The sequence below is a fragment of the Mus musculus genome, chromosome 4 (genome assembly GCF_000001635.26).
Source record: "Mus musculus strain C57BL/6J chromosome 4, GRCm38.p6 C57BL/6J".
Taxonomy (NCBI): Eukaryota; Metazoa; Chordata; class Mammalia; order Rodentia; family Muridae; genus Mus; species Mus musculus.
Genome location: NC_000070.6, coordinates 152,072,086 through 152,210,785, shown reverse-complemented (window position 1 = coordinate 152,210,785; position 138,700 = coordinate 152,072,086). Strand labels below are relative to the sequence as shown.

The following is a 138,700-nucleotide window of genomic DNA, read 5'->3' as shown; positions in this document are numbered from 1 at the left end:
TCCTAATGCTGCAACCTTTTAATACAATTCCCCATATTGTGATGACCCCAACCATAAAACTATTTTCATTGCTACTTCATTTTTTTAAGATTAATTTATTTATTTCATGTATGTGGGTGCACTGTAGCTGTACAGATGGTTGTGAGCCTTCATGTGGTTGTTGGGAATTGAATTTTTAGGACCTCTGCTCGCTCTGGTCAAGCCTGCTCTATCCAGTTGGCCCTGTTCGCTCAAGTCAACTCTGCTCACTCAGTCCCTGCTTGCTCAAGCCCTGCTTGCTCGGACCCAAGGATTTATTATTATTATACATAAGTCCACCTTAGCTGACTTCAGATGCACCAGAAGAGGGCGTCAGATCTCATTACGGGTGGCTGTGAACCACCATGTGGTTGCTGGGATTTGAACTCGGGACCTTCGGAAGAGCAGTCAGTACTCTTAATCGCTGAGCCACCTCACCAGTCCTCCTTGCTACTTCATAACTGTAATTTTGCTACTGTTCTAAATCGTAATGTAAACATCTGTGTTTTCCAGTGGTCTGGGTGACTCGAGGCGGCCTCAGCAGTAGCACCTGATGCTTCACCTGCACATCTACATCACAGCCACTGTCCTTGCTTATACCTTGTGGCGGGCTCAGTTAGCTTCCACCTGCCCTTCTGCAGCTGCCTCAGCGAACTCCGTTCCCTCAGCCTCGAGTCAGGGATCAGGCCTGGCTCTGGACAACCCTTGGGCTGAAGGGAATGCTGTGGCTGGTTTGATCTTCTCTCCAGATCAGACAACTTCCTGGACATGAACCACGGAGCTGTCTTCCTCCTGTCTTCCCCACGTTCATTCACTGCAGTAACACAGAGCAATGCCTGCCAAGAATTCTTCCTCCCAAGTCACAGCTTGGCTTGGTCTTCAGTCTAGCTCAGCTTTTCATCTTGCTTCCTCACAAGCTTCACCACTTCTAATGTTTGACTTCAAACAAGAGTCACTGGGACAGACACTGTAGCTGAACTGGCAGCCCAGCGCACACCAGGCCCTGGGGTAGTGCTCAGCACCACATACACAGGCTGCTTTGATCTTCTCTTAGTCCCACACTTAGGAGGCCAAGACAGGAAGGTCAGAAGTTCAAATTCAGGCCAGCACAATGCCTCGGCCAGTAGGGATGCTTGCTGACAAACTTGATGGCCCACATTCATTCTCTGGAAACTACACAGGAGAGAGGGAGGGAGGGAGGGAGAGAGAGAGAGAGAGAGCCCACTCCAGCAAGTCACCCACATGCTACAGCACACATACACTCTCTGTCGTAGGGTTTCACTTCTGTGAGCAGACACCATGGCCAAGGCAACTCTTATAAGGACAACATTTAATTGGGGCTAGCTTACAGGTTCAGAGGTTCAGTCTATTATCATCAAGGCGGGAACATGGCAGCATCCAGGCAGGCATGGTGCAGGAGGAGCTGAGAGTTCTACATCTTCATCTGGAAGCTGCTAGCAGAATACTGGCTTCCAGGCAGCTAGGATGAGGGTCTTAAAGCCCATGTCCACAGTGACATACCTACTCCAACAGGGCCACACCTTCTAATAGTGGCACTCCCTGCTGAGCATACACAAACCAAAACACCTACCAAATAAATAATTACATAAATACATAAGTAAAGTGAAAAAGATATTGAAAGTTCAAATCCATCACCGGCTCCATTAAGTTCAAGGCCAGCCAAAGCTGCTCTACATGACCCTATCTCAAAGAGCAAAAACCAAAATTAATAAAGTGAGATTCATGTAACATGGAGAGGTGACTACAGAGTTAAGTTTAGCTATGTTGTCTCTCAAGTAATGCAGAGACCCAAGGAGATAGAAACAAAAGAGACCAAACAGCCTGGAACATGCATGAACTCCTGACCTGCATGACAACAGTTCATGACAGCCTCAAACAATGACAAGTCACATCAAGGTCACTGATGGGAACTCCAAGTGTCATTCATCCTGGTTAGCAAAGAATGTGAGCAACATGACATAGACACATATACAAGCCAGCACATTTTTGCTTAAATAGCATCAATAAATTTGTTCAATGCAAGTTTGCACAAACCTTTATTTGAAGAAAGTACAATATATGAAGTAAAATGAATAAACTTTAACAGGAGGCATTGTTAAAAGGCATTCTGTAGGCTGGTGAGATGGCTCAGTGTGTAAGAGCACCCGACTGCTCTTCCAAAGGTCAGGAGTTCAAATCCCAGCAACCACATGGTGGCTCACAACCATCCGTAACGAGATCTGACTCCCTCTTCTGGAGTGTCTGAAGACAGCTACAGTGTATTACATATAATAAATAAATAAATCTTTAAAAAAAAAAAAAGGCATTCTGTAAAAAAAAAAAAAAAAAAAGGCATTCTGTGCATTGTTATCACAAGCTGTCTTAGTCAGGGTTTCTATTCCTGCACAAACATCATGACCAAGAAGCAAGTTGGGGAGGAAAGGGTTTATTCAGCTTACACTTCCATACTGCTGTTCATCACCAAAGGAAGTCAGGACTGGAACTCAAGCAGGTCAGGAAGCAGGAGCTGATGCAGAGGCCATGGAGGGATGTTCTTTACTGGCTTCCTTCTCCTGGCGTACTCAGCCTGCTCTTTTATAGAACCCAAGACTACCAGCCCAGAGATAGTCCCACCCACAAAGGGCCTTTCCCCCTTGATCACTAATTGAGGAAATGCCTTACAGTTGGATCTCATGGAGGCATTTCCTTGACTGAAGCTCCTTTCTCTGTGATAACTCCAGCTGTGTCAAGTTGACACAAAACTAGCCAGTACACAAGCTGTACATCACAAGATGTCCTTGCTCCAGCTTGCCAGCTTGGCCAAGTCAGGATAAATGGTACTTCCTCTGGGTTCTCTGTTCTGAATAGAGCCTCGTGGGGTCCTGTGAATCTACCCACTTTCTTTTTTGTTTTCTTTTCTTTTTTTTTTTTTTTTTTTTTTTTGGTTTTTCGAGACAGAGTTTTTCTGTGTAGCCCTGGCTGTCCTGGAACTCACTTTGTAGACCAGGCTGGCCTCGAACTCAGAAATTCGCCTGCCTCTGCCTCCCAAGTGCTGGGATTAAAGGCGTGCACCACCAAGCCCAGCTTCTACCCACTTTCTTTAAGTAAGGTGGGGTCTTCTTCCTCTCTGCCCAGCAGGCACTAGCTAAGACCCACAGCCTATAGAGCTGTGCATCACAGATTCCCTGCGACCACCTCTGTCCCTGTCACAACATGCAGTTGTCATGGCAGACTCTCTCCCCCTGGCTGGCCTTCAGGAAAAAAGTACCAGGTCCTTCTGCACTGTCCTGAGATGACTGCCTACAGAGTCCCCAAAGTTCTAAACACAAACAGCCTGTCCTGCCTGTCCTAGCTGCAGGGCCACCTCACACTGCACAACTCCTGGGAGGTGAAACACCAGCCTCAGCAATACGCAGGGCCTGCTGTGGAGCTTCATACTCAGAACACAGCTGAGGCACAGAAAACCAAAGCTCGAGCCCACAGCCACCTAGTCAGGGACGGAAATGGGACTCAGCTCTCAAACATGATAGCAGATTCACACAGGCATAGAGTATTTCTGACCACAACCAAGGAGCTAGCAGGGCTCAAGACAGGGCCCTGAGGCATGGGAGGTGGTGAGAGCCCTTCAGCTGTCCAGCAGCTTGTCTCTGCTGATTTCCCAACTCCACACTGAGGCGAAAACCAAACCTTATTCCATGGGACCCCCAAGCAAGGCTGACTGTCAGACCTCCAGAAGACACAGTGGGTGGGCAAGGCAGGAACACTGTAGATCTGGGCTCCATGTGAACTACTTTCCCGACCCCACACTGCTGTGGCCTTGCGGCCATAGAATCCACAGTCTGTGCATAACCCAAGTGCACATGAATCGCACACACCCAGCGCTTACCCCATTCTGGCTGTTACAGTGCCGCGTGCTGATGATGGCCCCGGCCTCCTCAATCATCTTCAGAATGGTCCCTCCATGAACATTGCCAGCCACATTGGCATCATCTGGACGCATGATCCTACAGCAGGTAAGAGAAGTGACATGAGCCTCTTCAAGAGGACACCACTGTGACAGTGATCTCCTAGGGAGAGAAGCAAGTACAGCAGGGACTCGCTGGCTCCCACAGGAAGGACATGAATTTCCAACACAGCTTGGCTCTCACTCAATATAGTGTGTCCATCAAGGCTGAAATGACAAGCACTAAGGACTTCACAGTCCTCTTTATAGGGGACAGCGACAGGCAGAGGACACCTTCCCTTCCTGGGGCCACAGGTGCTGTAGGGAGAAGCATCCCCTGGCCTGAAGGACTCACAGCAATGATTTTTCCCAAAGCCACTGAGCAAAGAGCTAGAGCAGCTGCTCACGGCCCTCAGAGAGCAGTGTCTGGCTCACCACAGAGCAGGTCTCCAATTACAGCCCAGCTGGGTAAGCAGGGGAGACAGACCGAGCGCACGGAGTGAGGCCTGGACTAGAACTTGTCCAGGAGGCCCAGAGGACTGGGTAGTTACAGCTATTCTAAAATTTAGCTTCAAGACCTCGAGATTAAATGAGCACAGATACACTGGCTCTTGTTTGCCCATGGAGCAGAAGATCCTCTGGGGGCCCAGGGAGGTACCAAGGACCCAAGATTGAAAGATAGGCGCCCTCAGAGTCAAGGCGAATAGGAACACTAACTCATTCATTCTATCAGAAGAGAAAGCTGTCACACTTCCTGTGGACAGCTAGCCACTCAGAGACAAAAACAAACAAAAAACAAAAACACAAAAACAAAAAACAAAAAACAAAAACGTCAGGGCTCAACTAACCAGTTTGGTGTCATTACAAGCTGCCCTTGAGCACTGGCAACATTGCATACGCCCATCTCACTAGTAACATACACCTTATGAAGGTGACAGGAGATGGGTGCATGCTGAGGAAGGTCGCAGAGCAGCGTGCCAAGCCTTCCTACAGCAGCTGGCAGGCCGAACAAGTCAAGATTCTAGGAGATCAGGCCTGGCCCCAGCTCTGAGCAGCTGGGGATCCAGGACCAGCTGCCAATCAATTAATCAATTGCATTAATCAGTCCCACACCTCCACACCTCCACACCTATAAAATAAACATGTCACAGCAGTGATGCCTCAGGTGACTACAGGGAGACAAAGAACTGGAAAGCATGCTGGGCACTGCTGCCCAGTGAGGTGACTACAACAGGTACTTAGCACATGCTAACCAGTACTCAGCTGCATCCAGCTCATGCTAACCATTCCTTCTCTCTTCTCTGCATACTTAGTCAGCTTGGTTGAAGCTTCAAGAAAGAGCCAGAAGCAAATGACAAACACACTCGATGCCACCTCTAAAGCTACTCCTTCACCAAGTAAAATGGTATATAGCACCCAAAGCTGCCTGACACCACGGTGAGAAGCCACCAGAGCAGCTGCACACAATAGCAGTGTCATGAAAAAAGCACACACAAGGGAGTTCTGGACCCTGAAGAAAGAGGGCACTACTATGCTTTTAGGATCTTCACTTGAGTGGATTTGTCTTGTTTTTTTTGGTTTTTCGAGACAGGGTTTCTCTGTGTGGTCCTGGCTGTACTGGAACTCACTCTGTAGACAACACTGGCCTCAAACTCAGAAATCCACCTGCCTCTGCCTCCCAAGTGCTGGGATTAAAGGCATACACCACCACTGCCTGCCTTCACTTGAGTGTTTTAAGAATTTGAGTTTTCCCAGGAAGTCAACTAATCAAAGTATGGAAATCAGTACCTCGAGTGCACAGTCACAAGTGGGACGGCTGTATCACCATCCCTCTCCCACGGGCGCAGGGAGCATCATGGAAGAGGTGGGAGAAAGACTATGTGGGTCAGAGATTGAGGACTGGGACATGATGGCTGCCTTCCAGACTGCAGATAAGTTCAAGCCAATCAGCACTACAGCCAAAGGGGTGGGGATGGGGGATGAGCCCCACCCAGCTGAAGGAGGGAGTGACAGTTGGCCACTAGGGGAGGGAGTCAGACCTACAGCAAGCTTCCCTACAAATGAGTCCACACATACATAGCTGATGTAAAGCTATTTATACACATGTGTGTACACACACGATAACTTAAGGATCTTTTACTTATGCGTCTGTATGCTACATGCACGTAGTAGTGGGTGTGAAATGTCCTAGAGCTGATGGTGGCTGTGAGCGACCATGTAGAACTCAGGTCCCCTTCAGAGCAGCAGCAAGTGCTTCGCCCTCTCACCTGGAGTCAGGGCTGGGCCAAGTTCTATTCTCTACCCACAGGGACATTTTTGAGTAAAAATTGAGTAAAATTCTCAGAATATACTGACTGATAGTTAAGTGACCGTCCGAAAAGTCCCAGGTAGAGTTCAAGTTCCTGTCGTGCCTGCCAGCCAATAGATGTAGTGATCACTATGCTTAGCCAATAGATGTAGTGGTCACTATGCTTAGCCAATAGATGTAGTGATCACTATGCTTAGTCAATAGATGTAGTGGTCACTATGCTTAGCCAATAGATGTAGTGGTCACTATGCTTAGCCAATAGATGTAGTGGTCACTATGCTTAGCCAATAGATGTAGTGGTCACTATGCTTAGCCAATAGATGTAGTGGTCACTATGCTTAGCCAATAGATGTAGTGGTCACTATGCTTAGCCAATAGATGTAGTGGTCACTATGCTTAGCCAATAGATGTAGTGATCACTATGCTTAGCCAATAAGTTGGAACTGTAATCTTGCTGATGAACCTGTGCTCCTAAAAAGTATAAAAACTGCTTGTAATAGCCATTTGGTGTGGCTTTCTTAGTAACTCTCCTTGAGGGACTAATTGAAGGTCGACCCCGACAGGCCTGAAAATAAACCTCTTGCTTTTTCATCGCTCTGCATCTCAGTGTCTCACTTGGGGGCATCTCAAAGTAAGTACCACTTATGGAGGGAGGGTCGGGGTCTCACATGCTGTTCCAGCCAGCACCCCCTTCACAGTATTCTATTCCCGTTCTGAAGCTATCAATGAATTAATTCACTAAGGCAGAGCCCTCAGGAACCAGTCACTTCCCAAAAGCCCCACCTCCTGCATCAGGAACCAGGCCTTTAACACAGGAGCCTTTAATGAGCTCTAGCTGTCCTTACAGGAACAGGGACATTCTGAGACTCAGAGAAAAGCCACTGCAGACAGAGTCTAGAGTGCCATGGGATCCTCAGAAGCCATTAGGCAGGAGCCGGGTAGTGGTGGCGCACGCCTTTAATCCCAGCACTTGGGAGGCAGAGGCAGGCAGATTTCTGAGTTCGAGGCCAGCCTGGTCTACAGAGTGATTTCCAGGACATCCAGAGCTACACAGAGAAACCCTGTCTCGGAAAAAGGAAAAAAAAAAAAAAGCTAAGGCAGGAAAGATTCTTGCAGGGCCCCTGTCATTTCTGCCATCTTAAGTCACTTCTCACAGCAGTACCACACTCAGAATGGTATCGGTCCCAGGCCCAGCTGACCCCACCATCAGCTTGGGGGGGGGGGGGAGCGGTGTGACCGCTTTCTCTTCCTCCCCCAGGCCACTGAGACTGTGGCCAGCATCTCTGAATCTGCCTGGAAAATGTCAGAGCTAAAATTAAAATGTTGCTGTGTGGAAACCATGGCAACCAGGGGAGGGGTGTGCCTGGCTCCCTCCACTTCACAGTGAAAGCTCAAAGGACTGAGCACAGGTGGCCCCACCAAGCACAGTTGGGTCTGGGTAGCAGAGTCCTCTCAAGGTCCCTGTAACACTAAGGTCAGACAGGAAGGAGCTTTGCTGGGCAGTGTGGGTGGCGCTGAAGCACATTAGCTCCAACAGGCAGCTCTAAGGACAGCACACCAGCCAGATGTTAGTTCCCTGTTCCTCACTCCTAAATAAGACCTCCAACTAGAGAGGCCTCAGCAGGTGCCCAGAGAAAAAGTTGGCGGTGTGTGCCCTACCAACACACATGGCCACAGCCAGAGACAACACTGCATGCCCCATAACATGGCAGGGATTGGAGAAACATCTGTGCCAGGGAAATGACCAAAAGGCTCCATGTGTGGCTCATAGACTGGCATCTACAAATGCCAAGAACAGAGTCTAACAGAGGCAGGTGGAAAACAGGAGCCTCTAGAAATCTAAGGAATATGGGCTCACGCTCCAGTGGTCATGGGAATTCTAGCAATCTAACCAGGAATATGGGCTCATGCTCCAGTGGTCATGGGAAAGAAAGAAAGCAGGGGTGAGGGAGGCTTCATCTAGAGAACCAGCCACATTCCCAGAGGCTCTAGAGTCAGGTCACTGGGGCTAGACCTCCTGTCTCAGCTTTGGGTACCACCTAATGTCCAGGGGAATAAACACAGGACCAGGATACTCTTGATGGCCTCCCTGGCTGCAAGAGACCATCTAGGCCGGCAGGTACAAGAGCCATATTCGATTGTCCCCAGTACAGGAATCTGCCCTTGGATAGAGCTATGATGGCCATTACCTGTTTAGCTAGGAAGCCATGCAACTAGAAGTTTCCAGATTGGGGATTCAAGAAAGTCCCTAGGTGGAGGACCCTTTTATTTCCAGCAGGCAGAAGCAGACAACGCTCCATGGGTTCAAGACCAGTGCAACCCACCTAACAAGCTCCAAGCCAGCCAGAGCTTAGTGAGACCTGTCTCAAAAACAAAGCTAGGATCTGCCTTCAGCAGCTGTCGCCCCATCCACAGGGCTGATCTGGCTGGCATGATCTGGCTGGCATGGCTGTTCTCTTTCCCCTCCCTTCCTCATGTGCATCCCTCCCAAAGCTACACAGTCCATGCTTCTGGTGGAAAGGACGACGTCTCCTGTCTTCAGTCAAGGGTTGAAGGGTATATGAATAGCTACACTCCCCTACTACAACCACCAAACAAAGGTGAAGAAGAGGGAGAAGGAGGAGGAGGAAGAGAAGGAGGAAGAGGAAGAGGAAGAGGAAGAGGAAGAGGAAGAGCAACCGCAGCCAGAATCGTTCACCTTCTCTGCTCTGCACCATCAGCAAACCATTGAGCAGATCAGGCTTCCGGAGACCACCCTGCCTGGCTTCCTGAACTGCCTAATCTAAACAGAAAGAGACTGTAGCAGCCAAAACCAGTTGTCATAGAAACGTTGTTTTACAGATCATTACAACAGAAGCAACTCTAGGAGTCCTTTCTGGGTGGAGAAGGAAGCAGAGGTGTCAGCACTGACCAGTGGGCCGCAGCCTGGATCTGTTGCCTACCCCGTCTAGACCTGAAATGCTGTGGGGAGAGTAAGGGGGAAGGTGAAGAGGAGCCTGCCCATCTAAGCCTGCATCCCTCTGAAAACAAAACCTTTCTCTAGCAATAGGACCTGAGGGGCAGCTAGAAGGGGACAGATGTCTAGCGCATTCTCACCTGTAGACATCACGGTAACTGTCTGGGACTCACATTATCTCCTCCTGTTACTCCTCAGACAAGAAAGTTCCAGAGCTAACCAGGGCCCCCCATGATAGCTAGCACCTCTCATGACCCCCCACTCTCTACCCACTGGCTAGAAGTTAGGAAAGAAGTCAGACAGCCACAGTGGCCCCAACAAGGGCTTTGGCTGCTTCCTGAGGAGGGGACCAAACCTCGATGTGACTTCCCAGAACCACCTGTAGCAGCCAGCCCTGTTTCCCTCCCTGTAAATCTGCAACCAGCAACTAAAATGGAAACTACTCCACCAGCCGTGCCAAGACCAATTCGTATATGCACCTATACACTACTCAGTGTCTTTCCAGATGAGCATCTTGACTTGGCCCTGGACCATGGGTCTATTGCACAAAGGACTGTTAGGTCAGAGAGCCCAGCAGGCCAAGGTCAGCTTAGGTAGATAGCCCTTATCAAAGGACTGCTTCCCATCCCATCGGTCAGACAACTAATCCCAGAGGACTTCCCTCTACTGGTTGCTATCTGATAAAAGCAGCCAAGGTGAATTATTACGGGGGTGCCATGCAACCAAACCTCCCTGAAGGAGAGCAGAAGACCCTATTCCCACGATTGCAAGAACAAGGCCCCAGGGAGAGGGTATGCAGTCCTATCCTGCCCTGGCCCCCCTTGCCCTGCCTGGTCTGACTGGAAAGTGGCTAGCTGTTCTGAGGGTTGACAGCCCACGGCTGATGCATGCCCAGAAGCTAGTTTTCCTTAACTACACCAAACATCTCCCCAGAGGGGAAACCAAAGCTCTCAGATCTGTCCCATTTACAGTCTGCAAAGCCCTCATAGCCTTTCTCACAGCCTGCCAGGGGCCCTCCCTCAGATACAGAACCTCAGTCTTGGTTGCCCAGTGGCACTTTATCCTGAAGAGAAAGGATTTTATTTGCAGAGACCACCATAGACAGGCCTGTGATGGCCCAGACCTGACTCTGTAGTCCATCCAGGCAAAGCAGCACAATTGTGTGGGATCTGAGTGCGCCACACTACAGATCAGAACCAAGCAAGCCTCCCATCTCAGCCCCATGCCTTGTATCCTAGTAAGACAGGGTGCCCTTGGGTTAGTCAAAAACCTCTGGTACCTGGTAAGCACACAAGGGTGAGCATTACCCCACTGCCACCCCTCTCTTGGACCAAGAGATAGGAGCATTGTTTCCATAGGACCTGAGGCCAGCCACTATGCCTATAAACACCAGATACCCCAAAGCCCCAGACACTATGCCTACACAGGGCCCAAGGCTCCAGAGCCACACTGGTTCCAGTCCATCTCTTACCTTCAAGTCAGAGGAAAGGACACCAAAGCATCCCAGGACCACCACAGCTCTGACCACTTAGGTACCAAAAGCAGGTCTCAATATACTTCTGCCACTCAGGGAACCCCCAGCTCCTCCCAGTTCCTAACTTACTGTTTGACCTTCTCTCTGAGGTAGGCCTCAGTGACTTCCTTTCTGAGGACTCGGAGAGCCAAGGCTCTGTGCAGTGTGAGCATGTCCTTCTGTCTCTGCTGCACCCTGCAGAAGCTGCAGCCAAAGGGAAGTTGTTAGGAAGAGCTCTGGCACCTGATGCTCTGCCCTTTGGACTTGCCCCACTCCCTCCAGGTAGGCATTGTTCTCTCCCTAAGCAACAGCTCTTTGTAAAAAACAGTTGTTCCCATTCTCCTAACCTTAGCCCTGGACAACAGCTGTACAGATTTCATTTGTGCATGACTACTATTCAGTTGGCCTTGGTGTGCATTCTGTTATATCTGACTATTTCTTCTTCCTTCTGCTCTGGAGAATTCTGTGAAACTAGATGTTCCTTGATGCAATTACTCTTAAACAATAAAGAATTGAGGTAAAGGGACACAGCAGGGCACAGCACAGTCCTAATGCCCAGGTGCGTACTGTGCGCTCTCATCTTGGAAACAATATAATAACTGCACAACAGTAGTCCCAGATTAATGTTCGACTTGCAAAGAAAGTTTGAAGAAATTATTAGACTATGAAATAGAATAACATTTGAAATGTAAATAAAGAAAATATCCAATAAAAAAGAACACAAGGCCAGGCATAGTGGCGCACACCTTTAATCCCAGCACTCGGGAGGCAGAGGCAGGAGAATTTCTGAGTTCCAGGCCAGCCTGGTCTACAAAGTGAGTTCCAGGACAGCCAGGGCTACACAGAGAAACCCTGTCTCGAAAATCCAAAAAAAAACAAACATGAAATAGAGCCAACATTGGGACCCTGAGAAAGGAAAAAGGTATTGAAGTTATGAAAATAAGTTTTGCACAACATTTGAGAGGGTTTCTGGATAAACAAGTATAGAATGCATAAAATTATATATTAGTAAAACTAAGTCAAAACACTGGGATTCTTAGGAGAGTCATTGTGTGCAATGCGCAGAAGCAGAAAGCTGGCAGAACTACTGAGATAAGGGTTGACTTGATTCTTTCTGGCCACTGCCTGGCAGCTTTGCCCACGTCATTTATCAATAGAGATTCAAGGGAAAATGCAAGTGTCTGACCTCGGGGCTCTGAGCTCTCAAGTATAGTAAGTCATAAGTGAAAGTTTAAATAAATAATGATAAGCTTGCAATTATCACTATTTTAGCCACAGGCCTGGGAATAGGGAAGCTTGAAACTTTGGGGAACAATCCTAACTCTTGATTCTCTGTGGGATACGGTTATTCTTCTGAATTTGATTTGGCAATGATTGTACAATGTCTTTTTTCCTGCCTGCTTTTGGAGTAACAACAAGAACTGGGACAGGAGAAAGATGAGAGAGCAAGTGAGAGAGTATGAGGAGAGAGGTGTGGAGTGTGTGTGGTGTGTGTGTGTGGTGTATGAGTGAGTGAAAGGAGAGAGCACGGGGTGTGTGTGAGGTGTGTGTAGTAGTGTGGGAGTTCAGGAAAAGAAAAGCACACGGGAGAAAAGCAGAGTGCACAGGAGAAGGAAGAGTGCATGCAGCCTCAGCTGCGAGCCAGTGAGCGAACGAGAGAGAGAGAGAGAGAGACAGACAGACAGACAGAGAAAGAGAGACAGAGACAGACAGAGGAGAAGAGAGGAGAGGAGAGGAGAGGAGAGGAGAGGAGAGGAGAGGAGAGGAGAGGAGAGGAGAGGAGAGGAGAGGAGAGGAGAGGAGAGGAGAGGAGAGGAGAGGAGAGGAGAGGAGAGGAGGCAAACAACTTTAAGCCTTAAAATATTTGCCTGGCAGTTTGTACCCAAAAAATAATCTGTGTCTGTTTATTATACACCTTCCACTTGAGAACTCTGATCCTGTGTCCAGGCTGGACCCAACAAATGGAGAATGACAGAGAGAAACAACAGGGACCTCTAAGCTCCACACACAAGCACAGGCACATATACCTGTATACACGTATATGTACATAGCATACATACACAATAAATAAGCAAATGAATTTTTAAAAGAAGGACTGAAGGATCTACAGACACGTGGATCAATACATGAAAGGTGTCAGAGGAAGCGGGGTGTGGTGGTCCAGTAACTAAGGTTACTGGTGACAGAGCTGTACATAAGTCAGCACTGAGCACTTAGCTTACCCAGCAGCCACACGGCCCTAGGTGTATCACCAAAACAACAAACAGGAAAAGAAGTCAGATACCAACAGGCTGACAGCTACCAGGGCCGGGGCCACTGAATATCTCAGAGCTGTGTGTATAGACTAAAGGGTAAACTTTGTGGTTTGCAAGTTTTATCTCAAAGAAGTTGTCATAGACAGCAAAACAGATATGGGAAGCCGAATGTACATAGGCAGGCCTTTCTCTCCATCACAGAGCTGGTTGTATGAGCAATGCTCTCAGAGAACCCTAAAAGCACCCTTGCCCTTTGCCCCAGAAAGGCACTCCTAAGACTTAGCAAAAAACACACACAAGCTGCCATATGATGGAATATGACTTTTATCCCAGCACTCAGGAGACAGAGATAGGCAGATTTCTATGAGTTCAAGGCCAGCCTGGTCTACAGAGCAAGTTTTAAGCCAGCCAGGGCTACAGAGAGGGTCCTATCTGAAAAGAAGAAAAGAAAAAAAGAAGAAGAAAAAACAAACCCACACACAGGCAGACAGACACAGTTGAAGTTGCTGATCCTTACACTAAGAGACAAAGGAGAACCAACTGGGGCCCTAGGAACAGACCAAATCACACCTCACTTTGTATTCGGAGTTTTCTAGAGAATATAGACCATTCCCTTCTGCAGCTTTCAACAGCATGGAAAAGCATTCTTTTTTCCCCTTTGGAGTGTAGGAGCCCTCACCTGACTCCAAGGCCTAGAATCACAGACAAGTGACTCTGACAGACAAGGGAACTGAGCCAGCCAAGGCACCTGAAACTCAAAACACTAAGCCCAGCTTACAAAGGGCCTCAGTACTGGGACCTTTAGGGTATGCACGCTACACCAACATCATCCTAGCTGGAGGCCATGTTCCTTTCCTCCACAGCTCATCCCCATACGCCAGAGGAGGCTAGCCGGGCAAGACAGCAACTTTATCCAAACTCCAAAAGGATATCTCAAAGAGAGAGAGAGAGTGTGTGTGTGTGTGTGTGTAGGGTGTGTATCTGTGTATGAATGTAGGGATGTCTGTGTGTATGTGTGTGTGTGTGTGTGCATGTGTGTGATAGAAGAAGACAAGGGCCAGCACTAAACACACCCAGCCTGCATCCACTGGCCTCATGCCTGTCCCTACAATCGATCACCCACAGGCACCAATAGGGCTGTGGACAAACACGCATAGCAGTTTTCTATACGACAGCCCACACCCTTGAGAATCAGTTCATCTACCAGCTGACAGTACACTCCATGAGCAGTGTTCCTCAGCCACAGAGAGTGACAAATACTGACACAGAACCAACCATATGGATGCAGCTCAAAATAATCACCCACTGAAAACGATAGGCAAGACAGGAAATGCTGACCTTTCTCAGTTTGTTGTAGAATCTGGTGTGGTCTGTGGCCTTGGCCCTGTTGAGGTGCTTCAAAGCCTCATTAAGAATGTGTGGGTCCTAGCCGGGCGTGGTGGCGCACGCCTTTAATCCCAGCACTTGGGAGGCAGAGGCAGGCGGATTTCTGAGTTCGAGGCCAGCCTGGTCTACAGAGTGAGTTCCAGGACAGCCAGGACTGCACAGAGAAACCCTGTCTCAAAAAAAAAAAAAAAAAAAAAAGAAAGAAAGAAAACAAAACCCTCTGGAATTGCAGCCTGTGTTCTTAACCACTGAACCATCTCTCTAGTTGGCCCTCAGTTTTTTGAGACGGGCTCTAAGTGTAGTCCGGGTTAGTTCCAAAGTTGTGACTATGCTGCCTGCGACTCCAGTCACAGGTATGCATGACCCGTGGGGCCACTTTCACCACTTTCACCAACTCTAGGAGAATGAAAAGCAACCCAGGAAGCCAGGCAGCAGATACCCAAGGTTAGGAAGGCAAAGGCAAGAGAGCAAGTGGTGCCTTAGTCTAGCACTGGGAAGAGACGCCATGACCAGGGCAACGGTCTTTTCCTTGTAGTTTGGTTTGGTTTAGTGTTCAAGACAAGGTGTCTCTGTGTACCTGAGATGGTTTGCATAGGCTTGGCCCAAGGAGTGGCACTACTAGAAATTGTGGCCCTGTTGGAGTAGGTGTGGTCTTCTTGGAGTGTGTCACTGTGATCGTGGGCTGCAAGACCCTAGTCCTAGCTTCCAGGAAGTCAGTATTCTGCTAGCAGTCTTCAGATGAAGATGGAGAACTCTCAGCTCCTCTTGCACCATGCCTGCCTGGATGCTGCCATGTTCCCACCCTGATGATAATGGGCTGAACCTCTAAACCTGTAAGCCAGTCCCAATTAAATGTTGTCCTTATAAGAGTTGCCTTGGAGCCAGGTGTGGTGGCGCACACCTTTAATTCCAGCACTCAGGAGGCAGAGGCAGGAAGATTTCTGAGTTCAAGGCCGGCCTGGTCTACAAAGTGAGTTCCAGGACAGCCAAGGCTATACAGAGAAACCCTGCCTACAACGAACAACGAGTTGCCTTGGTCATGGTGTCCAGAGTAGCCTTAGCTGACCTGGAACTGTCCAGGAATTCGACCTGTGGACCGAGATGGCCTCAAACTCACAGAGATCCACCTGCCTTTGCCTCCTGAGTACTGGGGTTAAAGGTGTGCACCATGCTAACTGGCCTGACCACAGCAACTCTTATAAAGAACAGCATTCATTTGGGGCTGGTTTATACCTTCAGAGGTTGAGCCCATTATGGCAGGAAGCATGGCACCACACAGCGGACATGGTGCTGGAGAGGCTGAGAGCTCTACACCCAGATTCACCTGGGGCTTCTGAAACCCCCCCCCCCCAAAACTTACCCCCAGGGACACACTTCCTCTAACTAGGCCACACCTACTCCAACAAGGCTACACATTTTAATTCCTCTCAAGCAGTGCCACTCCCAATGACTAAGCATTTAGTAAATGAACCTACGGGGACCATTTCTATTTAAACTTACAGGTAGGGAGGAATAAAATTTAACAGGAAGAAGCTCCCAAGATGCTTACTGGTTCCTTATCTTGACTACAGCCTGGCCTTGCAGGCATTTATATACAGCAAGTAGGTGCAACTACACAAATACACCTCAGTAAAGCAGCTTAACCAAGTGCCAACTGCACTCCCACTGTCCCCTCAGAACCCTACCTCCTTGGCAGGTGCCCCTGGTTTCTGACTGAGATGCTGCCCTGAGCACACTTCCCAGAATTCAGCCCGTTTCATTAAGCTCAATTATGTCACAAGGACTGAGGTTTGGGTTCCTGGGCTGGAAGCAGAGGGTTCCAAGTCCTCTGGGTCCCAAGACCTCCAGGAAGAGCATTACTGAGAACACTAAATCCTTGCTCTAACAGACACCACAGTGGCAACTGGCTCTCACAAGGTCTTCCTTGATGTAACGATTCTTAAACAATCAAAAATTAAGGCATACGGGCACAGCACAGTTCTAATGGCCCAATTGCATGCTGTGCGCTCTCATCTTGGAAACAATGCAATAACTGCACAATGGTAGTTTCAGATTAATGTTTGACTTCCAAAGAAAGTTTGAAGAAATTATCATGAAAATGAAGCACAGCCAATACTGGGACACCAAGAAAGGAAAAAGTTATTGAAGTTATGAAATAAGTTTTGCACAACATTTGAGAGGGTTCCTGGATAAACAAGTATAGAATGCATAAAATTATATATTAGTAAAACTAAGTCAAAACACTGGGATTCTTAGGAGAGTCATTGTGTGCAATGTGCAGAAGCAGAAAGCTGGCAGAACTACTGAGATAAGGGTTAACTTGATTCTTTCTGGCCACTGCCTGGCAGCTTTGCCCACATCATTTTATCATTAGAGATTCAAGGGAAAATGCAAGTGTCTGACCTCGGGGCTCTGAGCTCTCAAGTATAGTAAGTCATAAGTGAAAGTTTAAATAAATAATGATAAGCTTGCAATTATCACTATTTTAGCCACAGGCCTGGGAACAGGGAAGCTTGAAACTTTGGGGAACAATCCTAACTCTTGATTCTCTGTGGGATACGGTTATTCTTCTGAATTTGATTTGGCAATGATTGTACAATGTCTTTTTTCCTGCCTGCTTTTGGAGTAACAACAAAGACTGGGGCAAGAGTAGGGGAGAGAGCGAGTGTGGGTGAGTGAAAAAATAATGTGAGGAGAGAGTATGAGGAGAGAATGTATGGAGAGTGTGTAGGTGAGTGAGAGGAGAGTGTGTGTGGTGTGTGTGTGGTGTATGAGTGAGTGAAAGGAGAGAGCACGGGGTGTGTGTGAGGTGTGTGTAGTAGTGTGGGAGTTCAGGAAAAGAAAAGCACACGGGAGAAAAGCAGAGTGCACAGAAGAAGGAAGAGTACATGCAGCCTCAGCTCTGAGCCAGTGAGCGAACGAGAGAGACAGAGAAGACAGACAGACAGACAGACAGACAGAGGAACAACAACCTTAAGCCTTAAATAATTGCCTGTCAGCTTGCACCCCAGAAGTTGTCCATGTATGTATTTATTGTGTGCCTTCAGATAACCCTGCTTCTGGTTGGGAACTCAGACCCTGTGTCAAGGCTGGACCCTGACACAGATGGAGGCAAAGACAGCAGAATCCCCAGTAGCTGGAGGGCTCCATAGCCTTACACACACAGTAAGGAATAAGAGGCCTGTCTCAGACAAGGTGGAAGGTGAGGACCAATGCCAGACAGAGGCTGTACTCTGACACAACGTAGGCACAACACGGCATGCACACACGCATGCACACACCCACATGCATACACTCTCTCACACACACAATCGACTACAAAGACACCGAAAACACTGGAGAAGAAAAGAACAGCTTTAAACAGGGCTGGGAGAGCAGCCAAAGAAGAAAATTGCCCCTTACCTACAAAATACACAAAAGTAATGCGTGTAACAGACCTCAGGCCTAAATGTGAGAGCCCCGAGGAGAAAACGTCCTCCTAACACTGGGCTTGGGCATAAAAAAGTAGGCAAATTAAACTCACAAAATGTAAACATTTTCTATAATTACAACAGTATCAATAGAATCTAAAGACAGGGAACAAAAGGGAGCACTGTGTAAGCCATATGCCCAATGGGAAGCCAGCAACCAAAACAGAGAGCCAATTTTTTTGTTTATACAGGGCCTCTTTGTGTAGGTCCTGGCTGTCCTGGAGCCTCTGTCCTCAATGCCGGGATCAGTGGCTATAATACATCATCTTTTTAACTGGCAAAGATCCGGCCATGGTGGGGCACACCAATCATCACAGCACATATGGTGGAGGCAGGAGGATCCAGAGTTCAAGATCATTCTTGGCTGCATGAAGAATTCAAAGCAAAAAAAAAAAAAAAAAAAAGCCAAGAACAAGTAGCCAGTCCTGCAAAAGGAATGCATAGGTGACCAATCAACATGCTGTGGGCACAAGGCCCCTGCTGTTATAAATAAGCAGTTAATTTTAAAATGCTGAATAATGTTTTACTTTAAAAAAAAATACAGTAGAGTACATATTAATAGAAAGACAAATCAAAAACATAGGAGCCTAGCATGATGGCGCACACCTGCAATCCCTGCTCTCTGGAGGCTGAGGCAGGAGAATGAAGAATTCCAGACTACACAGTAAGTTAGAGGCTAGCCTGAGATACATGAGATTGTTGTGGAGACAGAGAAAAAGACAGACAGACAGACAGACAGACAGAGAAAAGAAAGAAACAAAACCATTTGAATGTTAAATAAGCCATCTCCAGACTCAGAAGTGGCTTTGGCAGCCTGTGCCCTGGTCATCCACACAGAAAGATTCACCCTGGACTTGTCAAACAAATCTGATTATAGGATATTTGATCACACTCTGAACCCCAAGATTGTGTTAAGGAAAAAAAAAAAAAACAGTTTCTAGTTGTGGTGTGGCTTAGCCCTTAGTACACACCTTTTTTTTGTTTGTTTGTTTGTTTTTTGTTTTTTTTTGGTTTTTTGAGACAGGGTTTCTCTGTGTAGCCCTGGCTGTTCTGGAACTCACTTTGTAGACCAGGCTGGCCTCGAACTCAGAAATCCGCCTGCCTCTGCCTCCCAAGTGCTGGGATTAAAGGCGAGCGCCACCACGCCTGGCAGTACACACCTTTAATCCCAAACAATGATAATAAAGTCAGTTTATAGAAAGAAGCACCCAAATTTGAAAGTGATGTCTAATTGAGTGGCAAGTGACGCATCAGAGAAAGATTTAGACAGAATAGCATCTGCCCAGCTCTTAGGAAGAGAAAGAAAAGCAACTTAAGGGGCAGTACAGAGAAGGAACAAGGCAGTTTAAGTGGCAGAGCTTTACAGACGGGTTGAAGAGAAAACATGCTAGGCACAGGTAAAACAGAATGAGCCAAGACAATGAGCAGGAGCCAGAAGGTAGAGAGAGTCGGGTTGAGGTCAAGCAGAGCAATTCAGGAAAAGAGGGAGAGGGAGGGAGAGAGGCAGAGACAGAAACAGAGAGAGACAGAGACCAGATTGAATCAGTTAGTGTGGAGAGGACTTTGAGTCAGAAGAGCTGAATTGAATCAGCCAGCCAGAGATCATAAAGAACAAGAAAGGGTGAACTTATTCGGCAGCAAGTCTCAGACACTCAGGCTTGAAGCTTCCAGGACTAAGCCCCTGAGAGAGACAACTCCCTCAGGAGAACAGAAGTTACAGTCAGAGAGCCCTAGGGCTGCTTCCTTCCTGACACATCTTCCTACCCACAGCCTTTTGCTCTCCAAACTGACAGCAGACCCTGCTGGCCGCTGCCACGCTGAGCAGTGTCCTCAGAGCTCATGGGAGGGAATAGGGCAGAAATAGGGCTCTATCCTGAGGGTTTTATTCCACCTAGTGCTCCCAGCATCCCATGAGCCCCAGTCACTTCCTCCTATAAGACATCCTTTCCTGCTACCATGGTTGCTGCAGAAGAAAGAACCGGGAAGCCTGTGTGGTTGAAGGCTTCCTGGTCCCTCTTCCTGGCCTCCCAAGTGTTTGTCCCAGAGAGTGGATGGACAGCAAGATCACCACACAAGTGAAACTGACAACACTGCCTACACAGAGCATCAGGAAACAGCTCTCTTCTTAGTGATTGGCTCAAGTGCGGGAGATCCCAGCATACGAAGTCGCCAACAACAACAACGGCACAGAAGGCTGTCTGCACCCTGTCCCTGTGTCCATCTCCTAGTGCCTGGAATGATGACAGTGACAAAACCTTTTTTACCTCCGCAAAAACTGTACAATAAGCCTTACATATAAAAAAATTAAATTAAATTAAACAAATAACTTAGCATGCTGGGCGTGGAGCACTTTTAAACCCAATACTCACAAGGCAGAGGGGACCTGTGTGGTGGACGGCCTAAATACACGAGGCACTGCCTCAAAAGGGAAGAAAGAAACCACAGAAAACAGGAGCTAGAGGACCAGCTCCGTGACACAGCAGAACTGCATCCCTGCCCCCATAAACACAACAGAACAAAGCAAGTGTGCTGGAAGAGGGCTGGGCCTGGGCAGTGTTCGGAGGCTGGACAAATGGTATACTCCTTAAAAATTAGAAGAGAACTAATTGCCTTATTATCTGGCAAACCATTCTGGGCGTATACCCAGAACAACTGGGAAGAGACACACACGAGCTGTCCCAGTGGGCCACACTCCCAGCACAGTACTTCACAGTCAACACATGGGCTCTACCTACGTGCCCACCGGCAGGCACAGACAGGAATCGTGCAGCCCAGCCACACCAGGAACACTGCCCTACCTTTTAAAGGGTGAGGACACGGGGCAGTTGGTGGGGTCCTTGCCTGTCAGAGCACTGTGCAGGAATGGAGATGTGAGAATTCTGTAAGAACACTCCGGGAAATCAAAGCAAGAGTCTTGTGACCTCAGCTTCTTCAAAGCATAGACTTGTTTGCAGTGGATGGCAGTTTCCTTCAGATTACCCAGTATCACTTGCTGTTGTTTTTCAGTTAAAGGTTTACACTGTCCTTATATGGCTCCACAGGAAAACATGGTTTTGCCATGTGTGGACTTGTCTTTATGACTGTATTCAGCCTGGACTCATGAGAACTTTGCTTGTATGACCTTTTCTGAGGTGCTGAGTAAAGCCAGCAACTGCATGAGACCTTAGTCCTCTTCACTTATCAATTCCGTTCTCCCAGGTCCCACGACCTCTAGAGTGGTGACCCTTGCCCACGTTACATGATTACAAGCACTGCATATGCCAGGCATAGTGGCACATGCCTATAGCCCCAGCACTGGGGAAGGTGCAGAAAGGGAGACCAGCCCTTCAGAGGCTGAGCAGGGAAAAGCACTTGACAGAAAGGCCAACAACCGAGAGATGGCCCAGTGGATAAGAGCACTGGCTGTTCCTCCAGAGGACCCATATTCCATCCCCAGCACCCACATGGCAGCTCACAACAGTCAGAAACTCCAGTTCCAGGGGATGCAACACCCTCTTCCGACCTCCAAGGACACTGTGTGCACATGATGCACAAATACACATAAAAAATGAAAAAAAAAAGTTCCAGGTAGGCTGGGCTACATGATACTATCACACACACACACACACACACACACACACACACACACACGCACACACATGCACAGACTGACAAAAGGAAATCTCGACATGCAACCACACAAATGAGCAAAGAACTGAGGAGGGCACCACTACAAGCCACTGTACAAGGCGCCTGAATACAGAACAGACAGATTCAGAGAACTCCTCCTGTCTACAATAGAAGGTAGGCTGCCAGAAACTGGGAAGCCGAGGGGCTGTCTGGTAAGGCTAGCCTAGAGCTTCCTTCTGGAGACATGCGCTATGAATGCACACTGAACCACACACTGGGAAACAGTTACGTTCATAAATGGGATGGAACCTATTATTAAACAAATTTTGAGGAACTGGAAAAATATGAGAAGATAAATTGTATCTGAAATTTATAAAGAACTTTTATGAGCTCAACTAGTAAAAGACAAGCCTATCAGAGGGCAGGCTAAGGTCAAGTGCGGATGTTCATCTCTAACCCAGCACACAGGAAGTGGAGGCAGAAAGGTAAAGAGTTCTGGGTGAGCTTCCAAGCCACAGTGATTGTGAGGCTAGACTGTGATAGAGATGCCATCTCAAGAAAGCCAAAAAACCCAGCTGATCCCAGCACTCAGGAGGCACAGTGGAAGATCTGTGATTCCAAGGCCAGCCTGGTCTACACAGTTAATTCTAAGATAGCCTGGGCTATATAGTGAGGTCTCTCAAAGAGTGGGGATGGGGGAGAGAGTGTTAAAGAGCTGGCTCATTGGTTAAAAATGCTTGCTCTCTACCCGGACGACCCAAGTTCAGTTCCCAGCACCCACATGGCAGCTCACCTTCCCATAACTCCAGCTCCAAAAGATTCAACAGCCTCTTCTGGCCTCTGAGGGCACCTACACACATGACAGACATACCCACATAAATACATAAACTAAAAGATAATAAATCTATAAAAGAAAGAAAAGTTGGGTTTGGTGGCTCATGCCTTTAATCTCAGCACTCCAGAGGTCAAAAAAAAAAAAAAAAAAAAAAAAGTCAGAGGATTCTGGGATACAGTCAGGCATGGAGAAGATTCGCCATAGTGATGATAGAGACAGTCTTATGACCCTGAGGCAAGGTAACTAGCCACATGGCAGAAATTACAATAGAATAAATAGGTTAAGTCACAAGCTAGTCAGGGGACAAGCCCAAGCTTATGGTCTAGGCTATTATTCACAAATAATTCAACCTCAGAGTGGTTATTTCAAGAACTTCTGCTCAGGTGGAAAAGCCTGCGGTTACAGCAATGTTCCCCACAGGCTTGCGTATCCAACTCTTCATCCTCAGCTCATGGTGCTATTTTAGAGGGTAGTAGAAACTTCACAAAGTGGGTGCTAGCTCCAGAAAGGAAATAACGAGGTTATGCCTTTGAAAGCTGTACCTGGTCCCCAGTCCGCTCGCCACCAGCTACCTCTGCTTCCGTTACGCCATGAGGTGGGTGACTTCCGCCACATGCTTCCACCATCCTGATGGGCGGTAAAGAGCTCCACTCGTGGAGCACCTGCTTCTGCAGGTAAGTAAACACGTGAGAGCTGCCCTCACACTGGCTGCATGTCAGGTATTCGAGCGATCCTGCAGGGCTAGGGTTCCCCTCTGCCATCAGAACCAGCAACTAGGACCATGGACTGAACCGTCTGAATGCATGAGCTAAAATAAACCTTTCCTTCTTTAAAAAGAAAGGAAAAAAAAAGCAGCAAGTTCCAGGACAGCCAGGGCTGTTATACATGGAGAGAAACCTGTTTTGAAAAAGATAGAAATAAAAAGTAAACAGACAAGAGGCATGACTAAGACGACAACTCAAAGACTCGGTGCTCAATAGCACATGAAAGCATGTTCAACCTCAGATTATCAAAGAAGAGCCAATCGGAACCGCCAGGTGGCAATACCTCACATCCACTAACAAGCAAGCGCTGGCCAAGATGTGGGGACACTGAACCCTCCTACATGCTGGAAGCCAGCCTGCATCCCTCAAAAGTGGCCCTGGAACTGCTGGGTGACTCTGAGCTACTCCCCAGCAAGCTGCTTCCACTCACACCAGCACCATGAACAAGCATCAGACGCCTCTGCTTCCTGTATCCTGGGTGCCTCTGCTTCCTGCATCCCGGGCTCGGGAGCCAGAGTCTCTGGGGAAAGCCTGGGACACACAACAAGGCGCTAGAGTTTTGCTTCTTTTTTTTTTTAAGGACACAACTGGGATCAGCCTAATAGATCTATTGGCTGCCAGTGGGAAGCTCACAAATGCTAACTAACCTAGAGTTTTTAAAGGAATTTCATAAATGATCAAGTCATTGGTCATGTGATTAACTCAAGCCAATAAGGTCCTCCACCCCCAGAGCAGCATGTAGTGGGATGGAGCCAAAAGTTCAAACTCTCCAGTCCTGCATGCAATCTTTCATGGCCAGCCCCTGTCACCTCATAAGCATGCAGAAAGAACTGGGGAAACAAAGCCACTCCCATCACTCGGTGACACGGCTCATTGTGGTGAACTTCAACAGAAAACAGTGCATATGTGAAATTGCATTCCAACAAAGCTCAGGGGAGATAAAAAGACCACTGACACAGGGCCAAACAGGGCCCGAACAGAAGCTGACTGTCTGTCTCTGGCCATCTGAAAGAGAAGCTTAGAGGGTGGCACAGCTGATGGCTCACAGGATGTGGTGACCTGACTCCAACCACACCCAAAGGAGTCCAGGACTAGGAAGGGCCTAGCTTCCTACAGCCTAGAGCAGACGAGCCTGGAGCCCAGGAGCCTCCACTGGTCCCCAAAAGAACAGCATGGCAGGTCTCAACTGGTGTCCATCTAAGACAATGCAGCTCACCCGAACCCTGTCCCGCTGACCATCCTAAGGATTCACAGCACATCCTCCATGCTTTTCGGCCTGAGACCCTGGGGCTGGCTAGCAGGGAGAAGAATCCCTGAGGGCAGAACATCACCAGTCGTCCTACCTTCCCATGGTGACGCAATGTCCAAGCTTTTGGTGATCTGCTCTGGTTCTGACAGCCCTCATGGCAGCCCAGAATGTTTTCCTGAGCCCCGAACACTCCTGGCCAGGCGTCAGGCTCGAAAAGGCTACCTGCCTCCCCACCTCCCAGAGGCGCAGAGTCCCGACCAGCAGCTTCATTGCAGACATGGGACAAAGCGTTTATCCTCCCTCCCAGCGCCAGGCTTAGCTACCAGACAGCTTCCGGCCAATATCTGGCTTAGTGAAGGGGCCTCCTCAAGGGAATCTAGCTGGGCCCAGTGCAACTCGCGAAAAGGTATGCAGCTACTCAGCTTTTTCCCAGGGAGGAGCCAAGCGCTGAGCACCGAGGAGGAGGACAAAGGCCCGCCCCTCTGCAGGGCCGACCGACCCCCTTATTAAACCCCTATCTCCAGGAACTTCAAGCCAAGCTCCACCCTGCTTGGCTTATTCCAAGTTGAGGCATAGGTCCCACCTCAGACAAAAGATTCTCATCAAGACTGGCTGGTCTGCCAAGTGAGGCAGAGGTCCCGGCTAGGCGTGAAAGCAGCAGGAAGTCGGGGGATGGAGGGAGCTGGTGCTGCACTGGGGTGGGAGGCTCCCCTCTGCCCTGACTCACATTCTGACAGGGAAGCACCAGAGCTGGTGTTTTCCACTCTCTGGTGTGAAAGGAAACAAAGGTTTAGGACAGGGAAAGTCCCGTGTCCCTCCCCATAGCTCCTACACAAGTCAATCCAGCAGCCTCCAGACCTCTTGTCTGTCCCAGCACTCCCCACGCCTAGTCTTCTTGCAGCAAGTCCCCCCCCTCACCCCCGCCCCGCCCCGCCGGCACAGCCTGGTATCCACAAACACCTCAGCCTGCTCTCTAAAACACAGGCTCCTTTTGAAATCCACCACAGACCAAGCACAGTGGCACACTTGTCCTCCCATTTGCTAGGGAACTTAGGAAGCAGAGGCAAGAGTCTCAGCCCAGAATTTCAGGATAGCCTGCGCAATCCAGTTGTGATGCTTTGAATATGCTTGGCCCAGGGAGTGGCACTAATGGGTGTGACTTTGTTGGAGTGGGTGTGGCATTATAGGCGTGGGCTTTAAGACCCTCCTCCGAGCTGCCTGGAAGTGAGTCCTCTAGTGGCCTTCAGATAAAGATGTTAAACTCTCAGCTTCTCCTGCCCCATGCCTGCCTAGATGCTGCCATGCTCCCTGAACCTCTGAACCAGTATGGTATCTGTCCACAGCAGTAAAACCCAACTAAGACAACAGTGAAGCCTCACGCATAGTTTTGTTTTAAGATTTATTTATTTATTTTATATGAGTGCACTGTCACCCTCTTCAGAGACAACAGAAGAAGGCATGAGATCCCATTACAGATGGTTGTGAGCCACCATGTGGTGGCTGGGAATTGAACTCAGGACCTCTGGAAGAGCAGTCGGTGCTCTTAACTGCTGAGCCATCTCTCCAGCCCTTTGTTTGCTTTTAAAGACAGGATCTTACTATGTCACCCTGGCTGCTCACCAGAAACTCACTGTGCAAGCCAAGCTGGCACCGAACTCACAGAGATTCCCCGGCTCCCTATGCCTTCCAAGTGCGGGGATCAGAGCCATGCACCACCACCAGGCTGGCTTCTCGTTTTTAACTAAGCAATATAAGTAAATAAATACACCTAGAACATATAATAAAAATCCCTCAGCCACATCAAACGTCAAGAGGCTGACAGAGATTACATCCCAATGCCTGTGAAATCTGCATTTGCAAACTGCATTCACAACTCTAAATGCCAAGTATTCATTGGTTGAAGGATAAACCAGGCAAGTGCAGCAAATGGGAGTTCAGTGCTGCCCCTGTGTGGCTCACAGGCACTGTGCTAAGTATGACACCCTCCCCAGACAACCACAGAAAAAGCCATGTAAGAGAAAGCCACTGAGCGGCTTGCCAGGTGCCAGTGCTGGAGGAAAGAAATACCTACCTGCCACCATTAGAACTGATGAAGATAAAGAGAAACCCTGTCTTGAAAAAACAAAAAACAAACAAACAAAAAAAGAACTGATGAAGATAGACTATGTCACAGTCAAATGGTTGCTACACAGTCACGAATCCATCAAAATGCAATGACTGTCACCTATAATCTCAGGATCTGGGAGATTAAATCAGCAAGATCAGAAGTCCAAGGCCACCCTCCACCACACGCCAAATATGAAACTAGCCTGGGCTACGTTAGACTGCCTCAAAACAAAAGAAAACCAACAAATGCCAGTGAAATGCGCATGACAGCAGATGCATTTCATCCGCTAGGGTTGTCTGGAGTGTGTGTATCACATCTATACGGCGACAAGGCCTTGGAAAAGCAAAGCTTGAACTAGGACTGTGCTTTGGAGGGACAGCACCAGCTGCCACGTACAAGGCCTTGAGCTGATCCCCTGCAGAAAGACAAAGATTTTATAATTATTATGATTACTTTTTTAACAGCAAAGAACAATGTAATAACACCTGAGAGGGCTGGAGGGACAGTTCAGTGGCAGAAGACTCGGCCTAGCAAAGGACCTGGGTTCAGTTCCCAACACCCACACAGCAAGCCGTTCACTCCCATCCAGAACTCCTGTCCCAGAGAACCTGACGCCTTCTTCTGTCTCCACAGGCACGTGGTACACATGGTACACAAGCACACATGCAGGTAAAACACCTATGCGCATGGAATACAAACAAATCATTTTGTGAGTGAAAGTACATAAATAAATGATAACCAGCAAGCTGTGACTCAGAAACTGAGTGTTTACCTAGCATACATGTGAGACCCTGGGTTTAGTCCCTGGGTCAGAATAGAACAAGTCTTTTTTTCCATATATATATATATATGTATATATATATATGTATATATATATGTGTGTGTATGTATGTGTGTGTGTATATATATATATGTGTGTGTGTGTATATAAATATATATATATATATTTACATGTTTTTCGAGACAGGGTTTCTCTGTATAGCCCTGGCTGTCCTGGAACTCACTTTGTAGATCAGGCTGCCTGCAAACTCTGCCTCCCGAGTGCTGGGAGGTGCGCCACCACGCCCGGCTTCCCCCCATATATTTATTTATAAAGAGCAGGGTTTACCATGCCTGTATGCCACCAGTTAGTGGAAGTACAGGGACCGTTCGCACGAGTTGATTCTTGCCTTCCACTGTATGAATTTCCAAGGACCAAACCCATATCAAGCTCAGCGAGCAAGCACTTCCATTGCTGAGCCAGTTAGTGGTCTCTACCTAACATTTATTAACGTTCTTAACATTAATCATCAGATTTAAAATAAATAAAGAGAGAAAGTCTCCTCACACAGTCCAGTTAGCCCTCTGCCTCTGCCTGTCACATGCTGGAATGAGAGAGGCACGTCACTCCACACTAAGGCTTGTTTCAAATTGATTTTATGACTTGTTATTATGTATGTATGCATGTATGTATGTATGTATGTATGTATGTAGAGGGTGTGTACATGTATGTATGTATGTATGTATGTATGTAGAGGGTGTGTACATGTGAGGACAGGTGCCTGAGTTGGCCAGAGGCAGTGGCTCTTTTCAAGTTAAGATTACACATGGTGTCATCCTCAACCAAGGAATAGCTGTGTCTATGAGACTAAAGGCTGCCCTGCCCAGAGTTCAAGGAACTATCTATACATACTTTTAAAATCCACCTGCATTCTGTTGACTGCTGAAATGTCACTGCAGGCATTGATGTTTGCAGTGGCAGCCAGCCTCCCTGCAGCTCCTCAGTACACGTCCTTGGTAGGGAAGACCCCATATGCTCTCCCTTCCCTGGAACCTCTGGGACTTGAAAACAACACCAAGGTGGGACGTCAAGGTACCTGTGGGGTCGACCCTGAGAGCCAAGCCTTCACACCCACTTGGGTCCTTCAGGAGATGGCTGGAGAAATGGCTCATGGGTTGAGAATGCTGGCTGCTCTCCAGAACACCTGAGTTTGCTTCCCAGCACCCAGACGGCAACTCACAACTAGCTGCATCTCCGGTCCAGGGGAGCCAATGCTCTCTTCTGGCACTAGACACACACATGGCAGGAGACATATATGTAAGCAAAACATCCATCCACATAAAATCGGTAAATACATCTCGAAATAAATAAGAGACGGCGCCTTCTGGCCTGCATGATACCGGGGAGCTGGCTACCTTCAGGGTGAAATCCAGAGTGACACTGGGCTAGGTGACAGGCTGTAGCAAGGCAGTGGCAGACTCAGGCATCCTCTGACACAGCTCACTGGGTTACAAAGAGTACATCTTCAACAGGGGCCATACACTCCCCGCCCCCCCACCCCGCCCAGGAATAGAGCCACACTGTACTTTATGGAACGTTTCAGAACAGATTCTGTGTTCTTGTTAATTCCACTTTCCAGCCAAAGACCAAGCTGAAAGGGGAGAAAATTCACATCTACTGGACGAACCCTGCTGGAGTTTGCAGACTGCAGGCAGCCCTGAAGGGATTCATGTCCTGGAATCCTGCTTTCAGGAAAGTGCTTAGCAGAACAGCATCTGAGAGCAGGATGAGACAGAGTCTGCAGATGTCACACCTTCAGCCCCAAATAGGTCCTAAAACCATGAAATCCCAGCACTCAGTTATCATGAGGCTGGGGTAGGATGCCAAGGACAAGACTGGCATGGGCTACTAAGTGAAACTCTGCCTCAAAAAAGGACAAAATAGATAAATAAATAAAAGTCAGACAGAGCTAAAGGGAAGGGTCAGCACATAAAGAGAGCTTGTGGTTTTTCAGAGTTCTGTTCTAGCACCTCCATGGGGGCTGGTGGGATGATCCAGTGAATGAAGACACTGCCAAGTCTGAAAATCTGGGTTCAATCCCCAGAACCTACTCCCACAAGCGTCCTTGTCATGACTTTTACATGTGTGCACGTGCACATGCGCACACGCTCGAGAGAGAGACACACACACCTATGCCATCTTGCACCAAGAGCCCCCTATACCAGCACATTGCTTGAAGGTTGACTTTTTGCACTGGATCAAAGGATAGATAACAATTATTCAGTGGCCTAAGTGCCCAAAGATCTGCTTCTCAAAGGGTTCTTTTTTTGTAAGCTCATGTTTATTCAAGCAAGAAATGGGACAAAGGTATTAGTCCACACAGTAACCCTAAGATAGGCACTACCCTATGTCTAATTTACAGATAAGAAAATTAGGGTCAGTGAGGTTATGCTGTGAAGTTAAGGAAGTGACCTAAGTCACATAGCAACCTGCAAGAGACAGACCTAGGAATGGAGCCCAGGCTGTCACCTCTTAAACTGGTGGCCCACTTTCCACATAAAGAACGCCCATTGACTCTGGGCTAGCCGTTCTACCAGGTCAGGTCAGGTTACAGTCTTTTTTTTCTTTTTTTAACTTATTTAATTGGGTTTATGAGAAAGGTTTTCTCTGTGTAGCTCTGGCTATGCTAGAACTCTGCAGACCAGGCTGGCTGTCAACTCAGAGATCCGCCTCTGCCTCCTGAGTGCTAGGATTAAAGGCCTGCACTATCATCCCTTGCTCAACTAAGTCTTATTCAACACTCAGACCCAGAAGAGAACAGGGACACAGGAATATAAACAATGGGCTTCCAGGTCACTCAGCCACCAAAGAGGCCACATCCACCCCAAGCCTCTGGCCACGTTTACTTTTATCTTTGCAGGGGGTGTGTGTGCATCTGTGCATGTATGCAGGTGTACAATGCCATGGCGTAAGAAGTATAGAGGTCAGAGATCCACCTCAGGTGCCAGTCCTCACACTGTGCCTGGACTGAGACAGGGTTCTTGCTGTTCACTTCGGTATCAATCATCTTAGCTGGCCCGTGAACTTCCTCCCCCGACCTCGCCGCAGGAGCACTGGCGTTACACTCAGTCCTCTGGCTCACTTTCCACAGGTCTGAGCTCAGGTCCTCACAGCAAGCGCTTTAGCCCGACGCCTGTCTGTCTTGTAAGCTCCCTTCCTTCCTTCAGGCTTTGGCACGGAGAGCAGATGATCTCTCTAACAGTTCTGGGATGACGGGTGCAGCATCTTGCATGACACTGTGTCTCTCCTACAATAAGGACTAAACTTTCAGTGTCCTTCCAGGGCTGGGCTCCTTGGGAGGTGTCCGGTGAAGTCCTGTTAAATTCATGGCTTAGATGCACCAGGCCAGGAGTCTGGTCTTTCATGGTACTGGCTCAAATGTCCTTAAAGGGCTCCCCACATATCTAGGTCTACTCGCCAGTGTTCCACCTGGTCAAGCCCACGTGACCACAGTCTACTTCACAGTCCCACATCCCTTGGCAGTCATGCTTTGGCCTGAAACATCTCGGCCAGGCCTCCTAGCCAGGCACCCTCTGTCATTTAGAGGAAATATGCCATTGTGACTCTGACAGCTAGAGGCAGCCCTGCAATAAGAAAAGCCACACACAAGACGGTTGTGAACATATGAAAGTATCCAAAGCTACATAAAAAGCCATTAGCTGGTAGAAGAGAGTGGAAAAAAAAGATGTTCGGTCGCCAACCATACTGATGAGGTTAAATAAGAGCCCGGGTGATTTAATCAGTATGACCAGACCTAAGCAGGAGCTCACTCTGTAGCTCCTGGGGCTCCACAGCCTTACTGAGTTTCTCAAATCCCTCCTCCACACAGCAGGAGGAGGAAGGACTCTGCCAGCCAGCCTCCCAGAAAAGTGAAGCCCAAGACCCCCACACCAATAAACGGCATGTCTCAAAGACCCCCATCACCAGTAACAGGCACTCTGTCCCCACAGAGTTCAAGTCAAACGGCCAGGGCAGCCACACTGCAATAAGGAAGCATGGGGGGCAGGGCTCCCCTAAACATACAGACTTTTCTAGAAGTCAGAACTGATCTTGAAGTCGGGAAATGGCCTTTGCCAGGCCAGGAGGTGAGGCTGACAGCAAAGAGCTCCAATTATCCAGCAGCAACATCCACAAGACAGGACCCTGCCTCCGCTGGGTTAAGGCTCGGACACAAGGTCGGTGTGATGCCTGCCCAGCCTTCAAACTGAGTGTTTGCTCGCCCTGAGTGATACACACTCTCAGAAATCTCACTCTTGTCCTGTGTCAGACAGGGCAGGCAACCTGCAGGCACGATCCCGATCCCCACCCCCACCTCCCATTCCTGCCCCTTACTGATCTGGTGTAAAAATGTCAGCTCTGCTTTTACTTCTGTGAACGAAACCGCAGGGTAACCTTGAGGCTGCCCTCCCCGCCTTCTCGGGGAAACGAGCTTGCTCATCAGCTCCAGCTTCCTCTGGGGACCCACATCTAAGCAGCACCCCCAATGGCACAAGACAGGGAGGATGCTTAGATGAAAACGACCCTTCACCCCTATTGTGTGAGATGACCCACTCACTCCCTTTCCCAGGCAATAAACCATTTGAATGGATGAGTTCTTCCTTCTAACACCTGCTCTCCACACAACTGAGGCGGGGCTCTGAAGGAACTATGTATGGGTCTGGGGCCTGCTCTCACGGAGGTACCCACCCATGTGTGCTCGCACTGATCTGGGAATGTCCCCCACCACCCTTTGGAGCCTTTCCGAATCCCGCAGGAGGTTGGGCTCGGACTATAAGGCGGCGAGCCCAGGGTGGGGCAAGCCCTATAGGACGCACAAGAAGGCGGCGGACAGACAGTCCCTTTGCCAGTTGCCCTGTCCCAGGGTCCTGCCCGGATTTCCTACATCGAGTGTCCTCAAAACTGCGGCCGCCGCCCTTGGGATGCAGCCAAAGGCCGGTGGGAGGAGTCGGCACGGCGGCCCGGTTCTGCAGCATGGCGGGGAGCATCCCTGAGGAGGGCATGGGGAGGGGGTGTTGGATCCAGGGCGAGGTCCGGGTACAGAATCCTGGGCCTGAGTCCAGTGAAGGGATCAAGGGTGGGTTCCAGGGCCCGGATGCCGGGAGCGTGGAGCCGGGCAGGGCCGCTCAGGATGAAGGCAGCATCCTTCAGCCTCAGCGAGTTCCGGCGCGAGCGAGCGGGAAGGGTCGGCTTAGCCCGCAGGCCTCTGTCTTACCGGCAGATCTGGATGGCGGCCGGCGTGTCTGTGGTGGGGCCGGACATCTTGGCTGCGACGGCGGACGACGGCGGCGGCGGCGGAATCTGAGAACAGGTGTCCAGCAGGCCCGTCCCCGAATGAATGAGCCTGGGAGGCGCCATAGAGGAGGAGGGAAGAGGCGGGGCCATGGCGCCAGACAGGCGGGGCCTGCGCGGAGGCGGCGAATCAGAGGCGGCCGCCCCTCGGGGTCTCCGCCCTCGCGCAGGCCCCACCCCGCCCCCCTGCCCAGAGGCCTCCACGGCGGCAGACGCTCGCTGAAGCGGCGAGCTCTCGGCGGCGGCGGGGGCGGCTGTGGGACTCCGCTTCCAGAAGGTTCGGTGGCAGTTGGGTGGCGCGCGCGCGCGCGCACACTGCACGCGCCGGCGCGGAGCAGGCTGAGCGGCCCGCCGCGGACACCACGCAGGCTGGAGGCCGAGTCGTGGAACGTCCCCGGGGCGCGTGCGTGCGTGGCTGCGGCGGCGGTGGCCGCCGAAGAGTCTACGGGGCGTTCCTGCGCGCCCGCGAGGCGATTCGCTACCGGCCGGGGCCGGCCACCCGATGAGGTCACCGGGGGAGGCCCGACCGGGACGGGCTCGGTGCCCGCGAGCCGCGCGCCGACCCCTGCGCCCGACCTTGGTCTCACCCGGGCCTACAGCACGCGGTGCCAAGTGTGCAGACGCCCAGGGCTTTTACCCCGATGGCTGCAGACAGCGAGCCCCGTCGACCCCAGACCCCTGTTGGCCTCAGACCCCCTCAACCAACACTGACCCGCTAATCTCCAAAGAGACACCCCCGGGAACCACAAGCTGGGTGCACCTAATGCTTCTGTTTTCTGCTTTGCCTAGAAACCAAGTCCAAAAAGTTGCAGGCCACCAAAGAAGGGAAATGTTGTCACCCATATCTACTGTCATTGCAGAGAGCTTTTACCCCCCATATCTACTGTATTGCGTCCGTAGAGCTGCCCCCCTCCATGCACTATCCAAGAAAATTAACCCCACCCATTAACAGAATTTGGACTCTAAAGCCATCACCCCTGCAACACAAGTTTACAGCAGGAGATGAAACTTAGTGGTTCGGGCCTTGCCTAGTGGGCACACGCTAAACAAACCATCTTTCCCTGGGATTTCGCCATTATTATCCCACCAATACAGCTTTTAGGACTGGGAGTAGGGTGGCAGTGGTTTCCACCTCGTGTTCTCTCAGCATTTCAATATGAATTGAGCAAGTCCTCCAGAGTTTAAATATTATTTCCCCATACAGCTACAGATCTCAGCCTGTGGGTCAAAACCCCTTTGAGGCTCAACACAGGTGTTTACATTGGGATTCATAACAGTAGCAAAGTTGAAGTTATGAAGTAGCAATGAAAATTTTATGGTTGTCATTGCCTGCCGCAACATGAGGAAGTGTATTAAAGGGTCACAGCGTTAGGAAGGTTGAGAACCACAGCCTTACAAGGTCTAGATCTAAGAGGAAGCTGTAGCTAGACAAAGAGCTTTCCCTACTAACGGTCTGAAAGCAACTGCCAAACCTCTGTGAGCCTTAAGTGACCTCATGAACATCCAGGGTCAGGGTGTTACAATAGAATATTGTATGGGGTAATACAATAGAAAAGTTTTCTGTCTGCAAGATGGCTCAGCAGTACCTGCTGTTCTTGTAGAGGACCTACACTCCCTTCCCTGCACTCACAGAGGGATTCACACCTGTCTAGAAGTCTAGAGCCAAGGAACCTGATACCTCTCCTGGTATTTTTGGGCTCCTGCCTGTTGGAAGTTGACTCTTAGCAGAAAGCGGCTATCATCTCTGCAGCCATCTAGGGCTATTTACTTACAGGTGGGTGCTTTTCCACGCTGACGAGAGACTTGTTTTCCTAGCATGATGTTTTTGCAAGAAGCCCACCTCAGCTGAACACACTCTGATAACATCTTATTTTTCTCCTGTATATCCTGGACTTGTGGTTAAGTGTCTCCAGCTGCACTCCCCAGCGAGTGCATATATACCCATAGTTGCCTTCCAATAAACGAGACTTGAGACTGTCTTGTCTCCATTCTTCACGTCTCTTGCCCCTACGTCCCCACTCTCTCTCTTGCAGGCCCCGTTGATTGACCCGTGGACTGGGTCACCTGCACACACATGGTGCATCACCAAAAAAATTTTTTTAGAAATGTTACTATATTAGGATTTTGTTACATGTAATTATGTAGTACAAAATAACATAGTGTGCAACGCCATTTATATAATCAATGTCCTTTAGGACTAGGATTGTCGATGAAGAACAGACTGGAAAGAGGTCTGAGAGAAGTCTCTGAGGTGGTGGTCGGTGATCTTCTAGGATGTATTTGTCAAGTTTCTAGGGAGTAACAGGACTCTTGCATCTATATATAGAACGGGGATTTACTGGCTCTGGTCCAGCTAACCCAACAATGGCTGCCTAGGAAGAGAAGGTCCAAGAATCCAGAAGTTGTTCCCCACAAGGCTGGATGTCTCAGCTGGCCTTCAGCATCTGCCTGAGACACACAATACACCTAAAGTAATAATGTATAAAGGGATCTGTTGTAACCTAGCAACCCAGCTGCCATGATGGGTAACATGGGTGGACCATCAACGGCTGGCTGCACATGCAGAGAACCTGGTAGCTGCTCAGTCCGTGAAACTGGGTGCCTCAGTGGTCCCAACTCAAAGCTGCTAGTCTTCGGTCCACATTGGAAGGTTGAGGACACTGGTGCCTGATGTCACTGGAGGGTGGCAGCAGATGCCCTCCTCCCTCAGGAAGAAGTGAAGACAGAGTCCAGCAGGCAACATTGATTTCACACACACATACACACACCTTGGACTAGGCAGGCAACATTGATTTCACATACACACACGCACACACACACACACACACACACACACACATGCACCTTGGACTATCCAGGCTGCCTGTTGGAATGCCCGAAACTCACAGGTGTGTCTCCTAAGTTGGTTCTGAATCTATCAAGCTGACAATTAAGATCAACACATGTTTAACTACATTAAAGAGGAGGATTGTGTCCGTGCATGTGTGTGTGTGTGTGCGCATGTGTGTGCATGTGAGCACAGGTGGGCTGATAGGGCTCAAACCCACTATGTCAAGTGTCAGACAAGCTCTCTACCACCAAACTATACTTATAGCCAATAAATAAATAAATCATTGTAGGCTAAAGAGTTGGTCCTTATATAAGTTTGAATTCATGACTTTTCTGCTGTAGAAACAGCCAAGCAAACACGTTGTTTCCTAGGAATGGCCAATGTGGCAATTGGCCTGGGCATGTGACCCACTCCTGATCTGAGTGACAGGTAAAGTCCAGGACCCAAGAAGGGGTTCCAGGGATGTGTCCAGAGCCTCCCATCTCAGCTTGCTTCTGTCTTTGCATGGAGTACAGGACCTCTGAGAGCCCAGAGGAGCATGCAGCCAGCCTGGACAAGGAGGGTCCTTCAGGCCTCCCTTGGGGATGGGATCCTAACAAACTGAAGAGTGAGAAGCCCTTCTGGGACCATGATAGCACCAGGGACAGGGGTAGCACAGTACAGAACTAAGAGAAGGTGAGCCACACCAGGATGTGTGGCCTTCAGTGAGCTCTCTGCTATCTTTACCTCAATTCCTTCATGATGCAAGAACAGACGATCCACCCAAAGGACAGTGGTAAGGCCTAGATAAATGGGCATTTTTAGGTCCTTGGAGAGGAACCTGGTACAGAGAACCTATGGGACTATGTGAGCTGGTAAACTTGGCTCCTTCAACATCTGGAGCCACAGGGATGTTAAAGGGATTCAAACAGCTTAGGCCCAGAAGACCCTGCCTGATCCTGCCTGATTCAAGCTGACATTCAGAGGGAGAAGGATGCTGCAGGTTCCCCAGGACCTACCATGTCCTCAGTGTCAGAGAATGCAACCAGCAGAAGGGTCCTGGTCTCCCCGTCTACACAGCTCATCTGATGTAAGCCTTATTCTTCTGTTTGTAAGTTTCCTTTCCTCTCGCCCCAGAGCACTTGAATGTTGGGATGAAGTGGAGAACCTGGAGGAAATGAGGACACTCAGGAATAAACATCAGTTGAAAGGGTGTTTCACACACCTGTCCAATGAGGATGTTTGCTTTTGAGGTAAGAGTTCCGCACCGAGGAAGTTCAGAGAACACTTCTCTGAGGTAAGAGTTCCGCACCGAGGAAGTTGGGAGAACACTTGCATTTTCTCAGGAGTTCACTGCTTCTGTAAACATCACAAGGAGCCCTTGGGGCACGCCAGGTTGGGACCTGTGCTGCTTCTGTGACAGCTGTTTATTCTGTCCTTGGATCATTCATTCCCTTGAGAACCTGCTGCGTGTCCTAAGGCAGGGACAGTGCGCCGACCTGCATCATCTCCACCTTCAAGAGCTTATGGTCTTTAGTTTATTTAATGCCGGAGAGCATAACAGGGCAGAGACCCTGACTGCAGAGCACAGCCACAGCCGTGGCCTCGCAAGGCCGAGGACAAGGCTCTGTGCAACCGGCCATCAAGATAGACTGAACTTTAAGAGTTCACTCACAGGCAGCTGCAACCTGAAAGATGCTGTTGTGCCTTTTCTACTTAGAGAAAATGAATGCGTCAAGATTGTGCCTTCTGTTCACAGTACCAGCGTATGCTGCCCACTCCCCACACTCACTGCTTGCTGGGCAGGAGGACCCCACTACTCCCCTGTCACCCAGCTCCTAACTTAACCTTGAGAGTCACATCCTCTGCCCCAACCACAAACCACTCTGAAGAACCTAAGACTAATAAAGGACTCTTGAAAACTGGACTGTGGTGGTTTGAATATGCTTGACCCAGGGAGTGGCACTATTAGGAGGTGTGGCCTTATTGGAGGAAGTGTGTTACCTATGTAAATGCAGACAAAGTATTCATTCACACAAAATACAATAAAAGCCACTTCTGAGATTCTAACTGGGTAAAACTTTAAATCTGGAGTTATAGCACACCTGGTGCCTGAAAACTGACAGGGTTAAAAAGAAGACAGCTTCTCCTCTCTCTCTTGACCTCCTGGAACGCCTGTCTGAAACGTCAAGGTGCTGGGTTTGTGGTCGTGTAGCGCCACCTAGGGGCAGAGTAAATTTCCACACCATTTGTCAGCACACTGAGATCAGATCCCACCTGCAGATCTTGTGGCAAGCAGAAGAAACACTTCCTTAATCAAAAAAGAATTTTGTGGAGCTGGAGAGGTGGCTGGGTGGTTAAAATCTTGCAGAGGGCCCAGGATCGAGTCTCAGCACCCCATCTCTACCTCCAGTTCCAGGAGATCTGAGGCTCCTCTCTGGCCTCTGAGGGCAAAACACGCCTTTAAAAAGTGAACAGGGACTGAGGAGAGTCTGTCCCTGCCTCTAAGCGTAACTCACAAAGACGTTAATTACCTTGACAAGGAAGAGAGGGTCAGGGTGTCCCTTGGTGACTGAGCATTCTGAGAGGCCCTGGGCTCCAGACCCAGCAAAAGAAAAGAGAGGAGTCCAGGGCTTAGAGCCTGAATCCGTCTCCTGGCACCTCCTGCCTGTGTGACCTGAGGTAAGTGCCTTAACCTCTCTGTGCTTCAGTTTCTTCATCTAAGCACTGAGAATAATGGGGGCTGGAGGAGATGGAGAGGGTGAAGTGCTTGCTTAATGGGGACTGGGCTCAGATCATCAGCACCATGTAAAATGTATGCCTGTGGATAGCTCTGGGGGAGGGGAAGACAGGTGCTTACTGGCCAGCCACTCCAGCTGACATAGTGCATCCCAAGCCCGGGAGAGACCCTGGCTCAAAATATAAGGCAGAGACCACAGAGTTGGAAAGATGGCTCGGTTCTCACACACAGAAGACCTGGATTTCATCCCCAGGACCGGTATGTTAATGCGTAGGTGACCTCCCTCCCCCCACCCCACCCCACGTCTCTGTCTCTGACTCTTGTTTCTCTCTCTCTCTTTCACACATTCTCTCTCTCTCTCTCTTTAACATAAATTTGAGGATATAAGCTAAGGTTGTATGAAAAACCTTATGGAAACCCAATGTTGGGCTGGAGAGATGGCTCAGTGGTTAAGAGCACTGACTGTTCTTCCAGAGGTCCCGAGTTCAATTCCCAGCAACCACATGGAGGCTCACATCCATCTGTAATGGGATCTAATGCCCTCTCCTGGTTTATCTGAAGACAGCTACAGTGAGTGTACTTACATACACGAAGTAAATAAATCTTAAAAAGAAATTAAGAACCATCATTAAAAATAGGATTTGAAAAAAAATTTTTAAAAGAAACCCAATGTTTTATAAACTAAGTAAGTTTTAAGAAAAAAGCCACCTAGGCACTGGGGCTCAACCCTGGCACCGGGGAGGCAGAGGCAGGTGGATTTCTGTGAGTTGTCTATGTGAGATCCAGGCCAAACAGGATTACACACTGAGAGCCTGCCTCAAAATTAACAAATTAACTAAAAAGACTCCTGCCGGGGCTGGAGAAGTGGCTGAGTAGCCAGGAGCACATACTACAGAGATCCCACATTCAGTTCCTCACACCCACATCCTGGAGTTCACAGCTGCCTGAAATCCAGCTTCAGGGGAGTCTGATGCCCTCTTCTGGTCTCCACAGGCATTGCACTCACACATTCGCACATTTGCACACAGACACATCTATGCACATTGTTAAAAATAAAATATGACCGGGCATGGTGGCGCATGCCTTTAATCCCAGCACTTGGGAGGCAGAGGCATTCGGATTTCTGAGTTCGAGGCCAGCCTGGTCTACAGAGTGAGTTCCAGGACAGCCAATGCTACACAGAGAAACCCTGTCTCAAAAAAAAAAAAAAAGTAAATTAAAAAAAAATAAAAATAAAATATGCCTGCATTTTTGTGGGGTGGGTTATATAATAATAATTACTATTATCACCACCACCACCACTACCATCACCATCATCATCATCTTTCTCAGACAGGGTCTCTCTACACAGCCGTGGCTGTCCTGGAACTCACTGTGTAGACCAGACGGTCTCAAACTCACTGAACTTCACCTGCCTCTGCCTCCCATGTGCTGAGAAAAAAGGCATTCACCACCACACACCCATCCAAAATAAATATGTTTAAAAAAAAAAAAACTGTGCCCCATGATTTTGTTCAGTTTTGGGCTAATTTTTTTTTAGCACATTTAATGTTTGCTGGATTAAGTTCTAATGCTTAGTATGAATGTTTAACACATAGCTGACTTTCTGTGGTTCACCAGGTTGTAACCCAGCCACCCGACTGAGGGACATTTGGTCAGATAAAAATATTAGAAGAAATCTCATTGCTCTGAAGGGTCCCAGGACAGTTCAGGTGACTGCAACCGGAAGACAGGGGAAAGGAGGGACTCGGGGTGTGTTTAAGTTCCCAGAATTGTGAAGCGGGGAGAGGTCAGCCAGGAAATGAAGCTAAGATTTACACTGGAGTCTGGGATTCAGCAGAGGTGACATGGCCTCCACCAGGCTGTGAGGGTGTCACTGGGACACTGTTGGCCAAATGGATCTAAACTTCCGTCTCGAGTTCCGTGCCTTCCGCGTTCTGCACATTGTCTAATTCGTCAGCTCCGCGCAGTTCCCTCGGCGAGTTCCGTGCCTTCCGCGTTCTGCAGTCTTAATTCCTCAGCTCCGCGCAGTTCCCTCGGGGAAGACAACCTGCTCTCACCGTTCACGTCCCTGGGGCCCGCATACACCTGGCTAATTTAATTTGTGGATACCGTGGAGCTTCGCTGACTTTAGCTTCTGCACTTCTCATTTTTAAAGACAGGGTCTCATGAAGCCCGGGCTGACCTTAAACTATAGACAAGACTGACCTTGAACTGATGACCCTCAGGCCTCCACCCTGAACGCTGGGATAACCGGTTGGCAATGGTTCATTCTATTCGGTGCTGGAGATCCAACCAGGGCTTTGTGCAAGTGCTCCCAACTGAGCTACAACCCCAGACTCCTTGGATTTAATTTGTAGCTGGCCATGTAATGGAGAGCTGCTGTAGATCAGCCCACTAGCCAGGCTGCTCTCCTCTTAATGGTCCTCGAGCAGGACTAAGGGCGCGCTTCACCCTTCCCCCTCTGCCGGCTTCTCTGGAGGCTCACTAACTACAAATGGCTTGTGCTACTTCTCCGTGCCCTCCACAATCTTCCTTTCCCTGTAACGGCGCTGGGGGAAGCAGCAAGCACTTGCTTGCCAGAAGCCTTCCTATTCCTGACCAGACAGGAAATCTGTGTGCTTCCAGGGAAGTCTGTTTCCCGGGTGGTTCAGATGAGCAACATCCCGAAGGACTGCAAGATGCCCAGATAGGCTGGATCATCTCACACCAGGTCATGATCATTCTTTCCAAGCTTTGGCTTCCATGATAAAGCTCGTGTGGTGGCCTCCATAAACTCATGTGCTTGAATGCTTGGCCAGAGGGACCTGCCTCTGTTGTTAGGAGGTGTAGCCCAACTGGAGTAGCTGTGGCCTTGTTGGATGAAGTGTGTCACTGCATAGGTGGGCTTTGAGATCTCCTATGCTCAAACTATGCCCAGTGTAGCCACACAGTCTCTTCCTGCTGCCTGCAGATCAAGGTGTAGAACTCTCAGCTCCTGCAGCACCGTGTCTGCCTGCACACCGTAAGAAAAAAAATCCAGTTTCCCCTCCCAGCCCCTGCCGCCTCCCACACTGCTTAATTTCCAGAAACGAATCTGAGACTAATTATTAATAAGTGCCTAGGCCATAAGCCTCAGCTTGTTCTCTGACTTGCTCCTAACTTATTATCCCTTTTCTTTTAATCTGTGTTCAGCTACATGGCTGGTTTTCTCTCCTTGTCTTCCTACATCTGTCTCCTCAGAGTTCCTGGGTCTTCCCTTCATTCTCACCTGCTGGTTTCCCTCTGGCTCCTCAGCCTTCTAATCTTACTCCTGTCCCTCAGTTCCCGCGCCTTCGGTCCCAGCCTGCTGCTTCCTCAGCCTCTGGCTGGCAAATCACCTGAACCTCTCACTGTTTTCCAGAACTCTCTCTATCCCTGCCGGATGTCCCACCTCCTATTTCCTGCCTCGGCTCATTGGCCACAAGCTTTTTTAATTGACAGGTGATCCTGATAAGAGATTTCTCCCTACAGCACTCTGGCATGCTTCCTGCCGTGACGACCCTCTGAAACTGTAAGCCAGCCTCAATTAAATGTTGTTCTTTATAAGAGTTGCCTTGGTCATGGTGTCTGTTCACAGCAGTGAAACCCTGACTAAGACAGCTCTCATGGCCACTCACAGTCAAGGCTTTGTAAAGCTCCATTTCCTTTCTCTTGAGTGGGTATCTGGGAGTAGAATTGTTAGGTCATAGCTGGGTCTGCTGATGTCTATAATCCTCAGCTCAGGATGCTGAGGCAGGGCATAAAATAATAATTATTATATATAAGTTACACTGTAGCTGTCTTCAGACACTCCAGGAGATGGAGTCAGATATTGTTATGGATGGTTGTGAGCCACCATGTGGTTGCTGGGAATTGAACTCAGGACCTTTGGAAGAGCAGTCGGTGCTCTTAACCGCTGAGCCATTACTCCAGCCCCGGCTTCAGACTTTTGAAAGATTTATTTTACTTTATATGTATGAGTGTTTCGCCTGTGTGCACATACATGAAATACGTGTATGCCTGAAGAGGTCAGAGGAGGACCGTAGAGCTCCTGGAACTGGAGTTACAGATGGTTGTGAGCCACCATGTGGCTGCTGGGAATTGAACTCAGGACCTCTGGACCACTGGGCCATCTCTCCAGCCCTTAGTTCTCTCCTTAGCCTACCTACAAGTCTGCAGGGGAAGGTGTCTGCACAGCCAGGCACCTGCAACACCAGCTCAAAGCCCTCCTCGCTTGAGACACGAGCCCCTCACCGCGCTCAGCCCCAGCTCTCAAAAGCCTTCCTGCCCCAACATCCATCCGCATCTGCACGGGCCACCTGCTTCTTTCTCTGCTGTTGATTTTTAATCCAATTCTGTTGTGGCTGGAGAGTGCTCTGTATAACTTCATTTCCTTCAGGCTTACAGAGCCTTCTCTTACATCGCAGCAGATGGTCTCCCGGGCGCTGTGCTATGCCCTCTTGAGATGGTGTTTGTTTTGCTGTTGGCGGTGAAGGACCATCTGGGTCAGGTTTGTTGGTACTCTTCCAGGCTTCTGCACCCTTACTGAGTTTCTGTGTACATTTATCAATCACTTAGAGAGGAAGGTTTAAATCGTCAGTTAGTCGTGGATTTGACTGTTTCTTTCAGTTAAATGTTTTCTGTACTGAGGATTAGGTGTAGGGCTTTTCACACACACACACACACACACACACACACACACACACACACACACACACGCTGCTGCAGAGCTACAGCCTCAAACCCTGGGTGTGTTTTAGCGTCTTGCCCTTTGAAGCCCTGCAAATTAATAATTTTCTCTTCTTTTTTTTTTTAAAGATTTATTTATTTATTACATGTAAGTACACTGTAGATGTCTTCAGACCCTCCAGAAGAGAGTGTCAGATCTCATTACGGATGGTTGTGAGCCACCATGTGGTTGCTGGGATTTGAACTTTGGACCTTCGGAAGAGCAGTCGGGTGCTCTTACCCACTGAGCCAACTCACCAGCCCCTAGTTTTCTCTTCTTGTTGATGCTTTTATCACCTGGATCTCCCATTCACCACTGAGGATCTATACCACTCTGCAATTTTGTGTTTTGTTTTGTTTTGTTTTTAATGTAATAAATGTGGTTACTCTAGGGGCTAGGGGGCAGCTCAGCAGTTAACAGCTCCTTTTTAGAGGACTCATGTTCATTTCCAGCCCGCATGGGGCAGCTCACAAGTGCTTGGATCTCCAACAACAGGGGGCTCTGATGCACTCTTCTGACTCTCATGGGCACCTGATCTCACATATACACATGCTCACACACACACACACATACATACACAATCACACACACACGCTCACACACACACAAAATAAAATCTTAAAAGAAAAAAATTGGATAGGATTTCTAAGAGGACTCATGTACAGTGTCTTGGTGTCTTGTGACCCGTGCAGCCTGACAGTCTGCCCCTGTAACTGCGGCGGATGGCCATTTGTATCCACTAACTCCCCATACACTTGGGTTTAAACATCGGTCACTATTTGTCTATTTTCCTGTTTGGTCCTTCTGTCCTCTCTTCCTTTTCCTGCCCGCTCTCCTTTGGACTGTGAATGTGGTTGTTTTATTTTGGGGACAGGGTGTCATCTAGTAGCCCAAGCTGGCCCAGAACTCAATATGTAATCCAGACTGGCCTTGATTTCACAACAATCTTCCTGCCTCAGTCACTCAAAGGATTACAGGAGCAAGCTACTATGCCTGGATTTAAATTGTGTATTTCTAAATATTTATTTCTATTTTTTTTCTTTTAGTTTTTTGAGACAGAGTTTCTCTGTGTAGCCCTGGCTGTCCTGGAATTCATTCTGTAGACCAGGCTGGCCTCGAACTCAGAAATCTGCCTGCCTCTGCCTCCCAAGTGATGGGATTAAAGGCATGCGTCACCACTGCCCGACCTGAATATTTATTTCTAAACTACTTTTACAAGTGTATGTGGGAGGAGGCTGGGGTGGGGGTGTACCTACGGAGTAGAGAATCAGATCCCATGGAGCTGGAATTACAGCCTGAGGGGGCCACCTAATGGGGTGCTGGGGACCAAACTGAAATCCTCTGAGAAAGCAACAAGTGCTTTTAACTGTTGGGCCATCTTTCCACTGCTGGATTCTGTATTTCTTTTTTTTTTTTTAATTTATTTATTATATGTAAGTACACTGTAGCTGTCTTCAGACACTCCAGAAGAGGGAGTCAGATCTTGTTACAGATGGTTGTGAGCCAGCATGTGGTTGCTGGGATTTGAACTCTGGACTTTCGGAAGAGCAGTCGGGTGCTCTAACCCACTGAGCCATCTCACCGGCCTGGATTCTGTATTTCTTATGGCTTTGTGCTGTCTGCCTTTGATCAGCTCCTAGTTTTCTCCGTGGACGCTCAAAGTACCAGGACTCTTCCTCGTTCCATGAAATCAATGTGACTTGACCATGACATTAAAACACCATGTGCATTGTCCATTGCCAGGATCTCCCCAGTACACAGTGACTGCAGCAGCTTCCTGTCCTGTGGTGACAATAACAGCGGGGAGAGCCGTGCAACATCAGGTTTCATGAGCCAGTATTTTCCAGGTGATCCATGGGGGTTGCTACTTAATCATGCATGGATAATATTCATTCACAATGCAAGGAGTAGGGCTGGAGAGATGGCTCAGCAGTTAAGGGCGCAATTCCCAGCACCCATGTTGGGCAGCTCATAACGCATCACTAACACTAGTCACTCCAGTATCCTCTGGGCTCCTAGGACTCCTGGCACATCGCACACACATCTACTTTAATTAATGTAAAAATTCACTTTAAGACCCCAAGACAGGGCTCTGGGCAAACCCTCTGCCCCAGAAGCATCAGCAGGCACACACTCCGCTTGAAATCCTCTTTCACCCACCTCGCCCTAGCCAGAAAACGCCACATTCCTGCCGCCAAGTCCGGTGTAGGCCTCCGCTCTTTGCTGCCCCCTGGTGGACATGCCGTAACAAGCCGCCGCGGGTGTGAGGTGTGTCCCCCAGCGCCTTTCTCACGACCCTAAAACCATTATTCATGTTTTATTGGAGCTGCTCTAAGTGCTTGAGGCTTTGCCCAGGCCTCTGAAAACCCCAAGTGAAACTTGTTACTCACTGGGAAGCCTCGGTGGGTGGCTGCCTTCTCCGGGATAGCGCATGTCTGGGCAGCTCTCAGAGAGTGGGTACAGTCCAGTGAAGAACAGACAAAACACACTAAGCTCGGCAGCCCACAGAGGAATTAAGGCTTGAGGAAGTAAGGCCACAGGCCGCGTTAGCTGTTCCCTGGAGCAATGCAGGCCACCTGACATGTCTTTGAAAAGTAAATATGTAAAAGGTTAAAAATAATCGGAGTTATGAGGGCCTAAATGCTGTAAATATGTGCTTGGGCAAAGCTTCCAGAGCCTTGATGAGAACAAAGCCACACCCCTAGGCAGCCTGCCTGAGACTTTAACCCCAAAGCAGAAATTAGGAACAGAAACCAGTGCTCCCCCCCTTTGACTTTGAGAGCATTGAACAACAGCCCCAGCGAATTAGGGTTTCTCCAGGCATCTCCTTCTGGGAAATAGAAAAGACTGAAGCCTGGTGTCAGACGGAGAATTCCACACAGATCTGACAGCCCATCAGACCGCCCTGCAGGAGAGACTGGGTCTGAGACTCTGATGGGGTGGGCCCACACCTTGACCAGGACTGCCTAGCTAAGCACACCGCTTCCTTCTGTTTAAACCCTCCCCTCGCGGTAAGACCTGGAAGCCACCAGATTGAGTTGTTTCTCCTCCCAGTGTGGCCACATTTGAATAAATCTTTAGTTGGTCTTCGCTATTTGCCACTTTTAATGTTATTTCTGTTGTTGGTGTGATGGTTATTATCTATTATTATTTATTATTATCTATTATTGTTGTTATTAATTATCATCTGGTTTTGGTTTTTCCAGTGGTTCTCTGTGTAGCCCTGACTCTCCTGGAACACACTCTGTAGACCAGGCTAGCCTCTGCTTCCCAAGTGCTGAGATTAAAGGCAGGAGCCCCCGTGCCCAGCTCAGTTATTACCAGTTATCATACGGAGGGTGCAAGCCGCCATGGCCTGCGAGTGGAGGTCAAAGGACAAGTTTGTGGAACTGGTTCTATCTGTCCATTGTTCGGTCCACTGAGACCTGGGGATTGGACTCAGACCACCAGTCCTGAGTGTAAACACCTCTACTCAGTGAGATGGCGTTATTTGGTTTAATTGAGGACAAATGGTCAAACCTGCCTCTTAGGGATGCTTGGACACTGGCTCTGACCCTAGTACCCTCAGCTGCAAGCCCATTACCCTATCAGCTCTGCCATGACCAGAGACTGCCGATGATGCTCACATATAAGACATTCCCTCAATACCCACCATCCCTCTGCAAGAGAGACCCCACCTCACAGAGAGGGCTTAGGGGATTCTATAGGGCCACAGCTTCTTCCTGGTGTCTCCTGTGGCCTAGGTTCATTCTGCTCTCTCCCAAGCAACCAGTGGGATCCTGTTTGCTGAGGCGTTGATTCACAGGTAGCCAGAGCAATTTGAATACTGCGAGAGAGGCTGCATTTTTGCAAGGCACAGCTCTTTCTTTACCCTTGTGCTCACAGAAGGCAGATACATACTCGTCTCACTGCCTGGTTCCAGAGACGCAAGTAGGGTCCTCTTCAAAGCCTGGGTCTCCTCAGAAGTGTACATCTCAGCAAAACAGGGTTCCCAGACAACTCAGCACTACGCATCCCCCAGTCACAGTCACCTCTCCACTGGAGTCATGCGAGATGTTGGGACCTTTTCTCCAGATGGTATGATGTCCAGTCAGAGAGTTAGACTCAACATGCGGTCATCTCAGAACAGACACCCAAAGCTCTTGGTCAGTTATGGACTTGTTTAGGGTCAGAAAATGTCTGCTTAGCTCTTGCGCGCACCAGACTGGCCAGCAGTAATGACGCTGCATGACGCTGCAACAGGATCCTTCTGCACACGTTCATTGGGAGAGCTTGATTGCAGAGGCGAAGAGACCCCGAGCCCAGAACTGGTGCTGCTTATATAGGCCTAGGAGAGGCGTGTCTCACACCCGGATTGGTTATGCACTAAGCCTCATTTGCATGTTCCTCATCTGATTGGCCTCTCTCTCTCTCTCTCTCTCTCTCTGTACCTCACAGAGCCTCATTATCATACCTCATTTGCATGTCTCACATCTGATTGGTTATACTCCCAAAGCCTCATTATCATGCCCGGGCCAGGTAGTGTCTTTGCAAAAAACTTTACTGCATATGTACACATTGGTTGTTTGTCCAAACTTATGCGTGGTGGCCAGCAGTAGTCAGTGCCACTCTGCAACGGCACATGTGGCTTCCCACACTTAGCTGGCCATGGTAACAGGTGCTTGGAATCACAGATGGGCAAGATAGACAGGTGGATTCCTAGAAGCTTCCCTGTCTCACCCACTTGGAAAAGTTCCAGTAAGCGACCTTACTTCAAACAAAAAGTAGAGACACCTGAGGAGTAGCCCTCGGACTTGATACACGCGTGCGCTTGTTCACACTCACACATGAGAGGCTGTCTGAAGCAGCTTCTATTGCACACTGACACAGCCAGGTCTCTGGGTCCATGGAAGGAGATGCCAGGAAGAAACACTCAGTGCCTCTTGTGGAAGAGGAGTCAGGCATCCCTGCTTCACCAGCCCAGCTAGGAACACCAGCCTAGACCTTCCCAGTCTTCCAGCACATTCCACTGAGAAACTGGCCTCTTGCCTCAGACTGAGAACTCTCTCCTCCTGGACATGCCAGGGCCCTGTGAGTCAGCAGTTTATCCATACACACACCATCCCACCACGGTCGCTTGTCTAATAACTTAAGGTCAGGCCAATATACCTCACAGAACTAGAACTGAGATACAATCAGAAGCAGGAAGCAGAAGGAAAGGCTGAAAGGAGGTGGCTGGTCAGTCATGTTCCCATCATGAAGTTTAAACCTGTATGGAGGATCGGGTGTGGCGGCGCACACCCAGCACCTGGGAGAGGAAGAGGCTGGCAGATCTCAGTGAGTTACAGGCCAGGGCTATGAAGTGAAACCCTATCGCAAAAATAAAACTACGGTCTGATTCCCACAACTCGAAACCACCTGTATCCAGTCCCGGGGGATCTGAAGCCCTCTTCTGACTTCCCCAGACATAAGGCACCCAAAGTGATACAAGCAAAACACCCATACATGTGAAATGAAGAAACAGACCAAAGTAAATTCAAGCTGCGGGTGGTGGCACACGCCTTTAATCCCAGCACTCAGGACGCAGAAGCAGGCAGACCAGATTTTTTTTTTCCCTCTTTGAGGCAGGGTCTCAATCCTCAGGCAAAGATGGCTGAAAACTCATTGTGTAAACAAGTATTGAGAGTTCTTATGTGTGGAGACAGGAGGATGTCCCTTTATATTCAAGGAGAAGCCCAGAGCCTCTTGGGTGAGTTTGGGCCAGGGCCAACGATTTCTCAGCCTCTTCTTGCTCCACCAAGAACAACAAAACAGACTGCATATGTACCCTGGTTGGACAAATATGTGGGTGAGCCTAGGGTAGTGGTTCTCAACCTGTGGGTCGCGACCCCTTGGAGTGGGGGTATGATTCTTCCACAGGGTCATCCGAGGCCATCAGAAAACACAGATGTTTACATCATTATTCATAACACAGCAATTTTTAGTTGTGAAGTAGCAACAAAATAATTTTATGGCTGGGGGTGGGGGGAAGGTCACTACAACATGAGTTACTGTATTAAAGAGTTGCCCCGTTAGGAAGGTTGAGAACCTCTGCTCTAGGAATTTGGAGTGGTGATCTAAGCAAAGGCCAGGCTGTCCAAGGTCCGATACAGTGTGAGCCAGTCACATGACTCCTTTAATCCATCCTGTTTGTTGCACAGCCACTGTGCATCCAGTACCGCAGAGGTACACACAGGAGCACTATACCCAGCCCCGCCTCCCAAGAGTTTACAGTCTAGGCAACCGGGCCCAGCCCAGCACTGCCGGGAGCCCCCTTCCCTCTTCATCTTTATTGTCTTTCTTCTTATGAATGCCTCCAATTTCCTCACCTCCTACTACCTAAATCAGTGCCCAGATCCATCATAGACATGCATAGCAAAGCAGATAGTGACTGTCCCTTCCCTGGTCAGTCTGTCTTCCTGGCTTTAGTGACCTGGTTCCCAGTGCAGACTTGGAAGCAGCTTTGTGGCTAGGCGCTGCAAATCCCCATGGACTTGGAGTGACCCTGGCTCACAAATCCTCCCACTTTCTGTGAAGCACCCACTCCTGGGATCTGAAGGCCCTTCCCTGAGTCTTGATGGGCTTCCAGGCTTCCGTGGGGTAGAAATAACCTCTGAGCAAGTTTCTGATAGGCCAGCTGCCTGGATTCAGAGAGGGGTTTACCAGAGAAAGCAGGCAAGGCTGATGGTGGTCCTGCCTCTGCTTCTCCAGAGTCCCTGCCATTCCAGAGCCTGTGCTCTGCTCCTCCAAAGCCACAGGGAAGCCTCCCTCTTGTCTCACCCTCCCCTCACATCCCAAGACCACCAGACCTGCGGTGGGGGAGAAATAACACTTAGAGAATTAAAAGGGAGAGTCCACACCCCCTTCTACAGATCAGTGGGAAGGGAAGCCTAGGATTGGAGGAGTTGAACAGGATTGACTGCCCTGCTGTTCCTTTGCCCTGCTCAGTGCTCTGAGGAGGCACGGTCAAAGTCCCCAAGCCACTGCTCTGTTCATAAAGACGTCACAAGCCCAGCTGAGCTGGCAGTATATCCAGGCGTGGCTGGAAACACAGTGACCCATCCTAGCAGGTGTGGCACCAGGCCCAGGTGAGCTTCAAGACCAGACTTTGGTCTGCTGCCCACTGTAGGGCAGGTGTGTCCCTGCCGAGGCACCACTTCTTCCAGTCTGGGCTTCTCCTCACCCTGCACATATTTGCTCTTTTTCCTTTGGCCCCATTTCACCCTCTGGCCGAGCCCTTCCTTGAAGGTTTCATCACCCAGCCAGGTCACAGTATCTGATTCTTGACAGGGCAGTTGGAGCTAGACTGTTCTCAAAGTGAGTGAGAAGATGCAGTTGCCATGGAGAACTTCCTTGGTCCGGTAGCCCATCCAGGTCCCTGACAGCCGGCAGCAGGTGCCTGTGAAATATCCAGGAACCTACCATGGCCTCCAAAGGCCAGAACTGCCTGGAGGAGGCACCGGCGGAGAAGGAGCTGGAGCTGGAGCGGGTGGTAGCGTCAGTGAGGGCGAGTCATCACTGACAGTCCTCTGTCGCAGGTGCTCTAGTAGGCGCGCGCTCACTGCGGGCTCCAGGACGCTGCAGGCGGGCAGTACGCGGGCCAGTCGCGCCAGACAGGCTCGGTAACCCTCGAGGTAGCTATTCAAAGGCCCTGCGCACAGGGAGCAGATGTGAGGCTCAGGTCCTGAGTACGGTGCAAACTGGAGGGCAAGGGATGAGCATGTAGCATGGTCACTCACCAGGTGCTGCAGAGGAGTACAGGGTCGCAGGCTGCTCCTGTAGGAAGCGCACAGTCATTTCCAGGATGTCTGCCTTCTCCAACTTCGAAGAGCGGGAAGTCTGCGCCAGGTCAGACAAGAGAGACACCCCACAATAAACCGGGCAGCTGAGTACCTCGTTCTTGCTCCCAAATGCTCTCCAGTCGCGCGGTGGTCTCTACCACTCCATCACGCGGACCACACGCAGGTCTTTGGATCCCCACGGAGCCCCGGGACCATGCAGGCCCATCCGCCTCGCTGGGCACCCCAAGACCCTCCACTTCAGTTTTCAGAGCTCCCAGACACTCACCTCCGCGCCCAGCAGCGGCAATACGAGACCCTTCAGCTGGCTTAGGCTCTCGTTGATCCGCGCGCGCCGGCGCTTCTCCAGCAGCGGCTTTAGGTTCTGCGGGAGAGCGAGAAGGCGCTGAGACCACAGTTAGAAAGACCGCCATCGCCCACCCCACCTGCCACGAGTTCGTATCTCCCGCTCCTACCTTGCGCAGCTCCGCCGCGTCCTCAACTCTTCTGGGCAGCCTCATGCTCTGCAGGAAAGCGAAGGGTGCACAGGGTCTGTTACCTCGGGGTGGAGGATCCTTGCCCCTGCTGCAAGGCAGAGAGAAAACCGAAGCCGGTAACCAAGTTCAAAGTCTGACCCAAGCTCCCGCCAAAGAAGTGCGCTCACTATCAGCCACTAGGCTTTAAGGGGGCTGCGTCCCTGCTCCGCCCCGCCCCCATTGAGTCGGGCCAGCGCCTCTCCCTCCTCCCGCCTTTGTCACTGCACAGGGTGGGGCTGGAGAGAACGAGTCGGCAGTGTCCCCCAGGGATGCCACTCTGGCCTTAGAGTCCCATCTGTGGTGGGGTCGCGCGATGTGCGGGCCACTGACCTCCTGGACAGGAAGAGTGGTTGGGGCCAGGCCTCGCCTCCTCTCCTGCACCCTATGGCTTCATTCACGCCCACGGATCTGCGAGCTCTTCCCTAGGCCACCGAAAGGTCCCCAGCGGCTGCAGAGCTTCCAGCCGGGGACCTCAGAGAGATACAACAAGGGTTTGAAAGGAGATTCGTTCTACCAACTGCTTTTAAGCTGGGCACGGAAATCCTGTCTCTGCAAGGTCCAATCTTTCTCCGACCTAGCGGCCATAACCAATACTGGGGTCGCTGGACCCCTCACATTAAGTGCTCCATAAAATCTAGAGCACCCCATTGACTTAAAAATGACCTGGTTCCCCGGCCTTAGGGTGTGAAAAAGAAACCGTAGCTCCGCTTCCCAAGAAGAGGCAACCCCCGGGGTCCTCGGAGTTCATCTCATTTTCAACTTGCTCTGGACTCCAGATTCCACCTGTGGGACAGACGAAGGTCACATGACAGACGAGTGGAGGCGGTCCTGGGCGTGTGCCCCGGCTGCTCCTCTGGGCCCCAGCGGGCCCAGACACGCCTCCACAACGCGTGGCCGTTGCTGCTGCAAACTGGCAGGCGTCCCCCGCCCATCTGCTGCGGGCTCCCCTCCCTGGGTCGGCTGACAGGGCAACGGCTACCTCCACGGACCCTGTTGCAATTTTGGGACAGTCTTGGGCTCCGAAGGCGAGACCCGAACAACCAGAGCCAGTAGGAGGTGCTTGAGGAGCGGAGCCAGGGAGGGCTCTGTCCAGGGTACTGGGAGGACCCCTCCCTCCTGCCATCGAGCCCCATTCCCTTCACTAACCCCAAATTCCTGGAAGGGCTCCCACGGCAGACATTCGGAAACAGTGGAACCAGTGTACCAGGGAAGGGGCCCAGGGCAGCCTGGACAGGAGCGCTCAGCCCTATTTCTCTCTGTGGCATGCAAGAACCCCCCAGTACAACCTCCAAGGAGTTACTTTGTACAAGCTCCGAACTCGCTGTTTTCGGCCTTCGCTTCCTCATTTCCACCAACCCAACAGTCCTAACTATGAGGATTTGTCGCAGCAGGCCTTGGGGCTGCCTGATTCCCCCCACAGTCGGGTCTAGCATGCCTGTGGGCTAGCCTCTCAATATGTAGACCAGGCCAGTTTCGAATTCACAAAGAGCAGCCAAACTCTGCCTCCCGAGCGCTGGGATTAAAGGAGTGTGCTACCATTCTCAGTCATTAATTATCTTTTAAGAGCTCAAAGAGGAGTTTACAAGGCTCAGTGCTTAAAAGCAAGTATTGCTCTTGCAGAGACCTGCGTTTCAGATCGGATTGCGCACGCAAAACTACCTACATCTCCAGTTCTGGGGCATCTAGCGCCCCCTTCTGGACTTCTCGGGCATGGCAGTCATATGCACAAATTCACACACGGACAAAAAACAGTTAAAAAACAGTTAAAAAGAAAAGTGAATTTTCATTTTTAAAAAAGAATTGTGTAGCCTGATAGTGGTGGCACACGCTTTTAATCCCAGCACTTGAGAGGCAGGGGCAGGTGGATCTTGGAATTTGAGGCCAGCCTGGTCTACATGGTCAGTTCCAGGACGCCAAGGCTACAGAGGGAAACCCTGTCTGGGGATGGAGGGGTTGTGTGGGTCCCTTGCCCCCAACTCAGTCCAGTGTCCCCAAGCCCACCCTACACTGATCAAAGACTGCTCGTAGCCCCGAGGGTGAGTGTGGAAACATTCCTTCCCAGGGCTTCCACTATTTGAAGGCCCAATGGCATGTGACCAGAAAGGCTCCTGACAGACGCTGTCCCTCCTCAGCACCGCCTGAGTGCCCGGCCCAACCCCTGCCATGGGGTGCTGCTATAGCAGCAAAAATGAAGACTCGGACCAGGATCGGGAGGAGAGGAAGCTGTTGCTGGACCCCAGTAGCACCCCTACCAAAGCCCTCAATGGAGCCAAGCCCAACTACCATAGCCTACCTTCAGCTCCCACAGATGAGTAGGCCCTGCTTTCCTCCATCCTTGCCAAGACAGCTAGCAACATCATTGATGTGTCTGCCGCAGACTCCCAGGGCATGGAACAGCATGAGTACACGGACCGAGCAAGGCAGTACAGTACCCGCTTGGCTGTGCTTAGCAGCAGTCTGACCCATTGGAAGAAGCTGCCACCGCTGCCATCTCTCACCAGCCAGCCCCACCAAGTGCTGGCCAGCGAGCCTATCCCCTTCTCTGACTTGCAGCAGGTCTCTAAGATAGCTGCATATGCCTATAGTGCACTTTCTCAGATCTGCGTGGACGAGAAAGAAGAGCTGGTTGTACAGTTTGGGATCCCATGAAGAGAGGGGCCCTAGGACAGCTCTTCCCTCGTCTTCACCCCGTCTCCACCCCACCTCTTCTGACCCCCAGCCTCACTGTGGCTTTCTTTTTTTTTTTAAATTAATTTATTTATTATATGTGTGTACACTGTAGCTATCTTCAGACACTCCAGAAGAGGGCATCAGATTTTTGTTACGGATGGTTGTGAGTCACCATGTGGTTGCTGGGATTTGAACTCAGGACCTTTGGAATAGCAGTCGGTGCTCTTAACCACTGAGCCATCTCACCAGCCCCTCACTGTGGCTTTCTACAGTACCTAACCTGCTACTAATCAAGGAGAAGAATGTGAAGGGAAAGAATAAGGCTGGAGGCCAGAGCAAGTGAGGACTAAGCAAGGGAAGGGAGGACCGACTGCCATCAGCCTTCATGCTCTGGTTAGGGTGAGGTTGGGGCCAAGAGGACAGGGCCTGGCAGATCTTCAGTCATTGGGAAGATGGAGATGCCACTGCAGGGGTGACACCGGGAGACCTAGGAGATCCCTTCCTGCCCTTTCTCTTGGCTTCCAATTCACTCCTGTCCCCGTCCCTGGCTTGGTGTTCACAGGCACCTCACTGGGGATTATGACCAGGGTCTAGACGAGCTTGAGTCTGAATTGAGTTTGTATTTCTTTTTTTTTTTTTTTTTTTTATTTTTAAGTATTCTTTTTTTTTTAAGATTTATTTATTTATTATATGTAAGTACACTGTAGCTGTCTTCAGACACTCCAGAAGAGGGAGTCAGATCTTGTTACAGATGGTTGTGAGCCACCATGTGGTTGCTGGGATTTGAACTCCGGACCTTCGGAAGAGCAGTCGGGTGCTCTTACCCACTGAGCCATCTCACCAGCCCCCGAGTTTGTATTTCTAGCACCCTGGGTTTTTACATGTTTGCTCTTTTTGTTTTTGTTTGTCACCCCTCAATAAAGAAAGTATATTCAAAAAAAAAAAAAAAGGCCCTAGGGCAGAAAGCAAACTCTCCCTGTGCTATACCAGATACCTCAATTTTAAGTCTCTATCCTGCTCACCCCCGCTATAAAAGATTTTTTTTTTTCGAGAAAGGGTTTCTCTGTATAGCCCTGGCTGTCCTGGAACTCACTTTGTTGGCCAGGCTGGCAAACTCAGAAATCCTCCTGCCTCTGCCTCCCGAGTGCTGGGATTAAAGGCGTGCGCCACGACACCCAGCAAAGGATTTTAACCTAGGTAATGCACCCCTCTCTTCAACCAAAGGATTCTGGGAGTTTGCTAGGGATCTGGAAGATGGAGTTCTTTAGAAGCAGGAGAACCTGGTGAGGTAGTAGGGTGTTCAGAAAGTGGGGCTCAGGCTCTAGGGGATCTAGGGTGATCCTCAGTACCATGGGGACATGCTCTACCCCGGTCCTTCCTAGGGTACTGAGAAAGGTACCAGTCCTTGGCCATGGGAGATGCCTGAGAATTAATTTTCACCCAGCTTGGAGGTGAGGGCATTGATGCGTCCAGCAGAAGGAGATAAGAAGAGACCCTCAGAGGAGAGGAGGGAGGCCCTAAGCTCACTCCCAGAGGGGGCAGAGACAGAGGGAGCTTCCGGAAGAGAAAATTCCACCCTGGGATGTAGAGGAAGGAAGTACACTGGACGGTCACGTTTGTCTCTTCTCATCTGTGTCACCTTAAGCTTAAAAAAAAGACCATGTGAGGGCTGGAGAGATGGCTCAGTGGTTAAGAGCACTGACTGCTCTTCCAGAAGTCCCTGAGTTCAATTCCCAGCAACAGCCACATGGTGGCTCACAACCATCTGTAATGGGATCTGATGCCCTCTTCTGGTGTGTCTGAAGCCAGTTACACTGTACTCATATAAATTAACTAAATTAAGTAATTAAAAATTAATTAATTTTTAAAAAGACTGTGAAATGGCTTGTCGGGTAAGGGCACCTCCCACTAACCTGACGACCTGAGTTCAATCCCCAGGATACACTTAGTGGAAGGAGAAAACCAACTCACGCAAGCTGTCCTCTGACATCCATGAGCATTGTGACACCACACACACACACACACACACACACACACACACACATACACACACACCACAAAATAAACCACTCATGCCTCTGTTTCCACAGCTATAAAATGAGAGTTGGACCCCTCTGGAGGTGGTTCTTGCCTGTAATGCTAGCATCATAAGGAAGAAATAGGATGAGCCTGAGATGCTAGCAAGTTCAAGGCCAGCTACTGAAAAAAACAAAAACAAAAACAAAAAACAAAAGACCAAAACGAAACAAAAACATCCTTAAGGATTAACTATTTGAATGAAGAGCCTGGCACCCACCATGCCTGGGTAGTGGTAAGGGTTTTATACTGTGTCTCTGACGACAGGGCCCTTTAAGACTGCTGGAAAGGACTTGGTGGAGTAGAAGAGTCAGATAGGGAGGACAGACAGCTGAAAGGGCCTGGCTCCCAGTCTGAATATTAGCTGTGTCCTCGGGGAATCTGAGAGATCGGTCAGCCAGGATGTGTAGTAACACCTGTCTCATGTCGTTGTCCCTGGCCGAGTTGGTACCGACTCAGAGGCATTTGACGTAGGAGCCATACAAAAACAAAACAAAACAATAAACAAAAACAACAAACAATAAACAAACAAACAAAAACACGCAAAGTATCCAGGGTCAAGGCACCAACTTTGTAGGGTGGAAGAATTTCAAGACTTCTGTCAAAGAAGCTACAGGGGAGTAGAAGCCAGGTCCAGCATCTTAGTTTGGTTCCCTGACACTTGTTGGTCTTAAGGGGCACCTGCCTGTTGGGGTATGCTAATGTACTTAGTTCAAAAAGTACATAGCGGCAGCGAAGCTATGGCACTGTGAGGAATCTGGAAACCTCTGAAAAGAAACTACAGGTCCCAGTAACCGCAGGTCCTCTGGAGGAATGAGGCCTTACCAGCTAGGCGGAAGTGGTTGGAAACTCAACTGAGCATGCCGCGAACAGCGACGAAGTTTGAGCTCACCCGGGAGCTCAGGCGGACACCGTGCATGGCGCCACCATGTGGTGAAAACGGGAATGGTATCTGAGACTGCCCCGAGACCCACTCTTTGCGTTCTGCAAACAGCTTCCGTTTACATTTCCAGCACCGCCCTGGCTGGTAGGAGCTAGGCAGTGATGGAAACAACGCCCGGGGAGTGGGGCTGGGTTCTGACTGACCTCCGCTGTGCGTGGGAGACGAAGAGGAAGAACGCGAGCAGTTTCAAGATTGCCCGATATGCTTGCTGCGCTCCCACAGCTTGCACAACCCCTCCTTTCTGGGAGCCTCTGCTTCAGCCCAGCAGGCCTTGCCTTCTCCAGCTCCCATGACCTGTTTCCAGCTCTGCCCCTTAAGGTAGTTTGACCCTAGTGCTTACCTGCCTGGACCCTCCAGCACTTCCCAGGGTCCTCACTCACAATAGCGATTCTTTGCACGAAGGCGCTGGAGCGTCTCTCCAATAGCCTCCAGCCCTCACGTCCTCCTTTTCTGGTCCTTAGTTTGGCAGGCCCAGGCCTTCAAGTCCACTCCCCACCACCACCACCACCACCACCACACACACACACACACACACACACACACACACACACACCAACCTGAGTAATCAGAGTCATCCACACCCTGGTCCAAACAGTTCTAAGTCCTAACTTCCTTTTACTTAAGAAAGAAATAGATCATATGAGTTTTGAGGGTCCCCCCCTCTAATCATTGTGTTTATTTACTTGGGGGCCATTGCTACACTGCGCATGTGGGGGCAGAAGACAACTTTCGGTAGCTCAGGCTCTCCTTCCATCATGTGGGTCCCTGGGATCGAACTCAGGTTGTTAGGCTTGGCAGCAAGCCCCTTTACCCAGTCATTTTGCTGACTCCCTCCTTACTTTCTCTTTCTGCTTTCTCCCATCTCCCATCTTTTTCTTGGGTCTAGACTTTGTACTCTAGAGGAACCTTGAAGTCCTGAGCATGAGGGCAGTTGCATTCTGCACTTGGTGGGACTTTTTAAACTTCTGGGCAGTGGCGTCTAGTTCCCTGGCTTTGAACGTCCCTTCTTACCAACCAGACCAAGCATCGGGCACCTTCTTGATGCCTGTGACAAAATATTTTCTTTCTTTCTTTTTTAAAATAATTTATTTCATGTATGTGAGTACATTGTTGCTGTCTTCAGACACACAGGAAGAGGGCATCGGATCCCCATTATACATGGCTGTGAGCCACCATGTGGTTGCTGGGAATTGAACTCAGGACCTTGGGAAGAGCAGTCAGTGCTCTTCATCGCTGAGCCATCTCTCCAGCCCGACAAAATATTTTCTAACTCACATTTGCCAGGTTCTAGTGACATTTGTCTCTCCTTGTAATTGCCGTCACTTGCTGGCTTGTGTCCCCAGCAACCTAAAACAAAACATAGAGGCCACTGGGCAGCTGAGTGAACGGGTCTGTGTTTGGAGGGTAGTAGAATCCTATTCAGGTTTTGTGCGCAGCAAATTAGAAAAGTGCGCACCAACCCTTGCTGGCCGCCGGGGATAGGGGAGGGCTCAGGGCAGGGGAGGCGGGGCAGAGAGGAGGCGTGGCGGGGGCGGGACCCAGGCTTAAGTGGGCACTCTTCGGGGTCCCCGCCCCAGAGCGCTGCAGAGCTGGAGTTGAGTCCCCGGGATCGCAGAGCCGGCTGGCAGGCTCTCTGCATCCCGGGTCCGCACTCCTCCGACGGCTGCACGGCGAGGTTGCTCCTGGAGCCTGGGACCACCCGCATGACGCCCCGGGGAGCCCACTGAGCGCCGGATCGCGGCGCCGAGGGCGACACCATGGCCCTGGAGCAGGCGCTGCAGGCGGCACGGCGGGGCGACCTGGACGTGCTGAGGTCCCTGCACGCCGCCGGCCTGCTGGGGCCTTCTCTGCGCGACTCGCTAGACGCCCTGCCGGTGCACCATGCGGCCCGCTCAGGCAAGCTGCACTGTCTGCGCTACTTGGTGGAGGAGGTTGCCCTCCCAGCCGTGTCCCGCGCGCGCAACGGCGCCACACCAGCCCATGACGCCGCCGCCACAGGCTACCTCTCTTGCCTGCAGTGGCTGCTCACACAGGGTGGCTGCAGGGTGCAGGTGAGTCCACTCTAAGAGACAGTTTGGGCCCAGAGAGGACTCCAGCCCTCCTGCGGCTCAAAGACGGGTGGAATAGACATGGTCGTGGCTAAGCTGAGCCTTGTGCTCTTTCCAAAAGGCTTTAGATAAAGTGGGCCCCTGAGATTGAGGACTGGGGTAGATACCTGGCTGCGTGATATTAGGAGAACCCGGGGGTGGGGTTGGGGGGAAGCTGGACTCTGTTAGGCTGATATCTCCTAGAGTAGGCAAAGCACTCGCTGGAGGGAGTGGCCCAGGGCGGAAGAAGGTGGGGCAGTGATGGGCCTTGGCTGCCAAATTAGAAGCCCATAGCCACCAGGTTCAGGTCTGGAGTGAGAATAAATAGGGTCTCAGACATCACCCCAGGCCAAGATGCAGATACCACTAAGTCAGAGACAAAGGTAGTGGGACATGAGGTGAGGGAGTTCTCCTCAGGGAATAAGTGGACCTAAGAACATGAGCAACTTTGGGCCCTTCCAACTCGAAATCACTTCTCAGCCCCACCTGGCATCTTTGTGCCTGGTGACGTTGAGGGGTGTGACCTGCCAAGGGGAGTCCTGGCTGCCGAGTGGATCAGAGCCCTCAGCACAGAGAAAAAGAAGGGAAACGCTCTGTGATGTGCTGGAGGAAGGCTGGGGAGACCAGAGTGATAGCGAGGGATAGGGGTAGAAGGCCACCCAGGCCAGGCCTAGAGGGTCTCCTAGGCCAAGGTAAGGAACTGGGATGACGCTCTGGTTGCCCAGCAACCAGCTGAGAAAGGAAGCTGATTTCCAGCTGACAGTGACCACTGAATGGCTCATATCTGTAACCACAGCACTTGGGAGACTGAGGCAGGAGAATTGTTGTGAGTTTGAAGTCAGCCTGGGGGTACAGAGTGAGACCCTATCTTAAAAAAAAAAAAACAAAAAAAAAAAAAAAACAAAATCAACCAGGCAAACAAAAACAAACCCCTGGGTTAGCTGCAAATCGAAGGGCTGAGGGCCAGTTTCAGTCTCATCTGCAGTAGCCTAGCAAAAGCCAATACAGCTCCCACCTGCTGTCCTTGGGGGCAAGCTCCACCTCCCATCTTTCTGGAAGAGTCTCTCCTTCCCTTATCTCTTGGCCTTGTTATCAGGAGTTCCTGGCCATGTGGCCTGCAGCCACATGGTCCACTCCTCCTGTCTCTTGGGAGGTTCCTGCCTCCCCGATTCTAAGCCCAGCACTGGCCGGAAGCCTCCTTTATCACCAATGGAGGAGGTGGAAGGAAAGAGTAACCTTGTGCCCGGTTTATCAAGTGTCCTATCCTCTACTCCCAGGAAGCTAGGGGCAGAACAGGGCCTGAGGGTTGACCTCAATCTCTGGTTCTATCTGGCCCAGAGATAAACAGCTTAGAATGTGGGCCCCAGCACACAAGGCTCCCAGGGCCTGTCCAGCTGATGGCACCTTGAACTCAGGCCACTGACTTCATAGTGCCATCATTATGCAGAAGCCTCGAGCTATAGGGATGCCCTAGAGCCTCAGGCCCATATCCTAAGGCCAGTGGGAAGAGAAGGCTGTTCTCAAGAACTAAGGTACCCGACCTTCATCGCTGTGGTCTTGCTTAGGCCACCTCTAGCTGCCTATGCCTGAGCTCCAGGGAACAGACTGCATACGCCTACACACGCCTGCACCTGCACCCCACAGCAGGGAACTCTGGTGTCTTCCTCGGTCCCTTCTTGCCTGTTACTTTCTGTCCCATGGTCCTCTCTGCCTCCAGAGCCTGATGGATGCCATGCTAGCCCCCTGCATCCTTTTCTCCTATCAGGAGGCTCTAGGGCCTTCCTGCTGAGATTCCCGTAGCTCAGATTGTCTGAATCTCGGCCACTTGTGTCTCTGTGGTATCCTCTCTCTACAGGGAGAGGAGGAGAGGCCTTACTTCCCGTTGCCTCTCACAGCTGCTTCACACTTTCTCCTAATCCCAGCCATCTCTGATGAATGTGTGCTGGATGCTCTCAGATCCTGGGATAATGCCAATCTCAAATGCAGCAGCCTAGATCCAGAGATTCGGGGTGCTGCTGGGAGCTTTTCTCCCTGCCCATGAACAGCCCCTTCCCCAAAGAGAGACACAGTAGGTATATATATATATATGAAGAACAGGTCTGAACCCAGAGGGTGTCTGTAGGGGTTTTACCTAGCCTCTCAAGGAGCCTGCTGCTAGTACACACCTACACCATTGGCTGTCTGCCCCAGGCCCTGCCCACCAGTGCCCTGTGACCTCCTCCTCTACAGCACAAGAACACAGCTTGTTCCTGAAGCCATGTGCATGGGAGTCGACAAGAGGGCAACTTCTTTCTGGGGGGGGGGGGGGGAGGCGGGTTTAGAGGTGTACCAGGATGGAAGCCTTTGTCCCTTTCAAGGGACACCTGGGAATGAGGAAGAAGAAGAACAAAGGTTAGGAGCAGGGGGATCTTGATACCAGCCTGGTGGAGCCTGACCTGGTCATCTCTCCTGGCCTTACTCAGCCCCACAACGTTCTCATTCGCTCAAGTGTTTCCTGGGTGCCAGGCCTGAGCCCAGACTCCTGCTATGATGCTGTGTTTTTGGGAGGGAGTCTCTTGCAGCTTGCCTTCATGCCCTGAAGGCCTCCAAGAGACCTTCATGGCGCTGCTGCCTGTGACCTGAGGGGCAAAGCCAGCCAGCAGTTGCTAAAGGACAGAGGCGGGATTCACAAGCCTAGGTTCCAGTTCACCCCAAAAGCCCGCTACACTAAGCTTAGCTCAAGCACACGGTCTTCCCCCTGCCTGAAAGAGGCTGGCAGTGAATGGACTGAGCACCTGGCAAGAACAGGTTTGGACTATAGGGTTCTAACTGGCTCTCCTCCACAGGAAAAAGATAACTCTGGTGCCACAGTCCTGCATCTGGCTGCCCGCTTTGGCCACCCGGATGTGGTGAAGTGGCTGCTGTACCAGGGCGGTGCAAATTCGGCCATCACCACAGACACGGGCGCCCTGCCTATCCACTACGCTGCCGCCAAAGGAGACCTCCCCTCGCTGAAGCTTCTGGTCGGGCATTACCCTGAGTAAGGACTTTCTCTCCTTTTATTGCTTTGTTTCGGGGCTGGGGATTAAATCTGGGACCATGCACATGCAAGAAGTCCACCACAGAGCTACACTTCCAGGCCAGGATTTTTAAACAGGATCTTACGTAGCTCAGACTGGCCTCAAACTTGCTAATAAGTAAAGGATTTGGGCCTTGAATTCCTGATCTGTATATTTTCCTTTTCCTTCCTTTTATTTATTTATTTGGTTGGTTGGTTGGTTGGTTGGTTGGTTGGTTGGTTTTGGTGAGACATGTCCTTGGTTGGCCTGGAACTTACTATGTAGACCAGGGTGGCCTCAGACTCACAGAGATCTGCCTGCCTCTGCCTCCTGCATGACTCCCATGCCCAGTCTAAGGATGCTTGCTCTTTCTGCCTACTTGTGCTACCACATGTGACTTTAGGACTTTTCTCCTAAGTGGATCTCTGGGTACAGAGGCCAAGGCTCTGAGGAGTGGTGCCTGTTTCAGGGACCATCAGGGGTTCAGAGGTCCAGGCCTAAGACAGATCCAGCCAAGGTGAATCCTGTCCCTCCCACCCAGCCCAGCAGCGCCACAGCCGCTGCTTCGGTCTCTGCAAGCAGGTGCTCCTCACGCCAGCTCCCTTGGCAGCTCATCCTTGCATTTGGTAAACTAGATGTGCAGGCCAAAGTCACTCGCTTGGCTGCAGCAGGGGGCCATCCCCAGCTCTGATCTGTGCTCGTTTCTGTTTTTTTGTTTTTTTGTTTTTTCAAGACAGAGTTTCTCTGTGTAGCCCTGGCTATCCTGGAACTCACTCTGTAGACCAGGCTGGCCTCGAACTCAGAAATCCGCCTGCCTCTGCCTCCCAAGTGCTGGGATTAAAGGCGTGCGCCACCACGTCCGGCCTGTGCTCGTTTCTAAGACTGCTGTACATGGGGCGGTGAATCGGGAGCATCTTCTAGACCTGGCGTAGGCAGGTAGAGGCAGGTAAGGAGAGAGCTGCCCTTTAGCCCCTTGAGCCCTCCTATCCCCAGAGCCCCGAGCAGGCCACTTCTGAAGAACCTTCCAGGTCTGTGCCTCTCAACCCATCCCTCCCACTGATGGAGAAGTTTCTAAGCCTTCCTGAGACCCTGGTCTAAATGGCTGGGAGCTTCTAGGATAGGGTGGAGGGCTTGTGGAAGACAGCAGAGCAGAGCAGAGTGACTCTTGACAGTCTGGGGAAGGAGGCAGCCAGGCTTTAGGTATGCTTTGGGGACAGGAGCCTCAGGGAAAGGACATAGATTTTTTTTCCTAAAGGTTTAGGAGTCGAGCAGCCACCACCAGGACCTGGGGGTGAAGGCTCTGACTGGTACTGTCTAAGTAGGCGGAACCAGCCTCAGGAGGGAAACAGCTGCAAGGTGAGAGGGTTAGAACCATTGCCCATCCATCTCTGAAGTTGCCTCAGGGTCACTGTTCATGAGGGAGCCTGCTGGAGGCCAGTGTGGCCACATGGCATAGGACAGACAGACAGACAGACAGACACTGGTGTGAACATCGACCTAGAAGGGCAGGCACCAATGGTCTCCTTAGCTCTGGACAGGCAGGCTGAGCCTGTTTGGCTTCTGGCAAGAGTTTCCCTGAGTGACACTGGGTGGGTGAGCCACAGGAGCTGTGCTGGGGTGGCTTTTCTGCATAGCCATTGGTGGCCGCTGAGGTGAAGGCTTTGCATTCAGGGAGGCAGGGCTGAAGGGCAAGTCAGTGGCCCCAAAGACCTGTGAGAGTGGGCTCTGACCTGCCACCATCGGCGGCCCTAGAAAGCTTTGGCCCAGACTCCTGTTGAGCATTTCAGATTAGAGCCGGGCCATACCTGTGACACGTCCTCGGCCCCCAGGCTGAGCTTCTGATGAGCCTGTCACACCCCCTCACTTTAAGCACAGGACACTGAGTTCCTAAGATGACAGGTCATGTACTGTAGACGCTCTCTGTCAAACACAGTGTAGCTAGAGGTCCAGGCTGGTGACAGCATTCTGAGTTCTAACGAGAACTGCTAGCCCCTTGGCCCCACCAATGACAAGCCTAGCGTCCTTCATGGGCTGAGATTCCCATGTGTAAGAAGACTCCATCGGGGCTGTGACACTTGTGAGGTGAGCACTTGGATACCCTGACCCCTCCCAAACCAGGCCAGGTGCTAAGTAAGCTTGGGCCCTGTGCCAGATGGCCCCTTTGAGGAACTACCAGACTGTCCAGGAGTCACCATGAATCTCCGGGAATTAGACAGAGAGCCCGGGCTCCAAGCCCTGTCATGGTCTGTGACCAGGATGATAAGAAGGGATCTCTGTATGGCTGCCAGGTTGAGCTCAGGCAAGAGGGGATATTAAGAACTGGGGTCAGGGTCTGTGTGCCCATGTGACCTCTGGCCTTGGGAGTGGAATTCTCCAGGGCCACAGAGTTCAATAAAAGGACCCCACAGCCTAGCCACAGCCTAGCCCCAAAGCTGTGGCTCCCTACTCTTTCAGGGCTTCCTGGCCTGCTGTGAAGGGTTGTAAATTATTCAGAAGAGCTCAGCTCTCTCTGGTGCCTCAGTGAAGGAGGAAGGGTGCCATCCCTACCCGTGGGAAACTCGATCCTGCCCAGGGAGACTGTGGGTAAGCATGGGCCATGGTGCTGACAGGTCACAGCAACTCTGGAGGGCCAGGCAGCTTTGGGAAGGGCCTGTGAACACCGGTTGTGCCCCAGTGAACACCGGTTATGACTTGGGGCACTGCACAGAGCTTGCCGGTGCAGGAACGCGCTGCACTCTTTTTCTAGTCTACCCCAGTTCATTGAACTGAATCTTTCCAGAAGCAGAAGTTGCCATTGAACACCTCCCTCTTTCTCCTCTCAGTACCCCACAGAAAGGAGACCCCCTAATCTGAGAGTCCTGGGGGCTATGCCTAGGAGTGAGGGAGACGGGTGGGCTGACAGTCCTCCTGGATAAGGACACAAGTGGCACACTGTACATATAATGTCTGCAACCCCACCTGGGGCAACTGAAAAGCCTCGAGGGGCTGGCAGACATCTTTGCTTCTAACAGGGTTCGTGAGTCCAACCGCCCCGCCCCACCCCATCCCACGTGCGTTTGCCAAGTCTGCTTTGGGCTGCTGGAGGAGGGCCTGGGCTTTGCCCTGACTTTGAGCTTTGAGACTGGAGAGAGGGGAAGGACCTGGGGTCTTTCTCTCAGGCTCCTGAGCCCTTATCATCTTTGGACAGTGTCCTACATGTCTCTCTGTGTCTTTTCTTTCTGTTGGATCCCATAACTAATGAAGCTGCAGGCTTTATCTTCCTCGCCGTGTGTGCCCAGTGCCTCCCACGCAGTTGCGCCTTTGTTTGATGACTGATGAGGAGACTGGAATCCTGGGTCTATGCCTGGTGACAGGTTACTTACTGCCTGTGACTCTAGATGGAACTTCTCTTCTTCATCTCCCTGTGCCCATTTGGCAAGTGCACACACTCTACCTGAGAGGCAGAGGCCATGGTGGGCACAGAGCTCCCGGCCTGGCTGCCTCTTTTCACATATACACTCACTCACCAAAATGGGTCTAAACTCTTTGCCCAGTTGAGGGAGACAGGAAAGGCCTCTCCTGGACAATACATGAGTAAGAAGGGATCAGCACGATGGGCAGTGGTGGTGCACGCCTTTAATCCTAGAGGAGGTAGAAGCAGGTAGATTTCTGAGTTCGAGGCCAGTGTTGTCTACAGAGTGAGTTCCAGGACAGCCAAGGCTATACAGAGAAACCCTGTCTCGAAAAAACAAAACAAAACAAAAAAAAAAAAAAAAAAGTAAAGAAGGGATCAGCAGCGCAGAGCTCCGCTGTGAGGGCCTGGCCGCCACAGAGCTACGCTGTGGGGTGGGGTCGTGGCGCGTGGCCACCGCTGCGGGCATCATTGATAATTCCTTGTGTCTGGTGGAGGTTGGGAGAGAGGCAAGCAAGGGCTGGAAATGTGTATAGATTGTTTCCATTGCTGAGACAAACTACCTAACAAAAGCAACTAGCAGGATTTGACCTGTAGTTTAAGAGGAGATATAGTCTGTTCCTGGGGACCAGGGTGGGGATGGGGTGGGGAAAGAGGCAGGCAAGTCAGTAGGAACCTGAGGTGACATGTTCATAGTCAGGAAGCAGAGAGTTGAATGTGCTCAGCTGGTTCCCCACTTTCTTCCAATTTCCTCTTCAGTTAAATCTCTCTGTAACTGTCCTCACATCTCGCCCGAGGTGTCTCGTAGGTGATTCTAAATCCAGTCAACCCGACAATGAAGATGAGCCAGCCTTGCTGGTGGATTAGGATGCGGGGGGGGGGGGGGCGCTTTTCCTCTGTGAGCCAAGCTCTTAGCATAAATAGGACTTGGGATTGACAGGCACCTTGTGTGAGGAGCCTTCCTGACCTCCCTTAGGGCAGATATTCCTGGCAGCAGAAGAGTAAGACGTTTTACCCCTTGGGGACTAGAGAGATGGCTCAGTGGTTAAGAGCACTCACTGTTCTTCCAAAGGGCCTGAGTTCAATTCCCGGCACCCACATGGCAGCCTATAGCTGTCTGATCTTGTCCTCTGGTGTGCAGATATATACATACATACAAAGTTCCCAAATACATCAGTAAATAAACCTTTAAAAATTTTGACCTTTTGACCATAGCCTGCCTGATCACTCCTTGTTTTTTGTTTTGTTTTGTTTTGTTTTGTGGCAGCGCTAGCTGTACACTGGTATAAATTTGAACAGATTTCTAAGAAACCCTCAGAAATAGACTACATTCCTTTTTCTGCCAGAGTGGCTTCCATAATCATTCTTTGTTCAAATCACCTTTTATTCCCCAGGAGGAAAACTACAAACTACTTATGATCTAAGATCATTGCTTATAGCAGCAGGATAGCTTGTAGCAGAGTTTTCAAACTCCCAAGTTTAGGGTCCAGGAGAGTAGTGGAGCTGGGGAGATGGCTCAGTGGTTAAGAGCACTGGCTGCTCTTGCAGAGGGCCTGAGTTCAGTTCCCAGCATCCACATGATGGCTCTCAGCCACCCATAGTTCAAGTTCCAGTGTATCTGGCGCCCTCTCCTGCCCTCTATGGGTACCTGCATGCATGTGGTGCACATATAAATATTTGGGCCCTCACTTATACACATAAAATAAAAATAATAAACCTTATAAGAGAAAGGAGGGGGTAGAGAGATGGCTCAGTGTTTAAGAGCACTGACTGCTCTTCCAGAGGTCCTGAGTTCAATTCCCAGCAACCACATGGTGGCTCACAACCATCTGTAGTGGGATCTCATGCCCACTTCTGATAGTTCTGATGACAGATACAGTGTATTCATATAAATAAATAAAAAGAGAGAGAGAGAGAGAGATTTTAGTGTGACTTAGTGACTCGGTGGTCAAATGTTTGCCCTGCGTGCATGAAACCCTGGCTTGCATCCCCAGCACCATATAAAGGGAGTGGTGGTCCAGGCCCGTGACCCCAGGATCTAAGTTCCAAGGGCCATCCTTTGCTACACTGCAAGTTCTAGGTCAACCTGGAGTACACGAAACCCTGTCTCAGAAGAAGCAAGAGAGAGCTTGTCCTTTCCCAACATGGCTTACGTGGAGGTGGGATGGGAACATTTAGAGTTTCAGAAACCGTTCTGTGCACAAATGAATGGGTAGGTGGCAAAGAAGCAGGTGCTGGGAAGGACAGACACACACACACACACACACACACACACACACAGAGAGAGAGAGAGAGAGAGAGAGAGAGAGAGAGGAAGAGAGAGAGAGAGAGAGAGAGAGAGAGAGAGGAAGAGAGAGAGAGAGAGAGAGAGAGAGAGAGAGAGAGAGAGAGAGAGAGAGAGACTAGCCTGCCATGTGTTGGCAGGACCATGGGTCCTGGCTCATCTTGTCAGACAAAGAAGAGCCATCTCTTTTTTTTTTTAAGATTTATTTATTATATGTAAGTACACTGTAGCTGTCCTCAGATACTCCAAGAAGAGGGCATCAGATTTCGTTACGGATGGTTGTGAGCCACCATGTGGTTGCTGGGATTTGAACTCAGGATCTTCGGAAGAGCAGTCAGTGCTCTTAACCACTGAGCCATCTCGCCAGCCCCAAGAAGAGCCATCTCAACCATAGGTCTGAGAATCCAAAAAGGGACACTGTGACCCAGCTTGAGGGAGGTGGGACATGCACCTGGTTCTCCTCGGCCCTTGTCCTGCTCCTCAGCCCATGTATATCTGAGCTCACTGGTAAAGGGGTTCCTGAGAGAGAGGCCTGTGTGAAGAGGAGGGAGACAGAGAGACAAGAAAGGTGTGAAAATGAACACGGCACAGCTGCAGCTGCGCTCTCTCTCTCTCTCTCTCTCTCTCTCTCTCTCTCACACACTCAGGCTCACATCGTAGCTTTGTCTATTTCGTATCAAATGATCTTAGCCCTCCCTGCCTTTGTGCCCTCATTTGAGAAAGGGGAAACAGTGCTAAAATTCTCCCTCAAGACCGTAAAAAGGATCAGATGAGAAAGAATATGAAACTCGGTAATTGCTGGACTTGGGGAGTAACTATTCAATTAAAGAAGCTATTTTCAGTCAATAATCGTTTTTTAAAGTTAATGCAGGGGCTCTCCATGTAGCTTTGGCTGGCCCAGAACTCGCGCTGTAGACCAGGCTGGGCTCTTTCCTTAGAGCCTTTCATAGCGTTGTCATTTTTCTTCAGTGAGTCTAGGGGAACCTGCATTTCTCTAACCTCTATATGAAGCAAGACAAGAACTGGCTGCCCCCTTTCTAGTGGCCCATCAGCAGAGTCGCCCCACGCTCTGGGCCTCCCACCCCTCAATCGCAGTCTTGGGGGCAGAAGTTGACATGCTGGTGATAATGGGGACTTTTACTCTGTGCCAAGGCTCTGCTGGGAGTGACAGCTAGCAGCTGGCGGGAGGATGTGGGTACCAATGCCTTCTGCTGCCCAGCTCCTTCTAGGTTCTGGATACTCCTAGATGGTGGCTACCTGCCAACTAGAAGGTGCTGAAATGGCAAGGCTCACAGTGAGTCCAGCTTTCTTTGTTGTGTAAACTGCCTCTCCCACCCTGAAAACCCAGCAAGTCCTAGGGGTCTCCCCACTTGACTTTCAATCCCCAGGACCCCAGCACTCACTGTGCCTTGGGTACAGAAGGGGAGATTGAGGGGGGGTGAATAATTCAGGCTGCTGAGTGTCGGTCATGAAATATTCAGCAGGCTGTTCCCGACACACCAGTGTGTGGGGGCGAGGATGGCGCTGGGATTGTAGGCTAGAGCCATGAACCATCAGGGTTCTGAGAGAGAGAGAGAGAGAGAGAGAGAGAGAGAGAGAGAGAGAGGAAGGAAGGAAGGAAGGAAGGAAGGAAGGAAGGAAGGAAGGAGTGTGGCTGATGGCTAGGTCTTTTGCCTGCCCTGTATTGTCCAGGCAAGACCTGGTTTTTATTTTATTTTCCATTTCACTTTAGTTTAGGGTTTTCGATATGGAGTTTTACCGTGTAGTTCAGAGTCTCAGCGATCTTCCTGTCACAGACTTCCAGGTGCTGGAATGATAGAAGTGTGTGCCAAGATGCTTGGTCTGTCCCTGTGTGCACGTGTGTGTGAGTGTGTGTGTGCGTGTGCGTGTTGCTGAGTCTGGAACCCAGAACATTTCACATGCTAGGAAGACACTGTAATGCTGAGGACACCCCCAGACCTCACTTTGCTCTTGACATAGGTGACATGCTGAAAGACAACCTGTCCTGGTACCTGTTTGCCCCCAGACATCTAAAGAGCCAGATTCAACATGAGATCAGCAAGCGACAGCCTTGTGTCAGGGGTCAGAGAAGGATCCCCAAGGAGTCAAGAGACAAGCAAAGGGGTCAGAGGGGGATACAACCTGGGAGAGAGGCTTCAGCTCAGGCCTGTAGGTAGAGAAGAGGGGCTGCTGGGGGGATGGTGGGTAAGGAGAGGAAGGCATGCTTGTTTTGGTAGGAGCGGGGACCTAACTCATGTTGCAGTGACAAGGAGATGGTACATAGCCAAATAGAGGAGGAGGGACAAGCTCCTCATGGACGAATGAGGAGCTTGACGGGCCTGATTGACACTCTGGATGTTTTTAGCTAGGGAGAATAATTTTCGGTGGGAATATGAATGACTGAAGAGCCCTGTGATGTCAAGGCTAATCAGCATGGACCTACAGATTTGAATGGGCAGGTGATGGGTCGGGAGTAGCTTATGGCTCCACCCAGTGTCCGTTCTTGGTAACTGCACCCTGGACAGTCCAAACCTGCACCAGCCTAGTGGCCCAGGCAGATTCAGTACTCTCTAATTTCATCCCCACTCAGGTGTGGTACCAGAGCTGGGCTGGGGAAGCAAGGATAAGGACTAGTAACAAGCCAAAGCTAGAACATAATGGGATGCCACCTGCTCTTCCCACGTCACTATCTGCGTACCTACTGTGAGTCACATTCTGTAGTCTGTACTTGGCAAACGCTAGAATGCCACTTGATGTCCATCTGAAGTCTGGATTTAACTGGGCATGCTGCGTTTTAGCTGGAAACCTCTGGCTCTGCCTTCTAGGAAATCAGTTTCCTGGGCGAGGCCCAGGCTAGTAGTAGTTATAGAAAATCAAGCCTACCAGGCTATCAAAGGAGCTGGCCCAAGGCTGGAGAGGTCTCCCAATGGTATGAGGAGAAAGGACAGGTAGGTTTCAGGGGGGTGTGTCCTGAGTCTTAGGAGGAAAGAATGGAGCATTCCAAATGGGGAGACACCTGAGTTCAGACAGTGATCGTGGGGGCACACCGCGATCGCTAGTGTGGCTGAAGGTGGAAGAAACCAGGTAATCATGTCCTTATAGACACCAACTAAAAGGTGGGTCTAAGGCTTGTGAGATAGTACAAAGGGTAAGGGTGTTTGCTGTGCTCGCATCTAAGTGCGATGCCCTAAGTTCCATCTCCAGGTTGAAGGAGATGACTCCCCAAAGCTGTCGTCTGACTGCCTTATGCCATGCCCCCCATAAATAAATAAATAAATAAATAAACAAATAAATAAACAAACAAATAAACATATGTTATGGTAAAAGAGTCTATTTTCTTTTTTTTGTTGTTTTTGTTTGTTTTTGGTTTTGTTTTTTTCGAGACAGGGTTTCTCAGTATAGCCCTGGCTGTCCTGGAACTCTCTTTGTAGACCAGGCTGGCCTCGAACTCAGAAATCTGCCTGCCTCTGCTTCCCAAGTGCTGGGATTAAAGGCATGTGTCACCACTGCCTGGCAAAGAGTCTATTTTCCAATAAAAGGAAAAATAAAATCAATAAAAGGTAAGTAAATATAATGAAAAATAAATCTTAGTTAGGCATGACGATGCCTGCCTTTAATACCAACACTCAAGAGTCAGAGGCAAGCAGATCTTTGTGAGTTTGAGGCCAGCCTACTTAGTGAAGGATAACCAGGGCTACATAAAAAGACCTTTTCTAAAAAATTTTTTTAAAAAACAATAATAAGGAGGGGCAGAGTGGAGAAACACGCTGAGGGACAGCATTATAGAACTGAGCCAAAGATCTCGGACAACCTGTGACAAAGCCTCTTTGTTACCTGCCACTTTCAGCACTCCAGAGAGCCAAGCTAAAGGTTGAAGGAGTTTTTTGACGAGAGTGCAGCGGGCATCTAGAGCCCACACTGGGTGTTGCCTATTCACAGGGGAGTGAATGCCCAAACCAACAACGGTGCCACGCCCCTGTACCTGGCGTGCCAGGAGGGCCACCTGGAAGTGACGAAGTACCTTGTGCAGGAGTGCAGTGCAGATCCGCACCTGCGCGCCCAAGACGGCATGACACCCCTACATGCCGCAGCACAGATGGGCCACAACCCAGTCTTGGTGTGGCTGGTGAGCTGAGGACCACAGGGCGGTACAGCCCTGGGAGTGGGCGGGGCCTGCTGGGACTGAGGCGGGGCCAGGAGGGGGACCCAGCGCAAGCCCCGCCCTCTGCCCCGCCCCTCCCTACAGGTGAGCTTTGCAGACGTTAGCTTTTCAGAGCAGGACCACGACGGCGCCACGGCCATGCACTTTGCTGCCAGTCGCGGCCACACCAAAGTGCTCAGCTGGCTCCTGCTGCACGGGGCAGAGATCTCGCAGGACCTGTGGGGCGGAACCCCGCTGCATGACGCTGCTGAGAACGGGGAACTGGAGGTCAGGGCGGCCCGAGAGGGGCGGGGCTGGAAAGTGGGCGAAGGCGTGGTTGGGGCGGGGCCGGAGACTGGGACGCTGTCGCCCTCTGGCGGCCCAGCGATGTCCTCGCAGCTTCTCTGAAGTGCTGGACATGGAGGGACCCACCTCTCCTCCTCGTGCTTCGCCCTCTTACAGTGCTGCCAGATCCTCGCGGTGAACGGCGCTGGGCTGGACGTCCGCGACCACGATGGGTACACCGCTGCCGACCTGGCAGAGTTCAATGGCCACACCCACTGTTCCCGCTACCTACGTACGGTGCAAACCCTGGTATGACCCACAAGTGGCTGGTGTGGAGTCTCTCACCCTTCTCACCATTTAACCCCAAGAATCAGTGTCTTGCCCTTGTACCAAGGAGAAAGGTGAAGTTCAGAGATATGATGCCTCTTGCCTGAGGGGGGGGGGGGGCGCGCATGAGGACAGGCAGCAGCCAAGAGACACAGATCACTGGAGTCAACCAAGTTGATCTTTCACCCACCCACATGTATTATCTGACTTAAATCTTACAGAACCTCTTGTAGGGTATGGTCGTGGTCTCATTTCACAGACAGGTATAACCTCCTCTCTCTTTCTTTCTCTCTTTCTCTTCCTCTCTTTCTCTTTCCTTCTCTTTCTCTTTCTCTCTCTTCCTCTCTTTCTCTTTCCTTCTCTCTCTTTCTCTTTTTCTCTTTCTCTTTCCTTTTCTCTCTCTTTCTCTTTCTTCCTCTTTTTCTTTCTCTTTCCCTCTTTCTTTCTCTTTCTCTTTCTCTCTTTCTCCCCCCCCCCCCAAGTTGAACCTAGGGTCTCGGGAGTGCTGATAAAATGTTGTACCATCAAGCTACACTTCCAGGTCTCTCCCCATTTGCCTTTTATTTTATTTTATTTTTTTAACTTTTTTTTTAGATTTATTTATTTATTATATGTAAGTACACTGTAGCTGACTTCAGACAATTCAGAAGAGGGCGTCAGATCTTGTCACAGATGGTTGTGAGCCACCATGTGGTTGCTGGGATTTGAACTCCAGACCTTCGGAAAAGCAGTCGGGTGCTCTTACCCACTGAGCCATCTCACCAGCCCCCCCCCATTTGCCTTTTAAATTGACTTTTAGATAAGAACTTGCTAAGTTGCCCAGACTGTCCTCGAACTTGTGTCTCTCCTCCTGCAAGTAGCTAGGATTACAGCCATGCAGCACAGCACCCGACAGGAGCCACCTGTCTTGACTGGTACACATCTGCTCACTTTGTAGTTGCCTCAAAACTAAAACATGATATATGCTTGTAAATTATCTTGCTATATGTTTTACAAAGTCACAAGATGACCCAGTAAGACTCAGGCTCCGGTGAATGTGTCCCCAAGTCCAGGGCCCTGTCCCAGATAATTCAACGCTCACCTTGAGGCAGTAATAGAAAAGGAAAAAGATGGGTCTCACAGCCCCTCTCAGAGGGATGCTATCTCCAGGGCCCAGCCCAGCCATGAGGAAGTCTTCCAGATGAAGCCGGAGGAAAGAAGGCCAATAGGCTTGCTCTGCTTGCTAGTGTGTAGGTGATCCTGGCTGGGTTGTGAACAGTACAGCAGGGCCTAGGGGTCAAGCAAGCTGAAAGGTTAGGAGATGAACTTCCAGAGAGGGTCTCCCAGAGTCAGGGCCCCAAGAGCCTGCCCGGCTCCAGCTCCTGATGCTGAGCCAGTCATAAGCCACTGTTGAATTCTGACACTGGTAAGCTCTCTGGCCTGGGCTCCACAGGTGTGACCTAGTTCATCTTTGCCTATGATTGGCACTTCATGATTAAGGCATGTATTAGGTGGCATGCAGTGGTCTGTCACCAACTTTCAACACCTTTGCAAACACTGTTACTCCTACTTACAGATGAAGCAATTCAGGCGCAGAAGATACTGGTTCATAATCTCATAGCACAGTAAGGATGGGAAAGTAAAGGTATTATTCCAGGATCCAAAGTCTGTGCCCTGTGTTCCAGCTTCCATAGGCTACAGAAGTCAGGGCAGAGTCCCAGTGCTGCCCCCTAGTGCCAATCAAGAAAAGAGCAACTGCAGGTTGTCTCTCTCCCCCCCGCCCCCACTCTTCCAGCCCCCCCCAAAGTCATCTTCTGGGGCTCCCTTTCCTACAGGGTAGACAACAGGGCCTGGAGTCCTTGAAGTGAATGGGATAGGCAGCAGGATCTGGCCCCCTCACCCAGGCAGGCTCAGCAGCAGCAATGACAGATCCAAGCCACCAAGGTAGCTGGCCCAGAAAAGGCAAACACTAATTACAGAGCCAATAAGCATGGCTGCTGAGCCGTTACCTGGTGCCAGCCTGCTTCCCTCTCCCAGGGGGCCTGTGACACTTCTCAGGCAGGGAGGGGCAAGGGGCAGGGAGGAGTAGCTGTGGGCAGGAGGCTATAGAGAGGAGGAGGAGGAGCAGGCTTGCCGGTAGCAGGGACAGCATGGGCAATGTAAGTGGCCCCTCACCCTGACCTGCTCCCAGCAGGAGAGGCAGGCCTACACTCAGAGGCCCGACTGGTGGGAGGGAGGATGAAAGACCTGGCAGCCTCAGCAGGCACATCCCATCTAGGGCCCAGCCTTTCCCCGCAGCACCATCAGGAGGTGCACTGGCATTGGGTAGGCAGCTGGCAGCTCAAGCAAGTTAGGTTGCAGCCAGGCAATGGAAGTTAAATGTATCCTTCCTCCTCCTCCAGTAGACAGCCCTAGGGTCCTTTGCCCACAGATGCATAGGAGACAAAGCCTTCTGCCCTCTGATTAGAGGGGAGTGACAGGTGCAGGGCTGCATCCCTTTGGGGTGCAGGCCAGACCCTCCTTCACAAGTGTCTTGAGCCTGGGGAGAGCCAGCTGGGCATTTCTCTGAGGCCTGAAGTGCAAGTGGAAGTGTCTGCTCTTGACTCCTGACCTAGGAAGAAGTGGAAATGGTGCAGAAGTCAGGAAGTGCCTCAGCTGGTTGCTCAGGGAGGACTCTGAATAGGAGTCTGGATAGGCCTGGCCTGGAAGTTATCCCCACAGGACGCTGGAGCCCAAAACTTCCCTCCTTTTCCCTCAGAGCTTGGAACACCGAGTCTTGTCCCGGGATCAATCCATGGACCTGGAGGCAAAGCAGCTGGACTCGGGTATGTCCTCGCCCAACACCACCATGTCGGTCCAGCCAATGACCTTTGACCTGGGCTCGCCTACTAGCACGTTCTCCAACTATGACTCCTGCTCCTCCAGTCACTCCAGCAGCAAGGGGCAGCGATCGAATCGAGGTGAGTGGATGGAAGGAGGAGGAGGAGTGTGGGGAACTGAGTCAAAGCCAGGGCCATTCCGTCCATCTGTCTGTCTGTCTGTATCAGTCAATGTCTTAACATGGAGAGGGGATGCACTTGAACTTGTCCATCCCAATAAGACCCTGCCACAAAGCCTGCATGTGTCCAACACATGACTCGGTGATCTCGGTGCTAAGCTACCAAACTCAAAGGTGCACATGTGGACAGGTGTGCAGAGTATACACGTAAGCATGCACAAGCACACGTACACACTTATGCCAAAAATATGCACACTTATACCTATATTACACAAACAGAAGGCCACCATTTCCCTATTACAAACATGGCCACCCACACCCAAAGTCACTCAGTCCAACACAGACACAAGTAAGTATAGGGTTAAAGACACACATAACATCCAGGCAGTGGTGGCGCACGCCTTTAATCCCAGCACATGGGAGGCAGAGTCAGGCGGATTTCTGAGTTCGAGGCCAGCCTGGTCTACAGAATGAGTTCCAGGACAGCCAGGGCTATACAGAGAAACTCTGTCTGAGAAAAAAAAAGAAAAAGAAAAAGAAAGAAAAGAAAAGAAAAAAAAAGAAAAACTTAAAATAAAACAAAAAACAAACAAAAGACACACATAACAAAAGCCTTCCCACAGAGTCAGGCCTGTGGGTACACATTGACCACACCCTGAACAGGAGTCCAACCACCTGCAGCTGCAGTGTCTGCTTCCCACCACTAGGTGCCCCAGAGAGCTGCCTGAGTGCAGCCACCCAGACTCCTGACCCACCTAGCCCCTGCCAGGTGGTCCTCCTCCACAGGACCCAGCAACCCAAAACCTACTAAAGTATCCCCTAGAAACCTGGGAGCATCACCCTCCTGCCTACTGGGGAGGCCACTGCAAGCCATACCAAGCAGGCCCCAGTTTGCCTTGCTGCTGGATAAGCTGTTTGCAGTTGAGACAGCTTGGATCTGGGGTGCATTCTGCAGACTTCAACATTTGTTCTTCTGGCTCACCCCCCTCCCAGGGATTCCAGGTGCAAGAGCTGCAGACTTACAGAGCTACATGGACATGCTGAACCCAGAGAAGAGCTTGCCTCGGGGCAAGCTAGGGAAGCCTTCCCCGCCACCACCTCCACCACCACCACCACCAAGCTTCCCGCCACCCCCACCACCCACAGGCACCCAGCCGCCCCCACCTCCACCAGGCTACCCAGCTCCCAATCCCCCTGTGGGACTGCATCTGAATAACATTTACATGCAGACCAAGAACAAGCTTCGCCATGTGGAGGTGGACTCGCTCAAGGAGGTAGGTAGAAAGCTTGCCCTGTTGACTAGCAGTAGGACTGGGCTGACTGGGAACTGGGCCGATGGGGACCTGGCCTGGTTGACTTGTGGTCATAAATGGGGCTTCCTGGGCCCAGGGTAAGTTTGAGAACTGAAGGTCCTAGCAAGGTCCATGATAGCTCAGGGCTGACCATTGGAAATGGTATAGGGGAGAAAGTCACCATTATAGTCAACTCTAAGGAGCTGAGGTTGAAGGAACAGAGACAGTCAGGCCTCCTGAGGAGCTGTGGTAGGTACATCCTGCACAGAGTGTCAGGGCTATCCTGGAGTTAGCAGAAAAGGAAGGCATACAGATATTGTGAATACTTACAGTGCAGAGCTCAGTTAGGGAAAAGCACCCTAAAACGGACACTTGAACCGGGCGTGGTGGCGCACGCCTTTAATCCCAGCACTTGAGAGGCAGGGGCAGGCAGATTTCTGAGTTCGAGGCCAGCCTGGTCTACAGAGTGAGTTCCAGGACAGCCAGGGCTACACAGAGAAACCCTGTCTTGAAAAACCAAAGGGGGAAAAAAAAGGACCCTTGAGTCAGATCATGGTGGCACATGCCTTTAATCCCAGCTCTGGGGAGGTAGAGGCAAGGCCAGCCTGCTTTACAGAGTGAGTTCCTGGACAGCCAGGGCTACACAGAGGAGAGAGGAGAGACCCTCTCCAAAACCAAACCAAACAAAGTAATAAACGGAAAGGAAGGTGATACGTGGAGTATCTTCCTCAGGCGAGGCACTGCAGTTTGACTGGAAGGTGAGGCCCAGACAGTGCTGAAGACAACATTGTGCACTAGTACATCCTGCTGTCTGCTGACAGGCTAGCTAGGAGCAGAGGCTGAGGCGGCCTCCCCCCAACCCCCCCCCCAGAAAAGGGTTTCTCAGTGATACGCCCCTCCCACTCTGTAACCCTTGGGTGGATCCAGGAGGAGTCCCCGTGTAAGAATAAGGAAACCCCTTGGAAGGGGTGGATCAGTGTGAGGGACTAGAAGAACATCCGAGGCCTTCGGACTTTTGGCTAAAGCTGAGGAGCAGACGATGGTCAGATGTGATAGCAGGGTGACCCAAAGCAGGGCTGGACAGAAGGAGAGGTGAGGGGACAGCCCAAGACCACGGGTGGCCAGGTGTAGGGTGACAAACCCATAAAGCCTTGCCAGAGCCCAGACCTTGCAATTCTCTCCCCAGCCCAAGGTGGAGCTGAACGATCAGTTTGCACAGGTGAGCCAGGTCACAAGGCCATGGGGCGGAGGCGACATGGGAGGGACAGGCTTCACAGGGACTCTGCACCACCCTTTTACTACTGCCCTTCCGTACACCAAGCTCGCCCAGAAGATTTTTTTTCTTCTGGAGGAAAGAAAAGTCGGACAGAAATTCTTGGGGTGGTAGAGGCTATCCCGCGTTCGAAGCCTGGCATAGCATATGGGGCTTGCCTCAAGCCCTGCTCACTCCCCACCACTGCGCCTGAGTGCCAGGACTTCCCTATGCCCCTCTGTGGTGTGTTCATGCAGAAGTGCAGGCGCTAATAGGCTCCACAAAGGGCCCTTTGTGTGTAGTTGCATCCCTTGCCCCCTCAGGCATGGGTGACTAAACTGTCCGTTAGAACTGGGTTGAGGGGTGTACACCTCTACGGCTCTAGTGGGTGCCGAAGGGGCTGGCTGACCCAGAAAACAAATCTGGCGTGTCGTGTTTCCTGTCACGTGAACCTTGACCAGTGGGGACGGGGGTCTGAGGCCACAGTAGAGACGCAGGAGCGTGGGTCAGGGTAAGGGACAGCCCCCACCTGGTCATTTGGTCTTTGGCCACACCACCTCTTCTCCCTCTCCCAGTGCAGGCCTTAGCGGGGAGCAACGGAGCGAGAAGTGGTTTTGTCACCCGAGCCCACCCGGCCACACTTGAAACTTGAGGCCTGGGCCCGGGTGCGGTGTCGTTTACATGGTTAGCGATGGGTTCCAGATGCGGGAGGGAAAGGCCAGGGCGCGACCTGGAATGGAGGGGTGGGTGGACAAAAACGAAGAGTTTCACTATCCGAGGTCAGGCCCTCTTGCTATCCGGGCAAATGACTGAGGGCGGGGAGGATGAAGATAGGGTACTCAGGACGAGAGGCAAAAGGAGTGCACGGGGCGGAGTCGCCCCTGGCTGGTGGCAGAGTCGTGGGGCTCCGTGACATCCGTGCCTGCTTGGGGGTTAAGCCTGGGATTGGCGGACCCTGGGTGATGTCAGGCCGACTGAGCTCATAGGCGGGCAGCGTGCGGGCCGGGCTGTAACCTGAGAGGAAGGATCAGGTAACGCAGGTGTCGGGTCCGTGCCGCCCCCGCCGCCAGGTGCACAGCGGGGGCCACCGGAACAGTCGCAGGTAGGAGCAGCCCCAGGCTGTGGGCCCCGTGAGCAAGCAGAAGCGTCCCTGGGTACTAGCTCTAGATAGGGGCCCCTCCAGGCCGCGACCCCCGACAGAAAGGCTTCTAGGCGCCCCGTGCGCTCACGCGCGGCTGGCGGAGCAGCTAGTAGGGTGCAGCCGAGCCCTTCGGGCGGGCTAAGTGGGAGCTGTTCCAGCGCAGGCTCCCCCTGGCGTCCAGGCTGGGCCACCCCGCCCTTGGGTCCGCCCCTTCTGGCCTCAGTAGGGGCCCCTGTGCCCTTGGACCTAACCCAGACCCCTCCCTGTGAGCCGGCCCTTTCGCCAAAGTCTCCTCGCCCCCTGCCCCATCCGGCACGGAGAACTGGAGGGCCTAGAGACGCGGCCAGCTGCGGCCCCCGACGGCCACTGGCCGCGAGCCCCCCAGGCAAAGAGCCGGGAGGGAGGCGCGAGAGGCATTCGAGCCAAAAGCATCGTCCGCCACTGTCTTCCCTCAGCCGAGCTCGGGCGACGGCCACTCGGGGCTACACAGGCAGGACTCCGGGCTGCTCAGGCAGGATTCGGAGCTGCTGCACAGGCAGGAGCTGCTCAGGCACAGCACCGGACTGCGCAGGCAGGACTCCGACCGCAAACAGCGCTCGTTCAGTAAACAGCCCAGCACGGGGGACTACTACCGCCAGCTGGGCCGCAGCCCGGGGGAGCCGCTGGCCGCACGCCCGGGCATGGCCCACAGCGAGGAGGTGCGTGTCCACCAGCCCGCACTCGCGGGCTGCTCGGGACCGAGCCCCGTCCCACGCCCCTCACTCTCCGGCCCCTCTGCTCCCCCGCAGGCGGCGCTGCTCCCCGGGAACCACGTGCACAACGGCTGCTCAGCGGACTCCAAAGCGTCCAGGGAGCTGCCGCCGCCACCGCCGCCGCCGCCGCTGCCCGAGGCCCTGAGTTCGCCGCCGCCCGCCCCACCTCTGCCCATCGAGGGCGCGGGCGCAGCCTGCGGGCAGCGTCGTTCCTCGTCTTCTACTGGCAGTGAGTAGGGGCGGGATGCGGGGTGGGGGCGGCGCCAGCTGCAAAGGGGGAGGGAAACTAGAGACCGCCCCCTCCCCAGCTGCGACGCCCCTGGTCCTTCTTCTGGCTCTTTTTTCCAGACCCTACCCTGTTGGTGACAAGGGGAGGAAAGTTTTGAGTTGCTTCCATCCCACGGCAGGACTGGGCTGAGTGTGGCTTTCGGCGAGGCACCTGCCCACTCTGGGCGGCCTTCTCTTTCTTTAGTTAGGGCGAGCCTCCCGGCTCTAGTGGCTGAAGTTTCTGAGCCACCTGCGGGAGGGACCGAGTGCTCCTTTCTTCCTCCTGTGCCCTGCATCTTCAGTCACCTCCCAACCTCTAACTCTTGGTCCTTCGAGCTAAGCACACCCTCTGAGCTTCTCTCAGCCTTGACAGGACTCTTACTGATCAGCTGTGCTTGGCTGGGGAAGACAAAGTCCCAGAAACCATCACACCTTCCTTTCCATAGGCTCTGTGTGTGTGTGTGTGTGTGTGTGTGTGTGTGTGTGTGTGTGGTGATGGTGAGGTGATTGTGGAAGATAACTCAGGCCCCCCTCCAGCATGCTAGGTACACTCTCCACCACTGGGCTTCGCATCCTTGCTTACAAGTTAAACTGGAGACCTGGATTGCTGGACACTGCTTTCTGCCAGGGATCCTGGAAAGTTCTGGTTCTCCCATCCTAATGAGGCAGGCTTCGGTGTGGAAACCATACTGGGTGGCTCCAGCCCAAGCTTTGTATTTCTCTGACCAGGCCCAGAGCAGCTCCTGTGGAGCCTGTGGTAGCCTGTCCACTCCCGGCTGAGCCTCAGAAAAACCCTCCTCAGTCCCGTCCCGTCCCCCCCAACTTGACAGAGATCTCCTTCCTCTGCAGACAATACTAGGGACAAAAGGAAAAATAGACTCTGGCTGCTTCAGCCAAACCCAGCAAGATGGCCTCTCTTAGAGGACCACCTTTGTGGGGCCCCACAGTGGCCTGAGCCAGGGTCACAAGGGCAGGCGAGCTCCACCCCTCTTCTCCCCCTCCTGCCCTCCCTGGCCCTCTTTGCTGTCCCTGATTCACCCCAACCCCCCCTTCCTCTAACTTCTCTGTCAATTCTCTCCTCTCTGTTCCTAGAAGTGAGAGTCCTGAGACACAGGAAGAGTGAGTAGCTGCCCCGGCTGGCGTGCTCGCGGCTGAGGCTAAGGCGTGGGGTGGGGGAGGTGGCTTGCCCAGAAAATGAGGCAGAATGGGCCTGGGACTGAGGAAAGGGCTTGCTAGGGGCCAGCAGGTGAGAGGACCTGATACCCCGAACGCCCACCCTCGGCATCACAGCATCCGGTGCCTGGCTTCCAGTTTTGCTTAAGTAAATGAGCCGGCTGCACGCTATCCTTCTCTTGGGATGTACTCTGGATGGCCAGCCCTGGTATCTCAGGGCCTTTAGTACTTTATTCCTGCCCAAATGGGGGGGGGGGCAGCAAAGCCCTCCCCGGGTACTCCTCCACCATCCAGTCACCTCTGCCAGCCCTGCTGAAAAATGCAAACTCTGTCCAGGTATTTGCATACCTTTGGGCTTTGGTCTTCCCGTGCCCTCTCCCATGTCCTCAGTAAGCTCCTCCTTCCAAGGTCCCCCAGGGCCACGCAGTTGCTTTGCCATAAATGTGTGCTCCGCTTGCAGTCAGTATGTCTGCTGTCTGTCTGTGGGTGTGGGCCCAGGGAGGGTCCAGCTGGGTGGCACACCAGGGTCCTGAGTCTTATGGCCTTGGAGGCTCCAGCTGGCTCAGTCCAAGGGTCACTGGCTTTGCTGATGAAGGGAGAGGGCCCTAGGGAGACTCCGCCCTTGTGGGGCTGAGCCAGAAAACCTGGGACAAAGGTTGGGTGGCTAGCCGGGTCCGTGCTTTGGAGCTGGGCAGTTGATGGTGGGCAGACATCTGCTGGAGTCCCCAGGGCTGGCCCAAGAGCCACCATGAACTCCCAGGGGCCTCTAGGTGGGGGCCATATACCCAGTGAGTAAGACCTGGTCGGGTCACCGTGGACTGGGCGCTGATGGCCCACCTTTGGGTGTCCTGGAAGCTACCTTCGGTATCCCAGGATCTGGAGAGCTTCCTCTGGGCCCAAAGGTGGGCCCCACCCATCTGGTTTGGAGAGGGGGTCTCGGGGGCAGGAGGGAGATGTGAATGGTACCCCTTTCCTCAAATGAGTGCTTCTTCTCCTGTGGGCAGGCACCAAATCTTTCAACATGATGTCCCCAACGGGTGATAACTCAGAGCTTCTGGCTGAGATAAAGGCGGGCAAGAGCCTGAAGCCGACACCGCAGAGCAAGGGGCTGACAACCGTGTTCTCAGGCAGTGGGCAGCCAGCCTCCCAGGTAGGCACTGGCCGAGTGCCCCGCCCGGGCTCCCAGTGCCTGCCCAGTGCTCAGCCCTACTGCTTCTCCCGGCAGCCTGAGTCACCGCAGCCTCTGGTGTCACCTGCGCCATCTCGGACTCGGAGCCCCACCCCGCCAGCCTCTGGGTCTCAGCCACTGCTCAATGGCAGTGTGGTGCCGGCACCACCTGCCACCCCGGCACCTGGAGTCCATCTGGATGTGGAGGCCCTCATTCCCACTCTTGATGAGCAGGGCCGGCCCATCCCGGAGTGGAAGCGCCAGGTGATGGTCCGCAAGCTGCAGCAGAAGATGCAGGAGGAAGAGGAGCAGCGGAGGAAGGTGGGTGGGGCAGGGCTTCCCAGACAGCCCTGGGGTCTGCACTAAACCTACACCCTGTTCCCCATGTCACCTTGAGGCCTTTCTTGACCCTTTGACCTCCAGCAAAGCCCGTTAACCCTGGAGGAAAGCAGGAATATAGGCTACCTACCCTACGTATACTGGCCTCAGCCCTTCTACTGTTAGCGGTCCCTTGGAGTGAGCTGTCAGTGTTTATCAAACTCTAATGCCTTCAAGTCACTAGAGGCCTTATTAAAGAATATTTTGTGTTTTGGGGGGCAAAGGTTGAGATTCTGCATTTTTAACAAGCTCCTGGGTGGATCCACGCGGAGTGGCCAAAAGAGGCCTTGCATTCAGACTGATGTGAGCTCTGTCCTGGTTCAGCCACTCTGCTGCTGAGACTTGTTCAGCCTTAATTCCCACATCTGTAAGATGATTCAGTCATCCAACAAATGTTCCCCGACTGCTGTGAACTGTACTGAGGTTGTGTCCTCTGAGGGTTCACAATGAATATAGCAATGCTTGCTATCAAGGTGGCTGTAGAGGGTGTGTGTGTGTGTGTGTGTGTGTGTGTACAAGCAAGTAAGTGTCCCTAAGATGTGAGACTGACAACTTGGAGTGGGTCAGGAACACAGCAGACTTAGGCACCAATCAACCAACCGGTTGACAGTTATGGGTTGGGGTGGTGACAGGGTAGAGGGTGGTGATGTTGTAGCACAAGGTGAGATGGGAATGGGAGGAACACAAGAGGGCATTGGGAAGAGTGTGCGGTGAGGAGAAAGGCGGCAAGAAGGATGGGTTGGTCAAGCAGTGACAGCGGATGTGTCTCTGGGGTGACACCTTAGTGTGTGGTGGCTAGTGCGAGTCAGGATACACATGTTTGGGCTGGCTGCTTGGAAGGGATTAGGTCCCTGTGCAAGCTGGGGGCAGTTCACTGGGGAAGTAGGTGGTAGAGGGAGAAGGAGATAGAGAGAAACGGGGGGGGGGGGGGGGGGGGCTTTCATCTGGGCACGTGAAGCATTGAAAGCTGGACTAGGCCTGACCTGGACCACAGAAAGCCTGAGAAAGGCTCTGTGATCTGGTGACAGGTGAGGAGCGCCGGGGCCTGCCTTGGAAATAGCAGGCTGTGGATCAGTTAAGAGAAGGCCTTTATGCCTCTCTCAGTTTCAACGCCTTTCGCATGTTCTTTGGGTGGTGTAATGAGCGACCAAGCCAGGCGTGGAGACCCGGTCTGCAAGCCTGCTTTCCCTGCCTCAGGCAGCACCGCAGCCCCAGCCAGTGCCCTCTACCAGCAACCAAAGTGACCACTGCTCAGAATCGGGAGCCGGAAGCCTTACTGCAGTACAATCTCCCCGCCAGCCAGGCGGCCAGTCCTTGCAAATGCAGCCCAACGGAGCCATTACACCACCCAGGACTAGCAAAAGGTCGCGGCTCTGCTGCGGGAGATGGGCCAGAGGGAGACGCGCCCCCTCCCCTCTTTTGTCTTCCCCCCCGCATTAGCTAACTGCAGCCAGCTCCTGTTGCTATCCCCCGGAGGGCTGGAGGTACTCCCGCGAACACAACGCCATCCTCGGGCCTTTTGGCGAGCTCATGACTGAGGCCGACATCCTCCGCATCGAACAGCAAATTGAGAACCTGCAGGTGCTGCATAAGGCAAAGAAACTGGAGGCTCGCCTGGAGCAGCTAGAACTGGAGTTAGAGCAGCTGCTACCGATTTCGGCCGCTTTGTCGGCTCCGCGCTTCACCGTCGACCCACGCCGCATGCACGGCCGCGCGGCCAACCTGCCTGCCTGGTGCAGCAAGATCTCCACGCTGCTCAAGAGCATGGCCACGCTGCTGGCCGCGCTGGGCGGCCGGCCGGCGCATCTGGCGGAGCTGCTAGCTGCAGACACTGGCCAACCGCTGCCGCCGCTGCCAGACGCACCCTCAAGGCCTGGACCACTCTGCTTGGGACGTTCTCATTCGCTCAGTTGGTGCCGGGAAGCCGTGGCACGGGAGATCCTTGAATGTGGCGTCTCGGTGCAGGACCTACGCGCTGCGTACGAACAACGCACCCAGGGCGCAGCGCCCACGCACAGCCTGCGCCGCAAGCTCCCTCAGCCCGCCAGCACCCTGGACCGGGAGCCCATCCTCGAGGAGAACTACGTGGCAATCAGTTCCAGTGAGCCAAGAGCCGCCATCGCAAATGGCCTGTGGGCCACAGAGGAGCCCCCGGACTCTCTGGACTCATCGGAGCCGTGGCACCAGGAGGAAGCTCTTCCGGAGCCTGAGCAGTTAGCTAGCAGGCCGCCGCTCTCCACCGAGCTGCCTGGCGTCCAGGATTATATCGACATGCGCAAGGAGCGCATTGTCTATCTCTTTCTGGAGCACTGGCGCAAGTGGACCTTCCAAGGACCCGGGCGTCATGCCCAAGCGCGCCTGCGTAGATTGCTGCCCCGGGTTGTGGCCTCTGGCGCCGGTCCCCTCCCAGAGGCAGAAGACATTCTCCAGCAGCAACCAGCAGTTGAGGACTCGGACCGTGGCCCTGAAGAGCGGCTGCTACAGTTGCTAAAGCAGCGACAGGTGGTGGGCAAACTGCTGGGCCACTGGAGGAGCCTGCTAAGGCAGGTGCCAGCGCGCCAGGCTCCTGGCTCCGAGCTTACCCATGGTCTGTACTGGCCCGAGCACTTCCTGCCACCCTTGGACGGCGGCGCTCCGAGGAGCTACGACAGTCTCACTCTGGATCTTTTCATGTTAGGCTACTTTCAGCTGCTGGAAATGGGTCTGAGCCGAGAGGAACGGAAATTCCGTCACCTACTGTGCTACGAGATGTTTGACCGTCTGGGCAGCCATCCGTGGGAGCTTATCCGCCAGTTCCACCGGGCAGTGCTTGAGGAGGTAGAGGCTGGTACGCGTAGCTGGGACGATGGCTTCGAAGACCTCAGGCGCCAATTCTTCGGAGACAGCCCGGAACCTGAGCCGGCTCCAGAAGAGACTCGAGAGGAAGAGGAAGAAGGGGAGGAGAAAGAGCAAGACCAGGAGGAAGAGAAGGAGGAAGAGAAGGAGAAACTGGAGGAGGAGGAGGAGGAGGAGGAAGAGAAGAGAGAGGATGAGAAAGACAGGGAGAAGAAAGGGGAGGAGGATGAGAAAGAGGATAGAGAGAAGAGAGAGGAGCCCACCGAAGAAGAATCCGCTCCATCACAGGGCTCGCCAGAGGACCAGACAGAAGACCCAACCCCTGCGCCACCGCCACTGCCTCCCGCTGCACCTCCCCCAACCTCAAACCTGCCTAGTTCAGAACCCCCAACTGAAGAGCCCTTGGAGCTGGTGTCTGAGATGGGCGAATTCAGTAATGAGGCCATTTGCCGCTATATTGACCGCAGCTTCTCCTTTTGGAAGGAGAAGGAGGCAGAACTCTTTGACATTTGACAGCAAATGTAGAGTTTAGTTTTGTCCCTGGATGCCTGTCTGACATCGAGAGGCCAGAATCAGACAGAAAGACGGGTTTTTTGTTTTTTGTTTTTTTTAGAAGTCTGCTTCTTTGGGACCTTTGAGGTCCCTAGGAGGGAGGAAGTGAGGCATTCGTTCATGAGCTTGAGGGGGCAGGGCAGGTGTTTCTCTCTGTGAAGCCAGACAGCAGAAGCTTTCTGAGTTAAGGGACTCTGGGTTCCCTGAGGCAGTGGGCTTCCATCTCACCATCTCTGGGGTTTGCTACCTCCGTGGTCACCTGTGGAATGTTCTGTGTGATGTGTGATGTGCACAGACCCCCCTTCTCTTCTGTAACATCGAAGGAATAAAACACTGTTGTAGGCTGTGTTGCTACCCCTCTCCCCATGTCATTATAGCCTCATAGTTGTGAAACATCCCAGTGCCACTAAGAAGCGAGCAAGCGTGGGTCAGTGGGTCCCCCACAGGGGAGACAGAGGCAGCCTGGTCTTCCTGAGCTGAGCACATATGTGGTCCAAGCCTACATCTGCCCAGAAACGTGGAGCCATCTGGGCACCTGCTTTGTGGGAAATCAGGACCCAGCTACTTTTCTGTCTTCGCTTTTACCTCCTCTGATCTATGTGGCTCCACCTGTAGCAAACTGGTTAGGGTCACTGGGGAGCAGGAGGTCCCGCCTACATAGTCTGTCACCAAGATTGCACCGTAGGAGGCCATTAAAAAGGGGTCTTTCCTTGCAAAGACATCTATGTTCTGCTGTCCCTGAATTCTGCACATCCCCTGGGTTGGGTTTGCAGGCCTTCCAACCTGGGAATCTCGGGCCAAGCTGGTCCTGAAGCTGTGGTCATGTTTTAGGAGGAAGAGGAGGAGGCCCGGCTCGCCAGCCTGCCTGCCTGGAGACGAGACATTCTTCGGAAGAAGCTGGAGGAGGAGAGGTGAGTGGAGGAGACTGCTTGGAATCCTGTCTTGACTGTCTCGGAGGGTGTGAGGCCATCTAACACTGTCTCTTTCTCTCTCCAGGGAGCAGAAGCGGTAAGTATGGTCCTGGCCCAAACCTGCCGCCTCTTCCCACGCCCAGCCCCGGAGGTTTGTCCCCTTGCTTCGTCAACCACTCCATTACTTCAGACCTGCTACCATGACCTTTCAGCTCCCAATAATGACACACACCCTTAATTATTTAGCGCCTGTCCCTCAAAGCCTGGCTCTGACGCTCTGATTACATTCTTAAGTTACCTAGACCCCATCTCAGTAGCCTAGCATTTCACCAAGTGGGTTAGCACATCCCTGTAACCCCTTGGTGGGTGGAGGCGGGAGGATCAGGAGTTCATGATCATCCATGGCTCACGGTCACCTCACAGTTAACCCGACCTATGTGTGACCTTATCTCAAAAAACAAAACAAAAAGCCCTTACCCTTTCTATCCTACAGTGCTGGGGTTTTTTCCTTCTAATTTATGTGTATGTCTGTGTGGCTAGGAGCAGATGAGTGCAGGCCTGTGGAGGTCAGAGGTATCAGATCCTAGAGCTGGAGTGGTTATGAGCCACCCAATGTGGGTGCTGGGGATCGAACTTGTATCCTCTGGAAGAATAGTGTACAGTCTTAACAGCTGAGCCATCTCTCCAGTGCCAAGGACAATTCCAGGACCGATAAACTCGATCACCCATGTATTCCTTTCTACTTAGTTTCTGCATATCAGAATCTAACCTGGTGCTGTCAGACAGAAATATAGTGTGCCCACATATGTAATTTTAAAGATTTGTTTATTTATTTGTTTATTTATTTATTTATTTATTTATTTATTTATTTTATGCATGTGAGTACACTGTCGCTGTCTTCAGTCACACCAGAAGAGGGCATCAGATCCCATTACAGATGGTTGTGAGCCACCATGTGGTTGCTGGAAATTGAACTCAGGACCTCTGGAAGAGCAGCCAGTGCCCTTAACGGCTGAGCCATATCTCTAGCCCACATATATAGTTTTAAATTTTGTAGTAGCCCACACTGAGAAAAATTTAAAAGATACAGGTAACTTTAATTTTAATACTTTTAACCCAGTGTATGAAAACTATTATTTCAGCATTTCAATGTGAACAGCCCTGATGAGCTGGGGGAATGGCTCAGTCGGTAGTGTGCTGGCCTAGCGTGCTGGGAGCCCTAGGTTCAGTCTCTAGTATTGCAGAAATCTGGAGTCGTGGGGCTAGAGGGATAGTCCAGTGGTTAAAAAACACTGCTCTTAGCCGGGCATGGTGGCACACGCCTTTAATCCCAGCACTTGGGAGGCAGAGGCAGGCGGATTTCTGAGTTTGAGGCCAGCTTGGTCTACAAAGTGAGTTCCAGGACAGCCAGGGCTATACAGAGAAACCCTGTCTCAAAAAACAAACAAACAAACAAACAAACAACCCAAAAAACAACACTGCTCTTTAGAGGACTAAGGTTCAACTCCCCGGCAGCCATAGGCAGCTCAAAACCACCAGTAACTCCAGTTCTAAAGGATCCATTGGGCTCCTTAGGTACCCGGCATATATGTGGCATACAAACGTGCAAGCAGGCAAGACACCCACACCCATTCAACTAAATGAAACCGAAGACAAAGGAGTCAGAACAAAACCCTGGAGTGGTGGCTCCAGTGTGTAATTCCAGCAAGCAGGAGGGTCAGTTCAAAGTCAGCCAACACAGAAAGCTTGAAGCTAGCCTGCAATACGTCAAGACCCCTCCCCCACCTCCCTCTCTCTCTCATACATCACATCATATACAGGAGATTTTTGCCTTAAAATTTTTTAGTTTTCAAAATATGTGCACACCAATTTGAACATTTTTGATTGTTCCATGACCAAATATGATTAGTGCCAACTCCGTCGCCAGGGCAGATCTACCCTTATGCTTTTTCAGAGTTGGGAATCAAACCTTGAGTATTGTAGGCAAGCACTCTGCCACAGAGCAATACTCCCAGTCCCTAGCCTTATGTCCAGAGCACCTGATCCTAGCAAGCTCCATAGCCTGTCCCCCAGTGATGAGACCCCGCAGCACCTCAACCCTGGGCATTTAGATTGACAGCTTCCTAACAATTCAGGTCCTGTCTCCAATGACAGGTCTCCTGTCATGGATCCCGCGAACTCTGTAACATTTAATCCTCACCCAGGGCCACCTAATGACCCAGCATCTCTTACCAGTAACATTCTTCTACAAAATAGTCCGATTTCAGCCCCCACTTATCTTTCTGAGTATCCCTCTAACTCCAATATGACGTCATGAAAACCCTCGGTCCTAGGCAGTGTAGGACCTGTCCTCATTAGCTAGCTCCCTCCCTCCCATTGTCATCCCGGTGTCTGGGCCGCCCCAGTATCTGGGCCCAGGCATCGCTGAGTTTTGCCACCCATAAACAGAAAAGAGGAGGAGCGGCAAAAGCTGGAGGAAATACAGAGGGCGAAAGAACAGTCGGAGAAGCTGCGGACACTAGGCTACGACGAAGCCAAGCTCGCGCCCTGGCAGCGACAGGTCATCTTGAAGAAGGGGGAGATCCCTAAGTAATAGGAGTCTCTCGGCTTCTTGCGTGTAGCCTCACAAGTTCTGAGAGATGGGGAGCGGCCCCCAGCCCCCGCCCCATCCTGTCAGGTTGGTGCGGAAGGGCTAGGATCCTTGCCGCCCTTCCCTTCGGTGCCGGAACCCTCCCAATTCCCCTCCCTGGCCCCACATCCCCAACCCTGCTGCTGGAGTGCTCTCGCAAACCCCTGCTGTCGCCTGGAAAAAAGTGCCCAAGCTGCTGACGCAAAAAGAAAAAAAAAAAGAAAGAAAGATGCTGCTCATTTGCATGCTCACTTACATATATTTGCATGTTCACTGACCCAGCCTGAGCTCTCCCCAGCCTCGTGGGTGGTGACTTTTCCTGCAGGGCGCACGCCCTGCTGCAGCCCCCTCCCCCGCAGCCCGGAACCCACATTGCCGGCGCATCCTGGGTGGAGGCAGACCCCGAGCTCGGGGAAGGGGTTTTCCTGCCTTCACGACCCAGATCTGTGCTGGCCAAAGTCGCTGCGTTTCTCATCCCCAGCGAGGGTTTCCTCTCAGTCATTTGTTTACCAGAAAGGATGAAACTTGCCTGTTGGGGCGGAGCTGTCGCTCCTGAGGGGCCCCACCTTTACATCCCATCCCCACCTCACCCCTGCCCCAATTAAGCCTTCCAAGTCCCCAGCCAGGACCATAGCTCCCCTGACCCTTTCACTGCCCCAGTGGTGTAAGTGGAGGGCCAGGGACCCTGCAATTGTACCTGCTCCTCATCCTATCCCCCACCCGCTTCCTTCCCCCATTAAACCTCTATCCGCCAGCTGTGGCTCTCATTCACTCTCACTCGCCGTCCTACTGACTTTCTCCTTCTGAAGCCACTGTGTAGTGGCAGACACGGGAGGCGCTAATGTGGGAGCCCAGGAAGACACTGTTTTCCACTGTGTGCCTCAGTTCCCGAGGCGTCAGGACTCCCAGCCCACTCAGAGCCTGGGGAAACAGAACCAGAGAGCCCTTAACTCCCACTGAAATACCAAGCAGCTGCTTTTCTTACGAAATTTAATACCAAGTCCAAACTCGGGCTAATTAACAGCTGAGCAACCAATCACTTGGCCCCTTCTGGTATTTCTCCATGACGCTTCCCTTAGCAGGAGCTCCGTGCTGCAGATAAGCAAAAGTGAGGCAGCCAGCCCTGCTACGCAGGACCACGGCAGGGGGTTAGTAATTGACATAAAATGTCTACACGCATAAGTAACAATACTTAAGGCTCCTTCAAGGGTCACTAGGGTGTCAAAGTGGCTGATGGACCTTCCATCACGGGCCACGCTGCAGGCGGCTGCGCAGGTCCTCGGCACAGCCTTCCAGACCCATGCGCTCCAGAGCCGCATAGATGGCACCGAGGCCTGCAGGCTGCTGCTGACGCCAGCGCTTGAGCATCTCATACTGCTGGTCTCGGAAGCGGCAGATTTCCACCTCCACGGCTTCAATTTCCGCTTCCCGCAGCCCCAGCGTGCGCACGAACTCCTTCCACCTTCGTGCTGGGACCGCATCCATCACATCGTAGAGCTGCGGGCCAGGCTGGAGCACAGCAGCCGGAGAGCCCGCAGGGGGCGCTGGCGAGAGCGGAGATGCCAGAGGAGTTCCTGAGGTGGGGTCAGAGATGTGAGGATACTTTCCAACAGAGGACCTAATGGACCTCTTTAGGCAGGACAGCTACCACCCATGAGGACAGGGAGTCGAACATGAAACAAGTGTCCCACCTTGAACTTGGGAAGAGAGGGTCAAGCCTAAAACCATTATGCTCCCTTACCAAGAGTTCTGTTTGGCAGCTGATCCCAGGGTTGTGAGGCCTGTCCGCAGACCACCTCCTGAGTCTGGGATAAGCCAGGGGTCCAGTTGTTGCCTACCAACTGGACAGTGGTACAGATTTTCCCAGTACTGCTTGGAGGTGCCAGGAGGGTGTGGGCGCTGTCTGAGGCTGAGAGATGGGCAGTCTGGAAGGTGGGAGGCACCAAGTCAGCCAGTCATGTGTATCTAGAAAGGCCCCTTTGCTGGTCTTTCTGGCTAGGGGTGGCCATTCCCTGGCTCAGGTAGCAAGATCACCTCCCATAGGCTCTCTCTACAGACACACACACACACACACACACACACACCTCTGTGGCCCAGCAGGAGGGCTACTGTGTTTGGCAGTCTATCTCCCAACCCCTTGGAGGTGTTCATCCCTTTGAATGTCAGGCCTGGAGTACTTGTCTGACTCCCAGAGATGGTAGCTTGAGAGCCAGTGCTGGGGATGGTCCTTTCCAGTGACAGCCCTCAGCACATTTGTCTGTTAGGTCTAACCTGTGCTAGCAATCATGCTGAGCACAGGGGATTGCAACTCTCCTCGTCGTTAGAGCCAGGATCCTTCCCAGGACTGAGCTAATTACCTGTGGTGAGGCCAGGGTCTCCGTCCCAGCTGTGTCTGCTAATGGAGACAGAGAGGGCCCAGTCAGCATCCAGGCAAGTGCTAGTCCAGCAACTCTTGACTTCTTCTGCTCCTTACACTCCTTCCCTCAGTTTCCCCTTCTGCATCAAGTTACGGGGGCTCTAGACACCACCCATCCTTACCCCAGGCTTCTTTGTAATGCATGCATGTAGTACATGCCTGGACTTACCAGTGACCACGGCCTTACAAGGCTGCCATCGACAATATGCACAGATCAGGATAGCCCCAAAAAGGAACGCGACTCCTAGAAGCACCTGGACCCAAAACACTGACAAAGCAGTACCTGGTGAGAGCCGGCTACCAGCCACCCCGCCCCACGCTGGCCCACCCCAGCCTTCCCACCAGAACCTCCAGATTATCACCTACTCTGCTTCCAGCCACAGACAGCAGTGCAAGCCTTAGGGCAAACGCTGCTGAAGCCCCTGCAAAGGAGTAAGGCGGGGCTGAAGGCTCCCCAGGACTGCCCGATACCTTCCCCATCAGAACGCTCCCTAAGTATTGCTGAAAAGCCACTTAGGTCACTAATAACCGTCACCATTCCATCTGTAGGTCCTGGGTAGTGGTCCTCGCACCTAGAGTCAGTGTCTGGGAAGCAGGGGATACTCAGGGGCTTGGGTATCCTTTCCCCTTATTGCAGTCCCACGTTCAGAGGGTAAACCTGAAATCTTTCAACTTGCCAAGGGCTAGCTGCAAAGCCAGTCTTAGCTGAAGTTTCAAAGCTCTATCAGTGTAAGCAAATAAACGGTAAGTCTACTCTAAATATGGGAGTGGAAGGGATAGGGATAATATCTGCTCTTTTATGTATCCGCGTAACCCTTTACCGTTCTGCTTGCCTGAAACGCCCCTTCCATGGCAGAGCCAAGCTGCCCCACCCACATCTTTTCCCACCTCTAAACCTGCAGCACCCATTTCCCCAGGTCTCCACCCAGCTCCCAGCCTCCCCTCCCTCCAGCCCAGCACAGCCAGTAAGTTACGTGGGGCAGGACGTGCAGTCATTGCCACGTATATAGAAGCCAGGCAGGCAGGGCCCTGCAGACCAAAAGATGGTTTGTGTCAGGACAGGAGAGAAAGGAGCTGAAACAAAAGGCCTCAGAGATAGACAGCCCAGCCTAGAGTGAGTACTCACGGGGGGTTGGAGCCTCATGGACTGGTGTTGTAGCCCCGCATGGGACACAAGAGAAAGGTGAGCTTTTCCCACATGGCTCGGTGGAGCAGTCAACACACCAGCCTGACTGGCAGCCACAGTGGGTGTCCGACTTTGCCGAGCAGTTCTCAAGGGTCACTTGAAGGGCTGTGAGGGGTGCGGAGATGTGGGAACATGGATGTGTCAGAGCTACTGACTGCCACAAAGCAGCAGGGGACAACCTCCTTGAGAGCATGGCACTGGCTAGCCCCACAGGGAGAAGTAGGCTGCTCATGGTTGACCAGAGGCCGAGGCATGTGAAGACAGGAAGTCCACAAGGGAAAGGAGAAAGGCACACTACGTGGTGTGGTGGTGGTGGACTGAACACAGAGGCCTCTCCAAGACAACCGTCTGAAAAGCTGTGGCCATGGCCTGTTCTCAAGAGCCTGTCCCCTGAGCTCTAGGCAACCACCCCCTTACCCTCTTCATCACAGACTTGGCAGCGGGTACAGTCAGTCTTAAAGTGGTTGTCTCTGGTCAAGAAGGTGTCCGAGGGACAGGGAAGGCAGGTGGAGTTGCCACAGGGTTCTGCGCAGGGGGCCTTCATGTAGTGTCCTGTGGCACACAGGCAAGGGCTAGGGTCAACCGCTCCTGGAACCTTCCTGCCTGCACCTGCTTTTCCTCCCTCTCTTCCTCATCACCTGCCCATTGCCACCCAGCCTCCCTGGGCCCCATCCCCAGCCTGTCTCACCCTCCCTGACCCTCACTCGGCATACCCTCTTTTTCCCCTGCCTCGCTTCCTTTACCGTTCCAGCCACTTACCCTTTGGGCAGCCCCTGCAACAAAACGGGCCATACCTCTTCTGGGACTCACTGGCACAGTCACACCTGCCAGACATGCCGCCCTGGCCCTGGCCACCAAGCAGCAGCAGCAGCAGCAGCAGCAGTGGTAGGAACAGAGGCTGGAGAACACGTGCAGTTGACCCTGGTGTGGCTGCCCCAGGAGGTGACCTCTCCCTCCTAGGCAGCTCCTCCATTTCTGAAGCCCTAGCATTTGCCCGAGTAAGCTCAGTTCTCAGGCTCCTGGGCAGAACAGGGTTAGGGGACTGGGATCAGCTTCCCTCTCACTGTCTACAAAACCAGCTTGTGTACAGCAGAGGAGGCCCCCTGCCAGCAGCCTCTGGCCCATTTCCCCTCCACGCAGCCATGCCTTCTGAGAAGTGGAGGCCCCCAGACCCCTTTCCCCGGGAGCTTGTGCTTCCTCTCAGCGGAAGGGCGCGCCCGAGCCTCTAACTAGGTCGCCGGTGAAGACTACCCAGCCCGCAGGGAGGTCGGAGTTGAGAGGCTCCCCCAGACCCTCCCCGGAGGCTTTGTTCCAGGGCTACAGGTCAGGTTCTGGACAGTTTCCTGGCCTCCCGGCGACCCCACTCACCTCCACCACGCAGCCCCGCAGCAGCCGTGCCTCCATTGCGGTCTGTACCGCCTGGGCCCTTGTGAGTGCGGCTCTGGTCGGTCGCGTAACCCGGGGCTTCCCCACCAGCTCAGCCCCTATGTTCCTAGACTAGAGCTAGCCTGCCTGCCCGCCCGCCCCCGCGCCATCCAGAACAACTCCCCTCGGGGGATGGCTAGGGTAGGGTCTGCCGCTCTTCCGAAGCTGAGGGGCTATGTCCCTCTACGTGACGGGGCCCCTCGCCGCTGGTGTGGTGCACACTACATACTGGAAGCAGGCACAGGCTTTGACTAAGCCCAGTAGGTTGCACCCTGATCCCACGCTGGGTCTAGCTCCAGCCCTGAGAACCACTGCTTAGAGTCCAGAGCCAGGGGCTTTTCCCTGGGTCTCAAGTACTTGGGGTAGGGTGGGGCAACCTAGGTAGGACACCTACATCTCCCAGGTATGGGTGCTGGGGGTGCTGGAATGGACGAGCCTTGAATTCTAAGGAATACCCTGTACATTCTAAGATTCTGTTAGACTCAGCAAGGACAGGGCCAGGTAATAGTGGCTTTCAGGCTGTCTTGGGATGTTGGCCTTTATCTTCCACAGGGGCCCCATTACAGCTGGCAAGACGTAGCCCCGTCCTCCCCCTCCCCCACCGCCCCCTCCAGCCCAGAGGAACAGGGAAGAGAGGGCGTTCCAGAAGCGCATGACTCTTTCCACGGAAGTATATACAAGTCTTTATAGAATAGCCAAACTTAATAAATACGCAGCCTGACAGATCCCAGCCCGCGCCTCGGAGGCCAGCATGACCAGGAAGGACAGGGACTCATTTCATGAATCCTAACGAAGGTGGCATTGAGAGCCAGTGAGCCCAGCCCAGAAAATCAGGGCTGGCAGAGTCAAGAGCAGAGGACAAGAGGCCACCTGGGCAAGAGGGGTGTGTGTGTGTGTGGAGCATTGCAGCCAGGGCCTGGAACTCCACAGGACCCTTCTCTATTCCATCCAGTCTGGCAAAGTGCAAATTGGCCATGAGGTGATGAGGCAACCACCCTGCCTGGCGCTCTGGCACACATGCACACATGAGGAGCTGAGAAGCAGGTGCTGTGACTTCTGGGAGGGAGGCAGGTTCTCTCTGCTGTCCTCAGGCAGTGGTACCCTTGGGGGTCTCCTTGGTCTTCACACACACGAGGCAGCGGTGAAGCAGGTGCTGTATCCCCAGAGGACAGGGCTCTCTACTGTCTCTTATTCAGTGGCACCCTAGGGGTCTCCTGCTCACACCTCCCTGCAAGGGGTGGGAAGAAAGTCCATCTTGGCTGGTGGCAATCACAAAATGGTTCTAGCGAAACCCTCACCTCTGCCACAGCCCTCTCCCCCCTTCACTCCAGCCTGCTAGATACCCCACGCCCGCCCAGCCACTAGAGTGGGTCGAAAGCTCTGCTTCCCATTCAGCCTCCAGAGGCTGATCGTCGCAGACATGGCTGTCACTACCCACTACCCATGCCATCACAGAATCATCTGTCCCTCCCCTGGCCGGGCCACTCACGAGGCAGTGAGCGTGGAGTTGAGCAGCAGGGTGGTCCTGATCCGGTAGAGCTGGGCCAGGGTCAGCTTCCTGTGTTGAGCAGAGACCCCTGAGGGAGGCTCAGACTGCACCCTGGACATAGTCCCAGAAGGCATCTCTCTGCATCTCCTTCGGGCAGAATCTGCAGGTCCCCCCGTCATGTGGCTAGGTCTGTTCTCAGATTCTGACAACTGAGGGCCATGGCAGGGGTCACACATCCCTGGACCATTCCAGCCAGGACCACCTTCCTGAAGGGGGCGCTGAGTCCTAACCCCAGGGGCCACAGAGATCAGGCACAGTTCTGACAGGCTGCGGCTGGGAGCCGGAGGCACGCCACGGGCGGCTGGGGTTCCTGACAGTAATTGTAAGAGGCTAGCCTCCGATTTGGACTTGAGCAGGCGGGGCGGGCGAGGGAGCAGCTGGACAGGAGTGCGACGGCGGAGGCGGGGTGAGGGCTGGGGAGAGGGGGTCTGAGGCACAGGCGCTGGCTCGACCACGGGGTGTGGAGCCACAAAGTCTTGAAGGGAAGTGGGGGACAGGGTGCCATAGGCGGAGTCCATGGAGCAGGAGCGGCCATCCACAGGGCCCAGGGGCAGCAGCTCGCTGGTGGGAGTGACAGAGGAAGCAGTGTTACTGAGAGAAGATTCGTCCGACTGGGAGCTGACGGGACCGCCTTCAAACTCCGGGGAAGACAGTGTCGCCCCAGGCTCTACCACAACCATGGCCAGGGTCTCCGTGGAGCCATCTGAGGTGCTGTGGAGGACAGAAGAGAGTCAGAAAGCCAGATTATCTAAATCAGGGGCTGGAGATATGGCCCAGCGGTTAAGAGCACTGACTGCTCTTCTGAAGGTCCTGAGTTCAAATCCCAGCAACCACATGGTGGCTCACAGCCATCTGTAATGAGATCTGAGATCGGACTCCCTCTTCTGGTGTATCTGAAGACAGCTATAGTGTACTTACATATGATAATAAATCTCTGGGCTGGAGTGAGCCAGGGCTGGATGGAGCAGAGGTCCCGAGTTCAATTCCCAGCAACCATATGATGGCTCACAACCATCTGTACAGCTACAGTGTATTCATATACATAAATACATAAAAATCTTTTAATAAATAATAAAAACCTAAAGCAGCCGGGAGCCCTAGCAGCTCAGAGCTCAGACCTGCCAGTCTCTGTAGCCTGACATCAGTACCCTTTCCTGACCTGTGAAGCCTGTGCACGGTCTGCAGGCAGCCATGTGGAATGGAGCTTGTTGAAAACGGCCCATGTCCAAGCCTGGACGCTAGCAGGAGACAGAGCTATCCTGATACTCCCACTGGGTTCATACCATTCCACCATTCAGAGATCAATCCCTCTGTGTCCTGAGCCAGATGCCTTGGGCTAGGTAGGGAACTTGTCCTGGTGGGCCCGTCTGAATTCTTATTTTGTCCGTGTGACCTGGTCTGGGTCTGTACCCCTGGAGCTCTGGCTTCCAACTTTTGTCAATCCCTCTACCTCCAGCTCCCAAGCTCTGGAATGGGATTATCACCTTGGCTTGCTGGGTAGATGTTATGTCTTTCTTTTCGTCTTCTTTTTCCCCATTTATCTAACTTATTTATTCACTTTATATCCCCATCACCACTCCACCCTCCTCCCATTCTCCCTCACAAGTCCCTCCCTCCATTCTTTTTCTTTTTCCTTTGTTGAGACAAGTTGTTACTTTGTTGCCGGCAAAAACTTGAGGTAATCCTCTTTCCTCAGCATTCAAGTCCTAGGGTTAAAGGTCCGAGGCCCAAGCTTACCCTGCAGTCTTGGGTAAACGTACGGGTCCGAGGCCCAAGCTTACCCTGCAGTCTTGGGTAAACGTACGTACCAGTGCTCAGAGTCGAGGCTGTTGCTGCTCTTTCGAAGGATGGTGGGGGAGCTGGCAGCTGAGGTACCGCTCTCTTCACCCTCCTCCTCCTGCTCATCTTCCTCCTCTTCCAGGCTCTGCAGATGCTGGCTGCCTGGGTGCTCCTGTGCACTGAGCTGTGCACGCAGCTGCTGCAGCTGGTTCTGCAGGTTGAGCGGGCACAGAGTGAGCCACAAGCAACAGAGCCCATCTGCCCCAGACCCCTGTGTCACTCTGCCCTCACCTGTGCGTTGTAAATAGTGTCCACCCAGCTCCGGCACAAGGCCTGGCTGCTGGCCTGGAAAGTGTAGGCCCCCACAGCACTGTGGAATTCATTCAGGTAGATGAGGAGGAAGGAACCTGGTCACAGAAAGGCCGAGTTAGTATTGGCCTGCGCCCATGGTGGCCCCATGACCAGGAGCAGGGGGCCAAAATTCCTTACCAGGGTCCCGAAGTTCCCGGCACACAATCTTGTCCACCAGTAGCGGTGGCCTGATGACCTTCGTCCTCTCTGCTTTCTTCACGGCCTTGGTCACCAAGAGTAGGTCAGTGAAGAGGAAGCAGTACACGTCCATCTGTGGTGGGGAAGCCGGGGTCACAGTCAGCACAGGGGGATCCCAGGGCAGGCACAGACCTTTGTCGTTTTGTTACTAAAGAGTTACTTGCATTTTATTTATTTGCTTAAAAGTGTTTTGTTTTGTTTTTTTAAAGATTTATTTATTTTATGTATGAGAGTACACTGTAGCTATACATGGTTATGAACCTTCATGTGGTTGCTGGGAAGTGAATTTTTAGGAACTCTGCTGGCTCTGGTCAACTGCACTCCTCTCTCTCAGTCCCTGCTTGCTCTGGCCCAAAGATTTATTATTATACATCAAGTACACTGTAGCTGACTTCAGACGCACTAAAAGAGGGCATCAGATCTCATTATGGGTGGTTGTGAGCTACCACATGGTTGCTGGAATTTGAACTCAGGACCTTTGGAAGAGCAGTCAGTGCTCTTACCTGCTGAGCCATCTAGCCAGCCCTTAAAAGTGTTTTTAGCCTTCATTTTTGTGGGTGTGGATGTTTGCCTGTATGTATGTGTTCCATGTCTGGTGCCATGGAGCCAGAGTTACCATGGAGACGTGGAACTGAATCCACGGAGTGCTTGTAACTACTGAGCAATCTCTCTACCTGCTGCATGTCAACTGAGTGCTGCTTTTTTGGTTTGTATGTATGTATTTATGGGGCACACAGGTACCAAACTCAGATCAACAAGACTTGGTGGCATGTGCCACCAGAGCCCAATGGCCCCTGGGAGCTCAGTTTTTGTTCAATACCTTCCTTTCCTATCATGAAAGGATTTTTGTGAAACTTACTTATCTTTTAACAAAGTGTATTAAATAAGTGTACATATGTATTTTACATGTATGGGTAATTTTTGTCTGTATGTACATGTACACACCAGAGTCAGCATTGCACACTTGTGAGGTGTCGTGGGGTGTTGGTAATTGGTTCTAATGATCTGTTTTAATCCAACCCCCTCCAATCGATATTCTGTGTGTCAAAATGCTGAGGGTCCTGGTCTCCAATTGGCTTTTGATCAATAAAGAGCCAATGGCCAATGGCTAGACAGGATGAAAGAGGCGGGAATTTTAGGTTCCTGGGGAAAGAAAGAAGAGAGGATCAGCCATGGACTATGCAGGGAAGGAACAGGAGGGAGTAATGGCTAAAAAATGTAGATGTAAGAAGGAAGCAGCCCCCAGAAGGGAAGGGCTGCCCAGAAGCACCCTGGGCAGCAAAGATAGGGAGTTGCCCACAAGAAGCCAGGGCAGCAAAGATAAAACACAGACTTAGGAGGTGTTAAGTCAGGAATGCCGCAGGGGAGTGTTCGCTTGCAGTGGGGAGGTTTAGACGTGCTCTAATTCACCCCTATGTTGGGGTTGCTGGGACTTGAACTCAGGAGCTGTGGAAGAACAGTGAGTCTCACCCACTGAGCCTCCTCTCCAGCTTTGAGCCTCAAAATTAAAAGATGATTTGTTTTTTTACATCAGAGATACACACTTATGAGCTGTGGTAGCAGAGGCAGACAGACAGAGATCCCTGTGAGTTCAAGGTCAGTCAGGACTGCATGGAGAGACCTTGTCTGAGAAACAAAAGAAAGAAGGAAGGAAAGAGAGATCGATGAGCGAGCAAAAAGATATACACATTCATGATTCATCTTAATGATAATATTTTTTTTTTAAAAAGTAAGTGACCTGGACAGTGGAGGCGCACACCCTTAACTCCAGCACTTGAGAGGCAGAGGCAGGCCTATCACTGAGTTCAAGGTAGCCTGCTCTACAGAGAGAATTCCAAGATAGCCGGGGCTACACAGGGAAACCTGTCTCAGGAAAAAACAAAACAGTAAGAGGTTAGGCATGGTGTCATGTACCTGCAGTCTAAGCACTTGGGAGGCAGAGACAGGAGTCTAAGTAGGGCGTGGTGGTGCACGCAGTTAATCCTAGCACTTGGGAAGCAGAAGGCGGAAGATCTCTATGAGTTTGAGACCAGCCTGTAATATATAGGGAGTTCCAAGCCAGCTAAGGTTGTGTTATAACAACAAAATGAGTTCAAGGCTAGCCTCAACCACACAGTGATTCTGAGGGTCATAAGACTCTATTGCAAAATTTTTTATTAGGTGTTAAATATTTATGAATCTACTATAACTATATACAATAATAAATTATTGAATATTAAGTACTTTATTATCTAATAGAAAAGAGAAAAAAAGTCTGCTAGGAGCGTGCAACCACACTAGAGGGTTTGTTTAGCATTCCCGAGAACCTGGACTCAATCCACCATAAACAAAGAAAGAGAGGTGCTGGAGAGAGGGCTCGGCTGAGCACTGGCTCATCCAGAAGTCCTGAGTTCAATTCCCAGCAACCTCGTAATGGCTCACAGCCATCTGTGATGCCCTCTTCTGGCATGCAGGTGTGCATGCAACAAGAGCACTCATATACATTTAAAAAAAAAAGGGGAAGAAATAGGGCTGGAGAGATGGCTTAGCAGTTAAGAGCACTGACAGCTTTTCCAGAGGTCCTGAGTTCAATTCCTAGCAACCACAAGGTGGTTCACAACCATCTGTAATGGGATCTGATGCCCTCTTCTGGTGTGTCTGAAGACAATGTCAGTGTACTCACATACACTAAATATTTTTTTTTAATAAGAAAGAAATAAAAAAGGAGGTGATGTTAAAAACCACAATTTACAAGTATTTACCTACCAGGTAATAGCAAGATTCTCAATAGCAAGGTCCTGGGGAGCTCTTGGCTTTGCAGAATATATTTTACCCTGTCACCTTCAAGAGCTGTGACCCTGCTACTCTTACTCTGTAAACTGTAGGTGGGCATTCATCCCCCACCGCCCCCACAGCATTGGTCATGGGCTCTTAGGTCACCATGCTAGCTAGTTTGTCAGTCTGACACAAGCTAGAGTCATCGAGGAATAGGGACCCACAACTGAGACAAACACTCGATCAAATTTAGCCTGTAGACAGTCTTTGTGGCATTTCCTTGATTAATGGTTGATGTCAGAGGGCCCAGCCCACCATGGGCAATATAGCTGGTCCTGGGTTGTGTAAGAAAGCAGGCCCAGCAAACCATGAAAAAGCATTTCACTATGGCCTCTGCTTGAGTTCCCGCCTCTGCCATCCTGCCCTGGCTCTCCTCAGGAAAGCCAAAGACATTTTTTCCTACCTAAATTGCTTTTGATCATGGTGTTTTTATCATACCGATGGAAAGCAAACCAGGGCAGTTACCGTGTAACTAACCAGGCAGTTAATGAACCACTGACTGAGGCCCAGGAGAACCTCCGAAAGGAGGGCAATGGAACAAGGCTGTAGGGTGGGTATCCTGGGGTCACCTTGCTATCTTTCCCCTCCTTCATCCTCAGGCTCCCTTCCAGCAGCAGCTGTCGGGTCTCTTCAGGGGAGGTTCCAGGCATGGGTGCTGTCAGGTCCAGATGTAGAAATTCCTTCAGGAGCTTTAGATGGGGGAGGAGATGTCAAAAGTCAGGGCCACAACCTGGAGCCTCCAAGGGAGATCTGCAGCATCTCCCCCACCCCCACCCCGACACCCCAACGCTTCCACGACGCCAGCAATGACTCAGTGCTGGCTCACCTTATCCACCTCGTCGTTGCTGCCCTCCACAACCTCGTAGGCATCGATCCGGCTCACCACCCCCGCCAGGCGCTGCCGCTCCTGCCGCTGCCGCATGCACGTGTTCACGTGGTGTATGAAGCGTTCCACCGAGCTGATCTGAGGATAGGTGATGGGGCTTAGGATCTGGGAGAGATGGAGCCTAGGACATTCTGCTCACATTCAGGTTACCATGGTGACGATGGCTTCCTTGGTGCGGGGATCATCTGTCTTCCTTAGCACCGACTTGAGCAGCAGTGGGTATTTGGTGAGCCGCTGGTGGGGCTTGGCCAGCATGTCACTCAGCTTCAGCCGCTGGCACTGCTGGTGCTTCTCCGCCCACTAAGGGGAATGGAGTGGAGCTCAGTCCTAACCACGCCCCTTTTAGGACCCGCCCACCCAGCTGTGCCGCCCAGTCCTGCATCCAGGCCCTCACCGTGACGTATGCCCGGAACAGATCGTTGTCACGCAGCAGGCCGCGCATGTACTCCATGCAGCCCTCCTCTTCCATACAGTATCGGATGTATGGCTTGAAGAGTGAGCCGAACTGGCCAGCGGCAAACAACAGCACCTGTTACCTCCAGATTCCAGGCGCTTCCCACACCACCCAAGCGAGGAAGCCTTTCCAGCCCTGGGAGTTTTCCCGCTTCTTTGCTCATACCATCTTGAAGCCTTTGAGAAAGTCGCTGGGCTGCAGCAGCGCCCGCGTCCGCCGCGCCTTCTCCAGCACTGGCACCATCACGCTGCCCCACAAGCCGCGGTGTAGCTTGGCGATCTCAGGAATGTTGCTGAACAAGCGCTCAGCCTCAACCTGGGCGTACACAAGTGTGGGTTGGCTCCACCCTGGCCCACCCACTCACTCCTCCTATTTAGCCCCGCTCAAGCCCGTACCTCCCCCACCGCTGCCGCTGCCACTCCAGGCCAGGTACTTAGTATCCGCCCCTCTCCCTCCCCCAGCTAGGCCCCGCCTCTTTCCTAGTACCTCCCCCGCCGCCGCCCCAGGCCAGGTCGCACCTCACACAGGAGCCCCGACTCTTGTAGGTTAAGAAGACAACACAGGAACAGCTGTGGGGGGAGGGGACACTGCAGCAGGGTCGTGTAGGGGTGGTGTCCCGGCCCTGAAGTCCTACCCAGACTCTTAGCCACCCATTCCCCAGAAGGCCCATAAGCACCCCAAAATAAAGAGGGCGTTTGGATCCCCCACACCCAGAAACTCCAACCCACCCATGGCCCAACTGAGAGAGGCTGACTTGTTCCATCAGAAGGACAGCTGGGGAGAATGTCTTCCTAGCACACCTGGAATGCTCTGGGTCACCTCTGTCCTGGCTCAGCCTCTGTCCAGGAAGCCAAGGCCAGGTGGTGTTACTACCCTCCCCAGCTGAGGTCCCCTAAGCTTGAGCCCCTATCTAACTGTCCTGCTTTCAAACACAGCCAGCCAGGTGAAGGCCCAGCTTAGCTGAAGGTTCACACTCTTGGCCTGTGCATGTGAGAAGCAACAGGGCCCTGGGTTCCCACACTCACGTTGGTGATCACACGTAGTTTCCGGATGTAGGAGACTTCTGTGTGGAGGAGTTCCCACACTGCCTCCTGTTGGTGGCACTGCCGCCTGGTCAGCTTCTAGAGGGAGGGTGGTACAGGTTAGCCAGTAGCCAGCCGAGGGAGTGTGGAGACAGTCAGGGAGGGTGAGCAACCAGGCGAGCAACTTCTTCATCTTATCGATAGGAACAAGGAGATCTGGAGAAGGCCACCCTCCCGATCATTTGGGTTGCGACTGTCAAGATATCTGAGATTGGGGGGGGGAGGGTATGGGGGACTTTTGGGATAGCATTGGAAATGTAATTGAGGAAAATATGTAATAAAAAATATTAATTAAAAAAAAAGATATCTGAGATAACACCAGAGTAGGGCCTCCTCCGCCACTAAACCAGTCAAGAGGTGTGTTCTCTTAGCTACTACACCAACCTCATGCCCATCAGTGAGCTCCCTCCAGCTGTCCTCCAGCCTCAGGCCTGAACTCTCTTCATCCTCCTCGTCATCTTCCTCTTCCTCCTCCCAGGAGTCATGGTCAAAGCGCAGCCTCCTGGGCATCCGGGGTAGCCCGAAAAGGCTGTAGGCATGGAGCTTGCTCTCCAGCTGTTCCATCTTGTCTACCTCCTGAGAGGAGATCCAGGGGAAGGGCCAGGGTCAGGGTCAGGGTCTGGGTTAGCTAGTTGCTCTGCCCCAACCAAATCCACGGGGCTCCATACCCGGCTAAAGGCACTGGTGCTCGGGCTGGAGCTGAAGAAGCCGCTGAAGCGACTGGCTGCCCGGTTCTTCCAGCTCTCATTGATGCCACTGCTGGTACCCCCACTGCTGCCAACGGGCAGAGAACAGCTGGAAGGTGCGGGGGGCTCGTGTCCAGGGATGCCTGCCTCTCCCAGGAATTCAGACATGTTCTTGCGACGGCGGCCAGGGGCCTGACCAGAGAGGAATAAACAGTGAAATGCAGCTCACACCAGCCCCACAGCTCCATACCAGGGTTTCGGGAACCCCAGATCTCCCAAGCGGGCAAAAGGGTCTCTGCATCCCTGGCCTAGGGTACCTACCACCTCCCCTGAGACCCAGATGTTCACACGGGTTCACTGGGACTACTGTCCCAGACTACCTGGCTATAAGCAGAAATTGGAAGAAACTCAGTCTCACACACACACACACACACACACACACACACACACAAACACACAACATTCTGTGGCACCTACAGACAGAGCTTCAAAAGGTCCCATTGGGGCTGGAGAGATGGCTCAGCGGTTAAGAGCAAAAAGCACTGGCTGCTCTTGCAGAGGCCCAGAGTTTGGTTCCTATTACCTATGTGGGAACTCACAACTGTCTGTAATAACCCGACTGCTATAGATCTGATGCTCTGTTACAGCTCCCAAGGGGATGGCATGTACAGGTGGTACACGTATATACACTAAAGAAGAGAAAGAAAGAAGACCCAGGTGGCTAGGCGCACACCTGAGCTCAAAGCCTGCCAGGTCTACAGAGAAAGTTCTAGGACAGCCAAAGCTATACAAAGAAACAAACACAAAAAAAAAAACAAAAAAACACCCTGTCTCAACCATCCCCTTCAAACAAAAAAACAAAGCTGGGCATGGTGGCGCACGCCTTTAATCCCAGCACTCGGGAGGCAGAAGCAAATGGATTTCTGAGTTCAAGGCCAGCCTGGTCTACAGAGTGAGTTCCAGGACAGCCAGGGCTGCACAGAGAAAACCTGTCTCGGAAAAAAAACCAAAACCAAAACCAAAACCAAAACCAGAAAACAAACAAACAAAAACCCAAACCCAGGTGTGGTGGTGCCTTTAATCTCGGCTCTGGGAGGCAGAGGCAGAGTCAGGGCTTTGAGGCCCAGCCTCCTCTACACAGATTTTCAGAACTCGCAAGGCTACACAGCAAGACCTTGTCTCAGAAACAAAATAAAACAAAAACAAAAGAAAAGAAAGGAAGAGGAGACAAATGCATGAGACACGCTCCCTCCTACAGGAGGCACATCCTCACTTCCCAGCACAATTGTGCTCATTTTCTGTCCCACAGATAAACACTCCATGGGCCGATTTCCTACTCACTAGACCAGCCCCAATCCTACAACCAGCTCCTGTCATCTTAGAGTTACAGAAAGACTGACATCCTCACAAACCACAACCTTGCAGAAACAATGGAGTCCAGGAGGAGTCTCCCTTGAGGAGGCGCCCGCCTTACCCGCACCCCAACAGGGACCCCTGCTCACCAAGATGTCCAGACTGCTCTCTCGGCGGCTCTGAGGGTCCACACGTTCCGACACAGGGGGCCCAGCCCCACTGGGCCTCAGGGCTGGCAGACTGAGGGACTTGGAATCCTTCACTCCCTGCTCCACCTTGCCCTCGTCCCCCGGCTTGGCTAGGGTGGCGTGTTGGGGGGGACAAGAAGTCCTCAGTGCCCAAGTGTGGGAGACATAGGGCCCTTGTCCTCTCTCCCCCTCCCTGGGAGCCCCACCCTGCCAACACCAACCACAAGTGCCCAGCAGAGACACCTGTATGCTAATGAGCCTGCCCAGGAGCACGGCCAATGGGAACCTGAACCCAGGAAGGGCTCTAGATCCAGGAGGCCCCAACCGTCCCACCCAGACAGTTGCCTGTGGGACCTGTGGCTCTCTGCTCACCTTTGACCCGCAGGTAGTGTCCTCCAAACCTGTAGGCCTCGAAGGTGAGGGACAGGGGTGTGTTGGATTGATCCAGGTAGATGTCTACCTTGCCCAGTGCGATGCCCTTCCTCTCAAACACAGGCAGCAGTACTTCCCTGCACCCCAGGAAGGGATGTGTTTCAGGACAATCGCGTGGCTACCCAGCCCATCCAGACACAGCTCCAGCTGCCTCCCCGATTATAAAGAGAAGCAGTGTGCACAACATCACACACACAGACACCTGTCCCCGAGCTTTGTAAGTCCCTCTCAGGCACAGCTAGACAGCCAGGATTAGAAAACACAGGTGAACCTTGTAATGGTGTGACAGCTACACAGGCCTGAACACCCATAGGAGCGGTGCACAGACGCATGGGAGTGGGCATACATGCACATGGACAGACAGACAGACACACCCCTACAGAGACTGGGAACCCTGACAAAGGAGCTGTCTCTGTCCTTCCCACTTCCTCCTCAAGCCCTACCCCAGTGACTTCTTCTTCATGGCTGGCACAATTTCTGTTTCGATGTCCACGTTCAGGTCGAATTTCAAGGTGAAGCACTCCTTGCTCGGGTCCTGAGAGGACACTGGACTGTTAGCTTCTCCACGGTCACCACGCAGATGAAAATCCCAACTGGGAGGGGAAGGCCAGAGACCTCCCCAGCCATACTCCTAGAGAGGCCCCTGGTGTTCTACCCGCCTGAGCTGAAGGGCAGGGAGGCAAGGGAGGGGCAGGATCACTCCAGACCCCATCCCTAGAGTTCAGAGCAGGGACACCTCAGGAGAGGAAAAGGCCTGGGAGAGAGGGGGCTTTGGGGGCCAAGGCTGTTAGCAGCCCTCCTGGCTCCTTACATCTGTGTGTCTCCTCCTTGCTTTCTTCTTAGAGATTTTTAGGCCGGCGCTCTTCCGGTCCCTGTAGGGAAGCAGATGCTTAGGTGGTGATGGGTCCTCACCAGCATGAGATGTAAGTGGGAGTCTTGCTAGGCTCCCCACCCACCCCTCATCAACTGGAAGTGATGTGAATGCCCTCTACTTTGCTTGCTGCCTGGGTGGCACTGTCCGCCCTCTGGTGGCTGAGACTGGAGTCGCACACAATGGTTAACTAGTTCAGCTAGGAGTCAGCCAGGCTTGCTGGCCTAAGCTGAGGCAGTCTGGGGGCACAGAGGGTTGACCATCAGTCCTCTCTGGAAGGCTCACTCCTAGGATGGTGGCTCTGCCCGTGGAGCACACCTACCCTTTTCCGTCGGTACAGCCTTCCTCTTCTTCCTCCAGGTCTGCAGCAGGGCTGGTGCGGGGAGGACAGGACCGGGTGGAAACATTCCGGGCCAGGACAGAGCCTTTGGAGAAAGGGGGCTGGGGTTAAGTCCCTGCTCCCTGTATGGCCCATCCTTAGCCTTTAAATACAGCCTCCAGCAGAGACACAGTTCCAGGGTATCCCTAGCTTCTCTCTCCCCAGTGATTCAAGCCCTTCTCTTCTGCCAAGAATGGGGTCACTATTATCTATGCCCCCCAGACCCAAAAGGGCATAGGCTCTATGAGGATATACAGGTGATGCCTCACCCCAAATACAAACCCGCCTGTAACCTCAGTTACCTTTCCATAGCATATAGAGGTTTGTAAAAAGGCCATGTCTCAAGGACTGTCCCAGACAGGCACCAAGTCCACTCCTCTTCCTTTAAGGCCTCCCCTCCCCCTCTCTGCCTTGACCACATCTAAAGTCCCAGGAATCCTGGGGGAGTGGAGAGTCCCTTTGTCTCTCTTACCAGCGAGGAAAGGTGGCAGGTGGCCTGGGTGTCTTTTCAGAGCTAGAGCTAGCAGGAAGGGTTTCTAATCCCCTCCTCCAAGTTCCCTTCAAACATGGTGACTACCACACCTGTTCTCCTAGACCAACAGAGTTTGCCCAGAAGTTGCTGGTGGCCCCAAGGAAGAATTGGGAAGACCCTGGCCAGGGTCAGGGACAGGGTCAGCTGTAGGAGGTAAGGAGGTGGACCTGTATTTCATTCTCCTGCTCCTCACGTGACCCCACTAAGGTTCCAATACCCACCCAACACTGCTCCCACCAAGATACAGAGTTCTGAGCTGACTAGAGAGTTCCAGGGCTGGGCCGGGCCGGGCCGGGCCGGGCCGGGCCAGGACGGGGTCCTCAGACTTACCTTGCGGGGGCAGGTCAAATCGGACATGGCCGTCGTAGTGCAGGGTGCTGTGGAACTTGCTATCACAGGTCTCACACAGGTTGAGAGGCCCCCGGTGGTGCAGCTGCTGGCAGTCGGCATGATGGCATACCTGTGGGAGAAGGATGGAGACGTGGGGTCAGGATGGGCGACAGACGGACAGACAGACACACAAACACTCAGACCACTACTATGGCCATCCACCATCTTCTCCCACCAAGTTCCTTCTGCTTCCCTTAGCCAGCTCATTTGAACAACCTTTCCTGAGTACCCACTACCTGCTTCTAAGGAATGCAGAGAAAACCCCTCCTCCTGAGGCTTCAGACAATCAACGGTGGACCAGGGCTACCGGGGACTTTATGGCAGGAAGAACCCCCCAAAAGGGCTTTGTTGCTGATCTTCAGCTGGCATTGGAACACCCTAAACTGTAATAAGCATTGCAGTCTGGCTGCCTGGGCCTAGGCCCTCTGCTCTTGGGTCTATGGCTTGCCTGAGACTTGAATAGCAGACCCTACCTAGACTGCTAGGTCTAGCATGGAGCTATGGAGGAGTTTAAAGCAGGCTGTGGCTGTCACTGACACACATGCATACACACGCACACACATGTGCATGCACACGTGCACACGCCACTCCTGCCTGGCAACTTGCACATGTATTTGCCATGTTTAACTATATGTATCTGTTCCTCCCACTTCCTGGAGGGCTGTCAGCTTCTTAGCTTCTAACTGCCAAGAGCTCTTCAACAATGGCCTGGCCCCAATGCAGTTTACTTCACTTCCTGCTTTTTTCATTAAAAAAAAAAAAAATTCCCGAAGCCAGCAAGAAGCCCATAGGCTCCCACCTCCATGTCTGCATGTCCGTCCATCCGTCTGTCCACACACCCAGGGCAGCTGAGGGCTTCCCATGATTAGCCCTGATCCAATCTGCAGCCAGCTCCTCTTCCCAGATCTGCCCACACACTCTCACCCCTGACTCTCCCATTTCCTGCAGGGTCAAGTTTCCCTCCCTGAGCACAAGGCATGCGACCCCTCCACCTTATAACAGAGTCCTGGGCTCACTCAGCCCTTGGCCTCTGCTCCCCTTTCCCTCCCAGGGAAACAACCTCCACACTCCACACAGCTTCCACGCAATTCTCCACACTCCCTCAAAATGGGAAATCTCTTGTAACCCCAGCCTGTCAGAAGGCCGGGGCAGGTGGTGGTGCCAGACAGGATCTTACACTATAGTTCAGGCAGACGTCAAACTCAAAGCAATCCTCCTGCCTCAGCCCCTCGAGTGCTGGTATCACAGGCATGAGCCACTGTGCCTGGCTTCCCCCAGTTTTCATCTTTAAATACTTCGGGCCTTCAGAGTTATAAGAATAGCACGCTGTCATACTTCAACCTTCCGGATTCGGAGAGTAAGCCACATCACATCTGCCTCCTCTCAGGCGTTCTCTTCATGTCTGCTCTGGTGCAGAAATCCCACACAGCCTGAGTCACCCAGCGCTCCGTAGGCACGCAGCCACCAATCTCTCCTTACCTCCTCTGCCAGGGTCTCACTAACTTGCCTTGAACGTGTAATCTTCCTATCTCTGGCCCTAGAGTAGCCAGGATTACAGGCCAGTACCTCCTAGAACTCCCTCCCTCCCTCCCTCCCTCCCTCCCTCCGTGGACTAGGTTGGCCTTGAACTCCTCCTGCCTCTGCTCACCATGCGCTGGGATTCAAGGCATGCACCATCACTGCACAGATTTTATTTGTTTTAGATGTACAAAGTTTGCTGGGCAGTGGTGGCACACACATTTGATCCCAGTACTTCAGAGGCAGGTGGCTTTCTGAGTTCGAGGCCAGCCTGGTCAGAGTTCCAAGACAGCCAGAGCTACACTGAAAGATCCTGTCTCTTAAAACCCCCATCCATCTAACAATTATTTTAAGTTTTATTTTATGTATGCCTAGCTGCCTGTATGTACGTATATCACGTGAGCATAGATCTTGGGGAGGCCAAAGGACATCTTTGGAGCCCCTGGAATTGGAGTTTCAGATCGTGAGACACCATGTGGATACTGGGACCTGAACCTGGGTCCTCTACAAGAACAGCCAGTGGGGGCTCTGGTCCAGCTTTTTAATTATTCTGTGTAAGTGTGTGTATAGATCAGAGAACAACGTTTAGGAATAAATTATCTATCCCTACTGTAAGTTTCAGGAACAGGTCATCAGCCTGTTTCTATAAGCTTTTACCTGTTACATCAGCTCTGTGTGTGTGTGTGTGTGTGTGTGTGTGTGTGTGTGTGTGTGTCTGTGGAGGCCAGAAAAGAGTTTCAGGTTGGCAGTTTCAAGTCACCCAATGTGGGTGCTGGAAACTGCAGAGCAGTAATGCTCTCCCAGTGAGTGGGATTTCCTTTTTCGTTTTTTCTGATCAGGAAAGGGAGTTTTAAGATGGCTTTGTGTAGCCCAAGCTGGCCTCCAGCTCACTATGTAGGTGAGAATGACCTTGAACCATGTCTCCAGTTTTGTTTACTATCATTCATCTGATGGCTCAGCCTGCCTGCATGTGTACCACAAGCACACAGTGTACACAGAGGTCAGAGTCCTGGGACTCGAACCTGTGTCTTTGGGAAGAGCAGTCACTGCTCCTAACAGCTGAGCCAGTGCCTGCCGCGTCAACACTCACTGCTGTTCTGATGGTTTCTCCTACAGATGACATTGGTAGCCCGCTAAGTGGTCTCCCCCGCCCCTATCTGGTCAGCTGTCTGTGAGCGGTCAGAAGAAATCCTGTTCTAGAAGGACTTACACTACATCCACTCAACCCTCCAGCAAGTCTACCTCACTCTGTTAAAAATGGAGAGTCCCTATCTCTGAGCCTGGACACCTGCTGGTGCCTGACCTGCAATGCTAACACCCCAAGGTCTGTCCTCTTCTTAACTCATCCGATCTGCTCCCCTCCTCTGCTGAGTAGTCTATGCTGGACTAATCTCAATCTCTCTCTCTCTCTCTCTCTCTCTCTCTCTCTCCTCAAGATTTAGTTAATGTATATGAGTACACTATAGTTGTCTTCAGACACACCAGAAGAGGGCATCGGATCCCACTACAGATGGTTGTGGGCTACCATGTGGTTGCTGGGAATTGAACTCAGGACCTCCGGAAGAGCAGTCAGTGCTCTTAACCACTGAGCCATCTCTCCAGGCCGAAACGAATATTTTAACTAACTCATTCAAAGCCCTATCTTCAGGTCTAGACAAATTCAGGCTGCCAGCTTTTACCCACTGAGCCATACTGCCAGCTCAATATTTGTATAATTTATGTACTAGGCAAGTGGAGACACATTGGAGACCGGCTGAGAGAGCCTGAAAAAGAGATGTCCAAGATGACAGACAAGAGGAAGATGGTTTAGACAGCAGGGACTGAGGAGGGGGTGGGGAGGGAGGAAAAGGCAGCAGAGAGCCCCAGCTGCTTGGAGAGTAGTCCTCCTCCTCTGCCAGGGGCTACACTGAGGTCATCTGGGTCACCTCCCTGCGTCCTCATTTTCCATAAGAGGCGTGTGAAGCTCAGGGAAGTCATTTACCACAGGTTACACGCCTAGCAGCGCCAGGGCCTGAAGCCCCACCCACTCAGGTCCACACCACCACCAGGTACCAGACAATGGAGGTACGCTGGGGGGGGGGGCAGACCCCTGTCAGCCTTGGGGGAGGGTGGGTTCCAGAAAGAAACCAATCTTGCTGTTTGGGCTCTAGTGACAGAATAGGATCCGGACATACAAACAGCAGTCGGCAGGTGGCCCATTTTGCCCTGGGGGAAGTGACAGGAACTGGATCTGGAGAGGGACTTTAAGGACCCAGATTCCTAACAGCGGGTGGTCAAGACTTGGAAATATTTTCAGTTCCTGTTTTAATCTACTGCAGATAAAGGCAGGAAAACATTTACCTACCTACAGCCATGAGTCCCAGGGCATGTAGAGAAATCTGGGGGGGGCCTCCCAGCTTTAAGTGCCTCCTTCTGACAACAGTCTGCGGAGGCACCAGCTTTCCCTTCAATCCCTTTTCCCAGGCACTACCTACTCCACCAGCCTGGCCAGGGCTCCCTGCTTCAGCCCCCTGCTGACTAGGAGAGCTTCCGGCAGTCAATGCCAGGTGTGGCTACATTCCAGCCAAGCCAAGGTTCTGGTCTCAGTGGACACAGTGGAGACTGAGCTAAACTGTAGGTTCCGGAGAGGAGGGCCTAATTAAGGGACACAATTTTCTTTTTAATTTAGTCAACATAAAGACAGCACCTCAAGCGCCTTAATCCTAGCACTCCAGAGGCAGAGGCAGGGAACTCTGTAAGTTTAAGACCAGCCTGATATATACAGGAGTTCCAGGACAACCAGAGCCACATTGTGTGTGTGTGTGTGTGTGTGTGTGTGTGTGTGTGTGTGTGTGTGTGTGTTGAGCGCAGGGGTTGGGGGTGGGGATTTCATTCTATTCCTTCTGGCCAATTTGATATTGGACTGACGACCTCAAGGGATTCCCTTTCCAGTCCTGAGACAACTACCAGCCCTCCTACCATGACAGCAGCTGAGACTGCGCTCCGGGGACCACAAAGGTCAGTTCATACAGGAACTGAACCAGAGTTCCCATATGAAGCAAGGATGTCGTTCTGGAATCCCCAGAGAGAAAATCCACAAGCTGAATTGAGGTTGGGGTTGGGCAGGGGAAAGCCCTCTTGGATATCTTTCCCCACCCCCCCCCCTTATATCCCTCTTGCCAAGCATCAGGGTCTCCAACACTGAAGCAGACTAGACTCCCGGCCTCCCTCGACTTCCTTACCATCCACCAAACCCACCTCTATAGGCAGTGATGCTCCACTCTGTGGGAGAAGCCCAACGGGTCAAAGGGGAGATGGCTCACAAATACAGAGAAGGACACTTGGGCACAGCCATCCCGTTCTGTCCCACTCAGAGGCTAAGGAACAGAGCACTGAAGACAGGCTCTCCCCTCACGCAGGGCTGAGTGGCTGAGCAGGGTGTGGGACAGAGGAAGGAAAGGGGGAGGGGTGGCTTGGGTCCCACAGGTGTGTCCGGAGTCAATACACACCAAAGGCCCAGGGGTTGAGGGGCATTTCTGGTGCCCGGCTTCTTAGCCCCAAGATAAGGACCCCCTCAAGCCTCATCCCACTCTCAGCAGTGTGCTGCAGTCTAGATAGGGGCTCAGCCACCCTGGGGAGGGGGACAGAGAGGATCAAGTTAAGTCATGCACACCACCCGTTAGGCTTTAGCCCACCCACGTCCCGCTACCTGGCTGTCGCTGCTGTGGGCATGACCCCCGACCCAGAGGAGCTGGGAGTCTGGGGAGGGTAGCTCAGAGCTGGGCCTGGCTGCTGCTCGGCGCCCGGAGACGCCCGGTCCTGTCCCCATGGTGGCCGGAGGAAGCTACGGTCTGCGCCGCGCTAGGGACAAAGCACTGAGCCCCGCTTCCTGCCATTGTGCAGTTGCGCCTGGGAGGGGTGAAGGGGGCTGGGCTGGTGACACCCCGCGGAACCCCAGCCACTCCCAGCCTGGGCTACTCAGACCAGAGTACAGACTTGGAAGCCCAGCTTTTGGGCCTTAACCCCATGCTTCTCCACCCCAGGGGCTGGGCTCCAGACACCACACAGGAGGGTGCAGCTGGTTTACGGGTCAACTTCCTTGGGATCCTAGGACGCTGCTTGCCAGACACCCGTGGACAACTCTCCTTGCTGGGTCTCCAGCATCCTGCTGTTGAGGGTCCATGTCAGCCCCATGCAAAGCCTTACAAACAACCACACACACACACACACACACACACACACACAGGAGCCCTGGAATCTGCTCCAGTAGGGAATCCAACGGAACACGTGACCTGGGAGAGAATCGGGAGGTGGCATGAGGGTTAGTGGGAAAAAGCAGAGGACCTGGGCAGTGCCCAGCTGTCCCCTGGGAGCTGGGCCAATGAAACCCCTAAGTCAGGGAGACCTTTGCAGGTCACTAGTATCATTAGGCTGGCTCCCTGCCGCCAGAGGGCGCTCAGCACTGCCCGACAAGCCGCCCTGTCCGGATTGGGTGGGGCTGTCTCCAGTGTGGTTATCAAAGGGCTTCAACACTCACCCCCAGGAAGTGGGGTGGCCACCTTATCCCTTTCCATCTCCTACAGTTAATGTAGACATACAGAGACAAGTGCACAACCTGTTAGTTAAACCCAGACTGGCCTGTGACAGTCTCACAGACCTTAAACTTCTGATCTGCTTGCATCTCCACTAAACTGTGATTACCACAGTGATGGCTCTTCTAGGTCATTCAACTTGACCACAATATAGCTCTATAGAGTGACCTACAATCCAGAAATGGAGGACACACCTGCGAGAGATTTTTTTTTTGGGAGGGGGGCTTGGTTCAAAGTGGGTAAACTCACTTCTAGTCCAGACCCTTGCGGTAGGAAGAGGTATGTCTTTGATCCAGACCTTGAGGTGGGAAGACACAGGTCTTTAATTCATATCTTAAGGAGAAATGACACACCTTTAACCTGGGCCACACCTTCTGCTGGAAGCCTAAAGATGTGGAAGCTTTGCCTGCCTGCCCTCGCCTTACTAGCAAGTCCATCCCTTCACTGGCATGGGAGGCTACTTCTTTAGGACCCCAGCGTCTACTGAAGACCAGAGATATCCAACCTTGTGAACTGAGCAACTTCTGGATTCTTGGACTTTCTGTTTATAGGTAGCCATTGTTGGATTTGCTGGACAACAACCCTTAAACCATTCCAATAAATCCCCTTTATATATACATATATATATATACATATATATATATATATACACATATATACATATATATATATAAAACGGGATCCATTGTAGAAACCGTATTCTACTCTAGGGAACCCTAATACCCAATTGCTTCTTTGCATGGTTCTTGGCCTGCGTGCTAGGCTAGCCCTCTTCTGATGGAGCTAGAGCCTTTGTTAATGCAGTACTGTTTTGAAGATAGGGTCCTATACCTGTAGCCAAGGCTGACCTTGAATCTTAGGCAATTCTGGGATTACAGGAGTGAATGAACACGCCTGGCCAACGCACGGCCTTCTGCCTCTGGCTGTGGAATGGCCTCTGTGCAGATGCCTCAGTACCCTGTACGGGCATATAGTGACTGGCACATCTACCTCCGAGGTGACCCCTACATCTGACACCATGGGGAACCGAAGGAAGCAGGGACTTCTGAGAGGGCTCTTAGGGCGGTAATTAAGCTTAGACCTCAAGGACTACCTTCACCCCCGAGGCCAGGTCACTCACCATGGACAACACAAGTAACTCCCTTGAAAACTAAAATTTCTTATCTTATTTTTTTAAATATCCACCATAACCTCGTTCCCTCTTCGCCTCCTGGCTGGACTCATGCAGCCGTTCGTCCTCTGGCCTTCGGGCTGATATCCTGTGCCTCTCCGAGCTCGGAGCCCTCACCCCACCACGCTCTATCCAGGACTGTATGTGCTCAACCTTCAAATGGTTGTCATTGGGCCCCAATCCCACCTCCCACAAAGGGCTCTCAAAATAACCCCTCTGCCTCGTTCTCCGAGTCCGCAACGTTGAATTAATTCCTTCTCGGCTCTCTAATCACGTGACTTCCTTGCTTTCCATCATTCCTTCCTGCCAGAGACCAGTGGCCTTAGTGACACTTATTGGCTCACTCTGTGCCCTCAGCCTTCAGGATGGTCCTGGCATACGGCCACCGCAGGAGCGATACTTGCAATGAAGGCGAAGGGAGGGGGGCTTCAGCCATGGAAGGACTTCAGGACAGAGAAGTTCTCCAGGACCTGTGGCCAAGTGCCAATACAGCCTTCCCCTTTTCCTGGAACCTGGGTGTGACCAGGCAGGTGAGTAGCCATTCAGATTCATGTGGTCCTGCACCAGTCCTCTGCCTCTGTCCGGGTCCCACGCTGAGAAGACAGCTACTACTGTCCACTAAGTCCTCCCACCTTCCTGTCCCAGGATCTTTTTTTTTTTTTTTTTTAGATTTATTTATTTATTATATGTAAGTACACTGTAGCTGTCTCAGACACTCCAGAAGAGGGCGTCAGATCTTGTTACAGATGGTTGTGAGCCACCATGTGGTTGCTGGGATTTGAACTCCGGACTTTCGGAAGAGCAGTCGGGTGCTCTTACCCACTGAGCCATCTCACCAGCCCCCCTGTCCCAGGATCTTGAGTGACAAACTCCACTCTCCTCAGAGAGGCAGAGGAGGAGACCATGATGGCCCCCAACTTAACAGGAAGAAGCTAAGGTCTGAAGAGGCTGCAGGTTGCCCCAAGGTCACCAGTACACGGTGGGCCAATGCACACATCTGTGACACATCTGCCCATTGCTCAGGCATGGTTAGGGCTGGGACATTGGCACAGGCTAAGTGGTGAACAACAGGGTCTTGAAGACCACCTTGAGGAGAAGAGGGTGGAGCTCAAAGACAGCTTGGAGGAAATTCTACAGGTCTGGGCTAACTAAGTCCCAGTAAGTAAAGATCACTGGGCCAGGACGTTTACCTAAAAAGGACTTTTGAGAGATTGGGCTCTAGCCTGGCAATGTGTTAGCTATCCTGATCGGGGTGGAGGCTGCTGCTTAGGGGACCAAGGCTCCTAGGCCCCAGACCAGAATATAGGGTAAAGGAAGTGACAGGATGGAGGTGGGAAAAGGAGCCCTAGCTCCTGCCATAGAGGGGAAAGGCTCGCACCTAACAGACAGTAAGGAGCTAAGAAGCAGGGCTGAGGTCCCAGCCTCTCACCCTGGGGAGGGGGCCCTTCTCCAGCCCAGCCTCGCTCCAGGGTGAATCAGGGCTGCCTGGTTGAAACTGATACCCAGAAACTAGATGCTGAAGCTGATGAATAATGGAGTCCCCAGGCACCCCCAGACAGGCTCTTGCCCCCACTAGGGCTTTTCTTCCAACTCCAGAAAGTTAGAGGATTCTGTGAACACCCATGGTCCACACAGGGCCAACCTGGACTGAGAATAACTCTGGACCCAGTAGGAGCTACAAATCTGGGGCAAGATCCACAGCCAGCTCAGGGCCCGGCCCACGGCAGACGGACAGCCCTGAGATAGCAGCTGGGTCTTCTTGTCTGAATGGCTCACTTGCCCTAGGCTTCTCTAGCAGGGCTGGGCTCCCCTGAGAGATGGCCCAGGGCTCTACCCGCCACCTCAGATATCCAAGGGTGGAGCCTGCATGCGTGGGCAGGCCAGCCAGGGTGGGGTGGCTCTGCCAGGCGGCTCTCAGAGCTGCAGGCGGCTCACGGGGCCTCCTCCTTTCCCTTGGCTTGGGCCTCACCCTTTCATTCTGTGAATCTCCAGACCTGAACTAGGATGGCTGGCATAGGCCCAGAAGCCTGTCTACAGGGAGGCCCCTTCCCCTGGAGAGTCCCAGCTAGGAGGAAGGGGCTGTAGTGTGAATCTTGCCCCCTGAAGGTGGCTCCTGGACTCCAGCTGCCTGCTTCCCTGGCTACACTCAGAAGGCTCCTGGGAGGAAGGTGAGAAGCATCTATGCCCCACCTCCCCCTACTCCTCCCAGGCGGCGATCACCTCACCTGTGTGAAGGGAGCACTGGGCACTCCTAGAATGTGCCAGCTGAGGACAGCTGCTAGATCCTAGTGGGCACTGGAACTTGATGTGGGACCCAGGAACAGCAAATACCCAAGAGCAAGGTCACCCAGGGAAGATTACCGAGGCATTTGTAGGGCCTGAGAACCCTCTGGCCTCCACCTCCCTCTCCCACCAGGACTGGCCTCCCTTTCCCTGGGCAGCCTGAGGCACAGCTTCTTGTGCCCTTTGCTGGCCCCCAGGGGCCTTTGGGGGATTTCCAGATAGGGCACAGTTGGAACAGCACCCTCCCAAGCACCCCATAGGCCTAGGCCCCTGCAAGATCCTCCCCAGTCTCCATCCCCACTAGTCAACGGCCCCCACAACACAACCACAGACTTCTCACTGCCACAGAGCCGTGTTTAAGCAAATGCCATCATTAAATAGATGGAGGTAACATCATCGGGACCCCCAGAAAGGGATTGATTACAAGGTTCCCTAACAAACAAACAAACAAACAAACAAAAAGCCGGGCGGTGGTGGCGCACGCCTTTAATCCCAGCACTTGGGAGGCAGAGTCAGGTGGATTTCTGAGTTCAAGGCCAGCCTGGTCTACAAAGTGAGTTCCAGGACAGCCAGGGCTATACAGAGAAACCCTGCCTCGAAAAAAACAAAAAACAAAAAAACCAAGGTTTCCTAACTTAAAATTCTGACCTTTAACTCAGAGACCCCACCCCCTCAGTCCCCAGTCTAGTGAGCCTCACCTACAACATATGTCTCCTCCTTACAGCCCAGACCGAGCTATATATCCGATCCCAGAGGTGCACAAAGTAAGGGGGAAAAGCAGATATGGGGACTGTCCCAGGTACCACCACCCATTGGGCTGAAGCATAATGGGTCACAGGGAAGTCTTGCCCATGAGCCAGACAGTGGCAGGAGACGAAGCAGTGGCTTTGGGGTATCGATGAGCTAGGATGGTGGCTTTAGCGAGCGACCTAGACTTCACTGTATATGAAAGGCTGGCATTCAATCAGTCCACAGCTTGTTCACCTGGTCATTCACCTGGGCTAGCAGGTAGATCCAAGGGAGGGGAACTGCCAGGAAACTGTCCTGGCTGGAGGGGACAAGCCTGCAGCCTGAGCCCTAAACCAGGCTGACTGCTCTTCTGAAACCGAAAATAAAGATGTACTTATTTTTATTTGGTGTCTGTGAGTATTTTGCCTGCATGTAGGTATGTGCACCTCAGGTGTGCTTGGTGCCCACAGAGGTCAGAAGAGGGTGTCAGCTCCCTTGGAACTGGAGTTACAGACAGTTGTGAGCAAGAGCAGCCAGTGCTCTTAACGGCTTAGGTCAACGGCTTAACGTCTCAGGTCACCTTCTCCACTTTTTAAAGGGGTTTCATTATGTAACCCTGGCTGGCCTGGAACTCTCTAGGTAGACTAGGGTAGCTTTGAACTCAGGGTTCTCCCTTATATCCTGAATGCTAGGATTAAATAATGGGCCACCAAGCCAGTATTTCTTTCTTTCTTTTTTTGGTTTGAGACAGAGGGTTTCTCTGTGTAGCCCTGGCTGTCCTGGAACTCACTCTGTAAACCAGGCTGGCCTTGAACTCAGAAATCCACCTGCCTCTGCCTCCCAAATGCTGGGCTGGGATTAAAGGCATGCGCCACCACTGCCTGGCCATGCTGGTATTTCTTTCCCTTCATTCCTTCCTTTCTTTCTTCCTTCTTCCCTCCCTCTCTTCCTTTATGTGTATGAATGTATGGCGCATGTATATATGCCCGGTACTGGATAAGGTCAGGTGGGGTGTTAGGCCCCTGGAACTGGAGTTACAGGTGGCTTTAAGGCACCATGTAAGTGCTGAGATTGACCTCCAATCCTCGAAAAAGCATTACAAACCCCCGAGCAATCTCTCCAACTGCCCCTTTCTCTCGGCCTCTTTTTTTTTTTTTTTTTTTTTTTTTAAATAAAAGGTCTTGCTATGTATCTATCCTAGGGCAGCCTCAAACTCACAATAATCCTCCTGCCTCAGCCTCTTGAGGACTATAATCTGCCCAAGGATGAGGGGCTCAGGACGGGAGGGTGGAGGGATAGCTCCGATGTTAAAAATGTCTCCATATGGAATCAAAACGTGCCTCCCTATCCAGGCCCTTGTGAGCCAAACGGAAGGCATAGCCTCCCTTTCTTCCTGGGGGAGGCTTGGGAAAGGGGGCCCTGAGAACAGGAAGTCCTGACTTGGCAAGTCAGCTGCTCAATGTGTCAGTCATTCCACTGGGACGGAGCTGGCTCTAACAACTAGGGTGGGCTGCCGGCACGAGACACATAGTGGGGCCTGCACAGTATTCTCAGCAAACTGCTAGGATTAGCTCCTGGGTTTGAGGATTTCCAAATCCTTCAGTATGGAGGCCGGTGGTCCAGTATCAGTCCTACACCATGTCCCCTCGTGACCCAAGGTACTGAGCAGACTTTGACCAGAATGCTTGACACAAGGAGGCCCAGCTAAGAGCTGTGGTCAGCCACTGCCCTAGGGCTATTTTGTAGGAGTGCTGAGGACACCCATGACAATCCCCTGCCCTCCCTCCCAGTGAGCTACACACATTGCATTTGTGGGTCAGAGTCTGGTGTGAAGCCCTGTGATGTCTCACTCTCAGGGTTTCACACAGAGCCCATCCAAAGCCCAGGAAACAGGCCTCATGATTCCCACACTCTACAAATGAATTCCATGGTCACAGCTAGTGTCTCTGAACACAGTGGCACAGGGGACAGTGTTAAGCATTCTACACAGAGGGCAACTGAGAGAGGCACAGAGGCTGCTCAGGGCCGCATGACTGCAAAGAAGCAGGCGCAACCCTGGAACTCAACAGTATGAGCTATCCGTTTCCATCACTTCTCGTAAGGGGTCTCCACGGCATCCGGTTGCAACATCGAAGGGTAGATGAAGATAAAATTCAACCTTCCTGCTCAACAACATCTGTACCCCGCTGGCTTCCCCCATCACAGCACACATCCCTCTCCTCCCTCCCTGCTCACTGGGCTCTCCAGCTCCACATCTCCTTCCTATTCCCAGGACCACAGTTGCCTCCTTCAGAAACAGAACACGGGGTGAGGCAGATCTCACAAGTCCGGGCCGGCCCCCGGGGGAGCCCCCACAGACTCAGGTGCAGCCCTGTGTGTGTGTAGATGGCCTTTGCTGCTAACAGCTCCGAATTAAGAACATGCTTCCTGGGGCTGGAGAGATCGCTCAGCAGTTAAGAGCACCGAGTGCTCTTCCAGAGGTCCTGAGTTCAATTCCCAGCAACCACATGGTGGCTCACATCCAACTGTAATGGGGTCTAAGCCCTCTTCTGGTGTATCAGAATACAGAGAATGCTCGTATACATAAAACAATAAATGTATCTTTAAAAAAAAAAAGAGCATGCCTCTTTCTCCTGGAGTCTCGCCCTGAGGCGGGCTATGTATGTATGTATGTATGTATGTATGCATGCATGCATGCATGCATGCAGGTTTGGCACCTCACACATCACCACACTCCTTCTCACCAAACCTTCACTGTCCCTCTTCTCTATGCCTCCACACCCATGACTACAGGGGAGCTGAGGTGAGTCCCAGACCAGGGCAGGTCTGAAGGCCATACAGAGACCAGCCCTCTTCTCATGCCACAAGACCTGTCCATAGCAGCTTGGGGCCATGTCGAGGGGGCCCTGGAAGGGATGGGACAATGTCTCATTCCTTCATCACCCCTTTAGGTCAGACAGATGCTTCAATTTCCCAGTAGATGTGTTGAGGGATCTGGGGCCAGCTTGCTTGCCAATCTGGGGGAGAGGCAGCCAGCCAAAACCAGAGCCCAATGCCAGGCACCACCCGAGCCAGCAGATTGTATCTGACATCACAGCCGCCCCCTTGCCTGGTGACCACGGCAACTGGAGGCCGCCCCCTCCTCTTTCCACCTCCAGAACAGTCCTCATGTTCCTTCTGAGCACGGGCCTCCTGTGCCAGAGGAATGGTGGGGAGACAGCATTTTAAATCTCCCGCAGCTGGCAGGGCCAAGCTGCGTGGAAGTTAGGAATATGGGGATCTGGCTTTACAGATCCAAGCCATAGGCTCGGATCCCCAGTCCACCGGCTGCCAGCCATGTGCCAGTAGGTCAACCACTTCATCTCTCTGAGCCTCACCTGTAAGTGGCAAGGAGCCTGGGACCTCTCCCAGAAGGGAGGAGCAAGCTGATACAGCATTTGAGGGCCATTGTCACACAAATGAGGCTGGGAGGGAGCCTCATGTGGGGCCTTGTCCAAGTCACAGGACCTCTCTGAACTTTGGTATCTTCATCTGGAAAGCAGGGTGACAATACCTTCCCCTGCTGAGCTGCTACAGCCGTGGGTTAAGGCACAGAAAGCTTGTGGCACAGAGCCCAGTGCGTCATAGGCAGAAGTGCCCAAGTGATATTTTTGCTGGTACAGCTCTCCCTGGCTCCATTCTCTTCAATTTATTCCGATTCCTCAGATTCTAAAGCCGGTTGGCCCTTTCTCCCCCACCCCCACCCCCACCCCGCCCCCCTTGGTCATCTCCACAGCCACAGCTGTGCACAAGCCTCACAGTATCCCAGAACTATGCCCAGGACTGGAGTGGCCAGGTACCAAACCAAACCACAGGACCACTTCCCTTCTCAACCCACTACTTCCTCATCATGACAGGGAGCTGTGGCCATGTCCTCAGGCAGTGGCAAAGACCCCACAAGGGGCTGTTCCTCCTTTTGATATGTCTCCCAACTCTACTGAACCATAAACCCTCTCCACCTCCTAAACCAGCCACCCTGACTCCAGAGAGCATTACTGTGTCCGGTAAGGGTTCCATGACTTCCTGGGTATTGAGAACTTATGCCTATTGCCCCCATGCTCCAAGCTATCCAATCCCCTACCTTGGCGGCCCGGCCCTTGTCCATGCAGGCTGGGTTCTGGCAGCGCAGTCCCTTCTCCTCTGCAGGGCTCTGGTCTTCTGTGGAGAAGCAGAGGGCATCAGTTTAGGGGTGGGGGGAGCAGCCACACTCCCGTGGGCCCTTGTGGCCTCCAGGTCAGGGGACTGGTGGGGTGGACTCCTCTATCCTGCCTTCAAAGGAAGTCAGTGTCCTTTTCTTTTTTAAACGCCAACTTATCTGCAGGGGGATCTGTTTGCAGAGCCCTTTTCTGTGCAGTTCCCCAGGGAAATTGTCCAGATTCCAGGGGGGAGTCTTTGGAAATCGGCTACTCCCTCCCTGAGTCCCACTAGCGGGAGGGGGCTCAGTAACCTCCTGGGGCCCCAGACTTTCTAAGCAATCCGGGCCAGGAGGAGGGGGGCTCCAAGGGTCCAAGATGCCTTCCCGAACTCTGTTCTCCAACTCAGACCCTCTGATGCCAGACATTCCCTTCCCGAGGCCTGGGGCGACCTCTGTTCCCTTCGTCTATCTCTGACCGTGAGTTTGGCCCCCTCCAAGCTGATGCCCTTTCTTCCCGGAGGCTTGAGCGCCGCAGCGAGGGGGCAGGGGCGAAGACCGGGCAGCTGCAGCTAGTCCCGGGTGCAGAGGCCGGCGTCCACCCGGCTCCAGCAAGGCCCTCCCCGGGGCAGGCCCGGCCCCCATCGCGCGCGACCCGGGCGAACTACCGAGGCAGTCAGTCGGCCTGCGAGGCGAGAGCAGACCGTCAGCGGGGCCGCACTCACCCATGGCGCCGAGCCGCAGGGGAACCGAGCGCGGGAGCCGAGGACCGAGCGCGGGAGCGGGGGAACCGAGCGCCGCGGCCGCCTGGCGCGCGAGGCGGGGCGGGGCAGGTGGGCGGGGGGCGGAGCGCGGGGCGGCCGCGGGGGGCGGGGAGCCGGCGGCCCCCGACGGCGCCTCCGCGGGAGACGGGGCGTGTCCCAGGTGGGTCCCACCCAGCCCCGCTCCCCGTCCCCCTCCGGGGATGGCCACGCGCGCCGGCTGCGCCCCGGTTCCAGGCGGTCTCCTGCACTGCACTGTGGCTGGGCCGCCGCGGCTGCTGCCCCGGCCGGAAGTGCCTCCAAGGAGTAGGCGCCTCCCGCACCCAGACACGCGGGTCGGTGGCACACGCACCCCTCCGTTCTGTGCAGCGCCCCAACTCGTTCGGAATGGCTGCCACCCGCGGATCCAGGGTTGAGGACGCGGTGGAGGTGGGCGGACCAGGGGAAACTTAACTTCGCAAAATTACCACCCCAACACCCAGAGACCCTCCCAGTCCGGGAGGTTCCACTGGGTTTCCTCAGGAACACCACGGCCCTGGCTAATATGCTTTGAGAATTTTCCCCTAATCGTTTATGGAAATGGGGTTATCAATAGAGAGACGGCTTTTTTTTTTTTTTTAAGTATATTGGTGTTCTGCCTGCCTGTATCCTGTGAGGGTGTCAGATCCCCTGGCTGGAACTGGAGTTACAGTTGCAAGCTGCCATGTGGGTGCTGGGAATTGAACGCTGGTCCTTTGGTAGAACAGCCCGTGCTCATAGCCACTGAGCCATTTCTCCTGCCCCGCCTGCACCACCACCCCCACAGCTTTTTTTATAGTTGCTCATTTGTTTTTGTTGTTTTTGAGTCAGGGACTCACTGTGTAACCCTGGCCAACCTTGAACTCACAGAGAACCTCCTTCCTCCACCTCGGGAGTGCTGCGATTTAAAGACATGCACCCCCACTCCCCACATGGACACAGCGCTTTTCAACCCTCTTCTAAGAGGTACATAAAGATGGCTCAGGATAAGCTGGGCAGTGGTGGCGCACGCCTTTAATCCCAGCATTTGGGAGGGATGGGCAGGCCGATTTCTGAATTCGAGGCCAGCCTGGTCTACAGAGTGAGTTCCAGGACAGCCAGGGATACACAGAGAAACCTGTCACAAAAAAAGATGGCTGAAGATAAAGGCTTTTGCTGCTCAAGTCTTGACATTCTGAACCCAAACCCAAAATGGAAGGGGTAGGTAGTCCAACAGTCTTCTGACATGCATGTTTCGACATAACTGTGCACGTGCTACACAAACACTAAATAAAATTAATATTTGGGGCTGGAGAGATGGCTCAGGGGTGAAGAGCACTGGCTATTCTCAGAGAGGACCCTAGTTCAGTTCTAGCACCCATATGGTGGCTTACAACCATCTATAACTCCAGTTCCAGGGGATGTGGTGGCCTCTTAGGGCACCAAGCATATACATGGCGTACAGACAAACACACACAAAATAAAAATTGAAAGAAAAAAAAAAAACCTCAGTGAGTTGAGCCAAACTCCACTAAGGGACTCCGGTGCTCCTGAACCAGCCACTAGACCCTGTTTGCCCACTGGTACCTGCTGCCTCTGGGATGCCAAGACCTAGGTGTAGAATGAGCTTGGTCAGGAAGAATCCTTCAAAGTCAGAGAGTAGGTTCCCTGACCCCTTCTCTGGAGGCCTCTCATCTGAAGTGGGATGCTTGACATGGACCCTGTGTGTCTGTGAGACCCCAGTCTCTGTAAGTAGAGAGTAAGGGTCTTGAGTTTTGTGCTGGGTCCATTCGGCAAATATGAATCAAGCCCTAGGCTGGGTGCAAGAAACCTAGATTGACAGGCGGGGACTTTGGGGGAGCAAAGCAACTTCAGTGTAGTGGGGAGAGGGCTCCAGGGAAAGGGGCTGTGATACAATGTATCTGAACTATGAGCTCAGACTGCATCCTGAGGCTTCCTGGGTTGGAAACCCATTGTAGCACTCCCTAGCCTACTCTGTTAGGCAGCGAGACACTAAGACTGTTCCTGCCCTGCGCTTGGGGCTTCGATGGCTCACCTTCTGTGGTCTGGCCACACTCGCCACAGCAGTGACCTTCTCATGATCTCTGCTTCTTCACCTGTCTCATGAGCCAGCTGCCTGGTCTGGCACACGGGGTGGGAGATGACCCTTAGAAGACCCTCACCGGGCTACCTAAGTCACCAGTCCTGTTGACCCCAGCAGCCTTGCCTTCCAGAAGGTAGCTGACTCGAGAGTGAATGGGTATCAGCACTCTAGCCTGGGGGATTTCCCATGCACCCCACCCAAGGAGTTTATTCTTGCTCCCAGAAGATTCCAGGCCTCTGAGTTCTCAAGATATCAGTCCCAAGACCTCAGAGTACTTAATCCTTATTCTCTCTCACACACACTCCCTCCCTCCTTCTCTCCCAACCCCTCCTGCATTTCACGTAGCCCAGTCTTGAACTCAGGAATGGCTGAAGGCCACCTTGACTTTTTCTGACTGTCCTGCCCCCACATCCTAAGTGCTGGGATCACAGGTGTGTACCCGCACAGCCTGTTCATTCATCTCCTTACTCAACCAGCCGACTCCAGGTTATTCCTCTGTCGCCACCGGAGACCACATACCTCAGGAAACCTTCAGGTCCTGTACACCTGTTCCAGGCCTCAGTCACCATGAGCCCAGAGGGCCTGTGGTGGCCGCAGCCTGAGGACAAACATCTAGATGTGTCATCTCTGGAGGGCTTCCTCCAAAGCTTCTGAGTGCAGTGATCTGTCTTCTGGCCTTTGACCCCTGGGCTCAGGTTCAAAGCATGAAATCCCATGGGAGAAGGATCATGGCATGTCTTCAGGGCCCAGAGCAGTCCCTGGACTGAGGGAGCAAGCAAAGGGACAAACAGTTCCCTCAACCCTGCCCCAGGGTAAGCATGAGCCTCCTTCCCAGGCGATCTTTTGTTCTTGCAGCCCAGACAGAAAGAGGAGGCTTGGTTGGAGGGCATGATGGTCTGTCTCCCTAGTTCAGGAGCAGCTGGTCTCCCGCTCCTCTGGCTTCTGCTACCCAGCCTCCTGCTAAGCCCATTCACCCCCCCCCCCCTTGTTAGTCACAGGACACCCAGCTTTGGCTTCTCCCTCGGCATGATCTCTACCAGAACTAGGCAGGAGCCAGGCGGCGGACCTGTTTTGTTTGGCTGAGCATGGTGTTTCAAAAGAATCTCCGTTGGTTGCCAACTTTGAAAAGTCAGTAGATTTTACATAAAAAATCCAGATTGTTGGCTCCTCTTGACAAACCAGAGGAGCCTGGCAGCTCTAGACCCATATTCCAGAAAGTTCCAGTCCTCAAGTTGTGTCTATCTTAGACTGACTCAAACTGGTGCTACACCTTGTGGCTGGCTCACACCAGCCCCTCCCTGGGCTATCCTGGCCCTTTCCAGGGTTCCCTTCCTTTAAGCCCTCTCTAGCCCTGGCCACCAATGTCTTCCTGTCTTCTAGCCTCAGGGATGCTGCTTTCTTCCCTGTTACAACACATCTAGGTTCCAGGCGGGTCCTCCTGCTTGACTCTCAGCTGTCCTGCCTGCGCCTTTGAAGTAACCTATTATTTTCTCCCCGTATCCTCTCCAGATGGCTTCCCGAACAACCCTCCCAGGCTGAGCACCTGTAGGGAATTCTGTTTGCTCCATTGAAGGTTTCATTTTACCAGTCAAAACCTATGGGGCATCTGCTGATCCCAGATGGGAAGCCAGCAGCCCCTTCAGAGATGGAGCCCTCCAGGGGAGGCAGATCAATATTCAGGTGTGCTGCGTATATGAAAACCAAACCAGACCGCTTGGTTTTGTTTGGTTGGTTGGTTGTTTTTTTGTTTTTGTTTTTTGTTTTTCGAGACGGTTTCTCTTTGTAGCCCTGGCTGTCCTGGAACTCACTCTGTAGACCAGGCTGGCCTCGAACTCAGAAATCTGCCTGCCTCTGCCTCCCAAGTGCTGGGATCAAAGGCGTGCGTGCGCCAACACGCCCGGCCAAACCAGACCTCTTAGGAAATAGTTTACTTCCTATGTATGTATGTATGTATGCATGTATGTAAATATTTGTGTTTGTTTATGCACATATATGTAGATACTGATGAAGACCAGAAGAGGGTGTGGCCCTCCCGGCTTGGGTGCTGGGAACTGAACCCAAATCCTCTGCTTCTTTACCACTGACACGCCCCTCTCCAGTCCCTCCACCCTGACCTTGAAGATCCAGTGTGGGGAAGAAGGTAAGATATCTCAGGGATGTTTTCTTTGGTTGGTTTGGTTTGGCATTGTTTTTGTTTGTTTGTTTGTTTGTTTGTTTGTTTGTTTGTTTGTTTGTTTAAGACAGGGTCTCTCACAGTGGTGACACACATCTTTAATCCCAGCACTTGGGAGGCAGAGGCAGAGGCAGGCAGATTTCTGAGTTCCAGGCCAGCCTGGTCTGCAGAGTGAGTTCCAGGACAGCCAGGGCTACACAGAGAAACCCTGTCTTGAAAAAAACAAAAACAAACAAAAAGATAGGGTTTTTTAATTATCTAGCTCCAGATGTCCTGGAATTCTACTATGCCTGGCTAAACAATGTCTTCCTTCCTTCCTTCCTTCCTTCCTTCCTTCCTTCCTTCCTTCCTTCCTTCCTGGCTGTCTTTCTTTCTTTCTTTCTTTCTTTCTTTCTTTCTTTCTTTCTTTCTTTCTTTTTAAGGTTTATTTATTTATTATGTATATGAGTACATTGTAGCTGTCTTCAGACACACCAGAAGAGGGCATTGGATCCCATTACAGATGGTTGAGAGCCACCATGTGGTTGCTGGGATTTGAACTCAAGACCTCTGGAAGAGCAGTTAGTGCTCTTAACCACTGAGCTATCTCTGTAGCCCAAACGATGTCTTCCTAATATATATGTAAAAATGTTAAGGAGCTGGGGAGATGGTTCAGGCCGAGGACCTGAGTTCAGATCCCCAACACCTATGTAAAAATCCAGCCCATATCTGTAAGTCCTGCACCAGGGAGGGGTAAGCCGCTGAACCCCTGCTGCTTGCTGGCCGGCCAGCCAGTCTAGCATAACTAAAGAGTTACAAGAGTTACAAGTTCAATGAGAGACCCTGCCTCAAAGAGTAACATGGACTAGGCATGATGGCACAGATCTTTTTTTTTTCTTTTGGTTTTGGTTTTTCAAGACAGGGTTTCTATATGTAGCCCTGACTCTGTCCTGGAACCCAGCTGGTGGCAGATCTTTAATCCCAACACTTAGAAGACAGAAGCACAAGCACTCTGGAAGTTCAAGGCCAGCCTGGTTTACATAGCAAGTCCCAGGAACATCAGGGCCATGTAATAGAGAGATCCTGTCTCTGATTATAATTATTATTATTAATATTAATAAAAGACATCATACATCATCTTCTGACATCCATACGCAGATATGTGCATAGTCATGTACATGTGTCACACACAAAAGAAGTTAAGTGAGAGAAAAGAGACAGAGAGAGAGAGGGGTGGGGGGCGCAGTGGTTAAGAGTACTGGCTGCTATTCCCTGGGTTCATTGCAAGCCCCAAATGGCTCAGCGCAGTCTCTATAATCTAGTTCTGGGGAGTCTGCCTCCCTCTTCTGACCTCTGCAGGCACCAAGCTCACAAGTAGCACACAGACATATATGGAAGCAAAACATGCAGATACATAAAATTAAAAGATAACTTAAGAAATTAAGCTGAGGGCTGGTGAGATGGCTCAGTGGGTAAGAGCACCCGACTGCTCTTCAGAAGGTCCAAAGTTCAAATCCCAGCAACCACATGGTGGCTCACAACCACCCGTAATGAGATCTGATGCCCTCTTCTGGTGCGTCTGAAGACAGCTACAGTGTACTTACATATAATAAATAAAAAAAATAAAAAAAATAAAAAAAAAAAAAAAAAAAAAGAAATTAAGCTGAGCCGGGCGGTGGTGGCGCACGCCTTTAATCCCAGCACTTGGGAGGCAGAGGCAGGAGGATTTCTGAGTTTGAGGCCAGCCTGGTCTACAGAGTGAGTTTTCCAGGACAGCGAAAAGAAGAAGAAGAAGAAGAAGAAGAAGAAGAAGAAGAAGAAGAAGAAGAAGAAGAAGAAGAAGAAGAAGAAGAAGAAGAAGAAGAAGAAGAAGAGGGGGAGGGGGAGGGGGAGGGGGAGGGGGAGGGGGAGGGGGAGGAGGAAGAAGTTGTTAAGCCAAAAAGAAAAGAAAAAAAAAAAACAAAACAAAACAAAAAACAACCAGTAATGACCATTCAAAACATAAAGATAATAAAAGAAAGCCAGGCCGTGGTGGCACACACACAATGTTAGTCCTGGTGCTGTGGAGACAGAAGCAGGCCATTTCGAGGTCAGCCTGGACTACAATAATTTTATCCAACAGATAAACTTGAGAGAAGTATAGCTGTTGCCTTTGTTTTCAGATGAGGAAACAGAATCCCTCCAAATAAACTCCCCTAAGGTTACAAAGGCAGGCAGTGATAAGTTTGGAACCAGAGTCCATGTCTATAGGACTCCAAGCTTGTATCTCTAACCATCAGGCTACAGGGCCACTATAGTACCTGGCACAATCAGGTGTTAAACAAACAAACAAAAAAAGATCCTTTCAGCATTAAATACTCAACTTCCTTCTCTCCCTGTGGCCTCAGGCTAACACAAACGCTCCTGTTCTCAGATTTTCCAGCAGAGCCCTCCATCGAGGGGCCGGTACACAGATGAGTCTTCTGCCCACTACCTCTCGGCACTAGGCCAGGCCACCAAAAGCCTGTCCCTCCCAGGAAACAGCTGTGGCCTTGAATGCCCCCTCCCACGCTAGCCCAGCCCTCCTGGGAGCCTGTCCACGCTTGAGCAACTGTGCCAGTCCTTGTTGGGATCCAGCCCCCCCCCCCCCCCACACACACACACTGAGATGGCTGGAGGAGGCAAACTTTGGCTCAAAACGGGCCTGAAGCCAGAGGGCTGTGCCCTGAACAAGGGACTGTTGGTCCTGAGATATCTGTCACTCCCTATAGTAGACCCTGGTCATAGCATTCCAGAAAGCCTAAGGAAGAAATGGCACAGGGTCGGGATATGGCATTCGTGAAGTCCTGGGATTGATCCTCAGCCGAGCACAGGGCATGCAGCAGTGCAGGCCTGTCCTGGAACTCTAAGGTGAAGGAAGGAAGACAAAGGCATCCTCAGCTATGTATGGCATGGCGTTTGGGACTCTGCTGATTGTTTTTGTTGATGAACAAACTTCGATGTATCTGGGAGGAGGGAATCTCCACTGAAAAACCACCTCCATTGGATTGTTCTGTGGACAAGTCTGTGTGGTGTTTCATTCATTAACAAAAGGTGTGGGGCTAGAGAGATGTCTCAGTGGTTAAGAGGGCTGTCTGTCCTTCCAGAAGTCCTGAGTTCAATCCCCAGCAACCACATGGTGACTCACAACCATCTAGAGTGTGATCTGATGCCCTCTTCTGGGAAGTAAGTGTACATGCAGATAGAAAACTGTACAGGCAGGCGTACGCCTTTAATCCTAGCACTCAGGAAGCAGAGGCAGGCAGATTTCTGAGTTTGAGGCCACCTCGTCTACAAAGAGAGTTCCAGGACAGCCAGGGCTATACAGAGAAACCAAAACAAAAAAAAAACAAAAGAAAACTCATGTACATTAGATAGATAGAGCTTAAGAAAAACAAAAGGGGCTGGAGGGATGGCTCAGCAGTTGAGAGCACTGAATGCTCTTCTGGAGGTCCTGAGTTCAAATTCCAGCAACCACATGGTAGCTCACAATTATCTGTAACAAGACCTGATTCCCTCTTCTGGTGTCTGAGGACAGCTACAGTGTACCTACATATAGTAAATAAAATAAATCTTTTTTAAAAAACCAAAAACAATAGGTGTAAGAAGGCCCCGCCCACAGTGGGTGGAGCCATCAAGAAGCTGTGGAGAGCAAGCTAATAGAAGCACTCCTCCATGGCTTTTGCTTCAGGTCTTGCCTCCAGACTCCCCTGCCTTGGCTTCCCCTGATGACGGACTGTAATCCATAACTCATATAAACTCTTTCTTCCCAACTTGCTTTCGTCACAGCAATAGAAATCGCAAAAGACAGAGGCCAATTGCCATTACGTGAAAGCCTGTCAGAAGAGAGTGAGAAAAGTGCTATGAGAATCTGGGATGTGGGTCAGTTAAGTGGGGGCCCAGTGGGAGAATAAGCGTAGACCTCAGCTCCTAGTGCAGCGTCTGCCTATAGTCCAGTTTTATTGCCATAACCATCCCTGGTGCTGCAGACTCTAACCAACACCCTGCCACCCTCCACGCCCCTCAGGTTCAGTCACGGAGGTGGGATGACACATCTAGAATTCCTTCCTGGGCCAGAGAAGCTGTCCACACCGTTCCAGCACATAAGCTTGTGGCCAACTGGCCACTTCCCCTGCCTGAGGCTCCCCTGGATCTTCTGCTCTTCTGTCCATCTGGTGGCTGCGGCCTTCCTCCTGGGGCCCCATGGAGGAACCGAGAGAACACCAGAAGTAGCGGCTGCAGAAAGGGTGTGAGATTGCGATTCTGGACAGTCATGTTCCATACAGGGGCCCCACCCCCTCCCTACCAGGCTGGGCTGGTTCTGGGGCCCAACACCCACCCACATGGGTCCAGGCCAGAGGCTGGCTGGCTGGCTGGCTGGCAGCAAAGGACTGAGCCCACACAGGCAGCTGTGTGCCCTGACTCACCCACCCAGCCGCCTCAACTCCTTCTGGGATCGGCTCACGTGCCGTTACCCAGTTACTTAGTGCCCCACCAGGGCTTCTGCCCACCCCGAGGAGAGCGGGGCCTGGGTGCAAGTGGGTGATTGAGACTGAGTTCTGCCACTTATGACCACCTCAGAGCCATAACCAGACTAAAGGCCACAAAAACAAACAAACAAACAAACAAACAAACCAGCCCTGCCCTGCCTAGAGAGTTGGCATTGAAGACTCAGGACTAAGACTTCAAACTCATGTGTGAGACCAAGGCACCCCAAAGCTGCAGGCAGCTGGTCATTATGGAACCCCAGAGGCAAGAGAACTCTGGAGAGAGTGAGGCTCTGCACATGACAATTGTCACCTCTGTGCCCATGGAGCTCAGTCCTTCCCTGATGAGTCCCCCTGGCTTGATAGCGTGTAACATGGGTTACATCCATTGGCTGGTAGGAACCTCACAAGCGGAGCTGTGAAGCAGACAGGCCTTCTGCAGCAGGCTCCATTCCACCCTCTGACGGCAGATGTTCTCCAGCTGAGGAAGGGGCTGGCCATTTTACCCTCAAACTGCGTATTTCGTCCCTCTCTGTACCAGCTTCCTTTGTCCATAGCCACTTCTCCACGCCCCTCACTGATCCATGCTTAACTCAGCAGCAGGGCTGCTCCTCCCCAACTCACGCAACACACTTCTAAGGGGGTCCAGAACACTGGGGCCACAGTGGGTCATCAGGTCACCTTCTCCTGGCAGACTGCGGGCTTGACCAGCCCTCTCCAGCCCTTCTGGCCACAGGACAGGCTCATAGAAGGACTCGAGCCAGGCTGGGGAATTTCTGTCCTTGGTGAGACTCCCACTCTCTTAGCTTGGGGCCTGGAGAGCCTAGAGCGTGCGGCTGGAAATGAGCTAAAGAGAGCCATTCTGTGTGCTGGCCATCAACTCTTGGCTTGGCTTCTGTGGACCAGGGTTGTTTTCCAGCAATTCGCCAGCGCAGAGCACGGGTCAGGCCCACAGCATCAGTCCAGAGCGGATCGACTCAGCTGCACCAAGACCGGCAGCAAGAACAATCACAGCCTCCCCAAATCGGGCCCTATGTCACTGTGGGAGGTGTCCCACTGGGTCACCCAGGGAGTGCTTCCAGCCTTTCACAAGCACACCAGAGATATGAGTGTCCTCAACTATGTCACAGACCTCAGAGCTGAACACCCCAATATTTTGCCCATTGAGGTCCACAATCTTGTCATGGTTCTGATTGAGCACTATAAAGTGGAGGGTGACATGAGAAATGATCCGCATCCCTAATTTAGATCAGAAAGGCTCTAGAAAGGCTCAGCCCTGTGCCTCATCGCGGAGGAAGGAGTATGGCAGAGCCAGACCTTGGCCAGAATAGGAGGGGTGGGTCATGGCTGTCACTGGCCTTCAGCTCCAATACTGGTGAGAGGCAGCCATACCCACTGGCCATGGGGAGGGACAAGACCACCTGGAGGTGCCCATTACTCTCTGACCATCACGTTTGGGCCCCTGTTCCTCCTGCAGAGGCTCTCCAGAGGGGTCAGGGACCCCACACCACCACAAGCAAGTCACCTTAGCATCATATGCACAATAAGCAGGCCACAGGCTATGGCCAACAGGGTGGCCAGGCAGACCAGGTGCCCACGCCTCATGAAAGTCCTCTGGGAAAATGGCTGCACCTACCCCCCAAGTCCTCGATGATGTCCAGAGCGGAGCTCCAGGAGAAGCGCTCCACAGCCCCCAGCTCCAGCTGACCCAGGTCACCAGGCAGGGCTTCCAGCTCATAGGCGCCCCTCTTCCTCCAGTAGAGAAACATGCTGAGACCTGGGGTGTTCACTGCTTGGCCTGCACCCTCAGAAGCTGGGTGGCTCCAGGGACCTCAGTCCTCGAGGCCTGGACACAGCGGTGCCCGGGTGCAAAGAAGCAGCAGAGACCACTGGGCCAGGCTTTGGGCCGGCAGTCATGTCCCTCCTCAGAGAGGGAGAGGAGCATTCTGGGAGCAGCCAGGGGCCTTACATCTGACCAATGACCAGGGCCCCTGCCCCACACAAAGCGCCTTTCTTCCCCTCCTACAGACATTTTACACATTTTGCCTTCCCAGCCCCCTCAGAGCCCCCGCCGAGGAGATGGGCTGTCCGTCTGGGGATGCAGAGGCCCGGAAAAAAGTGCAATTGTTTCCTGGTCTCTTTGCTAAGATAAGTTTTCAGAGGAGAAAAATGTGCTGCCCCGGGAGCAATTCCAGGTCTCCACCATGACCTATGACCCGGAACAGCCCCAGCTAGCTCACAGGTTCTCACTGAGGGATGACGGCACCCGTGGGAATGCCAGGGAGGGGGGTGGGTGCCCTGAGAGCATACTCCAGAAGCTCAGGTGTGTCTCCCAACTCTCTTGGGCTCAGGCCTTCCAGGGGGGTCAAACGGCACAAGCCCTCACCTACTTATGAGGCCAGATCTGCTGGCTGGGCTTTGAGAGTTTCTCTCCACCCTCCACCAGGCTGCCCAGTGACCATCTCCTTCCTCAGTCCTGGGTGGGGGAGCCTGGACCAAGGCCCTACAGCACCATTGGGGAGCCACAGTGTCCCCTGCAGCATAGGCTTCAGGTCCAAGCCGTATTGAGAAGGCTGGGGGAGTGAGGGGGTTCTGGATAGAGAGCAGCCAAGGAAAAGAGCCATGAGAGGACTGGTGGAGCGTGGCCAGCAAGCATGTTCCCTGGTTTCCATCTTGAGCTGGGGTAGGGGTGAGGAGGATCATGGAGGGCCAACAGCATAGGTTGGAACATAGAAAGTTCCAGGCCAGCAATGATAAAGCTGGGTAAGGTGACTGAGGCCTGAGACCCAGAAGTGTGGAGGCTGGGGCTGGAGAGCTCTTTCCTGGCCAACTGGGGCAAAAACATGGCAAGACCCTGGCTTTAAAACAAACAAACAAACAACCTCTGAAGCTGGAGAGATGGCCCAGCAGTTAAGAGCTCTGGCCTCTGGCTGCTCGTCTAGAGGGCTTGAGTTTGATTTCAACCCCCATGTCAGGCAAGTCACAACTGTCTGTAGTTCCGGCTCCAGAGGACCCCAGGCCTCTGCATGAACCACCTGCACTCATGTACACACATGGGCACGCAGACACACAGAATACAAATGCATCTTGAAACAGCACAAGCCAAACCTGCCCTTTCCCCCCCTAGAGGGCTGAGAGCAAGATGTATGACCAGCAGGTTCTCTGGGTCACCACCCACCCTCCCGCCCCCAAATTATACCCAGGTTCTCTCTCTCTCAGCATGGCTTCTCAAAACCATCAAGGTTGTATCCCAAAACGCAGGCTGAAAATTCGCCAGCCCTGTTTCTCCACCGGTTCTCAAAGGACACGGGCTTCATTAAGTTGTGCTAAGACACCTCTCCTGTCTTGCCTTATGTGTGTGGGTGTTTAACCACTTACGTGCCTGGTGCCCACAGAGGCCAGAAGAGGGCGCTGATGTCCTGGAACTGGAGTTAGTTCCAGGTTGTGAGCTGCCCTGTGGTTGCTGGGAATCAAACCCGGGTTCTCTGGAAGAGCAGCCAGTGCCCTTAACGGCTGAGCCATCTCCACAACCCAATAGAGGCACCTTTCTCGAATGGGTTACTCTGGACCATCTACCCAGAAAAAGAAAGCATGCTGCCCTTGGATCTGAACACCAGGACTGCCCAGCTTGAAAGCCAACTGGAGTCTAGGGGACAGGGCAGCAAGGTGGCCTGGAGGCATAGGCTCGGAACCCCAGCTATTTGAGGAGACTGAGGAGGAAGACCCCAAACTCAGGCCAATCTGGGCAACATAGTAGCGAGGCCCAGTTTCAAAATAATAAATGCAAAAAGGAGGTTAGCTATACAGCTCAGTCAGCAGAGCGGTCGCCTAGTGTGTACAAAACCCTGAGCTGATCTCCATTCTAGTATGAACTAGGTGTGGTGGCTTAGCCTCGGGAGGTACATGTGTGAGGATTGGAAGTTTAATGTCATCTTCAGTTATACACTCAGCAAGTTCAAGGCTATTCAAGACCCCCACTCCCCACCTCGACCCCCAAAAGGCTGAGGTCATAGTTCCGGGGTAATGTGCTAGTATTCATGAAGCCTTTGGGTTTAGTCCTTAGTGCCACAAACGCAAATCCACAATGAAAGAAAGAAATCCAGACTTCAGTGTAAGTAAGGGGCACAGGCACTGGGCTCCCTGCCATTCTCAGTCTGACCCTCCTTGGCTTGCCAGATCTGCGGGAACCGGCCTGGGTGTGGCAGAGCCAGCCCCAACCAGATCAGATGCCTGCAGCTGAGGGGCACAGGCAAAGGGGACTAGCTGCTTCCGTAGGGGTGGCAGAAGGGTCACCGCAGGCTACAGGGTGCCTGGGAGTGGTAGGGAAGGCCATCTGGGTGGACCACACACCCCCAGCGGAGGACTAAGGTGCCAAGAGGCAGCTGGAGTAATTTGAACCACATGCCTGCCTGCCTCCCCAGCCTCTAGCCTCACAGGACCATAGTGGACAAGCCCAGGACCCCCTTGAGCCTTGATCACTGGCATCCACACGGACTGGATATTAGGTTATGGGATGCCAGAGGTGTCCTGGTTCATGTGTGGTACAAGGAGGACCTGAGTGAGCATTGAGGAGTAAGATTACCCAGTGCCACCAGTGTCCATTCCAGTGGAGGTCAGAGCTGCAGAACTGGGAGTTGTCACCCGTGCTGCAGGGTCCATGGGCTCTATGCACAGGTCCTCACCCAGCCACTGCCCTCCTGCCCAGTGACTCTCCTGATTATCCGTGCTTGTGCCTTCCTATCTACCTTCACACCCACTCAACATCCCTGCCTCACCTCTCCATGCAGGCGAGCAAGAAGCAGCCTCAGTGGATCAGTACTAGAGAAACAGTCCCCACCCCCACCTCACCCCACCCCACCCCCACCCCACCCCCACCCCACCCCCACCCCCACCCCACCCCCACCCCACCCCCACCCCACCCCACCCCCACCCCCACCCCACCCCACCCCCACCCCCACCCCCACCCCACCCCCACCTCACCCCCACCTCACCCCCACCTCACCCCCACCCCTGTACTCAATACGTAACCTTAGCCAGTCTGACGATGAAAGAGTTGCGGTCAGGAGCTGCCGGGGGCACTGGTGCCTTTTCTAAGGGTCTTCATGCCATGGACAGCTGGAGCAAGAGTGATGACAGCTATGCCCAGGGGGTGGGGGTGGGCATGGGGCTGGCATCACTCTGAGCTTTGCACCTCACTTCCACGATAGAGATGGAGAAGCTGTAGTCTCTAGAGGGTAACATACCCAAAGGCCACACGGCCACAGCGCCAGGGAGCAGAACACTGGCAGAGCCCCAGCACCGCGTTCTCAAAGTGGAGCCACACTGAGCCGACGAGAGGCAGCTCTCATTGTCCACCCTACCCACTCACAAGAGTCCTCTTGGCCACCAGAGTGTTAGGGGCCAGAGCAAGGCAGATGATCTGGAAACTCGTTCCTTCAACCCCAGGCTTACCTCAGTTTCGGGCCTCTAGGTACCTCTGCTTCCATGCGGAGTGGAGATCAGCCAGCAGGCACTCCCCACTTGGGCCTCCTGGGGCTTAAAGCCTTGGACTCCAGAGGTTTGCCCCTTGTCTAGACTTCTTGATCCTTCTGAGTGAGAAACTGCTGGGTTAGAAGCCAGGGACAGAACAGAGAGAGGTACAGGGAGTTGGCGGCCCGTTGCCTAGCAATGGCCTTGGACCGGGGAGAGACTGAATCCTCTGCCAACCACAGCTGTTTCCTGACAGGCAGAGTGCTTTCTGAGGGCCTGGCCAGGGGACCAGACCCCTGCTGAGTAAGGGGTCAAAAGAGGAAGAGGAGCAGGTGGCCAAAGTTGGCTAATGCCCCCACGGAAGTGGCGGCTGTCACCAACTTCTGGACTGCCTTTCCTGAATGTGCCCTGATGGTCCTCAGCGGCACGCGGCACGCCTTCTCTTGTCAGTCATTCCGATGGCACCTGACCTGAAGCTGGGCCTCCACAGGCAAGGTTCTCTGGGTTGGGCTTGGCTCTGAGTCCAGTCTCCTGAAAAATGGCTTCAAAGGGGCTCAAGGTTTGTTTTTGCACTTGAAGAGGGCTGGAGTTCATTTC

General features: G+C 52.2%; 5 protein-coding genes, 1 long non-coding RNA gene and 2 pseudogenes across 40 annotated transcripts in view; 3 read left to right on the top strand and 5 right to left on the bottom strand.

Moving 5' to 3' along the window:
* Positions 1-32,686, bottom strand: part of Acot7 (acyl-CoA thioesterase 7) — a 93,756-nt gene extending 61,070 nt beyond the window's left edge. For 3 of the 11 annotated variants that reach the window (NM_001369273.1, NM_001369274.1, NM_001369276.1), the window contains exons 1-2: positions 32,446-32,566; positions 3,905-4,022 (exon numbers count right to left, since the gene is read on the bottom strand). In NM_001369273.1, coding sequence (NP_001356202.1) covers positions 3,905-4,022; positions 32,446-32,492 — 165 coding nt within the window. In that variant the 5' untranslated portion in view covers positions 32,493-32,566. The other 8 variants (NM_133348.2, NM_001369275.1, XM_030253767.1 and 5 more) reach the window with 8 other exon arrangements.
* An 11,680-nt stretch (positions 32,687-44,366) lies between these two features.
* Gm30622 lies at positions 44,367-46,820 on the bottom strand. The gene is made up of 4 exons (XR_390991.3): positions 46,701-46,820; positions 45,191-45,385; positions 44,961-45,097; positions 44,367-44,582 (listed from the first exon to the last, which is right to left on the bottom strand). It is a non-coding gene; the product is annotated as a predicted gene, 30622 (long non-coding RNA).
* Positions 46,821-48,316: 1,496 nt separating this feature from the next.
* On the bottom strand, positions 48,317-51,919 carry Hes2 (hes family bHLH transcription factor 2). 3 transcript variants are annotated; one of them, NM_001301805.1, is made up of 5 exons: positions 51,463-51,919; positions 51,073-51,181; positions 50,886-50,981; positions 50,558-50,657; positions 48,317-50,469 (listed from the first exon to the last, which is right to left on the bottom strand). In NM_001301805.1, exons 2-5 carry the CDS (start codon positions 51,115-51,117, stop codon positions 50,237-50,239), a joined length of 474 nt encoding a protein of 157 aa, NP_001288734.1. In that variant the 5' UTR covers positions 51,118-51,181; positions 51,463-51,919; the 3' UTR covers positions 48,317-50,236. The 3 variants fall into 3 exon arrangements, with proteins under 3 accessions (NP_001288734.1, NP_032262.2, XP_017175471.1); NM_008236.4 differs by having other exon boundaries at positions 51,073-51,120; positions 51,796-51,919; XM_017319982.2 differs by lacking the exon at positions 51,463-51,919 and having other exon boundaries at positions 50,026-50,469; positions 51,073-51,329.
* On the top strand, positions 53,222-54,737 carry Gm13077 (predicted gene 13077; annotated as a pseudogene).
* On the top strand, positions 58,372-90,455 carry Espn (espin). Of its 10 annotated transcripts, NM_207687.3 has the most exons (16): positions 58,397-58,872; positions 61,734-61,927; positions 71,561-71,747; positions 71,868-72,050; positions 72,225-72,356; positions 75,112-75,313; positions 76,345-76,625; positions 77,830-77,862; positions 79,492-79,734; positions 79,825-80,017; positions 81,148-81,174; positions 82,233-82,378; positions 82,454-82,717; positions 86,993-87,072; positions 87,158-87,169; positions 89,521-89,910. In NM_207687.3, exons 1-16 carry the CDS (start codon positions 58,579-58,581, stop codon positions 89,663-89,665), a joined length of 2,616 nt encoding a protein of 871 aa, NP_997570.1. In that variant the 5' UTR covers positions 58,397-58,578; the 3' UTR covers positions 89,666-89,910. The 10 variants fall into 10 exon arrangements, with proteins under 10 accessions (XP_006539123.1, XP_006539124.1, XP_006539122.1 ...); XM_006539061.3 differs by lacking the exon at positions 81,148-81,174 and having other exon boundaries at positions 58,373-58,872; positions 89,521-90,455; XM_006539059.3 differs by having other exon boundaries at positions 58,373-58,872; positions 82,233-82,717; positions 89,521-90,455.
* Gm17852 (predicted gene, 17852) lies at positions 83,923-85,672 on the top strand (annotated as a pseudogene).
* A 211-nt stretch (positions 90,456-90,666) lies between the features above and the next one.
* Positions 90,667-95,258, bottom strand: Tnfrsf25 (tumor necrosis factor receptor superfamily, member 25). Of its 7 annotated transcripts, NM_001291010.1 has the most exons (10): positions 94,672-94,852; positions 94,063-94,201; positions 93,721-93,855; positions 93,244-93,408; positions 93,092-93,146; positions 92,484-92,539; positions 92,287-92,385; positions 92,059-92,096; positions 91,443-91,626; positions 90,667-91,275 (listed from the first exon to the last, which is right to left on the bottom strand). In NM_001291010.1, exons 1-10 carry the CDS (start codon positions 94,705-94,707, stop codon positions 90,947-90,949), a joined length of 1,236 nt encoding a protein of 411 aa, NP_001277939.1. In that variant the 5' UTR covers positions 94,708-94,852; the 3' UTR covers positions 90,667-90,946. The 7 variants fall into 7 exon arrangements, 6 of the variants coding, with proteins under 6 accessions (NP_001277939.1, NP_149031.2, XP_006539381.1 ...); XM_006539318.2 differs by having other exon boundaries at positions 90,675-91,275; positions 94,063-95,258; XM_011250362.1 differs by having other exon boundaries at positions 90,675-91,275; positions 92,480-92,539; positions 94,098-95,258.
* A 123-nt stretch (positions 95,259-95,381) lies between these two features.
* On the bottom strand, positions 95,382-138,353 carry Plekhg5 (pleckstrin homology domain containing, family G (with RhoGef domain) member 5). 8 transcript variants are annotated; one of them, NR_104381.1, is made up of 22 exons: positions 123,841-123,923; positions 123,065-123,141; positions 108,613-108,742; positions 107,694-107,796; positions 107,312-107,372; positions 106,944-107,035; positions 106,441-106,577; positions 106,030-106,178; positions 104,510-104,719; positions 104,226-104,417; positions 103,785-103,880; positions 103,278-103,328; positions 102,925-103,074; positions 102,700-102,810; positions 102,456-102,605; positions 102,246-102,378; positions 101,989-102,108; positions 98,546-98,678; positions 98,348-98,463; positions 98,086-98,267; positions 96,218-96,988; positions 95,382-95,956 (listed from the first exon to the last, which is right to left on the bottom strand). NR_104381.1 is itself a non-coding variant. In XM_006538928.1 (22 exons), the coding sequence occupies exons 2-22, from the start codon at positions 123,086-123,088 to the stop codon at positions 95,947-95,949; spliced, it is 3,126 nt and encodes a 1,041-aa protein (XP_006538991.1). In that variant the 5' UTR covers positions 123,089-123,141; positions 138,086-138,353; the 3' UTR covers positions 95,388-95,946. The 8 variants fall into 8 exon arrangements, 7 of the variants coding, with proteins under 7 accessions (NP_001272928.1, XP_006538991.1, XP_006538986.1 ...); XM_006538928.1 differs by lacking the exon at positions 123,841-123,923 and adding an exon at positions 138,086-138,353 and having other exon boundaries at positions 95,388-95,956; positions 102,246-102,383; XM_006538923.3 differs by lacking the exon at positions 123,841-123,923 and adding an exon at positions 134,271-134,648 and having other exon boundaries at positions 95,388-95,956; positions 102,246-102,383.
* Between the last annotated feature and the right edge of the window lie 347 nt (positions 138,354-138,700).

What these genes read in the sequence shown, in the direction of transcription:
- Espn (XM_006539059.3), top strand. Translation starts at nt 58,579, where the DNA reads ATGGCCCTGGAGCAGGCGCTGCAGGCGGCACGGCGGGGCGACCTGGAC. An exon ending in AGGTGGACTCGCTCAAGGAG is followed by an intron (nt 76,626 to 77,829) that starts GTAGGTAGAAAG and finishes TTCTCTCCCCAG; the next exon opens with CCCAAGGTGGAGCTGAACGA. An exon ending in GCATGGCCCACAGCGAGGAG is followed by an intron (nt 79,735 to 79,824) that starts GTGCGTGTCCAC and finishes GCTCCCCCGCAG; the next exon opens with GCGGCGCTGCTCCCCGGGAA.
- Hes2 (NM_001301805.1), bottom strand. Translation starts at nt 51,117, where the DNA reads ATGAGGCTGCCCAGAAGAGTTGAGGACGCGGCGGAGCTGCGCAAG. An exon ending in ACGCGGCGGAGCTGCGCAAG is followed by an intron (nt 50,982 to 51,072) that starts GTAGGAGCGGGA and finishes GCTCTCCCGCAG; the next exon opens with AACCTAAAGCCGCTGCTGGA. An exon ending in TGCCGCTGCTGGGCGCGGAG is followed by an intron (nt 50,658 to 50,885) that starts GTGAGTGTCTGG and finishes GACCTGGCGCAG; the next exon opens with ACTTCCCGCTCTTCGAAGTT.
- Plekhg5 (XM_006538923.3), bottom strand. Translation starts at nt 134,403, where the DNA reads ATGTTTCTCTACTGGAGGAAGAGGGGCGCCTATGAGCTGGAAGCCCTG. An exon ending in AGTCGGGGCTCCTGTGTGAG is followed by an intron (nt 103,075 to 103,277) that starts GTGCGACCTGGC and finishes GTGTACGCCCAG; the next exon opens with GTTGAGGCTGAGCGCTTGTT. An exon ending in AGGAAGCCATCGTCACCATG is followed by an intron (nt 102,384 to 102,455) that starts GTAACCTGAATG and finishes ACCTATCCTCAG; the next exon opens with ATCAGCTCGGTGGAACGCTT.
- Tnfrsf25 (XM_006539318.2), bottom strand. Translation starts at nt 94,276, where the DNA reads ATGGAGGAGCTGCCTAGGAGGGAGAGGTCACCTCCTGGGGCAGCCACA. An exon ending in CCAAGTCTGTGATGAAGAGG is followed by an intron (nt 93,409 to 93,720) that starts GTAAGGGGGTGG and finishes CACCCCTCACAG; the next exon opens with CCCTTCAAGTGACCCTTGAG. An exon ending in GACTGCACGTCCTGCCCCAC is followed by an intron (nt 92,540 to 93,091) that starts GTAACTTACTGG and finishes ACTCCTTTGCAG; the next exon opens with GGGCTTCAGCAGCGTTTGCC.